Here is a 144,179-nt window from a genome sequence, read left to right as displayed (position 1 = left end):
AGATTTTTTTTGTTTTCTTTTATTGATTAGGGCTTCGAATCAACATTTTTAAATTATGATTTATTTTCTTGTATTTTAAGGTTTTATGATTTAATAGGGTTTGATAATTTGATTTTTATAGTTAATTTGAATTTTGGGTTTGATGTTTTTATGATAAACTTTAGTAATTAGATGTAATATGATATTGATTAAGTTGTTTATATATTAAAAAATTATTGTGTATTTATTTTATATATGTTTTTTTATGTTATGGTATTTGGATTCAATTCAAGATTAGTATTCAGGGCATTCACCTAAGTCACTCAGTCAAGTGTGGCTAAACCCATACCACCATGGGAATCACCCGCATGCCCAGCGGCGTAGTTGTGAGGGCATTGAGACGAAGACATTGGATCAAACCCTGCTGGCGCACGAGTACATCCTAGCAGTTTAGGCATGGTGGTTGTGGGTCCCACCAGGGGGTTTTCTCACTTCAGTCTTCCGTGAAAGTTTTTTTTAATAAAAAAACTGTGACTTAACTGATATCAAAATTCCAGTTTGCGGGCCATGATTTGAACAATCATTACAAGAATGATGTGTAGCTTTTTCAGAAATGAAATTAAGTAATATACCAATGGGTCTCTGCTTGGTTGGTAGGAGCTGTGGGCGGTGGGACGTTGCAGGTTCAAAACCCCAGTGGTACTTTGACTAATAACTTGTGAGGATCTGACTAACTTGGGGGTACCAAAGGGTCAGATTTGATTCAGACTAAGGTGAAACGAGACTTGGACCAGATTTTTAGGTATGGTATAAAGTTCAGACCCAAGTCTAATTGGGTCCACTATAAGAAAAACCATACACGGACCCGATAAATACTACATGAATCAAACCGGGTAAAACTATATTTTTTTTATCATTCTTACATTGAAAAATTATGGGTCTTAATTGAAACTCAGGTCGGGTCAGGGTCTGGTATAAAATTTCACAAACCATACCCGGGTCCATGTATTAATTGGACCATCGGATCCGAACCCAAGTCTTAATTGGGTCTTCTTATTTATCACCATACCTTGACCTTATAGAGTTTGGTTCGAGTAAACCAGGCTCGTTGGCACCCCTAACCTAACCTTAGCTTGCCTTTAAAAAAAAGAAAGAAAGAAAGTAATATCCTTAAAAACTGGTGGCACTTAATAGTAGTTGGACTTTGTTCATTGAAGAGATGGGAGGACACCAAACCTTGACGTATGTGTTGATTTTTTCTGTCTAGCTTGGTGACATTAACATCATACTTTCTTTTTATTAATGATTGAAATGACTTCAAGAAAGTCTTGAAGTTTACTTGTGCGTTGAGAAGAAGACTCCAAAAACAGATTGCTGTTTGAATATGATAGGTCCTATTTTACCATGCAAACCATTTCTCACAAATGATACTTTTATTTATAGGTGTTGATGAATGCTTTAAAGTCGAGAAGAAAACAATAGCAAAAGGACAAAGGCGGGACAATGTTCTCATCTTTTAATTTCAACGTTGTTATTTTAGTTTTTTTCTTTTCTTCTCTTTTATTGCTCATTTTTATCATCAGTCTTATTCAGAGTCTAGATTACTAATGACGTGAGTAGCCAGGAAAACTGGGTGACGGTATTCCATCCTTTGGTACAGGGCATAATGAACCGACTTGGCTGCAAGGAGACATTGATATAGGTCAGAGAGCGACCCAATGTGATTTAACTTTTAGCTCATAAATTTAGAGATTTAACAGATGGAGGATCTGTTAAGATACTTTTGGTTTTAATATATATATATATATATATATATCTAACATTAAACTAGTTGCGTTTAATGTTAGATAGATTGAAAAATAACTAAAATAGTTTTAAAAGAATGATACTTTTAAAAACGCATGATTGTTTTTTGGGCATTACAAGTCTTTGGGACTTGAAAAGAATTTAAGAGTCAAATACCTTTTCCAAAAAGATAACTTTATAAATTCATCAAATTTATCTTTTTGGCCTAAAAAAGTAATAATATATTTTTATAAATACCACATTTTAAGATATTTTTAGTTATTTTAATATAGTTGAATTTATTTAATGTTAACACAACTAATATATATATAGTGATTGGTAGTTGCTCACACGTTAGGTGCCAAATGAGCATGCTAAAAGGGTTTTTCAAGTCTTTTAATTTTATTTATAAATTCTGACCACACATATGTGATCTATCTTCTTGATTTTATAGGGATCAGCTCTTGAAGCATTCGATTTTGACACATGGGTGGGTTTTTATAAGGTTTGAAAGATCAACGGTCCAAAATCTTTGTAAATTTTTGAGGCTCCAAATACAATTTTTTTTATTGAAAACACTTGATGCAGGTGTGGATTCCTCATAAATTGACCATGCCTAACACATTTTATGGGGTCGGAACTGCAAAAAAAATACTGAATGGGCAGAAAAACACATTTAGCACATATCATTTAGCACCTAATATGTGAGTAGCTACCAATTTCTCTCTCTCTCTCTCTCTCTCTCTCTATATATATATATATATATATATATAAGGAAAAAAGACCGTCCAACCAATGGAAGATCCAAAATCTACAACAGATGATAATCAACGACATTTCTTCTCTAATGATCAAGTTTTTTCTTCAATCTGACTTTAAGATTGGGGTTTTATCATTCATTAAGTTAGTGACATGTTTTAGATTATGAATTTTTTATATTTAGATACATTTTTTAAAGCGCTAAAAATGAACAGCCTATAATACTTTGTATTGTAAAGTTTTCAATGCATTGTGAGCTATCAATTTTCATGTTTCGAAGAACATGCCAATATATTTCTTACTATATAAATTATAAAAACTAAATATATGAGGTTTGATCGATGAGATGCTCAAGCATTTTAGGAGAGCCGTCCGATCGATGTTGGTTGTAAATTTGGGCCTTCTTTTGAGTGAACAATCCCCTTTCCCTATATATATATATATATATATATATATATATATATATATATATATATAGAGAGAGAGAGAGAGAGAGAGAGAGAGACTTTAACTTTCTAACTTGATGTTTCGTACAATTTTTAAACGAGCCTTATCTTCATGTAGTGTGAGCTATTGATTTTTCACTCTTATAATTAGGGTCTTGTTGTATGTTAGACATGACAAAACCTCTCAAGATAATAAACATACAATATTGAATACATTTATATACATGGTTAGATCTAATATGTGATGTTAGATTCATACAAATAAGAGTGTATATGTATATAAAAGAAAAATGACTATACTGTATGACAAATTTGATGTATTTTTCAAAAACCCCATAATTTGTCAAAATTTGTCCGAAGACCAATTTCGTAGGTTCCTGACTTTTTTAAGACCTTTTTACGTTTAACACTCATGAAACTCTCCAATTGTTATGCATTATGTCACAATGCTCTCCCAATCTTACTAAATTTCACTAATATTGGAATTCATACGATATTTTTGCAAAAATCACATATTTTGCACAAATAGTATAAAAATTGTGATACTTTTTGCAAAAAAACCTTGCTAATTTTGTTAAGAGTTTCGCGTTGGTGGTTGTAAAACTCTATTTGTCTATCGATATAAAATTCATCTTTTAAATAACTCATGAATTTTAGCATGCAAATTTACGTGTATATATAAGAGATTAAAGTACAAATTTAGTCAAAAGGTGCACAATGGTTGTTGCGAAAGTCTACTTTTGAAGCAGAATTCATAAAAAGTTTGCAAAATTTATAGACTTTCGCATGTTGTCGACTTTAAGCGATGCAAGATTCTGTTTTAACATGTGAATTTACCTATATATATAGGCATTTGTGTTCATTTTTTTTATGTGGAAATAGAAGTAGCCTTTTTCCCTCAAGAACCCTAACCTTTTTTTTTGTACCCCTGCGGTAATTTCTGTGAAAGTTTTTGTGATATCTACGATTTTGCTTTAATTTAACTTTTAAATTTTTGTTAAAATCAATTTTAATTTAGGCAAAAATCGAGAGTTTATGTTGATTCAATAGTATTTTGGAATCAAACTAGGGTCCGTGAGAGGCTCAGAAGGGTCACGCCCAGCCTAGTGACATGTAAGCACAATTAGGGTAGCTCACAAGGGTTCGAGGGTGACTGAGGGCTATTTGGATCTTGAATGATTTAGGTTTGGATCCAAACTTGAGTTTGAATCCAGTGTTGTTTTAGATTTTTTGTTTAGATGTGAATATTTAATTTGGTTTCGGATTTGAATCTTTTTGTTTGGTTTTTAGATCCAACCCAACTAGGTTTTTGAATCTTGATCGAGTTTTGGATTTGGATCAAGTTTTGAATCTAGCTCATTTTTTATATTGGACCTAAGTGGGATCCACTTCAGACCTTAGAGATACTTTAAAACCTAAAAGGCTCTAGAGAGGGTGGGACGCGCCTCCTTTGTAGATCTATAATTAATTAAATTAATTAGTAATCAAGTAAGATTAAAATATTAGTTAAGTAAATTAATTACTTAATCAATTAAGAGATTAGTTATTATATTTTTAATAGGACTCTTAGGAATCAGCCCTAGTTAAAACAATATTAGGTTTGGACTCTAAGGAGGGGGACACCCCCCCTTGGTGGGTTTTCTAGTATAACAAGAAAAAAAAGAGGTAAGTCGCTTATTATTTTCTTCTTTTCTATTTTTTTTCTTCTTCCACTTATTTTTTTCTTCCTTTTTGAAGCTTTTTTAATAGCCATTGAAGCTCCTTTAAGGTTCTAAGACGGGAAACAAATGTTGATTTATGTTTGAGAGCCCGATTAAGGTAGGTATATCAATCACGTAGGTATAGATTTTTTCAAACACATGAAATATGCATGTGATGATTTTCAGATCTGAATAAATCATGGATCAAACCTTGAAACACCTCTCTAAGATTGATTTTCAATCTAGAGAACACGTTTTTATGGATCTTTGTTACCATGAAATAAAAAATAATAATGTTTAAACCAGGATAATTTTCGGGCTTCTTTTATGAAAAATGATTTGGGAAAAGTTTCTTTCTTGTTATTTGCTAAATCTTAATTGTTTCAGCATGTTTAATATGTTAATCTTAGTTATATTGATGAAATATAAGTTTTATAAGTTCTAAAATTTCTTTATATGCTTGAATTCATGTTTTTGTATCTGAAAGATCGTTTTAAAGAAGGTTTTGACAAAAACGATTTTAGGGTTTATGTTTTTGAAAAAGAAAATTGATTTGAGCATGTATAATGGATTATTTCATGTTTAGCATCATTAAACAACATGTAATGCATAAAGAATCCATATTTCCATGATTGTTTAGGGTTTCTTATTATTCTTGCATAGATAAAATCTTATTAGAGGTATTTCTTGATGATTTTACGATTCTTAGATGATGTATGCTATTGTTTTAGCAAGATTAGCATGAATCTAAGCAAATAATCATTGTATAATGATATAAATATGTTTAGAGAATAAAAAATTGTGATTATATAGATCTTTACCTTGAATCTTGTTATTGCTTTATGGATCTTGCATGAGTTTGAATCTTGACTTTTCTGCCTTCATTTTTAATCCCAGCCTATTTCAGAAACAATTAATATCTATATGAAAATGAAGTCAATAAAAATAAAAATATTAGATTATTCTACGTGTTCGGGGCTTGAATTTAGAATCTTGATTCGCTTCGGTTGGAGCAATATTGAGGCTGAAACATTCTTTGCAACAAGGCACTAGTTTTCTGCCTTGTCTGGAGGACTGTTTCGACCCACAATTTTGATGGTGCTAAAAACCTAACCAAGACAGATAAAAAAATGAGAAAATTTTTGATTAAAGGTAATAAGTATAAGATCTCGTAAAAAGGGTTTTGTCAAAAGATTTTTTTGGAAGTCTAGAGAAATCATCCAAACTGAGATAAATTTATGCAGATAACATGATCTGGCTTATATTTTTTTTAATAGGGTTTAGTGCAGGATTTTTTATGATTTAATTAAAATAATTGTACAGTTCTGTTTCTTAAACTATTTTCTTAAAACATAGGGGCATTGTCGGTAAATTGGGGAGGTGTAATTCAATTTCTGTGATTTTTAGTGGATTTTCTAAAAATGGGTTAATCGGAATCCGAATTTATATATTATGACATGTATGGATGCTTAAGTGTATTTTATACTATGCAACATGATTATGGATGTTTATCTTAAATTTTGAGCTAATAAGCATGCAAACTGAATGTACTCTATGTTATTCTTGTTTTATAACCTTCATATGACATCAATTGTTAATGAATATTGAATAGTATAAGGCATGATCAGTGTAAAGTGAATTATAACACCTGTCGTTGCTTGTTTAAGCATGATCATGGATTGCATGTAGTTGCAGTCTTTATGTATGCATGTGGACATATGACATAATGATAACAATGTGTGATATGAGTATGTGTGTGTGGTGGCTTGGGTGTGAGCCAGAGTTTGGTGAAACCTATGGGTGCCTGTGGTGCACTAGAAACAGAAAAGATATTCATGCACATAATCACATAATTGCCTCATGGAGGCCGGGCTCATAGTGTTAACTGTGGGATCTAATAAAAATGTATCGTTTATTTTGATGATGCAATACCTATAAAGATTCATAGAGAGACTTCAAAAGACATGAAGCAAATGTAAGCAGGATACAAACCGCCAATGACCATTTACTATAACACATATATTTTATTTTGACAATGAAAAATATGGATGTAATTTTAAAGAAATGAAAAAAGAATTTGGATGTCATTTGGATGTAGAGTCCATCATGTTTGTATTTAAAAACTTGATTGTAATTTTGCATGTAAGGTTGACAGAATTTGCATGTAAGGTTGTAATTTTTAGTTATAAATTTTATAAGTTCGGTTTGTATGTATTATTAAATTGTTAAACAGACGAATATGTTCTGTAACATCAAAATTTAAAGCAAAAACATCATATATTTGATAAAATTTTGCACATAAGTATGAAATTTACATGTTTTAAAGAAAATTCATATATATATATATATGTGTGTGAATTTCCAACTAATGTATACATGCGATCTGTTATGCATACATGCAAATATTCTATCTATTTGCGAAATATCACACATAAGGAGAAAATTTGCTTACGTGTGAATTTGCATAGGAAATGTGCATATTTGGTTGGAAATTCATAAATTTAAAAGAAATCCACATGTTTTATATATGTGTGATCCATTCTGTGTACATGTAAATTTTTTATCATTTTGCAAAATTCACATTTAAAGAAAAAATTCACTTATTTTGAAGAAAACTCACATGTATACATCCAAATTTTTCATCCTTTTATGAAAATGAAGTTGCTCATTCATTGCATTCTTTCATAAAATGAAGCTGCTCGTATATTGTACTCATTCCATTATTTCACAAAATAAAGTAGCTCATTCATTACAGTCATTCCATTCTTTCACAAAATAAATATGCTCATACATTGCATTCATTATATTCTTTCACAAAAATAAAGTCGTTCATACATTGCATTCATTTGATTCTTTCATAAAATAAAGTTACTCATACATTGCATTTATTCTATTCTTTCACAAGAATGGTTCTTCTCATGATCTCTTTGATGGGGAGAAAACAAAGTATGTAGAGAGATACCTCCATTTCTTGGGCCTCAAAAATGCCACATATCACCACATCATTGATGAAGAGAAAACACTATACCATCATTGATTCAACACTCTATGTTGTTCTCCTATTTTTTCTATACCACCCATACCCTGTGATCAAATGTTGACTATAAGATGTGTTGACCTTATCTTGATAGACAAAAAATACAATATACTAGCGATTCTACATCACTATTATCCAATACATCTATTTAGCTATCATAGTTCGTTAAAGTGAAGGCCTTCCAACAGTTTTACATAATTATTGTTCATTATGAGAATAAGTTTTTAGATGATCAACTGCAATACTTATGAACAACTTATAAACTTTTGGTTTCCTATCCCACCTATATCATAAGATGTACTTACCAAAAAAACTCATCATCAAAAACTTTTCGCTGATGAAGTATCACGATCTTCTCACCACCGATGCTTGGCACTAGGTAAATGGCTATAATTTTTCATTGGTTGAAGACCACAAAAACCTTAGTTTCTGTGAAACCCTAGTTTTTCTTTTATGCTATACTCGTATGAAAATTCATAAATCTGAAAAGGAATTTTGCATCACCTCATGCAAAACTAGACAGTTTTTGCAAACCTTTTAAGAATTCTGCAAACATTTCAGGAATTTCGTAACCACCAGCGTGAAACTCTTGACGAATTTTACATTCTAATCGCCTTATATCGCTTAAAGTTGACACCATACAAAAGGCCATGAATTTTGCAAATTTTTTATATATTCTGCATCGAAAGTAGACTTTCACAACAACTATCATAAAACTCTTGACTAAATTTTTACTATAATCGCCTATATATACACGTAAATTCACATACTAAAATAAAACTTCGCATATGAAAGTTCATGAATTATGCAAAAGATGAATTTCGCATCGACAGACAGACATTCACAACCACCAACAAGAAACTCTTGATGAAATTCACAATGTATTTTTGCAAGAACTGACATGATTTTCATGCGATTTATGCAAATTACATGATTTATGCAAAAATGTCATGCAAATTACATGATTTATGCAAAAATGTCATGCAAATTCTGTTTTTAGTGAGATTTAGCGAGATCGGGAGAGCGTTGTAATGTAACGAGTAAAAATCGGGGAGATTCATGAGTGCTAAGAGTAAAAATGTTTTAAAAAAGTTGAGAACCTGCAAAATTGACCATATAACATATTTTGGCAAATTGTGGGGTTTTTTTGAGAAACACATCAAATTTGTCGTACAACATATATTGAAAGAGAGAGACTGTTGTACATTTTTTTTTAGAAAACCCTATAATTTATTTTCTTATGAAATGCAGATGCAAACGGGATAAGGCCACTCATAACATAAGGAGAGAATGACTGTTGCATATATTTTTTGGTGCCAAGGGCACAAGATAACGTGGTAATAATAGTTTTTTTCGTGGTCGAGTTAATTTTTGAACAAGCAGCAAACAACTTGATGTAATATATTGTTAGTATATATTTCTCAAAAAACAAAACAAAACAATACTATTAGTATTTCTGTGCCTTCCATCTTTTTCTTCGCTTTACCACTTAATCAAATTGCCAGTTCTGCACTCTAGATAAAAAATTGACAGCATGAATGGGATAAAAAAGGGAAGCTTGAGCTTGTAAATCGAGGGTACCTCACCCATACGCCTTGTTTACCTTGTTAGGTTTTCTTGCAGGCCCTAGTTTATTTTTTGATGACAAAAAACCCTTGCTGAAGTGAGAAAAACTCTAGGTTGGGCTCCCTGACCACTCTGCCTTATGTGGCCCACCTCTAAGAGCTAGATTGACACTCATGCACCAGCAGGGTTTGATCCTGCACCTACATCTCACCACCCTCACAACCACCTCGCTGGCCATGCTGGTGACCCTTGCAGTGGTAGTAGCACTAGTTTATTGACCACTACCGAAGCCACATAGCATTCCATGTTTAGGATTAAAAAGGTTTAGATTTAAGGGATCTGACTGAATCCGAATCCATTTAGTTTTAATAGCAAAAGTTAGATCTGATTAATAGTCAGAACCAGATTTGGTATAGAGCATTCAATCCTAATTCCAACTGGAGCCTAAGCTGAATCTGACATAGGTCCAAATCCAAATACATATAAATATTGCATCCTATTAGCTATTTAAGTTGGATCTATATTCAGTGCTTTTTCCATCTAACTCCAAATCTAATTATTTAAAATCTGATTAGATTGGATTCAGTATTTCTTAGATCCGGAACCGAGGGTGACCCCTTTGCATCACTACCCAAGGCCCATCGCCCATGTTTAGAAGCAATAAAAACTCTTATAGAAAAAGAAAAATTTGCGAAGAAGATTTGATATGATGCATTTTCTAAAATAAATTTTTTTCACTTGTTTGGGTAGCATGAGAAAAATCTTAAAAAATAAAAGAGAGTAATAGGGGGTGGTGGTGGAGCTTGTTTGGCATGGTTTTTCATGAGGTGGGTGATGGTAGTGGTGGAAAATCATGGGGGTGGTGGTCGTGATGGTGGAGCTTCTATGGTGCGGTTTTTCCGGAGGTGGGTAATAGTGTTGGTGGTGAGATAGTGAAAATTTGTGAAGAGGGCGGTTTTCCGAGAGGTGGGTTGTGATAGTGAGATGGGTGGTAGTGGGTGGTGATGGTAGTGAGATTGAGAGAGGACCACAAATTTTTCTTGAAAACATCTTCCACCTCTCCTTGGAAGAATGTTTCCTAAAAAAAGTGTGTGTTTTAGAAAAAAACGGTCAAAAGAATAAGAAAAATTGAAAAAATCGTAAAAACAATTTACTTTTTTTATCACTTTTGTTACATCTTTTCCACTTTGTGCCACCTACTCCAAGCGTCTTTGTCAGCTTGAAGTCACTACTAGCCAAAACAGAGCAACCGCGTTGTGTCATTAGTGTCTAATTTTCTATGGGATTGTTTGAATTGACTAATTCAAAGTCAGGGTCTGGAAAGATTAACATTGCCATCACTGTCCTGGACTAGGCATTACATGTCAAAGAACATAATAAATTAAGTCATACATTGTTGGTCAAGGCATGGCATCTAATTGAGGGGTTGTTGATTTCAATGAGATAACATATACAGTACATTTTCTGATGAAATATGTCACAATCTACAGACAACAAAGTCTGCTGGTGCGTCTTCTTAACCCCAAACTTGTGTAACCAAGTTGTCTATGGTAGCTGTTCAAGTTATGGACTAGTGGCTTCTTGTCCATACCAATTGGTGATGGATCATATTTATTATATTTTCAAAATTATGATGTTCAGTGCAGTAAAGATACGGACACAAACCATGACTTGATATTAGAGTTGTCAATGGGTTGGATTTGGATCTGACCCATACCAAACCCTACAGGGACAAAGTTTGTTGATAAAAGAGGTATGGTTAGAAATGGGGTTAAATCCAAAGGATCCGACTATATGGAGTCGGGTATGGTATATGAAATTTCATACCCGACCCATGTCTGACTTAAGTACTGATTAAGATCCATCATTTTCTATATAAAAAAATATCAAATATTATTTTATTGGGCATAGACCCAATTTGGTTTGTGTAATCCTTATAGGACCTAGGTATGGTTTTATTATGAAAAATCCAAACGACTTGGGTCCAAACCTGATACACACACCTCACAGTCAAATCCAGGTTTATACTCACGTTGACCGAACCAAATCCGACCCATTGTTACCATGCTTGGTATGAGTTTGGAAATCTTTTAAAAACAAGTAGGATGGGACATGATTTTTTATTATTTAATGGTTTGTGTAATCCCTATTGGATCGAAATGATGATTAATGTTTTTTTGTATTAATCAATGTATTTATTATTGAACGTTTTAATAAAAAATAAAAGAAAAACGACCATGCTACCCCTTTGAATAATGCTATTTTACATAATAACCACATGATATAGCAATATTTCTCTCATACCAATCCACCTGATTTCTCCTAAATTTTAGGTATCGTTGATGATTTTACCCTTTTATTAAAACACCGTGCTTGTGAAACTCACCATTTTAGTGGAACTCCAATTTTTTCCAGCGAAATTGAGATTCACCTGTACATTGAAATAGTAAAACTCTCTTTAGAGAACTAACGCAGTTGTAATACTTTCTTTATACCAATACTTTTTAGAAAATGACAGTTCTTTATAACAAAAATAATGTATTTTAAAAAATGCACTACAATTTACCAAATCCGACGAATAGACAACATTGAACGTCATGATGCTAAAGTAATAGACTGATGAAACTCGTCAATAAAATCACATCAGAGGTTGCGATATTACAAAAAAGTTTGTGAAATTTCAAATAATTTGCGAAACTTATGACGAGTTTTGCGCGATCACTAATGAAGATAAAAAACTTTGTAGAAATTTGATAATTACGAAATTGCTTATGAGTATCGCATGAAGTATTGCGAAATTATAGAAAATTACGTAAGTTCAATATTGCAAAAAATTTTATTGGAATCGCACTCGTATTGCGAAATTACTTTTTCTTGCGAAATTTTGTCCCATATAAATGATGAGTTTAGTTTTTTTTTTGTATTTGAAAAGAGCGGTAACCCCAAGCATTCTACCTCTAGAACCTTAACTCTTCTAGCCATTCCTGTGAAAGTTGTTTAGTCCACCTTGTGTAGGTTGTCGTATCCTTCTCCTCCACTTATTCGGTTAGCTATTAAGGTGAGTTTCATACTATGTATGTTTTGTTGTTTTTTCTTTTTCTTTGCACTATAGTTTTTTCTGATTTTTATTTGGTTGTAGTTATGAACTTATTATTTATGTTTCACTGTTGTGATGCTACTCTATGTAAACATGTAATACCAATATACATCATAGAGTTTGCAAAATTCCTTATACGAATGCACTTATTGAATTTTATTTTTAAATCATAAGTCGCTTGCAATGTCTAAATGCAGTGCAAACAAAGGAGTCAACAACCAATCGCCTGATACAAAGTGAAGTGCTACTAGTTTCCAAAAAAAAAAAAATTGGTCAATGAAGTAAGTATATTACAAGTTTTTTTGGGTATGTTTGTTTGTTCTGATCATATGTGGATTCTTTTAAAAATAACATGAGTGTATTCACCTATTTGATGCAGTATCTAGAAAGATTCATATTTAGACTTAGTAGTTTTTACAACAAAAAAAATTATAGAAGGATACACTTTGTTGAAGACCATTTACATGACCTTGTACTTCTATGTGAGTCAATAAAGCAATTTTTCTATTCTTTTCTTCTTTCTAATAGAAACTAATCGATAAACATTGACTCGAAACTCCCCTATATCAAGATAGGACACGCTTATGCTTGGAGCCCGACCATGTTTCGTATTTGTTCTATGAATGTGACAAGGTATACACTTACATAACATAAAATTTGAACTGTACAACTACCTTAAAATCAATTTATATTGTAGATCTCGATTCCTGCCAACTGGGATAAGTATCACTTGGTTCTTTGGGAGACGAATATGGAAGTGAAGGAGTTAATATTATATAATTCGATGGGGACTACAAAACTTGCTAATAGTAATGTTGTAGAGATAACACATAATGTTATTACCTATGCAATATTGCACTTCTTTTGTTTCAGTACTCATTCGGTTGAATGTTGTATTGCAGGTTCATTTTTTTCATAAATAGATTAGTTACACTATTTATGCAAAATGGTCGGCCACTATTGTGCAAGGTATTCCTAAGTAATCAAATAACTCATTTTGGATATATTTGTTCACTTGGTATATGAATGTTATAGGTATGATTGTAGAATATATATCATTTTGTATATACAATACTTAGAATTAGTCAAACCATTAAATTTCACACTAGTACACTATGATATGTGTTCATATTTTGTTTCTTTTTAGTGTGATATTTGTTGCACGTTTACTGAGTGACATTTTTTATAAGGCTAATGTAATTGTAGTTAGGCATCAAATGATAAAGCTCTATAAACACGAAAGGAAGATTGTCCGTGAAGATTGAAAGAAAAACAAGGATGAGCTTACGGTAATGAAAGTTGATGAAAAATGAGGTGTTGGATGACGATGAGAGTTTATAGGAGTTCTAGGCTGTCATGGATGAGCCAATGACCTTCTTTTTTGTGTTTTTGTAGTTGGCTAGGGTATCTACAATTTGATTTTGAGGTTATTAGTCTGTTGGTATTTCAAAAATAAAATAACCATACATACTAAAATGCAACATGAATTAGTTGCATCACACAATGATACTATATATTTTAGAGTTATTTTTTTTCTGATTAGAGTATCTTTTTCTTTTGGTTGTGGCCCTCAAATTCATCTGTATAAGGGGATTTTCTAATAAGTTATACTAAGAGTCACATGGGATACTGAATCATCAACCAAAAGTAGATGGCTAATTGGCAAACTTAGTCATTGGTTTGTGAAAACTCACTATTGTTAATCTATGATAAATTCACAAGCATCTAAATCATCTATAGAATTGATATAAATAAACTTTATCATTCTATTTAAACTAGGGATGGCAGTGGACCGGGGGAAAGTGGGGCCCCGCCTCGCCCCGTTTGGACCGGGGATGAAGGGTATGAAACGGGGATGGAGGCGGGGGTGGAGGATAAAATCCATCCCCGCCGCGGAGGCGGGGCGGGGGTGGACGTGCACTTTTCTCCGCCCCACCCCATCCCTGCCTAATCCCCGCCCCAACCACTTTTCCCCGCAATATCCCCGCCCCACCCCGCCTCATCCCCGTTTGGACCGGGGATGAAGGGTATGAAACGGGGATGGAGGCGGGGGTGGAGGATAAAATCCATCCCCGCCGCGGAGGCAGGGCGGGGGTGGAGGATAAAATTTTGAGGCGGGGCGGGGGTGGAAACCTTGTCCCCCGCCCCGCCCCACTGCCATCCCTAATTTAAACCAAGAAAGAAATTTTGCAAGGTACGTGCAAATTTTCTTTCATTTTTTTAAAGTCAGAAAGGGAATTCGCAAGGTAAGTGCAAATTTTCATTCATTAATTCATTTTGATTTAAACAAGTATGAATGAAAAATTTTAGGTACCTTATGAATTTCTTTTTTTATTTTAAAAAAATAAAAGGAAATTCATACATATCTTGTGAATTTTTTTTATGGTGAAAAAATTCCCCAGTTACAAACACATGTTTATTTTGTATTTGTGACACATTATACACAAATGATTCTCATAAATAAATCAATCACCTGTTACAAAAATAACTAAAATTAGACAACTTCAATATTATACATAATTGATTCTCCTCAAACAACTCCATTTCTTGTTATATACACAATTCATTCATAAACAACTTCAATAATATACGAAGTTCAATTAATATACAGAACAAATTTCAATAATATATAAAGTTTAATTAATGTATAACACAAAATTCATCACTCTATTAGCTCGTTGATGTAATTTTGTAAATTAGAGATAAGAGCACCTTGAGTCTTAAGCATCTCCCTTAAAGAGACACTTTCTACATCTACCACGATGGCACTTGTGATAGCCCCAACTTTCTCTTAGATGTGGACTTTATCTCCCTCTTCATCCCTGTGTACATCAGCCATGGATTCTCTATTGATGTCTTCTCCACCACTGTACGATTTTTCCAATTTGTATTCAAATAGAGTAGGGCAATCCTTCTTCTTTCTTTCTTTCTACCATGATCAGTTGGCAGACAGTTGTTTTACCAATTAGTTCAGGGTGACAGAGTGTTTGCTGAACAAAATCACTCTGGTGGCTAGTTGCCACTCAATTTCATTCATGTTGTGCAACCAAATGTCACTTTTTGTGAAGTATCTCACGTGCACAACCACAATCTCATGGTCTCCATCTACCATGTCTAAGTAAGGGCACCACGTTACTTAAAACATAACACACATAATGAACAAGTCAAACAAAAGAATAAACATTTCTAACAATAGAATAAACATCTCGACTAGATTATTTAAACAAAAACTTACATGTGCTTCAGTAATGTTTTGTAATTGTGCTATGCAAGATTCCCTATTGATATTAGGACCCAACCCTCTTCAATCATTTTTATTATCATTGTCACATGTTTGTCTCAACATTGCAGCACGTGAAAATTCAGCGAAAGCGTTACGTCTTAACCCCAACATCGTCTCATACCTCATCATCCACATCTATAAGGGCATGACCAAAATTCTTCAATGACCCCCAATGACGTCCAATCATTGGCTTCCCATTGCACTTCAATTTGATAATTGGTGCCATGTCTTCCAACATAATTGTTATCTCAATGTCTCTGAAGATGAATATGTTTGAAGACAGACTCCAAAATTGCATAATACAATCTATGAGACTTTTGTCGATGTTTTAAGGGTGATCTCCAAGAATTTTAAAAAATGCGTCCGATCCAGCAAATTCTTATGGGACTCCATCAGTACTAGAAACCACGAGTGTGCTTTGTGTTAGAAGAATTGATGCACACAGGTTGGTGGAGGCTGATGTGACTCTAAGTACATATATACATATTCCGTAGTTATAACATTTCACTGATTAAAATGCAAGTACACAAATAAACACATGACTGCATATATATTTAAACACAAAACTCAAAGATGTTGTTTTAAACCTTATTTTCATGAATTAAGCTTACACACATACAAACAAAAACATCAAGTGGTTCCTTAATGCTTACAAACATCAAGTGATGGTTATGTGTAAAATAAATGTAGAAAAATACATGTCCTTCGATACCAGACATTGTTTACTGTTGCGACCTCCTACTCGAAGCCTGCACTCTCACCGAAAGAGGGGGAAGAGGAACCTCTTGTGTACTATATAGTATCACATTGCGCTCCTCTACCTTTGAGCCCTCACTCTGCTCTACCTTTGAGCCCATAACTACATCTTTTACTTGAGGATCTTCCATAATTGCTCTAACCCCAACCTCACTCTTCTGCTGGGTGACTATTCTCCTTCAATTTGAAGACATCTTGAAGAACTACATCCATCTCTATCTTGCAACTACCACTAAAAGTGGCTATGTTTGCGTCTTGTTCAATCTGGGTATCAAGGTTAGCAATAACTTCACTGTGAGCCAATGGCTTAAACAACTTTACCAATGAGTTTTCTCTCCCTCCTTCGATGCATCCGGAATGGGAGAAAAATATTTGGCCAAAGTATCATTAACTTTTTTTGCAGATTCAACATCACTTGTAGGCCAGTTTAAAATTTTTAGTAGCTTATTAGTTGAAACTGCATACATTTGCTTGGATGAGTGCATATTTCTATGTTGCAGATCATTGAGGCTATATTTTTTGTAGAGAAGATCTGACAACCAGTTTTTTGGTGTTGGAGCAAGATCCCTCTCTATCGAAGTAGCAAGCTTATTGTATATGTCAAGATATGTCTTATGAAACACCACATAATCGCCAAATGCTACAGGTCCTTCAGGCTCATTTTGCCTATTAGGCTGATTCTGCTTAGTGTTATTATTCTTTTTTGTACTGGCAGGTGTAACTTGTGTGTTTTTTATCTTTGTGGTGCCATCTCATATTAAAAAACTTAATTCTTATAATAACAACAGTAAACAAAACAATATACATGCAAAAACCGATAACACATATACATGCAAAAAAAAATTGACTTTTCCAAAAACATCTGGATAATATACATGAAACAAAATTTGGTTCCATCTCATAACAAAAAATGATAATTGTAAAAAAAAAAAAATATTTCTGAAAAACAACAGTGAAAAACTATTTCACCAGAAAACCTAACTCGTCAATAACCTTACCGATAAAAACTCAGTCAAAGGACATTGATGAAGTCGTTGTCGATGGTTTTACTAGAATATTTGCATTAGATTCATCAAAAAACTCGTTGGAGGAGGGCCAAAATTCAAGGATTTCCATCACCGGTAAACCACTGCCAATGAACCACCACCGATGAGGGGTTTTCTCAAAGTCATCACCCATCAAAATATTCACCTGAATATTGTCGGAATATCATAGAAAGGATTGAGGACCATCGGTTGGAGACCACAAGAACACTAGATGTTGTGAAAATAGGGCACTCAGAAAAAAAAAGGTATTGAGAAGTGAAGCGTCATTTATATGGGATGAAATTTCACAAGAAAAAGTAATTTTGCAATACGAATGTGATTCAAATAAGAAATTTCACAATATTGAACCTCCATAATTTTGCAATACTTCATGCGATACTTATCAATAATTTTGCAATTATCGAACTTTCACAATTTTTTTGATTTTTGCAGATGATTACGCAAGACTCATCACAACTTTCAGAAATTGTTTAAAAAATTATAAACTTTTTTGTAATATCACAACCTCCAATGCGATTTTGTTGACTAGTTTCGTCAGTATAGTATTTTAGCATCATGACATGTAAACATAAAAAATTTGCACCTACGATGGGTAAAATCAGCAAAAAAATTGGCAACATGTGATATTGTCCATTCGGCAGATTTGGTAAATTTTGAGGCATTTTAAAAAATGCATGATTTTTGCCATGCAGTACAATCATTTTCTGATTACTTTTCTACTACACTTCCATCATCCCCATCACCACCACCACCATTGCCATCATCATCATTACCACGGCCACTATCCATTAACATTGCCATCACAACCACAACCACAACCACTATCACCACTACCATATATCACCATTGTCATCACCACCGCTACCATTGCCATTACAACCGCCACCATCACCATTGTTATTGACATGACCATTACCACCATCATCACCTTTGCCATCGTATCTATCCAACATCTCCATAATTGTCACCATCACCACCACTACTAGGTTTTGCTAGTTCTATAGCAGCTAGGCTTCACAACTGAGTTTTGTAATGGGGTGATAAGTTTAAGAGATTAAGTTGGTTGAGACCTACCAATGCCTCAATTGCACACACACACACACATGGGGTTATAAGAAACCTCTAGCAAAAAAATTATAATATTTTTAATTTTTTGATGTTTGTTGCACAACTGGCCTTCCAAATGTGAACTACATATTTGAGTTAATAAAAATCATTACTTGGATCATATTATTCCAATATACATGTAAGATTTTATAGGGGTTGAAAAATCAACAACGAAATTTTCAATCCTCACAAAATCATATTTTTACATAAAAAAATATGACCCAAGAGTCAACTCCTATTTTCCATAAAGGTAGATTTTGTCAAAACAACCTCCCACTACGAATTCCAACTAGAAAGTTCCTTATCCATGAGGGTATCAAATACTTTTTACACACATATATTGGAATAAGCTTATCATGTTTGGCATATATCCAAATGGTTATTAAATAAATCTCATTGAATATGGATATGATATATATCCATATTGAATATAGATATGAAGACTTATGCTTTACTTATAATGCATAAAGCTTCTAGTTTGTGATGTTTAAAAAAGTGAGAGTTGAATTATAATTTTATACGTACATGTGTGGATATTTTATTTGTCGATGATGATAAATAATCATCTTAAATCATGTTTCTTGTGGTTTATTTTATGAATGTATGAAGAGGTATTTTTCATGTGTTAGAAACTTAGATATGGTATGCAACATGAGGTTATTTATATTTTTAGTAATATTTATGATTGTTTGGATCTTGATATATATCAATCCAAAATAATCAAGTGGTGGTTAACCTGATGTGAATTTAAACATGTTGCATATGATGATAATGCAGATAGATAGTGGAAGCATCAACTATGATGAAAGTTTTGAAAAGTGAGTATTTGCTATGTTTGACAAATCATATTTTATCATGGATTCATGAGTTAATAAAATCCGTATCCACAAGTATGCATATGAACATCATGATGATGTCTTATGTTATGGTCACAAAAGAGCCATAAGAACCCCATGACTTACTATATAAGTGTGACCCACAATATGATATATTTATTTAAATATAGTATTACACGCTAAGGGTTATGATTTAAATTATGGCATGGTGATAAACTTATATGGTTATGTGAAATTAGTGCATGCAAGAACAATCTCATAGCTAAATTCATTCCATATGTGTCAAGAATCATGGTTCATATGATAATAAAAATACTATATGATTATATGAAAAAAGACCCATAGCATGTGTGAAAAATATTATACTTGAAAACGAAGGAAATACACATGGCTATATAGAAAATAACCCAGAACATGTGTTGGAAACTTCATACTCGTACCTAAATATGAATGATGAAAAGATCTATATGAGTATGTGAAAAATAACCTATAGCATCTGTGAAAAACTCGTATTTGAAAAATGAATGATAAAAAACTCACATGACTATGTGAAAAAAATAACCCATAGCATGTGATAAAAACATCATACCTAGATATTGATATAACCCAAAGAATTATGGAGGTTTATTTGATGCATGTTTTATCATGAAGTATTATGCAATATATGATACACCATTTATGATACAATGTGGGTGTTCGCTCCATATGGCAAAGTAGGAGATGTTGGATCCTAGTATGGATCCAATGTGGCAATTGGGTCATGCATATGGAGCCCATATTTCATATGTTGGATCCAAGTATTGAATCCAAAGTGTATCATTGAATTTCATAAGAGAATCCAATGACCTAGAGTATTGGGTCAGGAATCCTATAACCCACTTACGTAGTGAGCCCTTGAGTTATGATCCATTGAGATAGTGGTGGGGTCACAACGTATTTGAATTCTCAACATGTTTGGAAATCCAATAGAATAATTATGGTTGAAAAACGGCTACCCTGATATCCATATCGATGACATCCCCTTTGAAGCAAGTCGTTAATCACTATCTACCTTTCCTTCTCCTTTGTCTCTCTGGGGCTCCTCCCTCACATTGCACACACCACGGTAAATTACCTTCTTTTCATATCTTCTAGATTTTTTTATCGAACTTTATGGAGTTTTAAGTCGTGATTAAGATGTATTCACAAGTTTTTTAAGGGCTTCAAAATTCAATTATCCACAATGCACCAAAATTTTCCAACTTAAAAAATCAAATTTCTTAAATAGAAAAAACATGATCTAAGGTTTGATTATGAGCAAACAAACTACGTTAAACACATCCATGTAGTTAGATTGAGTTGATGCAACTTGAATCTATGATTTTCACTTCAATAATTTAATGTCTTGATTAGTCTCTTTCTCTCTCTATATATATATATATGTGTGTGTGTGTGTTCACTCATGGGCCTCTATGATGTGGTACTGCTGATGGTGGTCCACACTTGATTTATATTACATAATTTTAAGCTCCAAGAGCAAAATCTAACTGTGAGATCATGTTTAGCATATGCTATTTATTACTTTCATGAATTAAAGCTGACTCAAATATGATATTTTATACCATTTTTAAACTACCCTTGTTTTTATGAATTGTGAGCAGTTGATTTTCACAATCTAAAAAATGAAATGACATATTAAATATAATAAAACCTTCTACATACTAGCACACCTATATAGTTAGATTTATGGCTAGATCTATGCAAACAAGAGTGTGTTCCATCATATATATATATATATATATATATATATATATATATATAGAGAGAGAGAGAGAGAGAGAGAGAGAGAGAGAGTAATGCGCTCCTCCTGCCCACCTCATCTTCTCCCTCAAAGAATGTTGTTTTTGGGTTTTTTTTCTCACATCTAACACCATACATGTGATTTATAGGTTTTGTTTAGTGGGAACTGGCTCTTGGATCATCGGAATCTGACCTGTATACAGGTTTCTCCGGTGATCCAAAATCAATGGCTATGAAGGTACTATTTTTGCTTGGCTCATAAAGTTACTCCTCCTGCCCACCTTCTTGTTTTGCCCCCTCAAAAAATGTTGTTTTTGGATTTTTTTTGTCACATCTAACACCATACATGTGATCTATAGGTTTTGTTTAGTGGGAACTGGCTTTTGGATCACTGGAATCTGACCTGTATACAGGTTTTTCCGGTAATCCAAAATCAATGGCTATGAAGGTACCAGTTTTTCCTGACTCATAAAATAAATTTTTTCGTAAAAAAAACATGATCCAAGAGTTAATTCCCACTAAATCGAGCATGCTAAATACATCTAATGGTTCAGATCTATCATAAAACACTTAAAAACTATGGGGCATAACGGGGTAAAACGAAAAATGGAGCCTAATATATTCAGTTCCCTCTATCTATATTTGAGTGATTAGTAGCTACAAATCCAAAGGTACTAAACTCGTGGTCAAGCGCACTGACCGTCCATCATGCATGTTGATGGACGCCCATCGCAAAACAAAAAAAAATCAGTGTTTTTGACGAGTTTCTCCGCTAAAGGGGCATTAGCCACGAAAAAATTGTCACTGCTAATGTTACAGACAGAAAAATGAGTATTAGCGATGACAAAAGGCGCCACTAAAGGTCATTAGTGGCGCTTTTTGTCACCACTAATACTCGTTTTTATGCCCAGAGCATTAGTAGCAATTGTCGCTGCTAATGCCCCTTGAAGCTATTTTGTTTTTTTTCACGTGACCATCGATCAACGCGTGCAATTGACCGCCTATTTAGTACCTAAGTATTTAGTAGCAACCAATTGCTCTCTCTCTCTCTCTCTCTCTCTCTATATATATATATATATATATATATATATGAGAACTATTTTCATGGTTTTTTTTCTTAAATCTGACCATATAGATGTGCTTGGTTTTAAAGAGACCAGCTCTTAAATCATTTCATTGTGATGCATAAGCAGAGCTTTTAAGGCTTGAAAATCAATGTCTCAGAATTTTTATAAATATTTAAGCATCCAAAAATCATGTTTTTTTGTCGAAAAGCATAATCCAAGCTATATATATATATATATATATATATATATAGAGAGAGAGAGAGAGGACTGTCAGACCAAAAGAAGGTTCAAAATCTACAACCAATGACCATAGAATGGCCTTCTCTAACGTTTGAGCGTTTCATCAATTGGACCTTATATATTTATTTTTGATCATTTATTTTGAAAGAAATATGCTTTATTCGAAGACTTTACAACATCTAGACATGTTTTTAGAAGCGTTAAAAATCCACAGCTAACTATGCATTTAAAACTTTACAAAAGTATCGTCGGCTGTTGATTTTTATCGCTTTAAAAAAACCCATCTAAGTATTGAAAATTCATAACTAAAAATGTCACTTATTTAATGAATGATATCGTCAGAGAAGGAATGTCATCACTCATCATCGGTGGTAGATTTTGGACCTTCTTTCGTTAGACAGCCCCCAATATATATATATATATATATATATATATATATATAGGCGTGAAATTTGCTACCTAATTAGATCTCATAAATGCATTCAACATAGTCCAAATGTTAAGAACCGACTTTTGGATTGAGCTTTTTCTTTGACAAAAAATACAATTTTATGAGTTGAGAAAATATCACACGTTGTATGTGGATGATTTTCATGGCTCAGAAAATTGCGACACTATCCAAACTCGAACACCCTCTGTTCTGTTCGTTCATCCTCTTCAGCAGCCCTACTTGAGTCTTGGTTTTCAAAAAATTTGCATCTATCGTCTCATATGTGTCCATTGTCCTAGTGACATTAAGTAAAAAGTAGATTTTCAGACATAAGCAACACGTATCACAGAAGCTTTAATTTGAAACACCACCTGCGTTTATCGTGTGCATTTGCACTATATCGAGAAGCCATAAATCGCACCGCCAGTTTCACATATAAAATTTAGTTGGCCATTTCACACAACTCTTCAGCTGGAAAGTGTGATTGTTCACAAGAAGCTACATTACAAGCATCTTGATTATTACCATAAAAACATAAATTAGTCACAAAAAGCACTAGGACACCCTATCAAGACTCCTCATCATGATGGCTGGTACATGATCAGATTGCATAAATTGGATCAATATCTGAGGCAGAGATATCAGAAAAGTGGTTCCATGAATTAGATACCACACTCCTGCATAATTTTGATTTCTCCCTTTTCCTGATTGACCGACTACGCCTGGACTTGAACACAAAACATGTCATGGTACCCAAGACGCCTCCCATTGTCAGTCCTCCAATCAATGTTACAATAATGGCAGCATACTCATGGTGTCGCCCAACAACAATGTAACAAGAGGCGATAAATGCTACTGATGTGCAGACAGAAGCCAACCACATCAACTTGTTGATCACCTCAACAACACGCCGCTCTGATTTCGTTTCTCCTCGCACTAAGGTAATCTGAACCACCACCACTGCTAATGATGTAAAAAGCGCAATTGCGTTGAAGATAAAGAAAATCTTGAATGAGACGTATTTAATTGCAACTGCTCTTCCACTATTGTCATTTCCACCTGGAACAGTAAAGACTGCAGCAAATGCTACTGTGGCGAAAAGAACAGCAACCACCGTGACAGAGTTTGTAGCATTATTGATCCCTTCCCTGTGCATTTTTTTGAGCTCCTTGGCAACACGATCAACATTTTTGTTGGTTCTCCTTGTCTGCTCTAGTTGCGTGTGGACATCTTTCTTAATCTCAGAAACAGTCTTTCTCAGCTCATCTCTTGGCTGGTTCAAGTCATTAGCCCTAAGTGCACCCCATCTAAGCAAACAATCCTTTATTTCTATGGCTTCTTCAGATGATTGTAGTTCTGCAGCAATGTCAAATGCCGTCTTGTGGTCTCTGTTCAGTGCATTTACATTGGTGTCTGGGAGTTGTAGGAGCTCATTTATTATCTGGGTGAAAACAAAGCATGATTAGATAAAGAAGCAGCACTTTATTCACAGCCGCTTATATTTAAAAACAACATTGTCCAATATTTTCTTCAATCAATTGATTAAAATCCACACCAAGAACAAGCGAGCCTTACAGAATGCATTAGAATGTTTCATCAATTCAATAATTAAGTTTACAAGTGCAATTGCTTCACCTCATTATTTTGGAAGCATTCATCCTAATTTAAATGATACAACAAATTCATGTATTAAGATGAAAATCCAAGCCAAATTATTATTTTCTAGGGGAAACTATGAAACTGCACTAAGTTCATGAATACTGAAATTCCTTGAAAGTTGAAACTTTATACCCAATATCACCCAAAGAGAGCAATTGGATCAGCATATCTGCAAAACCAACTTTTCTAAAGTTCTATATAAAACCCATAATTTCAAGTCTAAAATGAATAATAAAATAATGGAGAATTGGATGGAAAAACTTGTAATGAAATGGTGGTCTTCCACAAAAGCACAAAAGCTTACAATAGGTGCACCTCACAAAAAGGGTATAAATGGAAGAACACAAGATAAAATAATAAACTTTATTTCATATAAAAATGCTTAAGAAGCATTGATTACAAAGGAGAAGGGATCACCACTATTTATACAAGTAGAAAGAGGGAGAGAAGCGAAGAGTTGTTGGACCTAGTCCAACGACTATAAATCTAGTCAAGATCCAATGTAATCTTGTCTAGATAAAAAGTCTGGTCAAAATGAACTAGACAAAAATAAAATAAAAAGAAGAAAAATAAAATAAAATAAATATAAATATAAATAAATAATATATTATTATATTATATATATATATTACATTTTTATATTTTTAATACTCTCCCTCAAACTTACGGTACAATGAGCGAAAGTTTGTTTAAGAGGAAATGATATCTAGGAGCAACGAGAGGTTTGGTGAAGAAGTTTGCTAATTGATATTTTGATGTAACATATGGTGTAAAATATGGCAGATCAATGATTCCATGTAGATACTCCTCTTTGACATAGTGACAGTCCATTTCAACATGTTTGGTGTGTTCATGAAATGTTCGGTTGCTGGCAATATTCATGCGTGAAGCTTGTGTCACTTCAACTCCCATATAAGCTAGCAGACGTCTAAGCCAAACTACTGTGAGAATCTGCTCTGAAACCTGTGGAGAAAAGAGAAAGAGAATAGAGGAAGAAAGGGGTTGCGGCTGTCACAATTTCTGCCTACGAAATCGTGACAACATCATATTAATATGCAAGTGTACAGTATGGGTCTGGATATGTTATAATGTCCGAACCCCAAAGAAAGAAATAAAAAAAATTGTACATACAATGGATGGATGCAGGTCGGGTCTCGAGTCTTGATATCCAGCCTCGAGACCTGTACACCTAAAACACCTTTTTCACCCCCCCCCCTCAAGTTGATCATGGTTTTGAACCATGAACAACTTGTTTTTAAGCATCCAAAAACGACCTTTTGTCAGGCCCTTTGTAAATATGTCTATAACTTGTCTTTCAGTGTTGACAAATTCAGGCTTGATCTCTTTTTCTTAAACTTTTTGTCTTACAAAATGTTGGTTGATCTCAATATGCTTAGAACGATTGTGGTGTACTGGATTGAATGGCATGTTGAGAGCACTTTGATTGTCACACAACAACGTAGAGCGAGAGATCGTTTCTCCTACTTCAGTTAGGAGATGCTTGACCCACGTGGCTCCGGCAGTAGCTGCAGCCATGGATCTATACTCAGCCTCAGTGCTTGATCTAGCAACAACCTTTTGTTTTCTACTGCTCTAAGAGACTAAATTCCTTCCAATAAAGACACAATATCCTTTCTCATGCTCAGGATCTGGGAGACTTCTCCATTCCTTTTCATGAGATGAATCGTGATTTCATGCGCAAGATTCAAAAGAAAGAAATTGCAGAGGCTTTGAAAAAAAATGAAATCAAGAAGGGCAGTTGGCCCAGATGGTATTCCTATCGAGGCTTAGAAATGTTTGGCAGAGAAAGGTTTAGAATGATTGACAAATCTTTTTAACAAGATTTGGCGGATAAATAAGGAAGCTATACATCTTAGAATAGTTGGTTTTATGATTGGAAGATCAACTATGGAAGCTATACATCTTCTTAGACAACTTATTGAGAGAAATAGAGAGAGGAACAAAGATTTGCATATGGTTTTTATTGATTTAGAGAAGGCATACGATAGAGTACCTAGGGACGTTCTCTGGTGGACAATGATGAAGAAAGGTGTTTCTCTCAATTACATTAGTATAATTAAAGATATGTATGAAGGAGTAGTAATCAATGTCCGCACTTGTGGAGGGGTGACAACCAATTTTCCTATAACGGTTGGGTTACATCAAGGATCTGCTTTAAGCCCTTTCCTATATGCTATAACGATGGATGAGCTTACGAGACCAATTCAAGAAAATGTGCCGTGGTGTATGTTATTTGCTGATGATATTGTTTTGATTGATGAGTCTAGAGCTTGGGTTAATGCTAAGTTAGAATTATGGAGACAGACATTGGAAGCAAGAGGTTTTAAGTTGAGTAAGAGTAAGACAGAATACAATGAATGTCGATTTAGTAAGCAACGAAGTAGTGATGAGAGTGTAGTGAAGCTTGGTGAGCAAGAAATACCGGTGGATGATTGTTTCAAATATTTGGGATCTATCATTCAAAAGTATGGAGAAATTGATGGAGATGTAAATCATAGGATAAAGGTTAGGTGGATGAAATGAAAGAGTGCAACTGCAGTGTTGTGCGATCGTTGAATGCCATTGCGGTTGAAGGGAAAGTTTTATAGGACGACTATTAGGCCCGCTTTACTATATGGTACGGAATGTTGGGTTGCCAAGAGACATCATATTCAAAAAATGAGTGCAACTGAGATGCGTATGCTGAGATGGATGTGTGGAAATACAATAAAAGATAAGATTCGAAACGAGGAGATACGTAAGAAGGTAGGTGTTGCACCCATTGAAAATAAGATGAGAGAGAATCGTTTACGGTGGTTTGGACATATTCGGCGAAGGCCTAATGATGCTCAAGTTAGAAGAATGGAGAAATGGGAAAATATATTAGTTAAAAGAGGTCGGGGTAGGCCTAGGAAGACATGGATGGAGGTGATAGGAAAGGATATGAATACTTTGAACCTCACCGAGGACATGGCATTGGATAGAAATTATTGGAGGAGAAGGATTCATGTGGAAGACCCAGAATAATTTTCTTTTTTGGTTCATATCGCCGACCCCAATTGTTTTGGGATGAAGGTGTAGTTGTTGTTGAAAGACACAATATCCTGATGTAGATCTTCGTTCATCAAGATCCCCTACCCAGTCTGCATCACAATATACAGTAAGTTCGCGCTCATTCTTGCCCGACGACTACGGTGAATATATCAATCTGTCCCCAATGGTCCCTTTCAGATATCTAAGAATCTTGTTAATCGCTTTCATATGTCCAGTACGTGGGGCATGCATAAACTGAGATACTTGATTGACCGAATAACAATATCAAGACGAGTGAATGTGAGATACTGTAACATTCCTATTAGACTGTGATACCAGGTGGGATCCTCATAAAGATCTCCATCATGAATGGTAAGTTTTTGGTGAAGTACACTTGGAGTTCCTAGAGGCTTGCAGTCTTTTATACCTGCCTTGTTGAGAACATCTACTGTATACTTGTGTTGAGTGAGGGTTAAACCATAAGCATGTTTATCAACTTCTACACCAAGAAAATAACGCAGAGCACCAAGATCTTTCATTTTGAACATCTGACCGAGTAGATTTTTAACTTCCTTGACGTGAGCTTCAGAGTTTCCTGTGATGACAATATCGTCAACATAAATTAACATTAGGGTGATCACTTCCTGACCTCTAAAAATGAATAATGAGTGATCCAGTAAAAAACGTGAAAATCCATGCTTTTGAATCTCAAGAAAGGAGTTTTCAAACCAAGAGCGAGATGCTTGTTTTAGACCATAGATAGCTCTTTTTAGCCTGCACACATGAGTTTTACAATTTTGCTCTTGATATCCAGGGGGTTGTTCCATATATACTTCCTCCTTCAAATCCCCATGCAGGAATGCATTTTTTACATCAAGCTGACTCAGCTTCCATCTATGTTCAACAGCCAAGGAAAGAATAATTCGAATCGTTCCCATTCTCACCACCAGGCTAAAGGTATCATCATAGTCTTGCCCTGCTTCTTGGGTAAACCTTTTTGCCACCAATCTTGCCTTGTATTGTTCAATCAGTGTTGTGAAAAGCGTTGAGGCGTAGCGAGGCGCTCCACCAAAATATGAGGCGAGGCGTAAGCCTAAAAAAAAATTAACTTAAAAAAACTATAAAAATTATCTAAAATTATAAATAAATAAGAAATGCTTTATTGATAAAGCACCAACCAACACGAAATAAAAAATCTCTAAGAAATAAAATATGAACATTCATTCAATAAAAAACTAACATTAACAACAAAATGCATATTAGCACTAACAACCTCGGTTTGGAAGAAAGCTTGATCCTTGTAAAAATTAAAATTCATTATGTAAAAAACCATACTAGTTGGAGCATTGACATGGTAAATGAATTGGATTTTGGACTGAAAAATGGAGTGGATACCCTGAGACACTTGTTGCGTAGATTGGGTAAGACTAAATGCAGCCCTAGTTGGAGTGATATTCAGTAAAGGTTTGAAATACTTAGATATCACTATTTTCTTAATCAAGTGCTACTTGGAGAACAATGTGCCCAGTCGTGCTTAGTGAAGGTGTGTGTACTGTTTGCAATATAGGTAACAAACGCAGGTACGTATGAAGGTCCTATGAAATGCTAAGAAATGCATACGACAAATGCATTGCGTAAATAACCATATTAATCGAAGCATTGATAACAGTACTCTGGACTGAACAATGGAGTGGATGCACTTTGTTACTTGTTGCATGAATTCGGTAAGACTAAACCCAGACCCAGTTGGAGCGATCGTCCGATGAAGGTTTTAATATTTAAGAATCATACTTGGAGCTATTTGCAGAGCTTAGCGAAGGTGTGAAATCATCATTCTCAATATCGATAACAAAAATTCAAGGGTATATGAAACTCATATGCGATATTGTAATGTTGTTTGTGCAAGTGGAAATTCGGAGATGCTTCATTTAGTTAAGAATCATTTGCCACATGCCCCATGAACCATATTTCTTGTTGTTTCTAGCAAGGTTCCTAGACAGCAGAAGGTCAAACACAATATTTTTTGAACAAAAGGAGGACGCAAAAGGAACTTGATTCAGCTTCCTAAAACACTGTCCAATTTCAATAGAACAGAAATTTAAGAACGGTATCAAGCAACAACTGTGACCGTGAATTTATCGAACTATCAAACACATCAGTTCTCAAAAATTCAAGCGTGTAGAAGCTCGCCAACAATCAAAGAAGTTGGTACAAATCATAAAATCATCGTTACGTCGATCAACCACTAAAATTCCGAAATGAACCAGTCAATTAGATCAATTCAACCACACAGGAACTCGTATTTCGATGCGCAATCACGCCAAAATTCAGAATTTATCAAAAAGAAATAATTTGTGAATCTGAAACCACCAAAAACCCTGCGAAAAACAAACCAGAACGCACTACACACCTTGTCGAGGACGATATCGAAGGTTTTGGGGGAGCGAATGCGACCGTGAGCGGCGTGAAGAATGGCGTTGTCCTTGAGGACGGTCTTGGCAAGATAGTGGACGCGCTTCGCAGGCTGAGATTGAGTTCCCAATTCTTCCTCGGACACCACCATATCTCTTCACTTAATGGAATTCATAAACGCCCCAAAAGAAATGAAGGATACTGATTCTGTTTGTGGGAGCGATGAATCTGACGGGAAGATTGGAGAATAAGATGGTGGATCAGGCTTTCTTCCAAACCGAGGCTGGTTAACCGATTTTTTTTTAATGCGCGCCTCGCCTCAAGGCGCATGAGGCGTACGCCTATATGCTTTTACGCTTTTTTACTGTGCCTCAAAGCACAAAGGCCCTCGCCTCAAGGCGAGGCACGCTTTTTGTGCCTTGAGGCGCGTTTTTAACAACACTGCGTTCAATAGTTCCATCTGATTTATACTTAATTTTGTATACCCATTTGCATCCGACAACATTTTTATCAGATGGTCTGGGAACAATTTCCCAGGTTCCACATACATGTAAGGCTTGCATTTCATCATTCATGGCTTCTACCCATTTGGTAGAAGTGGCTACCTGATAGTACATAATAGGTTCATCTTCCTTGTTGAGAGCAGTTAAAAAGAGCTGAAAATCCAAAGAGAAGTTGTTATAGCTGACCCACCTATCAATAGGGTGTCGTATGCGATTTGATCTTCTGACCTCAAGAGTGTGAGAGGAAGTAGGATTGTCTGTTGAGGCGCGATTTAAAAGGCTTGACGTTGTTGTTCTCTGTCTAGAATAGGAGATGCCCTTGTATCTGCCCGGTACCGATAATGGTATTTTTTCCTCATTCTGTGATCCCGATGTCCCAGTGGTCTCAAACATTTCTTCTTCTTGCCTTACACAATTTGAAGAACCGTCTTCATTTGAACTAGCAAAAAGTTCTGAATTCAGCCAAGGATAATAAACTTCAGTTGTGTTAGAGGGCATTTCCGTTGTGTCAGCATCAAAATTTTGCTCATCAAAGACAACATTTCTTGAGATTCTGATCCGTCTGTTGATAGGATCATAACACCTATATCCTTTGTAGTCATCTGTGTATCCCACAAATCTACACTTCTAAGCCTTGTCCTAAAACTTGTTTCTCAGGGACAGATCAATGTGCACATAACAAACACATCCAAAATCACGCAAATCATGATAACTAGGATGAGCTCCAAAAAGGCAGTAATAAGGAGACTTATTTTCCAGAACAACCATAGGCAATCTATTTATCACATGTACGACAGAATGAAAGGCTTCTGCCCACAAATTGATGAGAAGGTTACTGTCATGCAGCATACTCATGGCACTTTCAACGATATGTCTATGTTTTCGCTTAGCAATCCCATTTTGCTGAGGAGTGTATGGACAAGATACCCTTCTTCCTATCCCATTATTTTGGAGAAAAGAAATAAAGTCACTAGATGAGAACTCCCCACCTCCATCACATTGGAAAAATTGGATGGACTCAGAGAATTGATTTTTTACTAAGAAAAGAAAGTTTTGGAACAAAAAGAAAACTTCCGACTTATTTTTTATGAAATATATCCAGGTGTATCGAGAATAGCTATCAACAAAGATTAGGTAGTATCTGCTTCTAGAGCCAGAGGCAACTGGGGCTGGTCCCTATACATCAGAACATATTATTTCAAAAGGTTTTGAAGCTCTCTTATTAATAGAATAAAAAGGCAATACATGACTTTTGCATAAAAGACAACTGGAACACTTCTGACTTTTCTCATCACCATTGAGACTTTCTTTTGTAATGAGATTATTAGAAACAAGTTTCTCAATAAAATGACTCCCACAATTTCCTAATCGACTATGCCATAAGAAAGGCTTATTACATTCAGAAATACTAAAAACATTTGCAGAATGATGGGAACACGACTCTAATGAAGACTTCGAATCCAGATGAGCAGGGCGAACAGAATGGCATGGAGCTTCTTCAAAGACATACATATTGCCTTGTCTTTTTCCTTCAGCGAATGTTTCCCTCGTGCGAAGGTCCTTGACCTGCACAGAGAAGGAAGTGAATTTAACTGAAGCATGATTATCATCAACAAGTTTAAAAACAAAGAATATTTTTATTGATGTTGGGAGCATGAAGGGCATCAGAAAGTTCAAGAGTAGAATGTGACATGGGAATGACAGTTTTTCCAATATGAGAGACAGGATGGTGGGATCCATCACAGGTGACAATTTTACTTTTGCCAAAATAAGGAATAGGGTTAGAAAGTTTACCTGCATCACCAGTCACGTGAGTTGCTACCCCTGAGTGAACAAACCAAGTGTCTTGATCATCCTGCTTTAACTTCAATTCTGACAAGAAAGATATCAGCAGATCTTTAATCTCTCCACTGTCTCTGATATTGGTGGACTTTCTTTTGGGTTCTCTCTGTGCAGTGTTTCCTTTATTCTCTGGATTGTGCCAACAATTTGCCTTGGATATGCCCCTTTTTGTTGCAAAGGAAGCAAGTGGGAATGGATCTTTGTCCCTATGTATGAGTCAACATATTTGGGGTGGGAAGCAATCCACGTCCTCTGTGTCCACTTCGCCCTTGTCCCCCTCGTCCTCATCCTCGACCGTAAGTCACCCCCTGTGGCGAAAACTTCTTGGGAATTTGTATGAACATAAGCTCCTTCAAAAAAACCCTTCAGAGTCATTTCGTACTAAATTAATTTAGCTCGCAACTCATCAAAAGTAGGAAAGGTAGGCATACACAATAGTGAGGTGACGATCATATTATAGTCGGGTCCCAATCCACTCAGAGTTTGTTGCACCATATCACTGTCACTCACGACACATCCTATAACCGCAAGTTGGTCTGTGATAGTCTTCATCCTATTAAGATATTCCATGATGGTCATGAAATCTTTTCTCAGTAGCTGAATTCCCTTTTGAGAAAAACCATCATTGTCTGTGAAACTTGTGAATACGTCTGAACTAATCTCTCTCACAGCTGCAAGGCAGTGCAATTGTCAGGGATTGCAATAAGAACCTCTTAAGACAACGCACAAGTGATGTATGCAACTACTGATTGATCTTTCCTTTTCCAGTTGAGATATTCTATATTTTTGACATACACAATTGAACTCGCCCTTTATCATTTTTCTCTTCTCGCGTAACGAATTCTAACGAGATTGGAATGGTTCCATCTAGGTGACCTAAGAGACATTGGCTCCTTATAAAAGGAATAATTTGTCTCTTCCAAATCAAGAAGTTTGAGGTGTTCAACTTTTCGGAAACGAGTTGGTTGAGAAAGCTTGAAGAAAGACTTGATTGAGAAGAATGGAATCCATGGAGAAAGTAAAATTAACAAGGGTGATCAAAAAAGTGCTCAGTCTTTTGCCAGAGAATTAACCCTTAAAACTGGCAATCAGAGGTTGTCAGATTTAAAAGGGGAATCAGACCTAAGTTTTCCCTTGCACTTTTATAAGATTTGAAATTGATGTAAAGAAAGAAAATTTTACACGTTGAATCAGAGTGATAATCTAAAGGTCTTTTCAGCTGTGGCAACGCAACATCAAAAAGGGATGAGGATCAGGTTTAAAAACGCTCTCACAGAGCAAATACCTACAGCAAGAGGGCTTAGTATCTCAGATCTGACACAACTTTGCTGTCAGATTTGGATACGCAGGGTAGATGCGAAGAGGGGAATGTGCAAAACAAAAGTATGGCTGGGGCACAAGATCTGAAAATACCAGGCAAAAGGGGGAAGGAGGAATTGGGTTTTACGTGAAGGGAATCGAGGTTTCACGTGGATGGGTGAATCAATTTCAGCGATCCACGTGAAAAGGAATTTCTTTTTCCCTTGTTTTTGATGCACAAGGTTTCCGTGAATACTTATTCACGTTATAAGACCCACATGGGTATGAGTTCACCAAAGAAGAATCAGAAAGAAGATGAGGAAACGAGAGGTAGAAAGAATTAAAGGAATCTGAGAAAGAATTAAAGAAATCTGAGAAAGAGAAGACAAGAGAAAGATAAGACCTTAAACCTCTGATCGGTCGATCGCACCTTTCGGAAGCCTCTTCAACCCTAGACGGATCTTCGCTCTGATACCAAGCGAGAATCTGCTCTGGAACCTGTGGAGAAAGAGAAAGAGAATAGAGAAAGGGGTTGCGGCTGTCACAATTTTTGTCTAAGAAATTGTGACCTAAACATCATATTAATATGCAAGTGTACAGTATGGGTCTGGATCTGTTATAATGTCCGGACCCGAAAGAAAGAAATAAAAAAAATTGTACATACAATGGATGGATGCGGGTCGGGTCTCAAGTCTTGATATCAAGACCTGAGACCCGTACACCTAAAACACCTTTTTCAACCAATTCCATTGTCGTTGTGGCTATGGCTTAGTAATTCAACTTCGGTGGACGAAAGAGAAACCATTTGCTGTTTTTTTTTCACTACCACGAAATCAAGGATTCTCTTAAGAAAACACAAAATTTAGTGGTTGAGTGTCTGTTATTGGGACACCTCCCCAATCAGCATCACTATAAGCAATTAAATCTAATGAAGATGAAGCAGACAAAAAGATACCTCCTGAAAGAGAGGACTTTATGTATCTAACAATACGCAAAACTGCTCCCATGTGAACAAAAGTAGGAGCGTGTTGAAACCGGCTAGTTGTGTGTATGTGTGATATATCAGGTCTAGTAATGGAAAGATAAGAAAGTGCTCCAATAAGTTGTCTGTAAAAAAATGAGATCATCAAGAGGTTATCCATTATTGATTTTCATTTTGATGTTGACAACTTCTGAAGTATCTATTTTCTTATCATCTGTAATTCTAGACCTGAAAATAATATTAAAAGCAATTTTAGATTGAGATAATAAATACCCACGAGGAAAATAAGCAACTTCAAATCCTAAGAAATATCTCAATAAACCTAAGAAACTTTTTAATGTTTTTAACTCCCTATTTATTGCCTCCGATGATGATCATGGCATCCACATAGATAAGGAAAATAATAATCCCTGCATCAGAAATCTTAATAAATAAAGCAGTGTCAGTCAAACAAGAACGAAATCCAATATCAAGCATAACAAAACTAAACATGTCATACCAGGCTTTGGGTGTCTGTTTAAGGCCGTAAAGAGTCTTCTAAACGAAGAGCTTTACCCTTAGGGATACTAATATCAGGCGGTGCTTCTATATAAACTTCTTCAACTAGATTTTCATTGAGAAAATCATTTTTGACATCCATTTGAAACATGGGCCATTTTCTAATAGAGGTTAAGGCTATTAGTGTCCTAGCAGTGGTCATTCGAGCAACTGAAGCAAAAGTTTCTTCATAGTCGATGACATATTCTTGAGCATACCCCTTGGCCACTAATTTGTCTTTATACCTTTTAAGAGTTTCATCACTCTTGGTTTTAATTTTGTAAACCTACCTACAACCTATAGGTTTCTTGCCCAGAAGAATATCTTGAATAGTCCAAGTGTTAGCCTTTTCTAATGCTTCCAATTTTGCCTTCATGGCTTCTACCCATTCTGTATGGTTTTTGGCTTGAGTATAGAATGACGTTCTACATATGACTGCATTAATGCAATAAATGCCTTATATATGGGTGAAAAAGATTCATAAGACATTTTTTGGGAGGTTTAGAAATTCTAGATAACCCTCTAGTTTGTACTTCGAAGTATTTTTCTAATGCACATGAAAGATTGGATTCTTTACGTCTTGAATATTGTAAACTGATGTTCCTATGGGTTCGCTCTTCATCATCAATATTATGTTCAGAATCAATAGTACCTTGATCATCATCTAAATCGTATTCATGGTCACATTCATTAGATTTCGAAGCCAAATCTATACCAAAAAAGAATATTTGGTTACTTTCTTGGTCTTTTCAAATTCAAAGAAACTTTCTTTTTCCAAGGATACATTTCTTGATATATACATTTTTTCATTTTTAAAATCAAAACACCTACATCCTTTTTTATTATCTGCATAATGTAAGAAGGCACAAAGAATGGCACGGGGGAAGAGTTTATCATTCTTGTTGGTGAAAACTAAACATTTGTATCCAAAGACTTAATCTAGAGTAATCATGAGATAATTTAACAAATTTCTTAATTGAAGTTATATTGTTCAAAGAAGAAGATGACATTCAATTAATGAGATAGGAAGCAGTTAGGGCAACTTCTGCCCAAAACTCTTTTGGAACTTGATTTGAAATTAATAAAGTCCTAGTTGTTTTCATAATGTGTCGATGTTTTCGTTCGGCTAGGCCATTTTGTTGTGGTGTGTGTGGATAAGATCTTTGATGTGTGATGCCATGTAAATTGAGATAGTCTTTAAATTCTTTTGACATAAATTCTTCCCCTGAATCAGTGTGAAAAATAAAAATATCATTTTGAAATTTGTTTTTAGCCATTTTGTGAAATGTTTGAAAATGTGAAAAAAACTCAAATTTATGCTTAAGGAAGTAAATCCAGGTATGCTTACAGAAACCATCAACAAAAATTACATAATATGCACATCTGCCTTTTGATATGACCGGTGTAGGACCCTAAACATCCGAATGTATTAACTCAATTGGTCTGGATGAAACAAAAGTTCTATAATGAAATGGTAATCTTTTAATTTTGCCAAGAATACAATCTTTACAAGTAAAACTTTCAGAATTACAAAAAATTTCTAAACTTGAAAAGTGTTGGATTTTAGATATATGAGGATAGCCAAGTCTTTTGTGCCATAGATCCAACTCTAGTTTCTGAACATTATAACAGAAGGTATTCTTGGGTAATTCCAAAAAATCCATATAATAGAGTCCTCCTTCTCTATGACCTTCCCCAATCAGCTTCCCTGACTGGCGATCCTGTACCCAACAACCATGAGAAGAAGAGATATTACACCCATAATAAATTAAAGGTTTAGATTTAGTTTAGGAATATATCTAACTTTTGGAATAAAGAATTTTTTGTATTTTTGAAGTTTTTCAAAATTATCTATTTCTTTTATTTCAAGAGATGTACCATCAGCTATGAAATTTTTTTACACACTTGAGTTATTGTTAAGACATTCAGACAAACTATTAATATTTGGGGTCATATAAAAAGAAGCACCAGAGTCAGGGAGCCAAGAAAAGTTATCGGGATCAGAGAAGGATGAAATAGTTGCTCCGGTTGAGGCTTCAGTTGAGGAGGATGTTCCTTTGAGAAGAGGTTGAAGGATCTCCATTAATTGAGCTATAAATTCTGGTGTATCTTGATTGATTCGATATTTCGATTCCAAACTAACAGATGCAACTTTCTTTTCTTCTCTTTTATTTAACTTAAGACATTGAAGCCTATAGTGTCCCGGTACATGACAATGGTGGTAAATGACTTTTCTCTTGTCAAAATTACTGTTTTGTCTACCAAAGTGAGGCAACATTTAAGTACGTACATAATTTCTCGGTCTAGATACAGCTAGAACGGAATCTCTTCATGCTTTGGAGTATTATTCTTGAATCTATTTTTTTCCATAGTCAGTTCCACTATAGTGTCAATGATAGAGGGAACCTTTCCTCGATGTAAAAGAGCTGATTTGGTTGTTTCAAATTTCGGCCTCAACTATTTATAAATTGATAAAAGTGTTTCATATCGAGTTTTTGGCGAAGCTCGATATCTTCAGCACAATGCCATTTTGGCTCAAAAGAGCCAATTCTTCCCAAAGTTTAGATAACTCATTAAAATATTTCCTAATACTTTTGTCCTTTTGAGTCAAAGTTCAAACTTTGTCTTGTAAATTGCACACATGTGCAATATCTTTAAGAAAATATATATTCCTAAGATATTCCCAAGCTTTATCAGCATGCTCATATTTAGCTAGACTAGAGCATTTCTTGATGTCAACGCTATTAATTAGCAACATAATTTTGGCATGCCTTATCTTCTATTATTTCTATTTTTTCTCATAGGTAGTCAAAACCTTATTTTTCTCTCCTGTGAGAAGTACTTCTTTCTCATTCTCAATTTTTGTGAGAACTAGTTTTGGTTTCGAATCAAAACCATTCATTGTCATCCATCTTTTACAAGGATGAAAAAAAGAAAGAAGGATAGATAGGAAAAAAAAGAGAGAAAAAAAAAGAAAATAGAAGAGGAAGGGAAAAGAGCACAAATCACGAATTTGCGTAGCCAATCTATCTTCCAAACGTCTTCTTTCTTTAATGAGAGTTGCACAAAAAATCACTTGAATCACGAACAAGAGGATGAATCGCCCTTTGCTAAGGAGGCACAAAAAACAAGGTAAAAACTCTCCAAGATCTAGAAGCTTCCAAGCTCTAATACCATGTAATGAAATAGCGGTCTTGCACAAAAGCTTACAATAGGTGTCTATTGGAGACACTACAAGCACAACTCACAAAAGGATTTAAATGAAAGAATACAAGACAAAATAATAAACTTTATATCATATGAAAATGCTTAAGAAGCATTGATTACAAAGGAGAGGGGATCACCCCTATTTATACAAGTAGAGAGAGGGGGAGAATCAAAGAATCGTTGGACTAGTTCCAACGACTATAAATCTAGTCAAGATCCAATGTGATCTTGACTAGATAAAAAGTCTAGTTCAAAATGAACTAGACAAAAATAAAATAAAAAGAATAAAGAAAAGAAAAACTAAAATAAATAAAAGTATAAATAAATATTATATATATTACATTTTTTATATTTTTAACAAAGCTACCTTGTTCTATAGTGTCACTTTGACAAGGTATGACTATCTGAGTGATAATTGATTGCTCAAGTTAATTTTAATAGTAATGACAGGCATTCCTGGGTGTGAACCACCAGCAGAAAAAATCCATGCATCTGCAACATGAAAGTATAGTGATATCAGGGCCAGGGACCTTGAGGTCTTTAGTGCACCTGCAACATGGTATGGCTTTTAAAACATCAACACAGAAAACTTGTGGACAAGGAAGATTCATAGCAGAAGTCCCATACAAGATCCTGAAGTCAGGGAACTAATCATTAGATCATGGCTTTCTAGCTTTTTCCATCCGAGTTCATTTAGGAAGCAAATGGCTACCCACCATAAGGGAGTTAACCCGCCTTTTCAATCATTAAAAATCACCCATGACTCATCCTTAAATAGCAGAACAGTGGCTGGATCCTGTTGATAGTGGTGTAATAATGGCAGTCTAGTAAACACACACAAATGGAAATTCTGTTCTTGCAATTCAATTTTTTTTTTTATATTCTATGTAATTTATGCTGCATTCATTGTTCAACAGGTATTCTCACCAAATACTGCTTCTTGTTTGAACCAAGTGCCACTACTTAAACCATATCGTGACAAGAGGTGGTATCTCCATATTAAGGGGAATTATATGGTTTCTGTTACACTGGCATCGCTGTACATGAGAGCTTACAAGAAGAGAGATACTACTTGTTGCTTTCACTAGATGGAGCAAGGAAAAGAAAAGAGCAAGGAAAAAAAATCTGGATTCATTATGACAGGAAGTTTACTGAATTCTGATAAGAAATAAGCCCTAAAAGCATAAAAATGCTAAATATAATATAATGGCCTGTTTGGATTACTTGTCGACCTATCAATGGGAATTTAGCTGGATGGTGTTAAAATATATATATATATACATATACATATACTTATATATATATATACATCCGTATATATATAAGTATATGTATACATATATGTATATATATACATATTCTATTGAAATACCCGATAGGGGTATTCTTGTAATTCAGTCCATGTACTTTTTTATTTTTATTTTTTATCTTTTTTCTTTTTCCCTTTTACTTTTTCCTTTTTTGTTTTTTTATTTTCTTTCTTTAGGATGACCACAAGGGGCCCCACTCTTGTAGTCGTTGGGGCCCCAACGGTCAGATTTCTGACCGTTGGAGCTCCCAACGACTACAAGGGAGCCCCCTTGTAGTCTCTTCTTTAGTGCCTCCCTCCTCTATAAATAGAGGAGGTGTTCTCCTTCTAATGTATGGGTTTTAAACCCCTCTCTTCCATTCTTCAATAATATCCAACTTATGACTTTAAGTCATTTCCATATTTGAGAGTTTTTGTGTGTGCACATTCGGTGTTTGTGTTCTTGGCTCTAGTTGTCACTCTTAAAGAGTGACACTTGCTCTATTGGTGCTTTCGCCTCTTTTCATTACATGGTATCAAAGCTCGGTTGGTGATTGGCCTTTTTCTTGGAACGTGTGACTCATTTCTTTTGAAGAAAGGAAGGACTTGTTGGTGCCGATGGAACGTGACTCTAAAGTGGAGCTTTCTTTTAAGCTAAATGGGTCCAACTATCTCATGTGGGCCTCCGCTATGGAAAATCATCTTAGAGGTAAGAAACTTTGGGGTTTTGTTATGGGAACTACTCCCGAACCCTCTCTTGTTCTCACCAAGATCGAAAATGAAGTTGAAAAGGCTTTAGATGGCGATGAGCGCATCAAAGTTATTAATGATCATCAATCCAAAATTGAGGATTGGGAAAGTAACCATGCCAAAATCTTGGCATGGTTTATGAACAATGTTGACCTTAAAAATTGTGCTAATATAGCCAAATTTAAAAGGGCCAATGAGGTTTGGTTTTTCCTTAAGGTTATGTATACCCAAAAGGATCTTGCTCGACAATTTTTTTGTCAAGAAAAAATTCGTTCCACCAAACAAATGGACATGAGTGTCCGGGACTATTTTAGCTCTTTAACTCCCCTTTGGGATGAACTTGCTCTTCTTGAGCCTAAGTGGGTGGCTCCGGAAGATATTGAATTAAGGAGAGAACAAATTGAAAAAGAACATTTCTTTCAATTTCTTCATGGTCTTCGCCCGGAGTTTGAACAAGTAAGGGCATCTCTTCTTCATAGAAGCAAAGCCTTACCTATTGAAGATGCCCTCGCCGAGATATGTCAAGAAGAAACTCGACTTGGCTTAAGCATCAAGAGTGATGAAGTTTTGGCCGTTACTAGGTCCGGATCAAATGTTAAAGCATATAGACCTCCCCATTTTAACAAAAATATTAATGGGCCTAGAAGGGAAATAATATGCCATTATTGTAATGAACCGGGTCACATTAGACCGGCTTGTCCAAAACTCAAAGGAAAGGTTGCCGCGGTTGGGGAAACTTCTCCGAAGAAGGAAGAAAGTACCAAAGAAGGAGATATCAAAGAAACTTTAAATCACATCTCCGAAGTTCTCCAACATCTTCTCAAGACTTCTCCTTCAACATCCGGGGCCGCCATTGCCTACTCTTCATCTCCTCCAGGTATGTGGATACTAGACTCCGGTGCTTCTTTTCATATGACATCTCATAAAAATTCTCTTTCAAACATTTTTTCCGAACCTATATCTTCTTGTGTGTCAACGGCCGATGGTACATCACTAAAAATTGAAAGTATTGGATCACTTGATTTTAAAAAAAAAATTGTTCCTAAAGTAAGAATCGTTCCTAAAATAAATTTAAATCTTTTTTCCGTATCTCAAATCACCGATCATGGATGCCAAGTCTCTTTCTCACCTAAGGATTGCACCGTGCAGGATCTCCAGTCAGGGAAGCTGATTGGGCAAGGCCATAGAAGGGGTGACCTCTACTTTATGGATTTTTTTACTCTTCCATCTAAGCCATCGTGCAATCTTGTAAAAGACAAAAGTATTGGAATATGGCATGAGAGACTTGGTCATCCAAATTTTGTAAAAATGTCTCTTTTTCCGTTTTTGAACAATACTTGTAAAGACAATCACATGACTTGTAAAGATTGCATTTTTGGGAAATCTAAAGCTATTCCATTTCCACAAAGAAGTTACTTTACCACTCGGCCATTTGAACTTATTCATTCCGATGTGTGGGGACCTTCTCCTATTTTGTCTAAAGGAGGTTTTTCGTATTATGTGGTATTTATTGATGATTTTACTCGATTCACGTGGATTTACTTCCTAAGTCGCAAATCCGAAGTTTTCTCCTTCTTTAAAGAATTTCATGCAATGGTCAAAAACCAATTTTGGGGAAATTTATCTATTCTTAGATCCGATTCGGGAAGCGAATATATGTCCAATGATTTTCAAAACTATTTGAAAGAAAATGGAATTTTCCACCAACGTTCTTGCCCCAACACTCCGCAACAAAATGGACTTGCGGAAAGAAAGCATAGGCACATAATAGAGACTACAAGAACGTTATTAATCTCAAGAAACATTCCTAAATACTTTTGGGCCGAAGCGGTTCTAACCTCTACATATCTTATCAATAGAACTCCTTCGTCCTCTTTGAAAAATCTCTCTCCATTTGAAAAACTTTACAATATGTCTCCCGATTATAAAAGACTAAGAATTTTTGGATGTAAATGTCTTGTTTTAACTCACAAGAATGATAAACTTTCCCTTAGGGCTATTGAATGTATTTTTTTAGGATATGGCGAAAAACAAAAAGGGTATCGATGTTTTGACATTCTTAAAAACAAGCTTTATATCTCTAAAGATGTCACATTTCTTGAAGAGGAAAGTGGTTTTTCGCACCAACCGAATGAAAATATTGATTATTCATTCTTATTTGACTTATTGCCTAAAGAAAACATCATAGATGATCATATTGATCCTAATGAATCCCTTAGTGAAGATCTTGTTGAACATCCAAGCGATGATCAAAACTTAGAAGAAAATGTTTCAAGACAAATTCAAGTCTACTCTAGAAGGAATGAAAGGAATCCTCCTTGTGCCCTTGAAAAAATTTCCCAAAATGAGTCCATCGAAGAGACTTCTCAAAGAAGATCAAATCGGATTTCCAAAATACCAAATAGATTTGTTTCTTATGATTCTTTTTCACCTAACTTTCGAGCATGCCTACTTGCTCTTCACTCTTTTCATGAACCATTTCATTACAATGATGCTAAGCAATATGCTCATTGGAATGAAGCTATGCAACTTGAGCTTAATGCTCTTAAAAGGACACAAACTTGGGAAATCATTGATCCTCCCAATGGCAAGAAACCCATTGGATGTAGATGGGTTTTTAAAGTAAAAACTAAGAGTGATGGTTCATTGGAAAGATATAAGGCTAGGTTGGTAGCCAAGGGATATGCCCAAGAGTATGGGGTAGATTATGATGAAACCTTTGCCCCCGTTGCTCGAATGACTAGTGTTCGAGCCCTTATTGCTATAGCCGCAGTTAAAAAGTGGCCAATCTTTCAACTTGATGTCAAAAATGCCTTTTTGAATGGTAATTTAAATGAAGAAGTGTATATGGAACCGCCTCCAGGTATGAATTTAAATGAAAAAATTTTGAAATTAAAAAAGGCTTTATATGGTCTTAAGCAAGCACCTAAAGCTTGGTATGATAGGTTTAGTAATGTATTAATAAATTTAGGGTTTTCTTCTTGTTATACTGACACTGCTCTTTTTGTTAAAAGGACAGGTGACTCCATTATTATGCTTCTGCTGTATGTTGATGATATGATCATTACTGGGAATAACAAAAAGGGAGTAAATGATGTAAAGTCCATGTTAAAAGAAACTTTTGATATGTCTGACCTTGGTTATTTGAGATATTTTTTAGGGATTGAAGTGGCTTATTCTCCGCGAGGATACATCTTATCTCAGATGAAATTAGCTGCAGAAATTTGTGCCAAATCAGGAATATCTGATGAAAAGAAAGTTGAGACTCCCGAAGTCATTAATGCAAAACTGAGACTTGAAGATGGTGTTCTTCTTGAGGATCCAACCCCCTACCGTCAATTAATCGGATCTCTCACCTATCTATCCATCACACGTCCAGACATAGCTCATGTGGTTCATGCAGTAAGCCAGTTTCAGCATGCACCTACTTCGGTTCATATGGCAACCGTATTGAGAATTGTCACATATATCAAAAATACTATATCAAATGGACTCTTCTTATCCTCTTCCTCCTCTCTTGACTTAACTGCTTTTACTGATGCTGACTGGGGAGGAAATCCCAATGATCGTATCTCAATAACGGGTCTTTGTATTTTTTTAGGTGAATCCCTCATTTCGTGGAGATGCAAGAAGCAGCAGAAGGTTTCACTGTCATCCACTGAAGCTGAATATCGGGCCATGGCAATGACAACTATGGAAATCGTATGGCTCAAAAGTCTCCTTGCTGACATGGGCGTCCCCATTTCCACTCCCACCAAGCTCTGCTGTGACAACAAAAGTGCGATCTACATTGCTAGTAATCACACCTTTCATGAGCGGACCAAGCATATTGAAATGGACTGCCATTATGTTCGGGACGAATACCTCAGAGGGACTATCTCATTACCATATGTTACTTCAGAGCATCAACTAGCTGACTTCTTCACCAAGGCGCTCCCAACTCCACGATTCATGTTTCTCCTTAGCAAACTTTCGGTCTTCTCCCTGTAAAGTTTGAGGGGGCGTGTTAAAATATATATATATATATATATATATATATATATATATATATATATATATATATACATCCGTATATATATAAGTATATGTATACATATATGTATATATATACATATTCTATTGAAATACCCGATAGGGGTATTCTTGTAATTCAGTCCATGTACTTTTTTATTTTTCTTTTTTATCTTTTTCCTTTTTCCCTTTTACTTTTTCCTTTTTTGTTTTTTTATTTTCTTTCTTTAGGATGACCACAAGGGGCCCCACTCTTGTAGTCGATGGAACTACAAGGGAACAATCATTAATCTTGGGTATTGTAATTTCCTCGGTAAGTTCAGATGTGATGGTTGGATTCGTAGTGTTCCACTGTCTTAATTGGATGTCTAAGGATTGAATCCCATTAAAGAATTGTCTCCCATATTAGCTATGGAGAAAAAAACATCAAAAATAAATGTCTATCAAGAAGAAAAGAAAAGAGTGTCAATATCATGATTTGTTTAGGTTTGTCAGCAATAGTATTTAGCTCTTTTTACAAGGATTTTCTATGTCTGGCACCCTCTATATCCCATGGCTGGCACTTGGAGTAGATGGGGCATTTGTGGGCTGTGCAAATCCCCTTTGGGACGTGATGCATAGGTCAACTATGTGGTCCTAACCGTGCACGGTGGCACAGGGCGAGTGGATACCTTGTGCCAGCAAGCTATTTGGTTGGTGTTGTATGATAGGTTGGAAGCCTCCAACTGGCCTTTTGTGGCTAGGGAACCTTTGGGTCTTGTTGGTGCTCATGGAGAAGTTAGGATGGCACAACTTGGCCACTGGGCTGCTGGTCACACACCACGGTTTGCTAAGGGAACACAAGGTTGTTGGTTTGTTGAGGTGAAAGCAACACCTCCTCTTCAGTATTGATTGCAAGATGCTTCGGCTAAGCTTTGGAAGATTATAGGCAGACATGCATGGGGCGATGCACGGTGCCAATTGTAATGAAATATATGGAAATTCAAATATGAAATGCACAATTACAAGTCCACCAAGGGACAATACAAAGACACAAAGACACTACACAAGCACAAAGTGCATACAAAAGACTTCAAAGAGTCGAAACATAAACACAACATAAAAAAGATTTAGTAACAAATGGGAGGAAATACCCTTTTATAAAGGCTACATGGGTTACCATATAGTCGTTGGGTAGATCCCAACGACTATATTTGACTTTGTCCAATATACCCTCATACAAGAGGGGAAGACAAAAAATATAAAAAAAACTGTACAAAGACAAAACTGCGCCTAATAGGCAGTACCTATTACATAGTCGCAAATAACCAAAATTCCCCTACATGGGCAAAATCTATTAAGATAATAACAATTACAAAAATATATAATATATACATATACACTCATATGAATCTATACACTCATATATGTATATATATACACACATTTTAACACCCCCTCAAACTTACGATGTGATATACCCGAAAGTTTGAAAATACAAAAACAAAGGGAATGATCCAAGTCTTCAATGATAATCTTTCACAAAGGGAATGATCCAAGTCTTCAATGATAATCTTCACCAAATGCCTGCATTAACAATCACCATCTTCATGATGCATCAACAATAGAATTTCTTTCTCAAACCATAGCATCTTTAAGAACCTGTAAAGAGAACAAAACAAATGTTTCAACTAAACAAAGGAAGATATCCTAGCCAAATAGTTATTAAACGAAAATGTTTTTAACTCAATAGTTTTAAAAAAAATAGATATAAAATACATATAGTTTCAATATATATATATATATATATATGAAGCGAGGATGGTTAAGTTCCCCGACAAAACATAGAAGTACTATAAACTAAAATAATTTTTAAAAATGAGTCAGATATGCACCTTAAGTAATATTTTTAAGATTTTAGAAACATCAGTAACAATTCAAGTAAGGTACAATAGCCATTAAGGAAAACACAAGGAATATACTTCAAAATCAATTTTTAAGAATTTCTTGTTTAGACAATTATAACCATAAAAATAACATATTTTTCATAAATTCTGAACACAGTAGAATTTTGATCACTAAAATTCAAAAAATAAGCACATAATAAAAACACAAGAGGGTGTCTTAAAGGCTACAATGAGATACAAAGCAAAGTGGTTACATATGGACCAAGAACACTCGCACAATAAAGACACATGACTCACTAAGTGTCACAAGTAAGAAATATAAAATATTTTCATTAACAAAAAGCTTATAAAAGAACATATTACATAAAATATCAATAAGATATAAACAATTTTGCAATAATGCCTCAAAGGCTTGGGTAAACATTTCAAATAAGATATCACTCATTAATTATATTAAGCAAAACATGGCAACATGTATATCAAATGTAAGAACTCAAAGGAATTCACAATAAACAAGGAATAAATTAAATTCATACAAAACATGCAAGACAACCAACATGGAAAAAATCTAAATATCCTCAACATACATATACAACATGCAATTAAAGCATATTCAAAGCACATAATAATCCATGAAAATTTTCAAAGAATAAACATTTTTCATACAAGAAAAACCCGCAGTGGAAAAGATTAGAAAGTTCATGGAGAGATTTTAAAAATCTCATATTTAACAATTTATAACAAAAAGAATGATATTTGCAAATTTCAACACCAATTTTCTCATCACAAGCAATCGCCACTTGTAACCTTCAACTTAACATCCTTAAAATTCAAAAGTGTCAGCGCATAGGTCAAGAGATCAAACACAAATGTCAGCAATAACCATACCAGTGACCATGTCGCAGCAATACCGGCTTTCTAATATGACAATAAAAACTAGCTACAACGATAAGAGTATAAAGACGGTAGAATATCAGAAGACGTTGCAGCAGGAAACAAGAGAAAGAGGAGAAGAATCTGCGGCAATCTCAGACCCTACACAATGAGGTATGCGGCAGCCTATCCATAATATATAAATAGGGTTACACATTGGACAATAATGCCCTTAATGAGTAAAACACATACAAACATACCCCAGCCACCCCATAATACAATTTTGAATACATAACACCAGCTCCAGATCTGATATACGATCAGATTATGCAATCTGATACATACATAAACAAATATACAAACACAACATTCATTCTTAACAGCCCCCCTCAAGTTGTACATGGTTCTGAACCATGGACAACTTGCCCTTCAAGAACCAAAACCTGTGTTGAGTGAGCCCTTTAGTAAACAAGTCAGCAACTTGTCTTTCGGAGGGCACATACTATGGCATAATCTCTTTGTCGTCAACCTTTCGTCTGATAAAATGTTGGTCAATTTCAATATGCTTGGTTCGACTGTGATGTATAGGATTGAAAGCAATTTGAATATCACCTTGATTATCACATAGCAATGAAGAACATGAGATTGATTCTCCCAACTCCGTCAAAAGATGACGAATCCAAGTTACTTCAGCAGTAGCCGTAGCCATACTGGATCAAGCTACTGCCTTTTGTTTTCTACTACTCCATGAAACAAGATTTACTCCTATAAAAACACAATATCTTGAAGTAGACCGTCGTTCATCCGGATCCCCGACCCAGTCAACATCTGTATAAACAAAGACATCAAGTGCATGCTTGTCGAACCAAGTACAAGTATACAAAAGTCCATCTCCAATGGTTCCCTTCAAATATCGAAGAATTCTTTTGACAGCATTCATGTGGCCTGCATGTGGCTCATGCATAAACGGTGACACCTGATTGACAGCATAAACCAATGTTGTGAAAGCGCTGAGGCGTAGCGAGGCGCTCCACCAAAATCTGAGGCAAGGCGTAAGCCTCGAGCGCAAAGCGTAAGCCTAAAAAAAAATTTGTAACTTAAAAAAACTATAAAAATGATCTAAAATTATAAATAAATAAGAAATGCTTTATTGATGAAGCAACAACCAATAAAAAATAAAAAAATCTCAAATAAATACGGAAAAAATATGAGATTTTTGCTAGATTTATTTTGAATCTTTTAAAATTGTACAATATAGAAAAAAAATCTCTAATGCTTAAGTAACTAGATGCAAAAGGGTTAAATTCATCTCTTTTGTAGGCATTACAGAATCCAACCTAGTAAGATCTTACTTTAAATTCAAATTCAAAGTCAGATGGGAAAATATAATACAGAGCCCACATTGACTGGTAATCAGATACATTCTATATGTAATTAGTTCATTATCCTATGGGTTTAAATTCCGATTTGGTTCAGATTCAGATATAAGACTGCATATTGAACTCAAATCTGATTATTTACTACCTGCTAGCTCTACTGAATCCTGCTAATTGGATATGGATTTGTTAGATATCCAACCTAAATTCGAACCAGAACTAAGTTTGAAACCTGATTATTCCAATGCCCCCAAGGCTACACTAAATCTATTGTAAAGAAGTGTAAAATCTCTTATTGCTTAGGCGTTTCATGCACAACCAAAATCAATACAAGAGTGCAAATGGATCGGATTTGAATTTTTTTCCCAAACAGAAACCTTAATTAAAATAAAATCAAATTTGTATATCTTGATACTTTTTAAGATTCATGATCTCAGGCCATTTCCTTTTTTCTCAGTTAGAAATTTGGGATTTCTAACGGTTTTGAGATCTCAAAGATTCCCCTGTTGAATGAAGGTCGGATCTGGGGTGGTCCGCATGTCTAGATCGGATCTTGAACCGCAAGCCATGCAGACACAACCTAAGTGTGTTTGTTCTTGTGTATTTCATCTTCCCATCTCCCCTTTTTTCCTTTATCAGAACATTTTGAAGAGTTTGAGCATGCAGGGCAGTGCAACAAGCCGAGCCACTCAAACTCATAAAAGAGGCTTAACAAGCTGAATGTGAACAATGGCCACTTGGCTCAGCTTGACTCGTATATGCTCGTTACAAATTCTAACGCTAAAGGAGATTAGAACTCAACCGAACTGTAGACTGAAATTTCGCACAAAAAAATAACATAAAAAAATATATACAAATATATAAAACATGTACCTCTTCTTCTTCTTCTTCCGAAACCCAAGCTCGGGTTAGGTTGACAGACGAGACGAAGAGAGGTGGGAGAGACCGAAACGAGAAGTGGGAGACAAGTGAGGGACTGTGAGAGAGAGATGAGTGAGAGGTGAGTGAGAGACTACGAGAGACGAGTGAGGGACTGCGAGAGAGAGAGATGAGCGAGAGACTGTGAGACGAAATGAAAAATTAGGGCTTAGGGTCGGGGGGGCTGATTTAATAACATCTAAGTTTTGGTCAAATGGGGGCTTTGACCCCTGTTTGACCAACAAAATGAGGCGCATACGCCTCTCATTGAGGCGCATTTCGCACCGAGGCGTGCTCCTCAAGGCATATGAGGCGCACACCTTGAACCTTTTGCGCTTTATATGTGCGCCTCAAGGCATAAAGCCCCTCGCCTTGAGGCGAGGAGCGCTTTTTGTGCCTTGAGGCGCATTTTTAATAACACTGACATAAACAATGTCCGGCCTAGTGAATGTGTGATATTGGAGCATGCCCACTAGACTTCGATATTCTCTGGGATCATGATACAAGTCTCCATCTTGCAAACTGAGCCTTTAATTAATCACACTTGGTGTAGAAAGTGGCGTACAATCTGTCATCTTGACTTTGCTCAACAAATCCAATGTGTACTTATGTTGTGTCAGAGATAAATGGTCTGTTTTTCGATCAACTTCGACCCCAAGAAAATATCGAAGAGTTCCAAGGTCCTTCATCTTGAATCTTCTATTCAACATCCTTTTCACTTCTTGAACATGGCTCAGAGTATTTCCTGTGATAATTATGTCATCTATATATAGATAAAGTAAAGTAATAATACTATCACCTTTAAAAAGGAACAACGAGTAATCAAGTTGAGCGATGAAATCCATGTTTTTGGATTTCTAAAGAGAAACTCTCAAACCACGATCTAGAAGCTTGCTTTAATCCATAAAGAGTCCTCTTCAAATGGCAGACAAATTTCTGTGGATTACCCTGAGTGTACCCTGGCGGTTGTTCCATATACACCTCTTCTTTCAATTTCCCATGGAGAAAGGCATTCTTTACATCCAGTTGACTCAAATCCCATCCATGTTCCACAGCCAATGAGAGGACAATTCTAATTGTTCCCATCTTAACAACCGGGCTGAAAGTTTCGTCATAGTCCTGACCATACTCTTGAGTAAAACCTTTAGCAACAAGTCGGGTTTTGTACCTCTCAATACTGCCATCTGGTTTATGTTTGATTTTATACACCCATCGGGACCCAACAACATTTTTGTTTGAGGGTCATGGTACAATCAGCCAGGTCTGACACTCATGTAAAGCATGCATTTCCTCATTCATAGCCTCCATCCATTTATTTGACTGAGCGGCTTGCTGAAAATTGATGGGTTCATCATGTTTTTCAATTTGAGTCATAAATAACTGAAAATCCATAGAAAAGTTTTCATAACTGACCCATCTTTGGATTGGATGGCGAATCCTCCCAAACCTTCTTGTAGAGGAGACTCCTTCATCAACAGTTGCAACTAGCCCTTTTTCCCTTCTAACATATATATTTCCTTTATATCTTCTTGAATCTGAACGTGGCAAGTCTTCAGTGGAATACTCAACAGAACGCATTGAACCTTCAACCGTATCTGTAATACCCATGATTTTTAGGCATTTATTTAAACATATTATAATGTATATATTTCATAACAGAGGGATTTGGGCCTGGGATCCAAATTTCAGATTCAGGACCCATAAAGGGGTTTTTCGAATAAATTTACCTCGTAAATTTGATATGTATGTATAAGTATAATAATTTTTAATTAATTAAATAATTTGGAGAATAATTATTTAATAGGGGTGCGTAGATGGGTATGGGATCCACATACCGGATCCATATACCTATATATATTTTAATATATATATATGAGTATAATCATAAATAAATAAAATTAAATTTTTGGGAATAATAATTAGTATAAAAACTAAGTATTTAAGGTTGGACTCGTGATTGGACCCAAATGGATCTAACATGTGGATCTAAGATCTATAAAGTGGTCTTTATATCCACATCTATAATAAAACTAATAATAATAATAATAATAAGAGGAAGAAATAAATAAAATTTTAAATTTTTTCTTAATTTATCCGAGGATCCACAAGTTGGATCCGATGGATCCATTCGGATCCAACTTGTGGATCCATATAGCTTGGGGTCGGGTTACGGGTCTCGGGTCCGGACCCGAGCCGCGCCCCTGTGTAAGCCCTTTTAAAGAAAGGGGCAACCCGATAAGGGTTGCCCGTTAGGTCTGCAACAAAACGAGAAAGGGGCAGGGGGGGTTACGCAGGGCGTAACTGAAACCTCGTGCCTCTCGGCAAGAGGGGGGGGGGTCAGCGATAAAAGGGAGGTGGAAGAGGGGGTCTCACCCTCTTCCCTCGTCTCTCTCTCTCCCTCTCTCTCGTGTGGGTGTGCAGCGGAGGGCTGAAGGTCGCCGGAAGGCTGCAGCCACCGCAGGCTACGGCAGCCCCCTTCTCCTGTCCTTTCCCTTGCGTGCAACAACCACGACACCGGAGCAGTCGAGGCCGGTGGAATAGCTCACCTTCTCGCGATAGCCGCAACCCTCAAACGTGGATTCTTGAGGTATGGGTTCTCTTTTGCTTCAATCAAGAATGGGAGCATAGGTCTGTATCCCACGCGATAGCTTGGTAGGGATTAATGTTGGGAATGTGAGTTGTGTTGCCAATATATTCTGAAAGGAGGTGAAGGAATCATAGTCATCCATGCGTTTGGGTTTTTCCTCTTGCATGTAAAAGAGATGCCTTAATGCATTGGTTTGTTTTTCATCGATACCTATCTGAGTGAGCTTTTGCACGACTCCAACTGAATGAGCCTCTGTTTGTTAGCTGGCGTATGTATTAAGTTTTCTGGTGAATTCCATCTAGATAAATCTCTGCATGTTTAATAGTCATTCGATGTTGCTTTAAAATCTCTGTGGTCTTATTAAGTATTGGAATAGGCTTAATGCTTGCTATATTCCGAAGTCTGAAAATTTTATGGACAAATTTCTGAAAGTACATATTCATTCATTGTGTTATGTTTTGAGGTTTATGAACTCTGTGGGAAACAACTAAGACAAATTGCAGACATGCTGAATGGTACACTCTTGTGATCTGATATACGTTTTGAGGCTGAGAAATATAATGAAATCTTAGATTGGTCCTTTTCAATTTTTGCACTGGTATATATATATATATAATTGTTGGAAAACACAAAGAGAAAGTCCGTTAAATACCAATCTTTTTGGGTTGCTCTCAGTGACCAGTAGTAACAACTCTCGGTATGTAGAACTCTTGTGTGCTTACTGAATAGGTCTGTCAACATACCGATTCTGGTATATATATATATATACACACACACGCGGATCAGCATGTATATGTATATGTATTCAGGGTTGCAGTTAAAGTTTTCTGAAGTTTTTGATGTGTTGATTCCTTGACTAACGATCCTGATTTTTTTTGCATACATTGCCTATGTGTTGATACTTGAAAATGGTTTACCCTGTGTTTAGTATGCTTATGCGTTGCTTATGTTGTTAATCTGGAGTTAGTGTATTGACTGGCATGCTTTAAAATCTGGTGACTAAAATTATTTTGTTAATAGTTTGAAAAAAAAAATCTGATTTCATTAATTATGGTTTTGGGAAGCAGGTTGAGAGCCTGATGTTTGGTATGCCATAACAATCTGATTTCCGACATGTAAAAGAAATTTGGTTGGAAAAAATCAAATTGGAATCTAAAATTTTTGCCAATAACTTTGTTCTCCATTAGGGAGTGTTAAAGTTAATCAGTCTTGGACAATCACTCAATCTGCAAGAAATAGATGTTGAATGTAATAACTATAATAGTCGGTGTATAAAACTAGACCTCTACATGCTAAAGAATGAAATCTTTTCCTACGCCTCTACTAGTCATAAATATGCTGAATTAAAGTACTACGGCAAGGTCGCATCTTCTGCATGGGTGTACATTGAATTTATTCGTTTGGTAAGTACACCATAGCATGGTTGTTCATTTGTTCATTTGAGAAGATTCGTAAATAGAAGCATGAAATTGGCGTGATTATATAATCATATGCATATGAGGATTTGTTTATTTCACAACTCGAAAGTTTGCATACATGAATGTGCATTGAAAAAGGCGGGTAGAAAATAATGCATAGAGGCATGTGATTGATGAGTTTTGGTTGTGAATGCATTGATGGTCAATTGAATCATCAGGGGCTGGGTGAGCCTCGAGAACCAGTTGTTCTCTGTTTTAGTTATTTTGATGCATTATAACAAATCAAATGTGATATTATTATTTTACCACACTGTTCTATGTTGTCACGGGCTGTGGTCCCGTGAAAATCTTAGCATGCTGATGTGCAAGCTTAGATTATTAACTCTGCATGTAAATTTGCAAATGTAAAAGAGATGAATTAATAACCAGATAAAAGAAAGTAAACAACAATGTAATTCATTTTTCTCCTTGATGTCCCTGCTTTAGCGTGTGAATCTTGGATGTTGTGGTTCGGGGAAAACCGTGAGGATACAAAAAAAACTCCGTGTGCGTGTTGTTGCCCCTGAACCCGATATTGAGGTTCTTCTCTTGGCCACGGTTTTATGGAGAGTCCGCCACTTTTTCTAGGGGTGGTGTGTTTTGACACAGCTGTTGTTATTTTGGTATAGCAATAAAGTGGTGCCAGTAGATGCTGTTTTCCATGGTATCCCCGACTTTGGATGTTGTTTTCCAAGGTTCCGATGGATGGTGTTATATCGGTCGAGGGCTAAGTTTGGAACCCGGTAATAAAATATAAATTGTGTGTTAAGCTACCCCGGGAACTCTACTTGACCTCGGAAACTGTACCCGTTTGGTGTATCCGCGGGCAATGTTAAATTAAAAAGATGAACTTAAGGATTGCATGCATTTAATAGGACATGCATATGAAAAAAGGAAAGCTTAAATGAAAGATAATAAGTGTTCATGCATCGCACATAAATCATGCATATTCTTGCTATGCATTAGTTCATGCATGTTTACCTATTCACTTGGTTGTTTTATGTTGATCATTGCATGATGTTGATCTCTTTTGCAATCAAATGCCCTTATTGATTAAATTATAATCACTGTTACTTACTTAGTGTTCCCTCATGCTTAATGTTTATTTTATTTTTGCATGAATGGTTAATTGCCTTATAATTTGGTTATAATTGTATCCTTCTAAAATATTACAAGGATCTTATTTATGTTTTTTTTCTTATTTGATTTATTAGGGAAACCTGTACGCAGAATTCTTCGGATTTCTGACCCTCTTCTTTTATTGGTCTTTCCCAGACACAGGTGATCAGTGAAATCGACTCACTTCTGAGGGGATACAAGGGTTACATTTGTTTCAGACGGCTTCACTTACGAACAGAGTAGCTCTACTTTTGTTTTCTTTTAGTTCTTATTTCCTGCAATTTGCTATTTCACTTCTGACATTGAATATGAGACTCTTATTGATTCATTAATAAAAGAGTTCAGTTGTTTGGTTATGGATGATAAATGTAAGTTTGTTTGTGGTGTGTAGTTATCCAACTGAAATTGGAACTGTAAGGACCCCAGGTCTCTGGGAAGTTTTCCGCAACTATTAGAAAAAAAAATATTCCGCATTTTCAAAGGGTATGGATTGAGGTCGTTACAGTATGAGTGGTCTCAGTTCCTAAGGATGTTTGTCCCTCAGTGCAATCAGAAAAACAATTATGTGTTGCTTCATACAGGAGTTATGCACTAAGCCACGGATGGTAGAATGAACCATTTTTATTAGAGCAATCAGGGTTGGTCACGACATCTCCAAAATTGCCTTCATCGAAAATAACATTTCTGGACATTTTTACACGCCCACTGATTGGATCATAGCATCTGTATCTTTTATATTCATCTACATAACCTATAAATCTGCACTGCAAGGCCTTTTACTGAAACTTATTACGCAATGCACAATCGACATGAACATAACATATACATCCAAAAGTTTTCAATTCATCATAATTAGGATGCAGTCCAAATAAGGTAAAATAAGGAGATGTGTTATCTAAGACAGACATAGGCAACCGATTTATGACATAGACGGCTGAATGAAAAGCCTCAGTCCACAGCCCAATAGGAAGTCCACATCCATGCATCATGCTCATCGCACCTTCTACGATATGTCGATGCTTACGCTCAGCAATGCCATTTTACTGAGGGGTATGCGGGCAAGACACTCAACGCTTAATTCCATTACTTTGGAGAAAATCAACAAACTTTTCAGAAGTGTACTCACCCCCTCCATCACATTGAAAATGTATGATATTGGAAGAAAACTGATTCTTGACAAGAGCACGAAACCGACAAAATATGTTGAATACTTTGGATTTATTTTTCATAAAATACATCCAAGTATAACGGGATAAACTATCAATGAATGAAACATAATAACGACTTTCAGAGATAAAAAATTTAGGGATTGGTCCACAAACATCAGAACAAATAATTTCAAAATGTCTTGAAGCTCTTTTATTAATAGAATTGAAATAAAGAACATGACTCTTACAAAGTTGACAATTGGAACAAAGTATATCATTTGACTCACGACTAGAACTTGACTAGGGAATCAATCCCTTTGACACTAACCTGTCAATGAAGACAAAACCACAATGACCAAGATGCGAATGCCAAAGATTTGGCTTATTACATTTGGACAAACTAAAAACGCATTTTGAAGATGGCGGTAGAACAGAGGAAGACATTGGCTTCAAGATGTGACTATCACGACGAGGAGGATGTTCTTGAAAGACGTACATATTTCCTTGACGCTCTCCCTTAGCGAACATTTCCTTTGTCTGTAGATCCTCAACATAAACAGAGGAACGAGTGAACTCAACAGAAGAATTAGTGTCATCAACAAGTTTGGAAACAAAAACGATGTTCTTCTTAATATTAGGAGTATGAAGAACATTGGACAAAGAAATTGAGGAATCAGAGAGTGGAATAGAAACATTTTCAACATGCGAAATGGAGAGATGAGAACCATCTCCAGTGACAATGTTGTTTCTACCATAATAAGGAACTAAGTTAGAAAGCTTACCAGCATTACCTGTGACATGTGTAGCCGTTCCTGAATCAACATACCACGTCCTTGATCACTCTGTTTAAGATTCAGCCCTGATAATGCGGCTAGGAGAAGTTCCTTCACATCTCCATCAACCTTAGGTGATTCTGACTCTTTCTTACTTGGCGCATCTCCTTTCTGAAATTTCCCTTTATTTTGCGGATTAAACCAGCAATTGGCCTTAATGTGACCACGTTTATTGCATAAATAGCAAGTGGAAACACTCTTGCTGTTTTGACTTCCTACAAACAGATTAGGTGATCCACTAGGAGTGGGGAGCAATCCATGTCCTCCTTGCCCACCCCTCCCTCTTCCACGTCCTCGCCCAGAACCAAAACCTGTAGCAAGGACTACATGAGAATCAGATTGTCTACTTGCTTCACCTGTTAAACCCTTCAATGTGGCCTCATATTGTAACATCTTGGCTCGCAGATCTTCAAAACTAGGGAGCTCAGGTAGACATAACAAAAAAGTCATAAACACATGATATTTTTGTCCCAATGCATTCAATGTCTGTTGCACCATGTCTCGATCTCCCCACCATAGCTAGCTGATCGGTGATGCTCTTGACTTTGTTTAAGAATTCCATAATAGTCATAGTCCCATTTTTGAGTCATTGAAATTCATGCTTAAGGTACATGATCCTGGCCTCAGAAATCTGTGAATATGTGTGAACCAACCTTTCTCACAGCTCATTCGCAGAGCAATCATCAGAAATGGCAATCAGAATTTTCTGGGATAAGGTGAAAGTAATATATGCAACTAGGGTTTGATCACGTTTCATCCAAAAAACAAATTCAAGGTTTCGAGTGGAGTTTGGTCGAGGCAGCTCCACCTGCATCTTTAATTTCCTGCACAACAAATTCTGACGGGGCTGAGACAGATCCATCCAAGTGTCCAAAGAGGTCTTGACTTTTAATGAAAGGTATTATCTGCCTTTTCCAGGTCAAGAAATTATTATTGAGTTTCTCTTAAACAAGTTGACCCAAAAAACTAGAAGAAATAGCAGATTGGGACAAAGAAGGGTCCATGACCGGATTGAGACCAAATTAAAAGTAAAATAGAAGGAAGACAAGAAGTCAGGAGACAAGACAAACAAATAAGATAAGAATAATGGTTCCCATTTTTTTTTGCTTCCCTTCTCTTTTTTTTTAAAGGGTGCAGGCACAAAAGAGAACCAACAAGTTCAGCACATGCAATAGGCTCACATCAGATCTAACTAAAACAGTGTGGAATCAGATCTGAAGCAGCCGCAGATATAATAATTTTTTTTTTAAAGGAAGACAACGGAAACAAAAATAAAAAAACTAGAAGAAATTTGATATTGAAGAAGACAATATAACAAGGAATAACGATGAACATATAAAGATTCCTGTTTATGCAGTATAAGAAAGGCAATAAAGAAGAAGGAAAAGAATAAAAAGGACAAGAAGAATATGAACAGATTAGGGTGCCTGTTCACGTGATATAAAGAAAAATAGAGGAAGGAGAGAAGAAATAGGTGAAGACAGATCTGAAACAGTAAGAGGACGTTGGAAGAAGAGAGTAGGTAACCTGGAAGTCTGAAGCAAAATCTCGTGGATGCACTTTCTGGAAGAGTCTGTTGACGCTCTTTAGGATCTCTGCTCCGATACCATATAAAGATGGTAGAATATTAGAAGACGTTGAAGCAGGAAAAAAGAGAAAGAGGAGAAGAATCTGCGGCAATCTCAGACCCTACACAATGAGGTCTGCGGCAGTCTATTCATAATATATAAATAGGGTTACACATTGGACAATAATGCCCTTAATGAGTAAAATACATATAAACATACCCCAGCCGCCCCATAATACAATTTTGAATACATAAATACATAAGACCCGCTCCAGATCTAATATAAGATCAGATTATGCAATCTGATCCATACATAAACAAACATACAAACACAACATGCATTCTTAACAAAGTGGTGCACACCCCTCAGCTCACAAATGATTGTAAAACTGCAAAAGTGCAAATAATACCACCAGTTCCAATAGGTGCACATAACTCACCACAACCATGATTGTAAAACTGATAAACAAAATCTCTTATCCAACAAAAAGGTCACTCAAATAAGAGGAAAGAGTAGAGAAAGTAATATGGGCAAAAAAAAACTGTAATGAAGACAAATTGATGTCAATAAGCAAGAAGATTTGAAAAACAATATTCAAATCAAAGCAATAAATTTTGCAATAATGAGTTTTAATTCATAAGGACCAAAAAGAACGCAAGCAAGTAACAAATGAGCCATTACTAACAAAGATCGATACGAACATTCAATAAACAACAAAAGCCAAATAAGCAATTGAGTGATACAACTCACTCATAGAACCAGAGGAAAATCAACCGGCAATCAGAGCCAAAACAAGTGGCAATACAACACTTATAAACTTGACAATCTATAATGACAATAAGACAAAGGTGCACACATAACTCACCTCAACAACCAACAACCAACTCTAACTCCACAACAATAAAAAAAAAAATTGAGTAATACAACTCACTCATAGAACCAGAGATCAATCAACTGTCAATCAAGGCCAAAATAGTTGCCAATATGACACTCATATACTTGGCAATCTATACTGACAAGAAGATAGATGTGCACACATAACTCACCCCAACAACTAACTCTTGCTCCATAAAATCAAAGTGCACATAACTCACCTCGAAAAGGCTAAACAAATAATAATGGATGTATCAAATAGAAGAGTGATGGACTACACCAAACAAAGAGGGAAATAGGAAAACCTTGAAAAACACATTCTAAGGAAATAAGAACCGATTTGACAAAAGGTTCAAAACAATAGTTTAAATCCTCAAAATAAGTTTAGTAAGATCATGCAATAAATGCAACCATATTGACAATATAAAATGTCCACTAATGAGTGTCTTCAACTATGAGCAAGAATGTTCACCATTAGATACAAAATGGACAATCACAAAAGTGAATCACAAAGAGCACACTCACATCACCCTCAAAGGGCATACACAAAGAAGACTCATAATCCACAAATTAATATTTTATTAATACCAAGTATGCAAAAAGCATAATACTTAAATCTCATGCAAATACATGTAAAATAATGTTCATTAAAGAGCCATAACACAATCACATAACTATTTTTAATAATTTTTACAATGCATATTTAAAATGAATTCATAAACCTCATAAAGGAGTTCAACATAAATTCCTCAAGGATGTGAGCATAATACCCATAAAAAACATGTTATACATGAAGAAATCATGCTCAAAACCACATGCACAAATAAACAAACTCATTCATCAATGGGTATAAAAAGACTATCATAAGTGCACAAAGATCATATATCAATATGAAAAAAATCATGAATTCAAATTTATAACAAGATATCCATGATCACTAAGACCCAACCACATATGATACCATGTAAGAGTACACAAGTTAAACAAAATCTCATAAGATCATACTTATGAAAATCACACAAAACCATTATTAAAATAAACATTTCAAATCATTTTAAGATATTTAACAATAAAAAACAACACTACTATGAGTTCATCAATGTTCAATATAAGGATAAAAAACACAATAAATTTGAAGTCATCCATAGACATGTTTTGAACTTATAACCACAAAATGTTCAAATAAAGTATCTAACTGTGAGGAACACAAACTTCAAAACACTAGATCACATACTTACACATTAAAAGGATTTATAAATGCATACGCATGCATAAATATTATTTCACAAAATCCTTATGAAAGCATTTTAATAAACTAGCACAAATATGAATGCAATTTCAATCTAACAACAAATTAAAAAAACATTTAATTTTTTTTTAACAAATAACCCCATATATCCAAGAGATTTAAAAAAAACAATCAATTACTAATTAACAAACATAAAACAAAAGAAATTAAAAAAAAAGTTTTAAGAATTAACAAATAATTTTTCACAAATAAGAAAAATGAGTGTTTTCACATGCATAAAGCATGAGATACACAACTCAAAAAATAATCATATATATTTAAGATACATACCGGGTCAAGATCTCACTTGAATCCAAGCCATAGATCGATCATGATTTCATCACCAAGCACAAACTCAAACCAAAGAGTCCCAAGACCCAAAGAGGCAAAATACCAAGAAAATTTTCTTGGCTTTGATACCATGTAATGAAATATGCAAAAATTCAAATACGAAATGCACAAGCACAATTACAAGCCCACCAAGGGACAATACAAAGGCACTAAGGCACTACACAAGCACAAACTACATACAAAAGACTTCAAAGAGTCAAAACATAAATGCAAGAACATAAAAAATATTAACTTTATTACAAGAGAATGCTTAGAAAAGCATTAGTAACAAAGGGGGGGAAATACCCCTTTATATAGGCTACAAGCTATGTCACAGGGATTCAGCTAGTATAGTGCCGCACCCGCGTCGACGCGATGCGGGTACGGGTACGGCACCGGGTGCGGTCAATGCACCCAAGGTCATTTTGGTCCAATTTTTTGGACTTAAAAAAAATTGCCAAGAAAAATTTTTTTGCCCTATATGTCACAGAGATTCTCCAACTAGGTGCCGCACCCAATGCGGTCAACCTGACCCTGGGTGCAGTCAACCCACCCAAGGTCATTTATGTCCAACTTTTGGACTTAATATATATATATATATATATAAATATATAATTTTTTATATTTTTGCCACACCCCCGCACCCGGGTTTTTTGGAAGTGCTGCATCCCCGCACCCGCACCCATGTGACATAGGCTACAAGGATTACCATATAGTCGTTGGGATGCTCCCAACGGCTATAAATATGGCCGTTGGGGAGATCCCAATGACTATATTGGACTTTATCCAATTTACCCTTATACAAGAGGGGAAAGACAAAAAATATAAAAAATTGTACAAAGACAAAACTGCCCCTAATAGGCAGTATCTATTACATAGGTGCAAATGACCAAAAAATACCTTTACATGGGCAAAACCTATTACAATAATAAAACAGTTACAAAAATATATAATTATATACATATACACTCGTATATGAATCTATTCACTCATATATGATTATATAGATATAAATATATATGAATCAATACATTTTAACACCAATGACCATGGGCTGCACGAGTTGGGGGAACTGGTGGCCATCACAGACTCGGGTGAAAGAATGCCCATGACAAAGTGTAGTTCTGCAATGGCTTTCCAAATGCATCTTCAGCAAATAAAATATTTTAACTCAAACTCATGCATTAGCTTGCATAACTACTTAATCATAAATAAATCCGATTATTCACAAATAATCTAGAGGAATTGATGAATCAGCTAAAATCTATTTCAAATAAATATCAGATTATTGAATTAACAATTCCATCTATTTACACTTTTTCCTTAGCCTAATGGAAGCAATAATTTGGCACAAGGATCTCTCTTCCTATATATGCTCTGAGATATAGTGCTGCTGTTAAGTTCCTAGTACGCAAGAGACTTTATTATGACAACCATATGATTCTTTTTAACTGAAAACACCATTTCTTATCGTACAAAAAGTTGAATTAAATGGCACTTGGCTTACAACTTCAAGTAAAAAGCAATAACCGTAACCTGCTGGCCCATAAATGCACAATAGAAAAACATTGAATTGCAAAATATTTCTTCATCTGAATTAGTACATTTTAGTGTGTGTGCAGAGAGAGAGAGAGATTCTCTGATCAAATGGAGAACAGGAAAGAGAGAGAGAGAGAGAGAGAGAGAGAGAGATTCTCTGATCAAATGGAGAACAGGAAAACATCCCTCAGATAAGCAGACATAACAGAACAAAAATAAAAAGTGATCAGAGAGCTCAGCTTCTGAACTGATTTCTTTTTCTGCAAAGTTTCTGAACAACTGATTCCATGATCTACAAATGGCTATATCTACAAAGTAACAAATCAGCTAAAGCAAATTACATCTTAAATTACTTGTTCTGAAAAAGGTGGCCAAAACTCATAAGAGATGGAACCATACCTCAACCCTCTTTTTTCTTGTGGCCACATGCAAGGCAGTATTGCCACTCCTGTCAGGTAACATTACTATAGCTGCATCTGCAGCAAGAAGCATCTTTACCACTTCACAATTTTCTCCTTTTGCAGCCATGTGTAATGCTGTTTGTCCTTTTTTATCAGTTCTGCGTGCTAATTGTGGATCTTTCTCCAGTAATGCTTTCACAATATCTACATGGCCTCCACGTGCTGCTAGATGTAATGCATTTTTTCCATTAGATCTCGAGATCTCTAGCAAACTGGAATTTTGGGATAGTAATACATCTACAACTGCAACACGCCCCATTGCTGCTGCTGATATCAGTGGGGTCTCATGTTTTGGATCAAACGTTTTGCTTAGTTTAGGATCGTGGTCTAAGAGTACCTGGACAACATCTGCAGTACATGTTTAAGCAAGTGTCATTTTAATTCCATTAACAAATTTCATCCTATAGGCAAGACTTGACATAAACAAATGAAAATATGTAATATTTATATACTATAGCTTCATATTCAATGTACCTTAAGATAATAACTATTCTAAAGCAGCATTTATCCTTGCAAAAATAATAAAAGCAGAAAAAATTTCTGCAACACATGCTATTTCCACATGCAATAGAACTTAGATGCTACACTTTGTTTCCAGAAATGTGCATCAACTAGGGTAATACACTCAAAGAGAACTTCAACCATTTCAATTCAAACAACCATTTAGTTCATGCGTGACATGCATTGCTCTTTGAACCTTTGGTATTTTCATTTACTTCAACAGAGTGCTCATTGCACACTTCGAGGTACTCAACGACCTCTCATACTACTTATCGTAATGTATATACCGTACTGGTCTAAAGGTCTGGCCACCTATGTCACAGGGACTCGGCAAAACAGATGTCGCACCCGCGTCGAAGCGACGCGATGCGGGTGCGCGTGCTGCACCGGGTGCGGTCAACACGACCCTGGGTGCGATCAACGCACATAGGGTCATTTTTGTCCATTGTTTGGGCGTTAAAAAAAAAATCTCCGATGAAAAGGAGGATTAGGGCAAATTTTTTTTTTGCCCTAATTTCTCCTCTCCTCTCCCCCAGAGCTCGAGCTCTCTCCCATCGCCGCCTCCCAGGCTCCTCTTCTCGGCTCCTCCTCTCCTTTCGCAGGTATGTACCCTCTCTCACTCTCTTCTTGGGTCGGGAGGGGGGAGGCCGAGCACCCCCTTCCCTTCTCGCTCTCTTGTTGGGTCGACAGGGAAGGGGCCAAGCCCCCCCCCCCCTCTCTCGGTCTCTTGTTGGGTCGGCAGGGGAGGGGTTGAGCCCCCCCTGCTCCCTCGTTTTTCGGCATAGGAGGGGCCGAGCCCCCCCCCCCCCCCCTCTGGCTCTTTTTTTGATTGACGCTCTGGTTCTGGAGAGGAATGTCGAAGAGGTTGTGAGCATGGGGAATGGGATCTTCTTGGGGGTTCCAGTGAGAGGTCTGCTATAGGTTCTGCGAGAAAAGGGGCCCCGAGCACTCACCGTTCGTATCGGTTCCTTGTGGGGTTTGTCCGGTGATTCATGAGTGCACCTCTGATGGGTTCATTTCGCCTAAAACCTGCATTTACTTCAAAGAATGGCTTAATTTTTAGTAGAAAATGTAGTTTAGCTTTTGTTGGTGGAAAGATGGATGAAGGTATGCTATTGGGATTTCATGATTCATGGGTTCTTCAGTGATGAAAGCCTTGGGTTTTCTTTTTAGAGGTCTTTGTGAAAAAAATTGGGGTTCTTTATAGATGGCTTTACTTTAATGAATAAGTAATCAACCAAATGGCAGATTCTTTGTTTCATATCTATTATCTCTGAATCATTTCGGTTCCCTATCTGCTCCTTATTGCAATGAATGTGGCTGAACATAAAATTTTTTTCTCTGATCATAGATGGTCATGTCACAATGATCACAGTTTCAAGGATAATGCAAGCCTAAAACCGATTTAATGGCTGAACAAACAAGGAATTTGGTTTGATCATTGTCTTGCTTGTTGTGACCATACATGGATTTATTTGGCAGCATTTTACCCTAATGGTATATTATTGGATACCTGTGATCATTGCAAAAAAAAATTCCCTTTTCCTTTTTCTCTTTACTCTTTCTAGCCTCTTTTCCCTTTTTGATTGATATTTAGGTCGATTTATGTAATTGCTTTACTTATTTGATTGATAATTTGATATTTAGGTTGATATACTGCATGCATGATGAATCATATTATGACAATGTTTACTGTTAAATGTTAAACTGTTAAAACTTCAAAATTATATATATATATGTATATATATATATATATTTTTTTTTTACATTTTTGCCCCTGTCGCACCCCCGCACCCGGGTTTTTTGGAAGTACCGCATCCCTGCACCCGCACCCGCACCCATGTGACATAGCTGGCCACGATAGTAGGTTATGGGTTTCCCGAAGGATAACCTCACACAGTGTTTCATATGACTTAAAAGCCGTAATATACTTGGCGTGCTCAAACACTACAAAATAGGAAAACTCAAACAAGTCTTGGGATCGTCGTGGATCCAATCATTCCTTCTGAATAACCGACTCGGGGTACAATTAGTTGCATCTAGCAACGCATAAATAGAACACAAGCTTTATAAACAGGATCTTGTTCTCGAGAAGTCAGCCTTGCACAAGGAAGCACCTCCTCTGAAGCTTTTAGCGCCTGTACACAATTTCATACCTTTATAAAAGGGGCAAAATATGGTACGCGCACTTGCACACTGTGCGAGGCTTGCCTGAGGGCGACGACAAGAACAGAAAGTGATAGCAAATATAAAAATATGTAATATAACGACAACAAAAAGCTAGAGAAGATTACTGGCAGTAAACTAACTGCAGAACTCATACTATGCATACAAGACATGGCGGCTACAAGAAACACATAATTTCTGATAAATAAAGTCAAGTAAAGAGCAGGCCATCACAAGTAATATTCATTCATATTTACACATGCATGAAAATATATCAGTTGTTCTTATCCCAAGATTCAACTATTTTATTTAATTCATCCAAAGTCCTCGTGCGACTTTTTCCTACCTTGGGAGGTTGCATCGCTGTGTGCCCCTACGAGTATAGGTGATGTAGGGCTCAGGCCGTGGAGCACGAGTAGGATCCGTCATGAGAACTGCGAAGATGTGAACGCTAAGTATGCAAAAATCATAAAAAGAACAGAAGGTGCAGTGGTAGGGCCTGCCCTGTCGATGGAGAGCATGAGCAGCAAGGGCTGAGGCCCCTGTCATACAGATTCTGATGAGTGGCAGGGGCCAAGGCCCCTGCTTATCAGAAAATATCGAACAACAGGGGTCGAGGCCCCTGCCTGATGGTAGTAAGCGAACAGCAGGGGCCAAGGGCCTAACAAACTTCAAATGGCAGGGGCTGAGGCCCCTACCTGTAAGAACTAAGCAAACAGCAGGGGCCAAGGCTCGTGCCTGACAGACTGTAAGATCTCGTGTTTTCGGATCTTAGTCAATTCATGAAAATTTCGAAATTTGGCTAAGTCTGGTAAGAAAATCGTTTGAGGCTCGAGTTTTAGACCGATGTCTTAGAGTTTGGGTTTGACCCAAGTCTCATCGACAAGGTCTAGACAAGCCAATCGAAGTGCGGTAAAGAGTTCTAATTTCAACTTTTAAATTCAAGCAAAATTCGGGTTATTTTCGGGCGAAATTCGGAATTTGATATTCATGTAATATACCATTGGATGCGCCTCAATATTCCGAGCGCAATGGTATTTTACTTTTCCAAATTCGAGTTCCGGTTGGCCCGAAAATCGCATTTTTCTAAAATTTTAGCAGTTTGTTGAAACGGATCCAAAATTGGATCAGATTATATCCAAGGCCTAGGATCCAAATTTTTATGGATTTGGGTCCTAGCTAGGTCCTAGAAAATCTGGACTTGATTCGAGTCTTAATCCAAATTTTTATGAGTATGGGTTTGGATCTTGGATCCGAATCCAGGTCCAAATCTAAGCCCAACATTTTTATGACTTTAAATTCTGCTAGGAGCTTTAAATTGAGGTTAACATCATATAAAAAGTCTCCATGGTCAACATGACCAATTTTGAAAGCTTTTGAATATTTAAGAATAAGTAAATTCAAAAAAATAAATTTATTAGTTTATTAATTTTTATTAATTTCGGGATTTGGGTTAAGAGGGTTTAGGGTTAACCCTCTTCCCTAATTAATAGGGGTCTAGTGGGTTCCATATCTTTTAGAAAAAGAGAGTCAAAAGTCAAACAAAAAAAAAGGACAAGGAGTTCAAAATTCTGGATCCAGCCTATTTAAGAGAAGAGGGGGGGGGCACGATAGCCCTTCTCCCTCATTTGGCTTTAGAAAAAAAAAAGGAAACAGAGAGAAGAGAGAAACAAGGAAGGAGAGAAGAGGGAAAGGGGAGAAACATGACCAATTTTGAAAGCTTTTGAATATTTAAGAACAAGTAAATTCACAAAAATAAATTTATTAGTTTATTAATTTTTATTAATTTCGGGATTTGGGTTAAGAGGGTTTAGGGTTAACCCTCTTCCCTAATTAATAGGGGTCTAGTGGGTTCCATATCTTTTAGAAAAAGAGAGTCAAAAGTCAAACAAAAAAAAAAGACAAGGAGTCCAAAATTCTGGATCCAGCCTATTTAAGAGAAGGGGGGGGGGGGGCACGATAGCCCTTCTCCCTCATTTGGCTTTAGAAAAAAAAAAGGAAACAGAGAGAAGAGAGAAACAGGGAAGGAGAGAAGAGGGAAGGGGGAGAAAGAAAGGGAGAGTGAAGGAGGTAGAAGAAGAGTAGAGGCAACGTAGCTCAGCCCTAGCACCTTCTGCAGCCCCTATTCGTATTCTCCTATAAAGGTACGGGTACCTCTTCTTGAAACGAATGAGAAATCGGGTGGAGATTGGATTTCCATGCATCTTTTGATGGAAATCCATGAATGAGCAGTGGATCTATGATTTTCCACCGATACCCATTTACATATTCTTTATTTTCATTGTTTTCCAACAAAAAATATATATATATATATAATAATATGTATTCACCAAGTGTCTGCGTTGACACTGATGTTGTTGTTTTCGACAGCATACACAGGCCCAAACTGGGCCTGTGTATATGCTGCTGAACCCAGCTGGACTTACTCTTTTCAAAAAAAAAAGCAGTTTCTTCCTACTATGTTACTGTTGGCTGGCTGGCACCCAGTCGAGTAGCACTCGACTGACTGCCAGCATGCTGGCAGGGTGCGCCAGGCCCAGCACCCAGTTGGCTGGGTGCTAGGCGAGCCTACGACAGGGTCGAGGCAGGCCCAGCTGAACCTGTTGGCGGGCTGGCATGTGTTGGTGCCTTACCAAAAAAAACAATTGTGTTAATATATTGTTTCGATGTGTTGTGCTCTTTTGGGCCAGGCCACGGCAGGCCCAGCTGACCCAGTCAGCTGGGTGCTGGCCTGTGATTTCTGCTATTGAAAAAAAAATTAATAAAATATCAATATGATTTTATTTCTGTCTGAATATGTTGTGGTTTCCTGACAGCATACACAGGCCCAAACTGGGCCTGTGTATATGCTGTCAGACCCAGCCGACAGGGTCGGCTGGGCTGGGTGACTTAGATAAGAAGAAAATTTTATATGTATGTATATATATTTATAATATAAAATAAAATATTTAACTATGGGTTTGTGGGTTGTTTAACAAAGAAAAAGGAAATAAGAGGAAATATATATGTATATATATAAGGTGAGATACGTATAGAGTTTAAATATTTCTGTTAAGTTCCTATGTTGCTGTTATGTTGTCCAACCTCGACAGGCTTGGACTGGGGACTGTGTGCACGCTGCCATAACCAACCGGGTGTTGGCTGGACATGGGATGGGTGTTGAAGTACTGACAAACAGAAACATTTCCTTAAAGCATGCACATCAGCGTTAATGATGGGCACGTACAGGCATGCATTGATTGAATCAAATCCTGGAACAGCAAGCATGCACTTATTTAAACTTTTGCATTTGACTGTCACGTAGTATTGTAGTAGTTGTATTGATATGCCTATGTTTATTGCAAACAAACCCATTTTATTGCTGGCTACACCCATGTGAAAATACATATATATTGATGTTTCTTTTAATGAAACACATGCATTTATAAGGGGGCATGCACATGACAAGAACATATAGTGACGTGCATATGCGACGCTTGTTGAGGTGTTGCAACCAACATGAGTAGACCCATAGTTTGGAAAATATGTATGCGCGTAAGGAAACCCACTTAAAAGAAAACACGCATAAACTTGAGTTTGCATATAGAGAAATTCTGGAAATTTCTGTGGTTATGCTTATGGGTTATGAGTTTGTAACTTATTTGAAAAATGTGCAATTGAAAGAATGTGATTTACTTTACATATAACATGTTATGGTTTATGCATATGGTGCTTCACTGATCGAAAATTCGTTGAGGGCTTGATAAGCCCGAGATATGGGATTGCTTTTCCTTATTCATTTCAATGCATTACAAAGATCATGTTTTTCTAATATTTCATTTTATTACACTGTTCTACATGTTTCCACGGGCCGGAGTCCTGTGATGGCTCTCGCGAGATAGATGCGAGCTCTTATCTTTATTTTTGCATATGGTGTTGCAAAACTTAAGGAATTGATTTTTAATAAAAGGTAATAATAAAGCACAATGTAATATACTTTCTAAGATCACCCATCTAGAGAATGGGGATCTTAGAGATCCGGTCTTGGGGAGACTGTGAGGATACAAAAACTCCGTGTGCTTAATTTGGTCCCCTGAACCCGATATTGAGGTTCCTTCTCCTGACTACGGTTTTAAGGAGAGTCCGTCAATTTACCTGGGGGTGGTGTGTTTTGACACAGCTGTTGTTTTTTTGTACCAAGGAAGTGACACTTGTGGGTGTGGGGTGTCCCTTGTGTCCCCGACATTAAATGTGGAGGTCTAATGTTTCGAAGGTGATTCGGTCGAAGGCTAAGTTTGAAACCCAGTAATAAAATACAAATTGTGTGCTAAGCTATCCTGGGAACCTAACTTGACCTCGGGGTTTGTACCCGTTTGGTGTATCCGCGGGCAACGGTAATTAAAAAGAGAAACTTAAAGTTGTATGCATTTAATAGGGCATGCATAGGAAAACAAAAGACTTAAATGAAAGATAATAAAATGATTCATGCATTGCACAAAAGTCATGCATTTTCTTGTTATGCATTAGATCATGCATACTTTAATGACTCCCTCAATACATGATGATAAGTGTGGAATGTTTATTTCTTGTTGCATGCTGAAGTTTTATTACTTGCTACTGCTTTACTGTCTTCGCATGTTTAGCATTTATGATTGTTGCATAAATAAATTCCCAAATGCTATAAATTGTCTTGTATGTATTTTCCTCAATTGTTGCATGATATCTTATCTTAACCCTTTATCTCACTTGTTTCATTAAGAAGTAGTTGTGCTCAGGATTTCGATTCTGACACCCTACTTCATTGGTTTTTCGCAGGAACAGGTGATTAGTGAAGTAGACAGCTACTGTGAGGGCGCGGGAGTCACAATGAGTTTTTGACAGTTTCATTTGTGGACAGAGTGGCTCTTTATTTTGGTCCTTCAGTCTAGTGTTCTTTTCATTTACTTATTTTTCATCGGTGGTTATGTTACTGTCTGTTGAGTGAAACACTGTTTTTTAGATTAATTCTTAACTCATGAATAAAGGTATTGGTTTAGTTTTATGGATGATAATTGCAAGTTCGTTTGTGGTATCTGGCTATCCAGTTGGAATTGGAACTGTGAGGACCCCGGGTCTCTGGGAAGTTTTCCGCACTGTTTTAAAAAATACATATATATATTGCATTTTCAAAAGGGATGAGTTGAGGTCGTTACACAGACTTCAAATGGCAAGGGCCTCGGCCCCTACCTGACCGGTTACAAATGGCAAGGGCCTCGACCTCGGCCCCTGCTGAACAACACGAACAGCAGGAGCCAAGGCCCTTGCTGATGGACATCGAATGGCAGGGGACGGGGGAAGGAGCGACAAGGGGGCACCAGCCTCTTGTCGGCCTTCCAACAAAGCCAAGAAAAAAAAAGAACAGGAAAGGTGCAACAGGGGGTTGTCGGTCCCCTGTCGCCCTTCCGGTAGGCACAAAGGGAGCGGAAGGGCACGGTAGGGAGTCGTCAGCCTCCTGCCGTCCTCCTAGTGAGACAACCGAGGGAGAGGCAGGGCGCGGCAGGGGGGTGCCAACCTCATGGCCTCCTGTCGGCCTCCCGATGAGCCAACAGAGAGAGAGAGAGAGAGGAGAAAAAGAAGAAGAAGAAAAGAGAAAGGGGGCGTACCTGGAAGGTCGTCGACGACGGCATCGACGGCGGCGGTCGAACGCAGGGAGCGAGAGGGAGGGAGTAGGAGAGGTGGAGGAGATGCGCAGGGGTGAGGGCTTCCCCCTCACCCTTGCTAAAGGGAGCGGGGGAAACCGATTCGGGAAGCCCCAAAGGGGTTTCCCTTTTCAGCAGAGGGAGGGAGAGGGAAAGCGACACAGCGCGGCGCACAGGGGAGAGTTTAAAAAAAAAAACTCTCACCCTTGCATCGGGTTTTACAACCCTAACGGGCCCGGGTCGGGTCCGGTCCCGTCCCGGGTCCAAAACCCCCTTTTTTTGTGGGTTTTTACATTTTTTTAACAAAAGCGGCTGCAGCAGGCTCTGTCACATCCAGGATAACTCTACATTTGTCCATTTTAAATATGTACTGATGTCAAAACCTCCTGTTGTACCAGTAGATGAATGGTGATGGGTGGCTTCTCTTTGCCATAAAAAATTCATTGATTATGATCCAACCACAAGAACCACTATATTTGAATTAACCACCAGAACCGCAACCTGAACCAATTCCTTGTATTTTTCCTCATACAAGGCACCAAATGAAGCAGCCCCTATATCATGCAAGACATCCCTTCAATACAGAAGCAGCAGTCCATTAAAGAAATGACATAACCAGGTGCTTAGTGTCCGCAGTCTAGCAACAGCAAAGCACACAATAGATGCTAGCTGAACTCCAATTTTCTTAACCAGCCAACTGAAAGCCTTTGCTAGGTGACAGGGCAAATCCCCAGCTTTTATTGGAATATTGGAGCTCTACATTAGGAAGCTGGAGCGAAATGTAGCACCTTTTCACTAGTGAAGGGCCCATCACGCGAAGCAGTGCAACAAAGTGAATTAGATCCAGATGAGGGTGCTTGAACATGAAATGCAAACAGATCAGATCTGGAACAGCTAAATACATGGGAGAATCAGATCCGGGTCAGGACAGAAAAGCCAAAAATCACAAAACCCTCAACCTGGATTTGACCGATTTACATCCCTATGTGGTAAGTCTGTGAAGTCTTGCATTTTGAAATCGTGCAAGCATTTTCTGAGGTCGACCCTCCAACCATCAAAGTGAGACCAGCAGTCTACCACCAATGCCCTGCTAACTAAGCGACATATCCCTAGGAACCTTGAGTAAAGAGCTTGTGTCCATCAGATCCAGCCAGAAAGAGGTGTCTTCTCAGAATTCTAGCTTCAACAAAATGTGGTTTATGAATTTTGGCAGCAGCCTATACCATCTCTGCCAGACACTAGAACCAGTGTGCTACGATAGTGCCATTTACCATTGCCAAGGCCATCCTGCAATGTGTACTTAAGTTGAACGAGCTTGGCCTTAGATATTGCCAACCTCCATAGCCAATTATAGAGCAGTGGTTTGTTCACGACATGCAAGTTCCTAATACCAGGCTCCCCCATATTGATGGGCAACTAACCCAGCCTCAAGGTGTCAGTAGTCTCCTTCGACAATTTGGAAATATATATATATATATATAGAGAGAGAGAGAGAGAGAGAGATGTTAAGTTGACGTGGCTATAAGTAAATTTGGGCAGCCAGAAAATGCCAATGGGCATCAAGTAAATTGTTATACTTGCCAACATGTTTGAGCAAAGTGATCCGAGTAGCAAAAGGAGAGGCATCTGGCTTTCCATGTCTGAATTTTCTACATGGCTTCACCCAATGGCCAGCCCTGGAAGAGCCTTTCATGAGGACCATGCCAAGGCAATTTAAAGGAAGTAGTTCGAGGGGACAACAAAAAATAATTGAATCAACTTGTGAAATGTTCTTACTTAATTTACACGAAGTTCTCTATTGTTTCTTCTTCTCCTAGCCACACAAACATGGCAAAGAACAAATATCATAATAAACCATTGAGGGCCTCGTTGTGACTGCCTACCATTATATTAGGCATGTACTCAAATAAAAATTTTCATAAACTAGAGAAGAACTATATACCTACCCTCCAGTTCCCATTCTTTTAATGATGAGGTTTTGACTCCTTCCAGTTCATGGATCTCTATGTCAATCTTTCTCAAAATGACCCACTTCCTCATGTATTCCTAGGATTACATGGAAGTCATCATACCGAAGCTACTTTGGGGGGAAATTAGCAAATACAAAGCAAGCAAGTACTTGAGTCCATCATTGACATGTTCGCTACTAATTCTCCAAAAGCAACGTAAAATTAAATCCAAAAATACAAAAGGATACAATAAATCAACACCACGAACTGTTCATCGGGTTGGCTTTAACATGAGGACAATCTTATTCTTATCTACTAACACGACCATATATTCGAGAACAGGAAAACAAAATTCTTTTCATATAACTCATATGAACAACTGAGATAAGCACAAAAAGTTAAAAAGACAGAAGAATTATCATGGTAATGGTTTCGGCGAAGGTGGTTCATATGAATCCAGTGCCAATGCTTCGTCCAGTTATCAACAATAACATAACTTATTCAGTGAAGAATCATATGAATCAAATGACAATGCTCTCATCAAATCACCAAGAACAATTTAACTTCATAAAAACAAAAAAAACAACAGGGAAGATAATATCCGATCTTTAACAACGCTCAATTTGAAACGCACATCAATCACCCGATTCAAACAAGAATCATCACCTTGGTGGCCATTCTTCGCTGCAATATGCAGCGGCGTGCAACCGGAGTTGCCCTTCCTCCCGACGCTCTCCCGGCTCGTGTAACCGAGGAGCTCCTTCACCATCTCCAGATCCCCTCTCTCTGCCGCAATGTACAGCGCCGTCTCGCCGAGCTCGTTGACCTCGTTCGCGACCGCCACCCTGATCTCCGCCGTCTCCGCGTCGACGTCCAACCCATCGACACCACCAACCATCCGCTCGTCCGTCCATTCGAGGATCTGCCGGACCGCGCCAAGGTCGCCTCGCTTGGCGGCGAGGTGCAGCTCGGTGTCGTTGTGGCGGCCTGTGACCTGCTTCACGTACTTCCTGGGCGTGCCGACCTGATCGATTCGCCTGCCGGAACTCGACAGCGCGAGCGTTGGCCTGGCCACCGCGATGCCGTTCTGTTGGGTAGGGCTCGGTTGTCCACGATCGAGGTCCCTCTTGATGATGATCTCGAGCCCCATTTTTATTTATTTTTTTACTTTTTCCCCGATCGATCCGGAAAACGGATGATCGGGCTTGGAATGGAAGGACAAAGGAGGACGGTGTGTCTAGGGCCAGCGGTAACCTTTACAGGGTGGGGAAGAAGAAGGAGTGAGGAAGGTGGCTCATCTTTGGACAATTGTGTCCAAAGAAACGCCCTCTTCTTCGATCGCCTACTCCCTCTCTCCTTTTCTCGATTGTGTTTCTTGGAGGGTGGGGGGCTGTGTCCGGCCTTCTGCATGGGGCTTTCATTATCAACATGTTCCCATTATATTTTTATCATTTGTGAGAGAGAGAGAGAGAGAGAGATGACGGGATGTCGTTCTTTGTGGGCGATGAACGGCATTCAAAACCCACGTTTTTTTTAAAGAAGGTTCGAGACTAGGGGTGTCAACGGGTCGGGTTTATCCGAACCCGACTCGAACCAAACCTTATAAGGTCTGAATAAGGATGTCAGTGAACCGAGGGAAAATGGGTCCCGCCTCGCCTAGCCCAGGTTGAAGGTGGGATGGAGGACAATCTCTAGGTCTGAGTATGGTGATAAATAAGAAGACCCGATTAAGACTTGGGTCCAGACGATTAATACATGGACCTCAGTATAATTTATGAAATTTTATAATAGACCCGGGCCCGATCTGAGTTCTGATTAAGACCGGCAATTTTTTAATGTAAAAATAATAAAAAATATAGTTTTAAAGGGTATGACTTGGGTCTGGGTTCACGTAGTTTTTATCGGGTCCAATTATGATTCCTCTTATGGTAAGTTTGATTAGACTCGGATCACAACTAAGTACCATACCCGAAAATCGGGGCCAGGCCTGGTTCTACCTGGGTCAAAACCAAACCAGACCGGTTGACACCCCTATTCGAGACCCACGTAAGAGCAAGCTCTTTTTGGGGCAGGGCACGTGCGAGTGGGTTGGAATGCATTGTTATCAAAATTGAATCGAGTCGGATCCGAAGCGATTTGTTTTAGGGTAGAATGTCGACCCTACTAAAAAAATCGGCCGATTCAACTTCGAAGAGGAAAACATTGGGCAGAATCGTCTTTTTATATTTTTGGATCATTTTTTAAAATTTAAAAAAAAAATTAAATAGACCGATTAGCCTTCTTCTATTTGGGATCCATTTTTAAACTGATTCGGTTCAGAAACTGAATCTGACGACATTGATTGGATGTAATGAGTTCGGACTCGGTTCTGGTCATTATTGAATCGACCAAACAGCATCTTACCTAATGGGATTCAAGCGCAAAAATGCATACAAAATCTAAATCGGATTATTAACTGGATACTACTTTGTTTGCCAAATCCAATTGTCTGACCCAAACCCAATCAATTAGCATCCCCCATATGGCATTTTATAACATAGGTTGTCATGAGGTGAATAGCATCTGAACAGTCCTTCGGTGTGTTTCTGTTGGAGCAAAAAAAGATCGTATCCTCTGACAAATGATGCTAGAGGATCCATACCGATCCTAGCCATCCAACTGTTGCATCTGGACGGCTAGGACTGGTTGACATTTAAGAATGAATGTAAACTAATCTTAGTTGTTGGTTGACATCTAGGATTCAATATATCATATATCAGATCATGGGATCCGTTCTCTGTTGGAGCCATGGTTGCCTGGATGAGAAACAAAAGCAATAAGGTTATGTGAATTGGAAAATGTGCACACACACACACATATATATAGAGAGAGAGAATATGAAAACTGAAAATATGAAAACTAATGTGAACAGTGATTTCATGGATTTTTTTTCTTTTCTCTTGAATCTAACCATATGGATGTGATCTACATGCTTGGTTTTATAAGAACCCGCTCTTGAATCATCCAATTTTGACGCATAAATGAGTGTTTCTAAAGCTTTAAAATCAATGACTCATAATCTTCATAAATATTCAAGCATTCAAAAATCATATTTTTTATTAAAAATACACGTTGATTCCTAGCAAATTCAACATGCCAAGCACATCCACATGGTTAGATTTGCAAAAAAAGATTGTGAAAATGCCCATATTTCTAGTTCTCATATATATATATATATATATATATATATATATATATATATATATATATATATAGATAGAGAGAGAGAGAGGGGGGGGATGGCACTACCCTTTTTTGTTAGGTCATGTTAAGACCCTCCAAACATCATACTTTAAAAATTTTCCTTTCTTTTCTTCTTTTTTTTAAATATAAATAATTATATTAATGTTAAGTTTGGACATGACGAATCTTAATGGTAGTGTTAACTTCATTGTAACTTTGTTTTGTTCATTTGTAGCACTTTAGTGGTTTATGTTAAGTAAAAACCTTGCCTTTCTACCACCGAGGTGGTATCATGTGGTAAGCGGGGTCCTGTGGCAAGCTGAAGGCCCAGGTTCGAATCCCTCGGACACATCGGGCTAAGAGATGTCTGGTAGGGGTCTGCCTAACCCCAGCTTGCCTATAAAAAAAAAACTTATCTTTCTTTAAGTTTCATCAAGAATGATTTTCATTTAGGATTTTCAGTCTTGTTTTCATAATTTAATCATTATTTGCCAATGTGAACAGGAATTTGGCCATTCCATTTCCTATTGATATTTTGCCACATAAGTAGCTATTTAGTGTAGACCAACCTTAATTACAAATATTTTGGTCTTTTTGCATGTATTCCTTACAACTATTGCAGCTTTTGTATTCATATCATCAATAATAATAATAATACATATGAGGTTTTTTTCTCCTTTAGTATAGAGAAAGTTAGTTGATCTAAAATTTTATTGTAATATATCACCCTATTTTCTCCCGGCCTTAATTTACTTCAAATTTAGTTATTTATATAAAAGTCATACTTAGGTCCTTTGTCCAAGTATTGTAAAGGTTACACACAAAAGGAATTGATTTTTGATAATTAAATTATGAGATATTTTCTTTCGAATGACATAGAGTAACAATATGTAAAAATAGAATTTTTAAAAATATAAGATCAAAGAAATGCTTAAGATTTCAAGAGGCGCAATTTTGGATCCAATCACAAAATTTCAAAATTTGTACTAGAACCCTAAAGTTGATTTTTTATACCTTGAGAATTTAAATTTGTAGATATTTGTAATGACTTCAAATAAGAGTTATTTGCTTATTTACATGTAATATCTTAAGTAAATAAAGTCTATTTAAATGATATTATATATAAGTAGGAAGACTAAGGATAAAATTATAATTTTGTCCCAACCTCCCAACCGACCATACTCCTCTCTTGCTGCCTTAGCTCCTCTATAGATACCCATACCCTAAGGATATGAAAAGAGGAGAGCAAAAATTATATGTAAAACAAAATAAAAACAATTAAATATAGAAATATAAAAAGACCATTTATAATATTTTCACATTATCAGATATTTTGAGATATCCATTGTTTAAAACAGCTGACAAAATATCACGATTTTCGAGTACTTGTCGCATAGGCTACAGGTTCATTTGGTTTTATTACTCCCATATGCAAAAGGTCCGGATCCGATCTATTAATCAGTGAGAGTGAGAGAGAGAGAGAAAGAAAGAGGGAGAGAAGAATTCTAGCCGTTCTCTCTCTCTCTCTCTCTGAGCCATGGCCTCCGTTTTCAAACTCACGACACACCCTTCTCTCCCCACGCCTACATCACCACACTCACAAACCAGACTCCACCTCCCTCGCCCCAACACTATCACCATCCTCAGAAGCACCAGACCTCCAACAAGCCTTCTCTCCTCTTCCTCCACCCCTCACATCTTCAGCCACCCATCTGGGTTGCTCCTGGAGATGTGCACAGACATGAGGGAGCTCTACCAATTCCTCCCTCTCGTCATCAAGAACGGCCTCGACACCGACCCCCTGTTTCAAACCAAGCTCCTCAGCCTCTTCTCTAGATTCGGAACCATGCACCACGCAGACCTCGTCTTCCGCCGAGCCGACCACACCAAGGACGAGTTATGGCACTCCATGCTCAAGGGTCACTCCAAAAACTCCTCACTAGACGCCGCCTTTGCTCTCTTTTGTAGAATGAGATGCTTCGGGGTGCAACCCGTCGTCTACAACTTCACCTATCTACTGAAAAACTGCTGCAACCGATTGGACCTCAGACGTGGAAAACAGATTCATGGGCAATTGATCTCATGTGGGTTCGAGTCGAATGTGTTCGCCATGACTGCGGTTGTTAATATGTACGCTAAATGCGGTCAGATTTGCGATGCACATAAAATGTTTGATAGAATGCCTGAGAGAGATGTTGTCGCTTGGAATGCCCTTGTTGCTGGGTACGCGCAAAATGGGTTTCCTTTGAGAGCTTTGGAGATGGTTGGCTTGTTGAAAAGTGAAGGAATGGTCCCTGACTCGATCACTATTGTAAGCGTCCTTCCTGCTTGTGCGGACACTGGGTGCTTGAAGCTGGCCAAGTCAATTCATGGGTATGCTTTCAGACTCGGGTTTGAGTTTCTCGTCAATGTAGCGACAGCAATTGTCGATGTTTATTCAAAATGTGGACACGTCAAGAAAGCTAGGTTGGTGTTTGATCGGATGCCAGAGAGGAATGTTGTCTCTTGGAACACGATGATTGATGGTTATACTCGTAGCGGTGATTCTGAGGAAGCCTTGAAAATGTTCCAATGGATGCAGGCTGAAGGAGTACAGGTGACAGATGTGACATTTATGGCCGTGCTGCATGCTTGTGCCAGCCTGGGTGATTTGGAACAAGGAAGATATGTTCATGAGTTAATTGTCCAGAATGGGTTTGATTCAGATGTTTCTGTTAATAACTCATTGATTGCTATGTACTCCAAATGTAAGAGAACAGATCTTGCTGCTGAAATATTTGAGAAGTTGCAAAAGAAGACTCCGGTTTCATGGAATGCTATAATATCCGGCTATACTCAAAATGAACGTGTGAATGATGCACTAAATCTCTTCTGTGAGATGCAAAAAGAGAATTTGAAACCAGACTCTTTCACATTGGTCAGCATCATCCCTGCAATTGCTAACTTGTCTGTTCTACGCACAAGCAAATGGGTTCATGGCCTTGCTATTAGACTGTGCCTCCATAGGAATGTATATGTCATGACTGCTTTGGTTGACATGTATGCAAAGTCTGGTGGTATTAAGATTGCACGCAGATTATTTGACATGACAGATGAACGGCACGTGACGAGTTGGAATGCTATGATAGATGGCTATGGTACCCATGGCCTTGGTGAAGATGCAGTTTCCCTGTTCTACCAGATGCAAAAGACCCCTGTTAAGCCTAACGACATCACCTTCCTGTGTGTTCTTTCTGCTTGTGGCCACTCTGGTCTAGTGGATCAAGGGAGTCAAATTTTCTCCAGCATGACAAGAGACTATGGTATACTGCCTCAGATGGATCACTATGCCACAATGGTAGATTTGTTTGGTCGTGCTGGACTTCTTGACAAAGCTTGGGATTTCATCGAAGCAATGCCTATCGAACCAGGAATCAGTGTCTATGGTGCTTTACTTGGTGCATGCAAGATTCACCAGAATGTTGAGCTGGGAGAGAAGGCAGCAATGAGACTTTTTGAATTAGAGCCAGAAGAGGGCGGATATCATGTTTTGTTGGCTAACATATATGCAACAGCTTCAATGTGGGATGCCGTAGCTAGGGTGAGGAACATGATGGAGAAGAAAGGGCTCCAAAAGTTGCCAGGTTGCACCTTGATCCAGCTTAAGAATGAAGTTCACACATTCTACTCCGGTGGCACATCGCACCCTCAAACTGAAATGATCTACAAAGCGCTGGAAGAGTTGATGATCAAGATAAAAGCTGCAGGCTATGTGCCCGATACAAACTCGGCGCATGATGTAGAAGACTATGTCAAAGAACAACTTCTTTATACCCACAGTGAAAAACTGGCCATCACTTTTGGGCTTATCAACACCAGCCCAGGGACCACCATCCATATCCGGAAGAACCTGCGTGTCTGTGGTGACTGCCATAATGCTACTAAGTTCATCTCAAAAGTTACTGGTCGAGAAATTATTGTTAGGGATATGCACCGGTTCCATCATTTCAAGGATGGCTACTGTTCTTGCGGGGATTACTGGTAAACGTGGTTGGGCATGTCATGTTGATTGTTATCTGGTTTGCTTTTAAGATGGGACGGCCATTTTGTTTGAGAACTACTTTTGGCCCTGACATTCTCATCCATCTTGATCTCATTGACCCACCATCTGGAGGAGCAGAAACAAAACATATTCTTGTATGCATATATGCAACCATGTGTGGAGAGAGTATTGAATCAGGCTGTCCTAAATCTACATTCTGTACAGCAAGATGTATAAGTTGGGTTGGTTGGACTGTGGGAGTTACGAACCCTTTCTCCTGAATTCAACTGTTCTGATTGAACGAGTTAACTTCATGTACTACTTTTCCTTGGAGAATCACACATTGGGCCATTTGCAGCAGATTACAAAACTTGAAGTCGTTCACCCAAAAATGCTGCTGCTAGTTGAATTTCTGCGATGGATGGGGCAGAGTAGGAAGTGCATTGTTGAAGAGGACTTATAATTTCATCAACTGTTCTGATTGAACGAGTTAACTTCATGGACTACTTTTCCTTGGAGAATCCCACTTTGGGCCATTTGCAGCAGATCACCGAAGAATACTGCTGCTAATTGAATTTCTGCGATAGACGGGGTGGTTACGATAGAACATGAATCAGGTTATGGTGGATGGGGACCTCAATCAGAATTAGACAAATGGTCCTACTACTACCTGAATCTATTATGGGATTTGATGTTCATTGAAGAATATCGTTTCTGGACAGAAACACCGCATTAAAGCTGTGTAGTAGTCTGGTGATTTCTATGTTGAAAACCAACAATCAAAAGCATGTATCCTGCCAAGCCAGTTTTCTCTGGCGTACCAGCACGCTCAGTGATTTGTTTGAGCAATAATTCAGGATAGAACATGAATCAGGTTATGGTGGATGGGGACCTCAATCAGAATTAGACAAATGGTCTACTACTACCTGAATCTGTTATGGGATTTGATGTTCATTGAAGAATATCGTTTCTGGACAGAAACACCGCATTAAAGCTGTGTAGTAGTCTGGTGATTTCTATGTTGAAAACCAACAATCAAAAGCATGTATCCTGCCAAGCCAGTTTTCTCTGGCGTACCAGCACGCTCAGTGATTTGTTTGAGCAATAATTCAGGCTATTGCACTTAGTTGCCGTTGTATTACGTTCTATGAAAATAAATTCTAACTAGTACATTTCTTTTACACTAGATGTCTTACTTGGTCGTGCTCTCGGTTTCTTTTTCTCCTTTTTACAGCATTTATGTGCCTGATGCATGTTTCATCATGACATTTTGTATCAAACTTAGGAGACCTGATGAACATTGTACTAAAGTGAAATGGAACGTACGGCAGCTTGCTTCCGTACTGATCTTGGTGTGTTGTGGAACCGCTATATACCAGTTTTAACTTAATCTCTGTGGAGGTTGTATGACCAACTATTCTTGGGAATGAATGCCTCTTATATAATAGGGAAGCGAGAGGGGAAAAAGAAAAAAGAGAGAGAAAGGGTAACATAGACATTTTACATTGATATACTCGGGATTTTAAAACTGAGAACCATATGCGTCTGCCGGGAGTCGAACCCGGGTCTATTGCTTGGAAGGCAATTATCCTAACCGTTGGACTACAAACGCAAGTTGGTGAAAATATACCTCATTTTTAAGTCTAAATGCAACTAATAAGATCCTTGTCCCATACGGGCAAGAGAGCGGACTTTTTTGTTTCACCATCAACGGATCTATGCAGTCCAATCAGAGCCGGCTTAATCCTTACTCCTTATCAGGTACACATGGATCCAGTGGGTCTTGGAGTCTTCAATCCATTGGTTGCCCTTCATACAGAAGGCTACCATGATATGCTGCATGCGTTTGGTCATTTTAGGAACACATCTAGCCAGGGTAGCAAGGATTTTGTAGATGGATTTTATAATCTTCTTATAGATATGCTATGAGCCATGTATATAATCTAATGAGCAAATATCTGAGAACGGCCTACTGCTAGGTAGTTCACCAGACCAGAATGGGCTTGGATCTAAATTAATGGAGCCTTGCCAGACTGGCCTAACCTAGGCCTCCTATCATAGAGTCTCATTAGATTATAGCTTGACTTTTGGCCCTAAGCCCAATTAAAGCCTGACTTAAGCAATGACATAGTAATACTTCTCTGTCATGACCTGACTTTCATTTTCTTCATGTTTGCTGGTGGTGTCATAGTGGAAGCTTGGGACACAGACCAGTGTCTTTAAGTCGTTTATGATGCGTCCTGCTCTGTTTGCAAGCTAACTGGAATATGGATACCCAATATTGCAGCCTCCACAACATAGCCAGCTTCAAGCACGTACATGATCAAGCTCATCTCTTGAGAAATGGAACTCTTGAGAGTGAGAGGAGATCCAGTGATCGGACCAAGTACCCCGCAAAGGTACTCTGTCCAATCAATGGATTCCACACACCCAGTCATTGAAGAAGCGGCCCCATTGTGAGGGTGGGATGCGCGGCATCCAAAGTACATTTGCAATATATTTGAAAGAGAGCCCCAAGGTGTTTGTCATATTGGGATGGGGCCTAAGCCGCTAGGCATGTGGTCTAGGTTCAAATCCCATGGACGTCACCCCTAAGCAAGACAAAGCGTGGAGACTCTTTGGGGGCAAGGGGTAAGCTTTCAAAGTTTTATGCTACTAGGACAACGGTCGTAAGTACGGCAAGCAAAGCTAGCACAACTAGGTCTTTGATCCTAGAGTAGTTTCTTTGAGTAAAAATGAAAAAATATACTCAGAGAGTACTGAATCTGCACACTATGAGATGCTGAGGATTTCATTAGACAATTGATTGCGCCTCATAATTTAGGGTACATTTTAAAAGAATAGCATTTCATTGGACAATTAGCTTTCCAACGCAATAAATTGTTCGTCAAAACTCTTCCGAACGAAGGAGATACAAACGTTTTACTGGTCGGATGTCTGGCCTAAAAGTTGTAATTCCAGGTTTATGCATTTGGATTGGACTAAACCGGATCACCTGAATCTTTACACCCGTTATTTTTCTTGCATAAATTTAATAAAACCCAGAATAAAATATACTGCTAAGTCTGATATATTTTAACTGAGACAAATAACACTTTTTTTCAACCGTTTGACCAAAAAAATATGTCTGTCTCGCTCATTTTACCAATACAAAACATTATTTCTTTTCTGAGAAACTGAGTTTTTATGAAAAACCCGATTTTCAAGAGTTTTTTTTTTTGGAAAAATTATTCTTTTTTCATGGATATTTAAATCTAGTTTAAGCCAATGTTTAATTAGGAGGGTTTGATCATGGTCTAAACTCATGAAAAATCATTGGAATTCATGCCAAGAATTTCTTTTTTGCAAGAAAAACATAAATCACCTACCTTAAATCGTCGAAAAACAATATTGAAGTCATACATGTATGCGATTTGCAAAAGCCAGCCAGGTACCCTGGTAGATTCCTCTTCTTGCAACCATATTTTCACCATTAATGAAGGTTGATCCTCCCTTAAGAATAAGAAGGAGAAGAAGAAGAAGACGAAGAAGAAGAAGGGAGAGAGAGCATTGAAGAAAGAGAGAGTCCAAACCAAATAAAAAGGGGCGTGAGCTCTCCTTTTGTAGGTTCTAGCTTTCTCTTTATTTTTTTGTGTTTTTTTTTGTTCATTTAATCATGATGTCAATTTAGGGGACGTTCCACCTACGTTGCCTATGGGAGTCTATACTACATGGACACCCTCTTAATCAAGAGGGCCCACTACCCTCTTGATTTCAACTTTCCATAAAAAGAAGACCTCTCTTTCTCTTTCTTGAAACTTTTCATCTCACTATTATTTTATTTTATTTTATTTTATTTTATTTTGACTTCAGTTTTTCAGCCCATGCATTTCATGTGATGTGTGCGAAAGCATATGATATTTGATCAAAAGCACAAGGTTCACACAATGAACACAAAGAAGTTTTAATGTAGTTCCTCTCACAATTTTACTTATATGGTTGGTTTTTCTTTAATCAATATTTTAATGCATATGTTTACATAATGGAGTCCCATTCGACATGGAATACTTATATTATGGTTTACACAGTTTTTAGATAGATTTCTATTCAACATTAGAAACAACCCAAATCCCCAATACAAGCATTTTACTCGGCTTAGTCAACAAGGCCTAGACACATTTTATTTTCAAACAATAATGGCCAGTTTGTTTCATTTTCATTAAATGGAACATCTCTTCATATAAAGTGGCAAATTTTTCTTAAAAGCCATGCCCAGCGTGTCCTTGTCATGAGAGTTTTTTTCTTCCATATGGTGAGATGTGTAAAAGATTTTTCATGTATTATTAAATCTTTTACCTTTGATTTATCTCTTGATTCATACTTACCATTGGTGATTCACACGATTTTGGTTTTAGATTGCCTTGATTCATTGCATTGTTCACTTACCATAAACGGCTCATCATACGGTTTTGGTTATATTGGTAACCTCCTCTCATTTATTTTTTTCATCTTACATAAAAGAGAATAGAAATTTAAACATGTAAGGATTGACAAAATGAACTGTCATGTATGGCCTTGGAAGCATACAATGTGTACACTTAGTGGTTATATATATAAAGTAATAATTTAAGTCCACATTAGCCACCATACAACGTTGTCATGTACATGACAGAAGAACCCCTTTTTATTTTAGGTATTTACTCTCTATTTAGTTCATGGGTCCAGCCCTTGTTGGGCCCTTCTAGAGTTCTCTAAAAACGGGCGTCACCCCTTAGGAGGCTTTCTTTTAGAATTTGGAAAGTTTGACTTTCCCACCCTTTTTCTTGGTGTTTAGCAACTTTCAATTTAATCTTTATTTAAAATTTATTTTTGTTTTTATCGATTTAAAACTTTAAATAGGATGCCACAGGATGGGATGGCCTACCTATGGACTCCTATCATTTTATAAATTATAGTTATTTTTTTGAAATTAATTCTATGAAATTCAAATTAAATTCTTTCTAAATTAAATTAGAATGCTTCATAAATTAATTCAAAATTCACATGCAATACCAATGCATGTAATTTAATTAAATTTTATTAATATATTTTCAAATTTTTAAGCATCTAAATTATTTATTTTTAATTAGTTTCACTAAGGCTAACTCTGAATTTTACAAAAAATATGATTCAAAATTCTAAATTCATTTTAAATTGTACTTAAATTCTAAATATCATTTAAGCTTAAATTAACTTTGAATTTCAATTAAATTCAAGTTCAAATCTTTATAAATTCAAATGTAAACATCTATTTATTTCTTAAGGGTTAATTCAAATTCTTTAGAAATAATTTTTTAAAAATTTGAACCTCAATGGGGTCGATGAGATCCAGGGGCGTGTAGGGGTTTCTTTCACATATTAATAATTTTTTCTAAACCATATAAACCCTATAGCATTATCATTATAAAAATTTTCTTCTGAAAATATCATTTTCTCAATAATGCACTTCGAAAATGTTTCCTACTCGGGTCAGCAAGACCTATTGTCATATTGACTATCTGATTTCATTTTGGTTTCGTATATTAGGTTTCAAACTTAAATTAACATTTGATTAAGTCTCAAATCTAATTATAATGTTCGAGACATATTTATTAAATCTGAATTCAAATCTAAATTTGATCTAAATTCAAATTTTTGAATTAGAATTCAGATTGATTTTTGAAATTAAAATCAAAATTCAATAAGATTTCATATTAAAATATATACTTAGTTCGAATCCTGACTAATATTGAAACTCGAATTAAGATCCAGTTAGGTTCAACTTAAACTCATATTAGATCCGATAAAAATCACAACCCTGATTCAGAATAAATTCTTAAATCAAACTTTATTCTAATTCCCAAATAATACTTGAATTATAATTTAATTTATAGCTTAATTTTGAATAATATTTTAGCCTTAATTTACTATTATTTCTAACAAAGTATCGAAAAATTATGGGTTTTACAGACGACATCGATGAGAGCATTGAAACCTTGATGACAAGTATGTCGATGTCGTCAGGGTGTATCTTGGTCTTCTTGAAGAGCTTATCCTGTGTATGGATGAAGGCCACATCCATCTAGCCAAGCCAGAGTTGAGTGATGATATATCAAGCTCCTTGCCTTCTATTATGTCGCTTGGACCATATGTTTCTTCACCAAGGCCAGAGCCCACTTTGATCTTTAAGAGGAATTTAAAGAACTCCAGATAGAAGTTCTTGTTCCTCTGTATGATCTCTCCACAAAAATTCAGTGTTGAACTTTCTATCATCTGATGATTTGAAACATACATAGTCAAGGAGGTAACACTGTTGGCTCACTCTTTTATTGTAGGCCTTCAGTATGAGTACAAACAATTGGAAAATGAACACAGTTAGAAGTACCCAAAATATGGGACTCAAAGACAAGATAGCAAAGAGTTCCTCCATGGGTATGCTTGAGAGAGAGAGAGAGAGGCTTGTGGTGTGAATTGTGAAATGAAGTGCTTGACACTCAATTCGCATATGAGGAAACATGCGAAGTAGGTGGACATGTGATGGATGAATCAAATATTGATTCCAAACCCAACCTACTCCCTAAGCCTGAAAGATGCCTCCCTTCTTGGGCTTCCCGAGGGACAATTAAGAGGTTGTCCTTGTCCTTTTTCTGCATGACCATTTGGTAATAATTGGTAGATACTAAAATGTTTAACGTCTTTCAAAGGGGGTAATATTTTGGGTTTTTTCTTGTTTTTACCTGTATTTTTTTATTATCTCTATTACTACCCTTTTTCCTTTGAGTTTTTACAATTATTGGTGGAGCGAAGTGAAGCGAGTTATGGCAGATTATGTTTCGAGATGCTTAACTTGCCAATAAGTCAAGATAGAACACTAGATACTTGACAAGTTATTACAGCAGATTGAGATTCCATAGTGAAAATGAGAAAAAATTATGATGGATTTTTTAGTTGGCTTTCTCAGGACTCGCAAAGGTAACAATGCTATTTCAATGATTGTCGATAGACTCACTAAATCAATACACTTTTGGCCAATCAGATTTAGTCGATCATTGAAAAGTTTAGCGGATTTATACATCAAGGAGATCGTGCGACTACATAGAGTACCTCTATCAATCATCTTTGAACAAGATTCATGATTTACTTCTAAGTTCTAGTGCCACATGTAGAAAGCTTGTTGAAGTTTAGTATGACCTTTCATCTTCAAACAGATGGTCAGTCTGAGAGGACGATTCATACATTGAAGGATATGCTTAAAGCATGTATATTGGATTGAAAGAGTGATTGGGACAGGCATGTTATGTTGGCACTTACAATAATAGTTATCGTGAGAGTATTGAGATGACACCCTATGAGGTCCTGCATGGATGATTATGTAGATCACCGATCTATTAAGACAAGATTGGTGCGTAGAATTTGGACACACCCATGGTGATAAAGCATTATCACTGAGCATGTACGTAAGATTCATGACAAATTACTGACGGCCCAGAGTAGGTAGGAGAGCTATGCAGACCGATGACGTCGACACCTCACATTCAAGGTAGATGATTTTGTTTTTGTGTGAGTTTCTCCTACTAAGAGTGTGTTTAGATTTGGCAAGAAAAGGAAACTCAGTCCTTAATATATTGGATCCTTTAAGGTTTTAAAGAAAATAGGTTCAACGACTTATCGAATGAAGTTACCACCTCAGTATGTAAAGATTGATTATGTACGTCGACAACATTATGGTATAGAAGAATGTACTTGAGAATCGGAAGCTGTGATGCAGGAAAAATACTTCTACTTGTTCGAGTAGTGGTTGTATCGATTTTCAGGGATGAAATTCTTTTTAAGAGGAGATGTAATGCCTGTATTTTTTTGACAATTATTTAAATAAATAAAAATGAATTTTATGTCTAATTTAAGAATTTTTATTTATTCAAGTATGCATTGGGATTACAATTAATTGGGTTTACTGCCCTAACTCAGCATTAGCATTCAGACTCCAACCCACGGGTCCATATGTTGAGACATCAGCTACCTTCCACTCTTTGAAAGGCTGCCAATCCAAAAGCCCTTTAAACATTACCAATGCATGTGATTCAGTCTCAGCATCCAAGTTACATGATTGTAAGGAAGTGGGTTGTTTATCCCCGTTCATTTTATTTTTTAATGACATCACTAGTTTACACGCCTTGAAATGGTGATGAGGCCTCTTATGACCCCATTTGCTGTTCCACAAAATTCGATAGCCATAAATGCACTAAAATTTTTCTACCTCTAAACACCTGAGCACCCATGCAAATGCTAATGTTGTTCATAGTTCAAGCAAGGGAGTCCAATTATTTGGCTACATTGAACGCATGATTTGCGCAGATCATGACTTGCAGGCTATTTTTGGTAGGCAGGCCAAAACGAGGAAGATGATCGGCCTGAACTCAGGTCACCAGAATCAGGCGAGGGACTTTGCATTAGACACACCACCTGCAGTCATTGCCTCAGTTCCAACTACGAGGAGCCATCATCAATCGTCGGTTCTCGAGAGGCCTCTGCTCCACATTTCTAGTAGCAGCCTCCCAAGAAAGGGAAGTTCGAATGGCCCAATGAACGTGAGAGAACAACCCCTCAAAATTGATTTTAAAATGAGGGAAGGGGGTGCGTCCAAAGCAGGTTATATGTTTCCCCCCGAACAGGGCAGTTAGCTACATCTCATGATCGGGGGTCCCAAAGAGCACCACGTATGTAAGCATGTGCATCTCGTATCCCCATGTTTGTCAGCATTAATTAGCGTTGGAGTTTGATGCGATTGCAAAGACTTAAGTACCCTCTCCTCCATTGGTGCAAAAAAAAATGACGGTTCTTGAAAAGGAGTGGTTGTAAAGACTTAAGTGCCCCGAAGATGATTATTTAAGACCCAGTCTCTGCACTGCAGGATTATCCGAGAAAGAAATCTCCCCTGGAGGAGGTCATGAACATCAACCCTCTCACTCTCTCTCTCCCTTCTATTTCTGCTTCTGTGCACATCCATTAGAAGATCATACATTGCTCCATCAAGCACCGACTGACCTGTACATTGACTGTTGTGGAGCCTGATTCAGAGTTTTTACCCTTACAGGAGGAGGGTTTGGGGGCTCCTCCCAGCGTGGATATCATCATTCAACTAAATGAGTTGTAGATCCTGATTTAGAGTTTTTACCCTTACAAGAGAGGGGTAAAACCTCATCTCACTCTCTCTCCCTTCTCTCTCTACTTCTGTGCACATCCAACATTTCTCCATCAAACACCGACTGACCTGCACACTAACTGTAGCATCGTTCAATTTGATGAGTTGTGGAGCTTGATTTAGAGTTTTTGCCCTTACAGGAGGGGGGTTTGGGGGCTCCTCCCAGCGTGGGTAGCATCATTCAACTTGAAGAGTTGTGGAGTCTGATTCAAAGTTTTTACCCATTCATATTTTAAGGCATTAGATCTCATTTTTGAACATCCACGCATGTACAGTTTGCTTTCATCATGTTCAGTTGCTTTCTAGATTATACTTTGAATTCTGGTGCATTTTAGATCTATCGATTTGTATGTAACCAGAGCTCATTTTAATCTGAATTTTTTACTTCAACTTCATGCATATGTCTTCATGCTCTCCACCAAAAATCAGATCATTCTGAGTTTGTTTGATCCACTTTAAAAATCGAGATTCAAAACCTGTTATTTTGCATCGTTAGGATTTTAGCAGAATCAGGACCAACTTGCGGAAGTGATTTCTCCCTAACCAGAGATGATCTTTCCGATCCGTAAAAAAAGTTATTTTCTAATATGAATCTAGTTTCTTCATACCAAATTTCAGCGATTTCTATGGTGTTTTCATACCCGTTTCGGGTAAAAAACCATAACCCTGTCACCCTGTGTCATTTTAACAAACTCAGATTTTGATCCTTTTGTTTGAATTTTATTTTCCTAATTGGAGATCATTTTTCAGTTCTGTAAAATGGGTTCTCTTCGTTTATGTGTCTAGTTCATCCCTGTAAATTTTCAGAATTTTTCATGGTCAATTACTATTTTATTTTGATTAAATACCATAACCTTGTATCCAGATTTTATAAATGTTCTGATTTTGGCCCCCATATCATGACTGTTGTAGCACTTCTTCAACAAATCGTTATTTGATTGGCAATATTCTTCAGCAAATTGTTGTTATAATTTTTTTGAGTCTCTAATGAGTCTCTACTATGATTTGTAGTATTTTTGGGTCTCCAACGAGCCTCACAATGATTTATAGTGTTGTCCGATCTTTTAACTATGATTTATAGTGCTTTGGGGTCTCCAACGAGCCCCACAATGATTTGTAGTGTTTTTCGGTCTTTTAACTATGATTTATAGTATTTTCGGGTCTCTAACGAGACCCACAATGATTTATAGTGTTGCTGGACCTCGCTATAGCGATTTGTAGTGTTTCTCGATAAACACTACAACGATTTGTGATACAAATCGCTATCCGAATTAGGACCAACTTGTCAGGGCCATATCTCCCTAACCAAAGATCGGATTTCAAATCCGTAAAAAGTGGTGTCTTAGTTATGAAGTCTAGTTTATTCCTGTAAATTTTCAGCGATTTCTATGGTCATTTGATACCCCATTTGGATCTAAAACCAGACCCCTATCAGTCTACCTTATTTGAGTGACATAGGTTTTTATTTCATTTTGTAAGAGTCATATCTCCCCAACGGAAGATCATTTTCCAAATCCGTAAAAAGGGTTTTCTTCCTCTATGTGTTTAGTTTATATTTGGAAAGTTTTATAACTTTTTATGCTCATTTGATATTTCAAACCTGTTAAAAATCGAGACACATAGAGGAAGTTTCAAACTTTTTAAGTTTTATAACATTTTATAACATGTCTCGGTTTTTAACAGGTTTAAAATATCAAATTAGCGTAAAAAGTTATAAAACTTTCAAGATATAAACTAGACACATAGAGAAAGAAAACCCTTTTTACGGATTTGAAAAATGATCTTCCGTTGGGGAGATATGACTTACAAAATGAAATAAAAACCTATGTCACTCAAATAAGGCAGACTGATAGGGGTCTGATTTTAGATCCAAATGGGGTATCAAATTACCATAGAAATTGCTAAAAATTTACAGAAATAAACTAGACTTCATAACGAAGACACCACTTTTTACGGATTTGAAATCCGATCTTTGGTTAGGGAGATATGGCCCTGACAAGTTGGTCCTGATTCGGATAGCGATTTGTATCACAAATCGCTATAGTGTTTAGCGAGAAACACTACAAATCGCTATAGCGAGGTCCAGCAATACTATAAATCGCTGTGGGTCTCGTTAGAGACCCGAAAATACTATAAATCATAGTTAAAAGACCAAAAAATACTACAAATCATTATGGGGCTCATTGGAGACCCCAAAGCACTATAAATCATAGTTAAATGACCGGACAACACTATAAATCATTGTGAGGCTCGTTGGAGACCCAAAAATACTACAAATCATAGTAGGAACTCATTAGAGACTCAAAAAATCATATCAACAATTTGCTGAAGAATATTACCAATCAAATAACGATTTGTTGAAGAAGTGCTACAACAGTCATGATATGGGGGCCAAAATTAGAACATTTATAAAATCTTGATACAAGGTTCTGGTATTTAATCAAAATAAAATAGTAATTGACCATGAAAAATTCTGAAAATTTACAGGGATGAACTAGACACATAAACGAAGAGAACCCGTTTTACAGAACTGAAAAATGATCTCTCATTAGGAAAATAAAATTCAAACAAAATGGATCAAAATCTGAGCTATTAAAATGACACAGGGTGACAGGGTTATGGTTTTTGACCCAAAACTGGTATGACAACAACATAGAAATCGCTGAAATTTGGTATGAACAAACTAGATTTAATTTAGAAAACAACCCTTTTTACGGATCGGAAAGATCGTCTCTGGTTAGGGAGAAATCACTTCCGCAAGTTGGTCCTGATTCTGCTAAAATCCTGACGGTGCAAAATAACAGGTTTTGAATCTCGATTTTTAAAGTGAGTCAAACAAACTCAGAATGATCTGATTTTTGGTGGAGAGCATGATGACATATGCATGAAGTTGCAGTAAAAAATTCAGATTAAAATGAGCTCTGGTTACATACAAATCGATAGATCTAAATTACACCAGAATTCAAAGTATAATCTAGAAAAAAACTGAACATGATGAAAGCAAACTACACATGCGTGGATGTTCAAACATGAGATCTAATGCCTTAAAATATGAATGGGTAAAAACTTTGAATCAGACTCCACAACTCATCAAGTTGAATGATGCTACCCACGCTGGGAGGAGCCCTCAGACCCCCCTTTTCTGTAAGGGTAAAAACTTTGAATTAGACTCCACAACTCTTCAAGTTGAATGATGCTACCCACGTTGGGAGGAGCCCTCAGACCCCTCTCCTATAAGGGTAAAAACTCTGAATCAGGATCTACAACTCATTTAGTTAAATGATGCTACCCACGCTGGGATGAACCCCCGGACCCCCCTCCTGTAAGGGCAAAAACTCTAAATCAGGCACATAAGTAGAGAGAGAAGGGAGAAAGAGTGAGAGAGTTGGTGTTCGTGGCCTTCTCCAGAAGGAACCCTTTACCTCCCTTGATTTCTTCTCTAGAGAGAGAGAGGGTTTTACAGTGTTTTACGAAGAAGGAAGAAGAAGAAGATGACGATGGAGCAATGTAGGATCGTCTGTTGGATGTGCACAGAAGTAGAGAGAGAAGGGAGAGAGAGTGAGAGGGTTGATGTTCATGGCCTTCTCCAGGAAGAACTCTTTGTTTCCCTTGATTTCTTCTCTAGAGAGAGAGAGGGTTTTACAGTGTTTTGCAGAGAAAGAAGAAGAAGACATGTTTGTCCTTTTTTTGAACAGAAAAAGAAGAAGACTTTGAAGAGTCAACATCATCCTCAACTTTCTGGATGGAGGACATGTTTGTCCTTTTTTTGAACTGTTTGTTTTTTCTTTTTTTGAATGAAGAGCATTTTTGTCATTTTCTCAAACCATCACTTTATGAGAAGAATAGCAAGAAAGGGTACTTAAGTCTTTGCAACAACACCAGAGTCCGATGCAAAGTTATGTCAACATACACGGGAATACGAGCCCCATGTGCTTCTATACGTGGTGCTCATTCAAAGCCCCGAACACAGACGTGGGATTCAGTGAATCATCGGGGGCGAACATACACCACCCTCTCGGGTGCGTCGGTTACTGTTTGGGACGACCATGGTAACTCTATTATTTTTTTTACTACCTTTCCAAGTTAGATACAATTGGACGGAGACACATAACAATCCCTCTTGAAGTGTCCTTATTTCTCCCCCAAGCAACAAATCTGATTGACCCTCCTCAAATATCACATGTGCTGGCACCTCTCCCACGTAGGGGTGGGCATCAGGCCAGCCCGGCCCCACCTGTTAATGGACCAGCCGGCGGGGTAAACAGCTCGACCCGTTTACTAACACGCCGAGTTTTAGCCCGGTTCTCAATGTGCCCGAGTTTGAAGAGAAGCCCATGGTCAGGCCCCTTAGCGCAATGGGCCAATGTGAAGCGAGTTAGGTCTGGCCCTAAAATGCATAAATACAACAACAGCAACAACTACGCCTTCATCCCAAAACAATTGGGGTCGGCGATATGAACCAACAAAGAAAATCATTATGGGTCTTCCACATGAATCCTTCCCCTCCATTCATTTCTATCCAATGCCATGTCCTAACGAGAGAATAACAAGTTCTCATGCAACTAATTGCTAATTAGTGCAACTAATTAAACAAATAGTAATAATTAAAAAAAATAGCAAGTTCACATGCAACTAATTATGTAAATAATAATAGTTATCCAAGTTACTATGTAATAGTTAATTTTTAAAAATTTATATAATTAAAAAAATAATAAATAACTCTGGCCGATCGGACTGGCCCGAGCTCGGCCCAAGTATATAACGGGCTGAGTTTCAGCAGGGTACCCAATGGACCCAGGCCTAAAATCATGGCTCATTGCCTAGGTCGGCTTGGCCCATCGAGCTGCCAAGCCGGTTGACCATCCCTACTCCCACGCACTCTTCTTGGGAGCCATATCAGATAATGGAGGACGCACCTAGCACCCCTTCCCTAAATAGAATATGTGGTCCATTTGGATGCTTCTCAAATGTTTTGCAGAAATTTCTAGGTTGCATATGAATGAGAGAAAAACACAGAGTGGTGTTAAATGACCCCTCAAGTGATTTGTAGGGTGATGACTATGGATATCTTTAATTATCAAACTGGGTCTTTGCCACTAATCGAGGGAAGTGCATTAGAGTGGAGTAGAGGATTGTATCAGGACTAAGGTCCAGAATTGTGCGGCACACATGCTATTGAGGCTTGGGAGAGTGCTTTATATCATTCCTTCCCGTGTTCATTTTTTGCTGATTTTCAGGATGCCAAAGAAAGTTGAAAAACGTTTGATTGCTATTCTACAACATTTCATCTGGTTGGGCAATTAATGTTGAAGGCAAATCCAATTCCTTGGTGAGTTGGTCGACCAATGCTCGCCGGATCATTCACGGGAGATTGACAATCAAAAACCTCAATCTGTTGAATATCGTTGGCGGTTTTGGTGCATTTGCAGTAATGAGGGTAGGATTGCTGTCATGTTTTCAGGAAATTATGCTTTGGAGTGTCTCGTCTCGCTCATGGAACTGGGCAGAGTGTAGGTTTCTGCCCTAGTAGCCTTATCCGAGTTGAGGTGGGCGATGGTAAAGCTCGACCCTTTTTTGGCAGTATGTTTCTTGGCTCCGTGATGCGTTCCCTGACCTCTATGAGGCTGTTAGGCAGAAGTTTCTATGAATACAACAGGTATGGTCATTGCAGGAAGGAGGTTGGCGTTACGCTCTCCCTTGCGCACAGAGGACTGTTGGCTTGAGATCCGGATAACACCCTTGCAGAGACGCTGGCCTCATCCCTTCAATCCGGCATTTCCTATTTGTGATTATTTCCCCCCTGACAGAGACTATTGTCCTTATCCTCTCCATCCTAATCTTTTGTATATGTAACCGTGAGAGGCTGTAGCTCATCATCATCTTTTGAAAAAATAAAAGAGAGTCTTTGCACCGATGATGTAGGCTTCCATAGTCGAACCACGTAACTTCTCCTCGTCTGCGATACATCTTGCTGTTTAACAGTTGGGATGTCAAGGGAGCCCTGGTTAGCTGTTTTTCAGCAGTGGTACTCCCGGATGAGAGCAATATCACATTAATCTCTTCAGTAACGCCAGGATAAAATCATGGTTTTCTTTGGCCAAGGCTGGTGAATTCAGCTCCTCCCTGCTGTACCGCTCCTTGGGTACACCTCTTTACAAGAGATTCAATATTTTTGGCACCTTCCTCGCAAGAAATGAATGAGACAAATTCCAATAAGGAGTTCTTCAGATGAACGGCATTGAAAGGGTTTAAAATGGCGGCTCACAACGAGCGATTCGTGTATGCCTCTCATGGATGTCGTTCATCTTGTAAACGTACGAATGATAACCACAAGTATGCATCTCTCTCATGCATAGATGGATGATACAATTTCTAGGACGCTTCACGGTTTAATCAATTCTATTCTTGCACATTTGGATTACTATAGCTAAGAAACACTGACTTTGAAGCCGTCATTAATTTGACCATAAAAAAATATCTTTAACGTTTCCGCTTTATCACCATCGAACTGAATCGGTCACAAAACCGAATCGACAGAATCGGCCTCATTCATGACGAATTGGGGTTGGGTCGCCCATTTTTTTTTTTTGGTAATTATAAATTTCAATTTATCATTGCTTTTTAATTTAAAAAATAAATCAACCTATTGGACTAATTCTATTCAAAACCCCAATCGTCTGGTTCTATATATGAATCCTTCTGAAAATTGATTCTGTCCAAAAACAAACTTTGACATAATTTCTTGCACCAATTTCAGTTGTTTTCTTCTTCGTAATCTTTAGTCAACCTTGGCTTGCGATTGGAATCCCTATCTCACTAGGTTATCATATTGCTATATCTAGCTATATCTCATACGGCTCCAGTCCTTGAAGGCTATATAAAGATGCACTCACTACCTAAGATAACCATATAACCACAGCAATGGCTGCCAACTTCTCCTTCTTTCTTCTTTTCTTCTTTGTTTCCTTCTCCCTGATGTATGCGTCTCCTACTACTCCATCTCAAGAAGTTGTTTCGTCGCTTAGTAGGAAGAGCTTCCCAAAGGATTTCATCTTTGGCACTGCATCTGCATCATACCAGGTTTGGTATTTAAGAACTCTGGCCTTATTGTGTCAAATTATTTTGTTTCTTAAGCATTATTCTTCTGCTAAGGAGAAACAAAATTCCTTGGTTCAGTATGAAGGTGCTGCTAAAGAAGGTGGGAGGCAGCCTAGCATTTGGGATACCTTTACTCATACGCAGCCAAGTACGAGCACAATATCCTTTTGCTACTGCATGCTCAAGGAAGCTTGCAAGTTGCAACTTCCTTTTCTTCTTTCTCCTTTCCCCATGTTTAGTAAGATGATCAGATGTTAATGCATGTGCTTGTGCAGACAAGATCAAAGACCATTCTAATGGAGATATTGCAGTGGATCAATATCATCATTACAAGGTTTGCTAATAGTTTTCATATATATTCTTTAAATTATTAAGTTAATATCTAGAATAAACAGTTATGTAATATTTACTGTGAAGTGCTCCATACTGTCAACTTCTATGACCAAGCCCACCATGATTTAGTGGGAACAATACTTTGTGAAAACGACTGCTGAACCAGAATTATATGCTAAAAGTTAGAGGAGGAATTTGCTAAATATATTTATTACAATTAAAGGTTGAAATGCCCACGAGGGCTCCACTCGTCTGGCAGAGGTGTCTCATGAATGTCACCAAGTTGACTACCAGTATGCATATATCCTTGGGCAAGGGGAATCTGCTATGCAGCATATATATATATATATATAGCCCTTCTGATGCATTCGAAAGGATGGCTAGGATTATAACCCTGTATGCTCTCATCTGTTATGAGACTGCACTCCTTTTGTTTAATTTTCTTAAGAAAGCATGATCAAGTCCATTAATCTAAAACATTTAATAACATTTGTGGTTGCGAAATCGCAAAAGTTCGTCATCATGAACACTTTTTTATTATAGTTCTTGGCTGTGGGTTGCAGGACGATGTGAAACTGATGAAAGACTTGGGGATGGACGCATATCGACTCTCAATCTCTTGGAGCAGAATACTACCAAGTATTGAATCCTACACTGCCGCTACATATAATCTGAAAAAAAATCACTATATCAATAGATTTTCTCTCTCTCTCTCTCTCTCTCTCTCTCTATATATATATATATATATATATATATATATATATATATATATATATATATATATATATATATATATATAAACCAAATCAAACTGAATCGACCATTTTTTTACCAGAAAATGACACGTGTCGCAAAACATTAAAATAATACTAATTTTTTAATTATTGAAAATAATTTAAATTATTTTTTAAAATATTTAAAAGTAAGCCGAATCTGCTTGGTTTCGTATTGATTTTTGGCTGATTCAGGCTGATTTACAACGATACTGACAACATTGGTCCTACTGCATAGGATGGGTTTCACGTTTGTAATAATGGATTTGGATAAGCATTTTGCCGGAGTCGCAGTGCTATTGGTATAAACTGTATTTATGCTTATCATCTTTTTTCGTTATTATATATAACATACCAGCCATTTGGCAATTCAAAGTTTTTAATGTTATAGCCATAATCCGGTTCCTAATTATCTTGACCGTGATTTCATTCAAAAAGCCACGATCCTAAAATCAAATGGGGCCCCCCAAAGGGGTTTGGATTAGTGGGATGGTGGCCGCTAGGCAGGTGGTCTAGGTTCAAATCTCATTCTCTACGAAGGCAAAGAGTAAGTATGACAGTTAGAGTCAGCAAGGCTAGGTCTATGATCTCCGTGTAAATATAAAAAGCAAAAGAGTTAGAGTGTGTCCCACATTATCCAAACCTTTTCCCTTTAATCATTAAAATTAAGTTTATACTTTTCTTGCTGCAGCTGGCAAGACAAGCGGCGGAATCAACAAGGAGGGCGTGGCCTACTACAACAATCTTATCAACGAGCTGCTTTCTAAAGGTCTCAATCTCTCTCTCTCTCTCTCTCTCTCTCTCTCTCTCTCTCTCTCTCTATATATATATATATATATATATATATATATCTGATGAGACCAGCGACTCGTGCTCAGCCTGTAAAAAGCTGGTTCAAACTCATGAAATAAGTTCAACAAGCCCAACATAAAAAATACGAGTTTGCTTGGCTCAACAAGCCCAACAATCGATTTATGCGTGCTTTTTTTTGACAAAGTGTGTTTGTTCATCTGATAGGTGTGAAGCCTTTTGTTACTATCTTCCACTGGGATGTTCCTCAAACCTTAGAGAGTGAATATGGTGGATTTCGAAGTGCAAGAATTGTGTAAGTGTAGTTTCCTCTATACGCTTTTTTAGCCTCAGTTATCTATTCAAAATTGGAAGAAACTAATGCGCATTTCAACAAAATGGGTTTCTGATTAACAAAAGTAGAAAGAAATGATTAACAAAATGGGTTTCTGATTCTTAGCAAGGATTACACCAACTTTGCGGAGGTATGCTTTAGAGAATTTGGAGACAGGGTCAAGCACTGGATTACACTCAACGAGCCATGGACTTTTACGGATGGGGGCTATGCATCTGGCATCTTTGCACCTGGGCGATGCACCAAGGTTATCGGCAATTGCACCGCCGGGAATTCGGCAACCGAACCCTATCTTGTGGCCCATAACTTGCTGTTAGCCCATGCTAATGCAGTGAAGCTATACAAAGACAAGTATCAGGTAATAACTTTTCATGCTGTTAGCACATGCTTAGCCCCAAGGGGTTTGGCCAGGTGATCAGGGTTCCATTTCCAAGAGCATCTGCCCCTTGCATTAAGATGTGTTGATGGGTTAGTAAAACACCTGGTTAAGATACGTTGATTTCTTTTTGCAGAAAGCACAGAAGGGAGAGATAGGCATTACCTTGATATCGCATTGGTTCCTGCCATACTCAACTTCCGCGGCAGACAACAAGGCAGCACAACGGGCAATTGATTTCATGCTTGGATGGTATCTGCTCTCTCTCTCTCTATCCAATACTCCACACAACCTTTATCCAGTGAGTTCATACAAGATGCAGTATGTAGTATTCCCAACAAAGCTGAAAGGAAGACTGAATAATTGTCAAATGCGCCCTCCATTGAGAAGCATACCAGATTCATGCTTCTCACATTTTAGCTTCTTGTAATAACTGTCACTGTAGCATCATATTTGAAGCTGTGCAACATTTCTCATTTTAGTCACATAATGATGCAAGCTTTTCTTTGAAAAGAAGGTTTATACAAGAGGAAACCATCCAATATTTTATTTTTATTTTCTCAACATGACAGGTTTATGGATCCATTGACCAAGGGTGATTATCCACAAAGCATGAGATTGCTTGTGAAGAACCGGCTCCCAAGATTCACAAAAGATGAAGCACAACTCGTAAAAGGGTCCTATGATTTTATTGGAGTAAATTACTACACAACAAACTATGCATTAGATTATGGCTCAAGCAACACAATCATCGCCCCCAGTTATACCACGGATTCTAGAGCTAACCTTACAGGTAACTTGAATAGTAACGTCATGTAGAAGTCATCCACATGGGTCTGCTCCTGTGCATAAAGCCAACTAAAGAATATATATATATATATATATATATATATATATATATATATATATATATATATATATAGAGAGAGAGAGAGAGAGAGAGAGAGAGAGAGAGAGAGAGAGAGAGAGAGAGAGAGAGAGGGCGGAAAGTGTCGAGTGACACTTCTGTGCACGGCTAATGCTCTTTTCTTAATGACCTTGCGTCATGGTCGCTCTGCGTGCCTTCACTTTTGGGTTAGCCAGGTAAGTGGTAGAGAGATGTATAAATTAATACTTCATTTTTACATATATATTTTAAGTGTAACATATAAAAATATATATTTTATATAAGTAACATGAAATTTTTAGCACCACCACTCCCATGCCCATGGCCAGCAGGGTGGTTATGAGGGTGCTGAGATGAAAGGTTGTCTGATTTCAGAGATATATAGGCCACACAAGGCAGGGTGGTAGTGGGGCCCCACCGAGGTTACTCGTCATCAGAAAGAACATGAAATTTTTTACATGACCCAACTTGAGTTCAGCTAGTCTCGTTCAGGGAGAAGCTGAGCTCAAGCTCGGTTCTGCTAAACATTAACACGAGCAATGTGGCTCTGCTTGTCTGGTAGGAGTAGCTAATGCACGTCACCTTGTGTTGGGACGTTGCAGGTTCAAAACCTAATGGTATAATGGGTCTGCCTAACCCCAGCTTGCCTTTAAAAAAAAGTCACATGCGCTTCGGTTCAATCATTTGTCAGCCCTTGTGGACAGTGGTTACAAACCTGTGTTAAATGCTCTGACATTGTGACAGGTTTGCGCATCACAAACTTCCATTTTGTAAATATTACAAGAAGTTGAGTTGGCCTGCAGCTTTGACGATATATATATATATATCGTCATCATTACAAGAGAGAGAGAGAGGGAGAGAGGAACGAATAATGATATTTGCCTGTATGATATGATGGGGAGACAAATAAAATAGCAACAGAAAAAAAAGACAAAGTAGAAAGCAAGAGTAACTTGTGTTGATCTTGGATATGTTTTGGATCTGAACTATATATTTAACATTATGTATTCTATAGTACTAATATCTGCCGTCTATTGGATTGCATCAACAGGGGAAAGGAACGGTGTGCTCATTGGCCGTCCGGTGAGTTTCACATCAAGTTATGATTTCATTGTTTATTTCGTGTCATTATGATGGTTCATGTTTGATATATTATAATGCGAGATGATAATAACAATAATCAATAACCTATTTGTTTTACAAATATGACCATGAACTAAAAAAAGCTTGTCCCTTCACAAAAATATATCAAACTTCATTCAACCTTAACAAGTAGTACTTGAAAGTTTTTGTTAATTATTTGACTTCATGCAATTAAATATTGCTAGTCTAGTTCTTGCTCATCATTGAGCAGCTTGTCTTACAAGTTATTTCCTACATTTGAAGGTTTGGAAATATTTTGAGTATAATTTACTGGCCTACTTGTACAGGAAGCATCATCTGGGTTTTATGTGTATCCCAAGGGAATAAAGGACCTCTTGGTGTACATAAAGAATAGATACAATAGTCCAAAAATATTCATTACAGAAAATGGTGAGTTTCATTTGCATACAACCCTAAATTTATCAATTTTTATCTATTGAAGTTATTTCTCTTAATATGTTTGGATGCATGTTTTGCAGGATGTTCAGAGGTCAATAATAGCACTCTACCATTAGTGGAAGCACTCAAGGACCCGTGGAGAATTGAGTTCTACTCCAAGCATCTTTATTACCTACACGAGGCCATGAGGTAGTTAAACCAGAACCTAGTGGTGCCAGCTTTTTTGTTTTCCTTCTTTTGTTCAAACAGAACCAACTATCACGTTTTCTTACCCTCTTTTTCACAACACAACGTTTGGCTTTTTGAATTTGAAAGTGTAATTTTGTTTAATATGCTTCTTTCAAAAAAGAAATAATTTTTTGGTTGATTATGAGATGATGAAGTTTCACTCTAGCAAGTAGGGATGGCAGTGGACCGGGGGAAAGCAGGGCCCCGCCCTGCCTCGCCCCATTTGGACCGGGGATGAAGGGTATGAAATGGGGATGGAGGCGGGGACGAAGGTTAAAATCCATCTCCGTTCGGGGATGGACTTACACTTTTCTCTGCCCCGCCCCGATCCCCACCTAGCCCCGCCCCGCTCCATCCCTAGTCCTTCTAAAGGATGACAATAGACTATGGGGAAATGGGCCCCCACCCTGCCTCATCCTCGTTTGAACCGGGGATGGAGGACATGAAACGGGGATGAAGGCGGGGGTGGAGGTTAAAATCCATCCCCGTGCGGGGATGGAGGTTTTAATCTTAAGATGGGGCGGGGGTGGAGACCCTGTCCCCTGCCCCAGTCCATTGCCATCCCTACTAGCAAGTACACCAACTTGATTTGGTTTTCTGTCCATAGACTTTTTTGTCTTGTAGACTTGTTAACGGGATGAGTTTAAGTGTATATATATTTCCAAGTCGAAAGGACTTGATTTTAATCTAGATGGATATGAATGGTCAATATTTGAATGTATCCTGGTGAGACATACTAGGATATGGAAGTAAAACATTTTCCCATAACGTAGAGCCGACTTTTCTTTCTTTTTTTTTTCTAAAAGAAATGCAAAAAGATGCCCAACTTTTGATCTATTTACAGAAAACCACTCAACATTGTTCCAGCCCTATGTCACCCTGACATTCCATTTTGACAGTGTCCTTGGTGGCACAACCGGACATGCTATGACATGTACACTGGGATGGACATGGACATTCATGGCTCTTATTTTTATATGATTTCATAGTTTTAATAAAATTTAATAATTTTTACACTGTTTTAGATATCAAAATAAAAAAAAATAGTCTTCTATTGTTTAAAAAACTACAAAAATCCATCTCCTTGTGTCCTTTTTTCAAAAAAGTTTTGAACTCGAACTCATTTCCCATCCAGTCTAACTCTTACCCTTCTATAAAGTCATCTTGGTATTTACCATTGTTGTATGTATTGGTGCGTATCAGCTTGTATCGGCTGATACGTATCTTATTGGCAGAAAATCGATACGCTTTACACTTTAAAAAATTACTTAAAATTATTTTTAATATTATTTTAATGTCTTTAGAACGTGTCATGTATTGATTGACACCTAATATTTTTTAATTATTTTTGGCCTATTCAGAGCAATTCACTTGAGTATCGATATTGTGCTAACCCACTCTCATGGGCATCCTGTTAACACATGTTTTATTTCTTGTCAGCTCCACCCAAATGCCCTTTGTTTTTTTTTTCTGACATAGAAAGCTAGGTTTAGGCAGACCCCTCCCAGTAATACCATTGGGATTCGAACTTGCAACGTCTCAATACAAGGTGACGTGCCCAATGCCCTTGTTGAGAAGCCATGCCACCTAGGGGTGGCAATTTCTGACACTACCGCTTCAACCGGCTTCTTAGCCGGGTTCAGGTTTGGCTTAAACGGGTTCGTGTCGTAAACGGCTCCACCCGCCTAACCCGTTTATTAAACGGGTCGGGTTCGTGTTAGGGGTATGCCAACCCGCCAACCCGTTTAATAAACGGGTTAGGCTGGCGGGTCAACCCGTTTATCCAAACCAGACCCGCCAACCTGCCCGCTAACCCACCCGCTAACCCGTTTACCCGACTCGACCCATTTATTAAACGGGTTAGCCGTGTCGTGTCGGGTTACCCGTTTAATAAATGGGTTGGGTTCGTGTTTGCCACAGCCGACCCGTTTAATAAATGGGTCAGGTTCGCCCACCAACCCGCCGACACGACCCGCCAACCCGACCTGATTGCCAAACCTATTGCCACCACCATTTTTCCATATCTAAAAGATTTTCTGAAACATTGTTTATGTGATTCTGCTATCTTACAGGGAGGGAGTTGATGTTAGAGGATATTTTGCATGGTCGCTTCTTGACAACTTTGAGTGGAACAGTGGCTACACTGTCAGATTCGGACTTGTTTTCATTGATTATAACAATGGATTGAAGCGGCAACCCAAGCATTCTGCTCTTTGGTTTCACAAATTCCTCCATGCATAGAAGTTTTTGGTTTATGTTGTAGCTATTCTGTACTATTAAATTAAATAACGCACATGGATGTATTGCTATTAAATAAAGGAATTAATCTATTAAATAAAGCATGTGGAATTATCATCCTCTCTCACTCTCACTCTCTCTCTCTCTCTTATGTGTTGCTTGCGATGTATTTATATAATCCATATTAGGATGATGTTTTATAAAAAATTGATATAAAAATGATCTAATTTGTTTTAAAACTTTAAGTTTGGATTTTTGTTAATGCTTTGTAAATCCCTTCAAGAACTTGTTTGATGCATCAAGCTTTTGTAATTTTCAGTAGTACCAAATATAAAAGATGGATGTAACTATGTTTGTATGAGAAGATTGAACAAGTTTGCAAATTTGCTACATTACAACAAGCTATGTGGTTTCTTGTCTAGGGAGGTCATTTTAGGGGGTTTATTATTCGAAACAAAAAGGAAAATAAGGTGCCCTTTTATTTCCTAAAGTAAATTGGTCTTTCTTTTTCACTCTATTTTCCCATATGGTCATACATTATTACTAGACACAAATAGGTCAGACTTTTAGCATGGGCTCAATAACATCGAAACATATTAAGAAATCCATGGCAATAGCCCCAAGGGGGGTTGGTGTAGTGGGGTGGGGCCTTGGCCAGTAGACAAACAGTCAAGGTTCGATTCCCATGGGTGTTTTCCCTCTGCGCAAACTGATGCCCATCATAGGCCCTGGATGTGGGGATCCTAGCCTCGAGTTTTATGCTCTGCGGGCACGATGATTGTAGGTATGGCTAGCTGAGTCAGCATGACCAATGTCATCTTTGTGCCGGTTGCGGTTTCTTTGGGTTGTAAGAATCAATCTTATTCTATCTTGTTTGTTCCATGTGAAAAGAGGAAGGACCCTCAAAGAATCAATATTTCTTTTAGTTGTTGAATTTCTGTTTGAATGATCAATGTGTGATATTTCAAAAGCAAATTATGATAATATGATTCACTCCTTTCTTTCTTGTGAAGATATGAACGAGTATTTGGCAATGTATTTAAAAATTCAAAGCAAGATTCAGAAACGAAAAAAATATGATGGATGTTAACTAGAGGTGGCAAAATCTGACACGACCCGCCAACCTGCTTCTTAGCCGGTTTCGGGTTTGGCTTAAACGGGTTCGTGTCGTAAATAGGTCGACCCGCCTAACCCATTTATTAAACGGGTCGGGTTCGTGTTAGGGGTATGCCATCCCGCCAACCCGGCTGACCCATTTAATAAACAGGTTAGGCGAGCGGGTCAACCCGTTTACCCGAACCTGATCTGCCAACCCGCCCACCAATCCGTTTACCCGACCCGATCCGCCTGTCAACCCATTTACTCAAACCCGACCCGTCAACTCGTTTACCCGAACCCGACCCGCTAACCAGTCAACCCGTTTACCCGACCAGACTTGAGGTATGCTGACCAACCAACCCGCCGACCCGACCCGCCAACCCCACACGATTGCCACCCCTAATGTTAACCAGAGGCCCCTATTTGATAGTTAGCTTGTGGCTTATATCAATAACTTCACAAAAGCGCAGCCCATTTTTTGGGATTAGAGGCAAAAGTTTTGCCATTAATGGAAATTTCCCTTTATTTTTCTCCTCTGAGACACATTTTGGCCCCATTGAGATAAAAAGGGTTCCACTAGCACGTTAGAGTCTTTGTTGACGTATGATCACTACGCCAAAAATGACCTATACAAGGCCTCCAATCCGCCACTATAAGTAGAAAAAACATTCTCTATAAGTAATTGTGACAGCTTAGTGTCTGACAGTATAAGTTCTGTCACTGTTACTTGTAGTGACTACTTGAAGCAGGGATGTGATGGAGTATGAAAGGACAAATTTAATTATGGTTTTTGGTATAAAGAAGGGAAAAACTTGTGATAGGAGCACTAAAATCTAGACTCAAAAAAGGAATGAAAAAGCAAAAGCAAAAGCAAAAGCAAAAGCAAAAGCAAAAGATTGTCAGATTTTGTAGCGCACAAAAAAAGAATTACGCTAACCTGCCACTTTTCACAAAAGCACAAGCGCCGCCTCTGAACATCAACACTTTAACCGTGAGATCGGTTTAGGGCTTCGTACCATTGTTGGAGGCAATCCACTACTTGCAGACGTATTTGTTATGCAGCTCCACAATCTCTCTTTTCTCAATCAGTTTCATCAACATGAGATGAAGCTTTTCAATAAGTAAAATTAGGAGCTTGTCACGTATGACAAAAATTCATGAATTGAAGCTCTCCATTATATTAGATGTTAAGCAGTCATATCTTTTCGCTTGAAAGTAACAATTAGCTTAATATTTTGGATCGACATCAGTGACAATATAATTGTATGTGTCTGTACTTTGTTCCTTAACTTTGTCAAAAAAATAATTGTATTGCTATTTCATGTCTGCTCAAGTTACACTCCACCAAAGTGTACTGAGTGGTAAACCAAATTTCTTTGAAAAGTTCTTCACCAAATGCTTCATGCAAAATCCAACATGACATGTATGCCATGTGCGGGGGACAACATACTTTAAACCTAAATGCCTATATGAGATAACTATCAATGCTCTTCTCTCTTTAAACTCATTGAAGTGTATTAATTCATGCCTTAATACCTCTAAAAATCATGCCCATAAATCTCTCAACTTCTTATCAATAACTGCAATTGCTACTAAAAATATCTCACCACAAGGATCAATATTATAGACATACAACAATATGTCTGTGTATCCTTTTTTTAGGAATGTGCCATCTACCTTAATAATTGGAAGACATTCTTGCAAAAACTCATTGATGCTAGGCTGAAAGAATAAGAACATGTACTTAAATCAAAATTTTTGATCAGTCTTAATATATCCTAGCGATCCTCAATTAGCATTCATCAGATAATTCAAATAGGAGGAAAGCATCTTGAAGCATTGTTCGAATGAACCATATAATGCAGTCTTAGTGTGTTCTGGTCCATGCCATGCTTGTTTATAAGTAATCTTCACACCTTCCTCGCGACTGATGTTATTAATGATTTCTCTTGGAGTTATTTTTGAGTTATTGTGTATGTGTTTATGAATAACACTTTAAAGTCACTTGGAACACACTTTCTTCACTACAAGGTTGCCTAGTGATCCACCATATGTATACTCACTATCATACATCTTCACTTGAAAGAAATATGTTCGGCCTATCTTCGTGTAATCGATCTTTTAGGGGCAATCAACCATCATATGAGCGTTCTTCCTTGTGCATATGACAATGACTATTATTACAACTCTTTAAAAATTTTGCTTTATAGTCATTTATGATCACACGATCTTTCAAAAACTCATGACAGTGCTGAAGATCATTAAACCTTTTGCCCAAAGCAACTTATCGATCATTTGAGTATGTTGATAGCCATTGGAATTGTTCAAAATCATTAAGCCTTTCATTATGCAATTGCTCATACAAATCAGATATTTCTGCTTCAATGATTTTTCAATTGTTCTTCATTGAATGAGAACCCATTGAATGAGAACTAAAGATTCACATTATCCATTGCCATTGGTGCATCACTTTCATCTACCCTTATTTATTCAATGTCATCAATGTCTTCGTCGTCTCCTATTGACATGATATACTTATCATCATCGATATCAATTGATGCTGCATTGTCAACAAGATTACTGCTATTACTAATTCACCGTTCAATTGAAACAACTAAATCAAAATTCATTGTATCTATCACATCATTTGCTTCTATGCATGCATCATTCTTGAATTTCTAACATTCAAAATTAACCATCAAAATATCACATTCATTATCACACCTACATCTCAACAATAAATTGCATCAAAATTATAACTTGTACCTAGCATTGCCGTATACCCAGGAAGGTTGCATGTCATTCAAATTTTTGCGATGAAGATTACTAACACTTTTTTTTTCAAATACAACATCAATATCATTCATTGTTTGGGTAATCAACAAAAGACTCAGCTTGATAGATGGTGCCTGAATGCATGCACATTCTCCACAGAATTCACAGAATTCTATTAATCAACTACTCCTTGTTTAGCTGCCCCATTAACTTTGGATACTTCCAACTTAACATCACTAGTAGTTAACATCGATTCTATATCGTCATGTTCATCGACATCTATCCACATTTCTTTGTTGTTTGAAGAATAACCATATCGAAGGCTCAATAAGTTTGCCACATATCTGATTTTACGAGACATCAAATCTGCAAAGTCCTTAAAGATAATATTTTGGAGACCAGTAAAGATTTTTAATTAGTGTAATCAAACCTATGGTAATGTACTTTATCCCTTTTAGATGCCATAATTGGCGACATACAACAACCATGATAGTGTACATTAGCCCTTTCAATGCTTGTGCATAGTAAACCCTAGCCCCATTACATCAAAACAAGAACAACAAATATTAACTAAAAGATAAACAAATCATAATAAATTATCTATAACAATATATAAAATTGTATGCAAAAAACCATAAATATAGTAGACCCTAAATATTAAATCCGATGGCTGGGGATGTTGATGACAACATAAAAAAACATCCATAGCAACAACCAAACACCAATACACATGGAGACATTTAATGATTGCGAGTTGGATCCATCCACACCCCTGATTGTAAGTTGTCATATTAAATAGAAATACATATGGGGATATCCGCATATATATTGTATGAAACTTACATTTCAAATCTATAGATCAATAAGTTGATCACAAGGATGATACTGTAACCTCCTCGAAATGCAGCAATTGTTGCAAGGGTTCTACATAGAAGTTCTTTGCAGACACAAACGAGAAGAAGAAACCCTCGAACAAAAATGAGTATATATATGATTCGACAAAATCTTAACTATTAAGAAAATTCACATATCATAAAAATTTTGCAAATATTTAAGTAGCATATTTATGATTTTGTTTAGAGTTTCACACATAAATTTATGTGATTTCAAGAAGTATATGAGAAAAAGTAAGATATTTGTGAGAGGTGTTTCACAAATATACTTATGTAAAATATTATCGTATATGTGAAACAATAGGATATTTGCGATTTTGGTTGTTTCATATTCACCAAAATTCATCAAATAAATTTATGCGATGTTGGTGAGGCCTAAATTCGCATAAAAAAACCTATGATTATGTATTTAAGTGGGTGTTGAAGATAGCCAGGGTATAATTTTATACCAAAAAAAACCAAAATTTGCAGTTGTAAAGGATAAAAGGGTTTTAAAGATGTCAAATATTTGTAAATTTTTATATCGAAACAATATTTCTATTTTTAGAGAATCGGGTCAAATTAGCCATATTGTACGATCATTTTCTATTTTTATGTGGTTTTTATAATCATTGATTTTTTAGTTGTTGGTGATACTTGTCGACGTCATCACCCTTATCATCTTCCTCACCATCAAGCCTAAACGCCCTTCATTTGACATCATAAATGCCAGCCTCAACAACATCCAGATCGAGCTTCTTGAATGGTGAGCTCTACAACTTGCTTATAAGATCCAATAATTTCCAAAAAAAAATGATTGAATATAAATATCAAAAGTAATAGATATTTTTTATAACCTTTTCACGGTCGCCACCACATCAAAATTTTGAAAAGAATGAAAGTGATTTTGTTATAAACAGAGCTCGTATGCTCACAAAACATGCCCAACAACTTCAAGGGCAAAATCATAAATTTTACAATCTATTTTATAAGTTTTGAACACATTGTTGTATTCATATTAAAATTTTAATAAAGATGATATTGATTTCATCAAAAACCAAGCTCACATGCTCTCGAAACTCACCTGACAAGTTCAAAGGTCAAACAATCATTTTATAATTATCACGGGGATGTTTTTGACCAATAAACGCATTCTTGTCCATCCCCTGGTTGACTAGGCCAGTCAACTATAATTTTATAAATGAAAACACACACACACACACACACATATATATATATATATATATATATATAATATGTATATAAATGTATGTTTAAAGTTTAAACTTGGTTGCATTAACTAAGTTTCACTCTGTTAATATAACTCAGTAGTTGGACCAGCCAATTTAGCCAACTTAATTGGTTGGGCCAATGGATCAAGTGTTGGACCACATGGATCCAAACCAAGACCCACCTTTCATACCACAAGGGGCGCCTACCATTTTGGCGCCCATCGAGTTAGGTCCCCCTTCACAAGTGTTGGGTGTTACCCAACACTTGTAAAAGGGAAACCTTTCACGCGGCTTTTTGGTGTTGCCATTTGGCAACACCAAAAGGCTCTCTCTTGCCCTATAAATAGGGTATTCCCCCTTCACATTTTCAGCATCTTGCCTTCCAACTTCTTCATTTTATTTCTTTTCCTTTCCCCTTGCCATCCCATGGTGGTGGCTGCAGCTCATTGCCACTAGCACTCAACCAATTCAGTATGTATATATCTATATATGCATACATATATATATATACATATATAGTTATATAAATAACTAAATGTCCTATAAGGGTATTTTAGTTATTTCATATACATGTAATAAAATTATTCTTTTAACAATTTATTATTATTTTTATTTTTATTTTTTTGTTATTTTGGAGAACCATTGGAGGCTCTACGGTCAAAATGATCATATAGTTGTTGGGAGCTCCCACAAACTATATGGTCCCTCTCCTTCCCTTGAGTTGTATATATAGGGGGTGTTCCCTGATATTCTTTTATGCTTTTTACTCAAGCATTTCTGTAATAAAGATCTATATATTTTTACTCTTATGCTTGCCCTTTGTTGGCTATTTGTGTTGTCCCTTAGTGAACTTGATCTTGTGCGCGAGTGTAATCTTGTTAAGCCTTTAGTAGCATTGGGTTGTGCATGTGCACTTTTGTAATTACAATCTTGTAATCTCTTAATGGCATTATTTTTAGTACTTTTACTATTTTATTACATGGTGTCAAGAAAAAACATCTTCAAAGTGATCATGTGTTCGTGGTGATTCAAAGTGAGGACAAGCTTCTTCAAACATGCCATTGCACATTATTTCATCTTCTTTTTTCTCTTACTATCTTTCTCTTTAAGAATATAGCATGAACAAACAAATCGATCTCTCCTACAAAATAAATGGCACAAATTATATAATATGGGCATCTGCTATAGAGAACAATTTCAAAGAAAAAAAATCCTTGGGGGTATGTCATGGGCACCATTTCGGAACCATAACTCAAGCTCACCAAAAGATAAGGAGATCAAGGATATGCCTTAGAAGGTGATGCACATGTGAAAGTCATTCAAGACCATCAAACTAAGGTAGAACATTGGGATAGTAACCATGCCAAGATTCTTGCATGGTTAATGAATAATGTTGAGCTCAAGATATGTGCCGACATTGCCAAATTTCATAAAGTCAATGGGGCTTGGTTCTTTTAAAAGAGTATGTATACCAAAAAATAACTTACAAGATAATTTTTTTTACAAGATAAAATATAAACAATCAAACAAGGTAAAATGAGCGTTCATGATTATTTTAGCGATCTTGGCCCACCATGGGATGAATTATCTCTTCTTGAATCCAAATGGGTTGCCATTGAAGATGTGGAGCTAAGAAGAGAGTAAATGAAAAAAGAATATTTTTTCTAATTTTTACATGAGCTTAGGCACGAGTTTGAACAAGTAAGATCCTTTAGAAGATGCGATTGCAGAAGTTTACCAAGAAGAAACTCGTCTTTGTATGGTTAAAGGAGAAAATGAGGTATTGGCCGTCTCTAAACCCAACAATCATGTAAAATCTTACAAACCTCCACACTTTTGGGAGGCAAAATAATTATAATGGCAGGTATAGGAAAGTCATTTATCACCATTGTCATGAACCGAGACATATAAGGCCAAATTGTTCTAAACTTAATGATACCTTAAAAAACAAAGTAGCTTTTGTTGATGAAACTGCACCAAAGAAAGAATAATTCATTAGAAGAGGAAACACTTTTTCACTTACCTAACTATCAGAAGCACTCCAACAACTACTTAAATCTCCATCAACTTCAGGGGCCGTGATATCATCTTCCTTTTCTCCAGGTATGTGTTCTTAGATACTTGACTCAGGAGCTTCTTTTTATACGATTCCACATGAAAATGGTTTATTTAATGTTTGCATTAGTTTAAAAAGTTCTTATATTTTCACCGCCGATGAAACATCCTTGCAAATTAAAAGTATTGAAACTTTAGATTCTTCTCAAAACTCGTGTCCTCAAAATTAGAGTGTTCCAAAATTAAATTTTTTTTCAGTTTCTCAAATATCCGATCATGGATGTGAAATCTCTTTCTCATTTAAGGGTTGCTTTGTGCAGGATCCCCGATCCGGGAAGCGAATTAGGCAAGGGCATAGGTGAGGAGATCTCTACTTCATGAAATCTTTAAATCTCCATTTAAAATCATGTTGTACCTATGTCCAAGATAACGACATTGAAACTTGGCATAAGGGACTTGAACATCCAAGCTATTTAAAGATGTATCTTTTCTTTTTTAGAAAAAAAAATTGTAATAAGAGAGATTTAATTTGCAAGGATTGTATTTTTGGAAAAATGAAAACTATTTCTTTCCATATAGAACATTTGTCTCTAAAAGATCTTTAAATTAGTACATTTTGATGTTTGGGGGCCCTCCCCGGTGATATCAAAAGGAGGTTATTCATATTATATTATATTTATTAATGATTTCACTAGATATGTATGAATTTACTTCCTTAATATCAAATCTGATGCATTTTCTTGTTTTAAAGAATTCTATATGATTATTAGAAATCAATTTCAAAGCAATATGTCCATCCTTAGATATTACTCGGGCAATGAATACTTATCCATTGAATTTCAAAATTATTTAAAATAAAATAGAATTTATCACCAAAAATCTTGCCCAAGAACTTACTACAAGAAAAACCTTAATTAGCGACGAAAATTTATAACGGATTATTTTTGTCGCAAATTTACGATGAATTAGCTAGAGAAAACTAGCCGTCCCTAAAATTAAAATTAGCGATGGAAAAATTCTGTCTCAAAATCCGTCGCTAATTAGCAACGACTTAGCGACAAAAAAATTCTGTCTCAAAATCCGTCACAACTGTGCAACGGATGAGCGACAAAATATTTTCGTCACTACGCCATTGCTAATTAGCAACGGATTTTGAGACAGAATGTTTTCGTCGTGAATCCGTCGCTACTTTTTGATTTACGTGGGGGCACGAATTTTTTTCCGTTACTTTCGCACTTTTCCTCCTTTCACTGTACACAGCTGCCCCTGAGCCTTCTCTTCTTCTCCTTTCTCTTCCTCGTCCGCCCCCAAACCTGCAAGTTACTACGCTGGAATGGGTGCGCAATAAAGTGTGCGGCAAATAGAGCTGCATCGCCGCAGGGACGACCGGGTGGTCGGCAATGATGCGTGTGGTGCTAAAGCACAAAGGGCTCGCAGTGTGTTAAAGGGAACGACCACACGTGAAGTGCACCCTTCGAGCTGCGGCGCACACGAGCATCAACTATAGCAAGAGAGAAAGGTCGTGCGTTGAGAAGCGCAACGCTAGGGGGGGAATGCCAAATTCTTTGCATTTTTTGCTTTAGGGTTTCGAGGAAAAGCCCTGCCTCTCTCTTATTCTTTTTCCCCCTTCTTCCCACTAGGGTTTTGGTTTTTCAGATCGATGCGCTGATGAACGTGGTGAAGGAAGAAGTGCAGGGCCAGAGCTGCAACGCCTGCCAGTCCGTTGGTGAGCGATGGCTCCACAATGTCTGCCATCGTGGGATGTATTGTCACCTCTGCGCTGCTTGCATCCTTAGGCTTCACTCGAGCTTCTTCTGCCCTATTTGTTTGGAGGTTTATGCTGACGGCTTCCCGCCGGAAAACAACATTAAATGCCCCAATTGTCCTTCTTCCGTGCATGCTGCTTGCATTGCCTCAGTGGAGGATAAAAACTATTGGAAAAACCACTAGAAAAACCATTTGGCTTTGAAGTTCAGTCTTCTATTATTTATCAGTGGCGGATAAAAACTAAAAGCCTATTGTTGCATATGCAGAAATTTATTCAAACAATGCGTGGAACACACTGTGCCCTGATAGTCGCATCTACTCTCCAGATTATCATTGGCTTTAGTGGACTTTGGCAAAATGTTACCAGGTATGCTTATTAGCTTCTGCAGGGAAATGATGTTTCAAAATCAATGTAATTCATCCAACAATACTGAGTTTATGCATTTCTATTTACTCCGGGTTTCTTAGTCCTCTTTCAGCGGTCCCTCTTATAACTCTAGCAGGACTTGATCTTTTTGAATTTGGTTTTCTTGGGGTAAGTATGCAACTCTTTTGTTTCATCTGTGTTGGTAGAAAAATGAGATTAACATTCATGTGGTTCATTTACAGATATCTGAAAATAAAATGAGACCCATCTAGCAATGGGATATATGCAACTGAGTGTGTCTAAGTTTGTTGTGAGCCTCACTAACGTGAGCTGATGATGTAACACTTTTGTAGGTGGCGAAATGCATCGAATTTGGGCTCCCTGCACTTATTGTGCTAGTGATATTTTTACAGGTAATTGATATTGCTTTTCTTTGATGATTCTAAATGTTCTAGTGAGTTTTGCTCCACTTGAGAATGAAACATTACATTCAGAGCTCATTTCTTTTGCTTTTATCTTATGAAGTTGTTCCTTTTTTGTTAGTAGAAAGTGAATCCTTAAGGTAGTTGGGAACTTTTGCCATAAGATAAAGGAAACTAAACTCACAAGCAATGCAAGATGACAACTTTAATGTAAATTCAATAATATCCTCACCTGCATATTGTCAACACTTTTATGCAGTACATCCCTCACTTAATACAATCAGAAAGGCCATTTTTTGATAGGTTTGTTGTTATATTTACAGTAGCCATTGTATGGATTTACGCTCATCTTCTAACAGTTGGAGGGGCTTACAAGCATTCACCACCAAAGACAATTTTATTGCCGCACTGATCGAGCTGGACTTATTGGTGCTGCTCGATGGTAATTTCACTATTTGATGCCTATATATGTTGCATTATACTTGTTGTTAGAATTCTCAATCAGTTTTTCCCTTTCTTTCTTTCTTTCTTTTTTCCCCTTTTTTCTGCTTCAATTATTCTTGTCCCTGCAGCCCTTGATAACAAAATTCCTATGCACCACCTCTTCATTAAACCATTTATTTGTTCAACCTTGTTGAGTGCTATGGTGGTTGGTACCATGAGGTGCCCTTTCCTTTCAACTCTTGGGTCAGTTCACTTCTAATATAATTTCCTCTATCCACAATCACGACAAGATGTTATCCATATGCTTTTGATAAGTAGCCTTAGTTCTCCACTTAATGTTTCTTGTATAGCTGGACCTCGCAATCGTTGTCCTCTGTTTCCTGAACATGTTTTTGTTCCTTAAGCATCAATACTTTTTCCACTTAAAATTCAAGGCGTATACGCCTTGGCTTGAGGCCCGCCTTGCCTCGAGGCATGCGCCTCAAGGCGTATGAGGCGCACTCCTCGGAGCTCTTTTTTTTTTTATTTTTTTAAATTTTGTGATGGATTAGCGATAGATAATATCCGTCGCTAATATTTAGCGATGATTTTTTTATGATGTTTTGCGATAGATTATATTCTGTTGCTGATCCGTCGCTAAAATAACGACAGATTAGTGACAGAATATAATCCATTGCAAAACTAAATTAGTGCTTATTTAGTGATGGATTAACGACAGACATGATCTGTCGCTAATCCATCACAAAATTAGCAATGGAAATAGCGACAAAACAGTTCTGTTGCTAATCAGCAACGAGAAATATGCGACGTATGCTATCCATCGCTAAACAGTTTAGTGATGGATTAACGACGGATAGCGTCTGTCGCTAATCCATATTTTTCTTGTAGTGACTACTCAACAAAATGAGTTAGCCAAAAGAAAATATAGATATATTATAGAAACCACTAGGACCCTACTTATCTCTAAAAATAATTCAAAAGGTTTTTGGGCCAAGGTCGTTCTAACATCAACCTATTTGATAAATAGAATGTCCTATTCATCCCTACAAAATGTTTCTCTATACGAAATATTGTTTAAAAAAATCTTCGATTATAACATTTGAGAAATTTTGGTTGCAAGTGCTTTGTTCTCTTACATAAAAGAGATAAATTATCCGTAAAAGTCATTTACTCTATCTTTATGGGTTATGGTGTAAACAAAAAAGGATATAGATGTTTTGACTTCAGGAATATAAAACTTTATGTTTATAAGGATGCGACTTTTTTAGAAATTAAAGACGCACTTGAGAAAACTAAGGAAAAAAAAGAAGTAAATTATAACTTCTTATTTGATTTCTTGCCACAAGAAGAATTAACCTCTTGTGATGTTTCTTTAAATGATGATTCCTTGAGTAAGAATGGTGATGATAATGAGCACATAGATGCTGGAATTGTTGAATTACCATTAAGTACTGATATTTTTTATAAATCAATACAAGGGAATACCCAACGATAGCAAATGAATCCTCTACATGCTTTACAAAAATATACACATAAGTTTCCTATATAAGTGATCTCAAAATATTCAATCAAGATTCTATTCTACCTATTAGGTTTGTATCATATGATACTTTGACACCAAATTATAGAGCATGCTTAATAGCCTTATATTCCTACTATGAACCATCTAACTATAATGATGCTAAAAATATTCTATATTGGGTTGAAGCAATGAATATAGAATTAGATGATTTTAAAAGGGATAATTCTTAGAAAGAAAGCTATAAGATGTAGATGTGTTTTTAAGGTTAAAACCAAGAGTCATGAGACTCTAGAAAGATATAGAGCTAGGTTAGTAGCTAAAGGATAATATCAAGAATATGAGATATACTATAAGAAAACTTTTGCCCCAATAGCTAGAATGACTAGTGTTAAAACCCTCATAGCAGTTGTTTAAAAAAAATGATCCATATATCAACTTGATATTAAAAACATTTTTCTTAACAATAAATTAAGTGAGGCGGTCAATATGAACCCTCCACAGAGAGTTAGTATTGAAAATGATAAAATTCTTAAATTAAAAAAAGGCCTTGTATGGTCTTAAACATGCTCCAAAGGCTTGATATGATAGATTTAGTAGTGACATATCTTCTTTGGATTTTCATTCTTGTTATACTGACACTACTCTTTTTATTAAAAGAACAAGTATCAAAGTTATCATACTTCTACTTTACGTAGATGATATGATAATCATTGAGAGTAACAAACAAAGAGTTAGAGATATTAAAATTATTTTAAAAGAAAATTTTGACATGTCTGACTTGGGTTATTTAAGATATTTTCTAGGCATTGAAGTTGCATACTTTCCTACAGAGTACATTTTGTCTCAAATGAAGCTTGTTGCTAACATTTATGCCAAGTCTAGAATTTCACCGGAGATCTTTTTGCAGATCCATAAAAAGTGGTTTCTGCATCTACATGTCTAGTTTATTTCGTGTGATTTTGGTGATTTTTAACGATCGTCTGCTATTTTATTTTAGCCTAAAATCAAAATTTGTTCTTCTTGAATCGACAGATGTTGTTCAGATCTAGGATCATCTTGCCGGAGTTGTATCTCTCTAACTAGAGATGATCTCTTTGATCAATAAAAAATGACCTATCCATCTGCATGTCTAGTTTCTATCGTGTGATTTTGGTGATTTTTACTGATTGTTTGCTATTTTATTTTAACTAAAAACCAGAATCTTTTTTTTTTTTGAATCATCAGACATTGCTCAAAATCAGGTGCATCTTGCCAGAATCATATCTTTTTAATCGAAGATGATTTTTTTGATCCGTAAAAGGCAATTGCTTCATTATCATGTCTCACGATTCACTCTAAAATTAAAATTGCCATATAAAGGATGCCATTAATTTTATGCTCTTTGTGGTCAAGGAAGGTGATCTCTACCCTCTTCTTGTATCATTCAATTCATTCTACTTTTGAGAAAAGGAATCATGTTTTTGTTAGACCTATAAAGAATAGTAGTAGACATGACCTCAAATACTCTGAACATGAATGAGTTATACAAAACAAGCAAGGCGAATGGCTAAAAATACAATGCAACTTTTGTAAGAGGAACATTTCCATGAGGGCACGCTACAATGCTGCCTCTTGCACTTCGAAAGACCTACCTAATGCTGTGAAATGACAATGCCAACAAGTTATTAAGGATTTGAAGAGAAACAAAAAACAAAATGAAAAAGTAAATGATGGATGCCAAGACCAGATACTCATAGCCTTTAAGTGACTACTGTAGTTGGAAGATGTTTTTATGATGTTTGCATTACTTTTAATATTGCAAATTCATTTTATTTTCAAGGAATGGCAGATGACATAAGCTATTACTTGTCTTGAGTTTAGGAAGTCCTCATATCATGATTTGAGATGATTCTTGATGCAATATTAAAAATAATAATAATAATAATAATAATAATAACTTCCATGAATAAATTAATCATTTCTAAAAAGATAGAGTGTGTAGAATAATGGCAAATGATGGACATATAATAGGACAAGGACCTTAATAAATCTTGTATATTTTTCAAAAAGCACCATGTTTTAAAAATGAATGGCCTTGTCAGATTTGCTCAAGACTTTAGAGGTTTTATGCACAATTGTTGCTCAGGTTAATATGGAAGTTGGACCTTCAAATGTAGTTTAATTTTATCACTGATAATGTATCAAACTTATGATAGCAGGTAAGAAACTTAGATATGGGACTTTATTTAGGACTCTATATGCTACCCACTACATAAATTTTATACTTGAAAATATTGAGAATATAGATGAAGGCAAAAACTTGAATGTTGCCAAGAGATAACAAACTTTATTTATAATCATGCATGATTGTTGAGTTTAACGAGGAAGCACCCACAAGGGTCAAAGTTGATTCATAGTAGTCATTAGATTTGTATATATTTCTATTTATTGTAGATGCATATATTTTTTTTCCTTTTCAGTAGGCAAGCCATGGTTGATAGGCCCCCACTAGTTATACAACGTATCATTGGGTTTTGAACTTGCAACCTCAACACAAGGTGAGGTGCACTAATAGCTCTACCAAACAAGCGCGAGTGGTAGATGCATCTTAAGTTCACAAACTTGGTCAAGTTTTTCAATCAAAACTGGATATCAGGCAATAACTACAACAACAATGAAACTTATGTGATTGTGAAGTCTTCCTAAAGATATGAGAGTAATCATCTTGACTTCTTCGAAACTGTGTTGTGATAACAAAAGTGCAATCACACCTTCCATGAGCGCACCAAACACATTGAGATGAATTTTTATTATGTCAGAGATGAATATTTGAGAGAAACTATTACAAGAATAGTATGTCACATCCGAATACCAACTTATAAATTTCTTCACCAAAGCTCTTTCTGCACCTCGTTTTATTTTTTTCTTAACAAACTTTTGGTTATTTCATCGTAAGTTTGAGGAGGAGTGTTAAAATATATGTATACATGTACATATATATATATATATATATATATACACATATATATATATATATATATATATACACATATATATAGTTATATAGGTAAATGCCTTATAGGGGCATTTTAATCATTTCACTTACATGTAATAAAATTGTTTTTTTAACAATTTATTTTCCTTTCCTTTTTTATTTTCTTTTTCTTTTTTTGTTATTTTGGAAAACCATTGGAGGCTCTATGGTAAAAATGACCATAGAGTTGTTAGGACTCTATTGGGAGCTCCCAATGGTCCCTCCCCTTCCTTTGAGTTGTATATATAGGAGGTGTTCCCTCCTATTCTTTTATGCTTTTTACTCAAACATTTCTTTAATAAAGATTTATATTTTTCTCTTGTACTTGCCCTTTGTTGGCTATTTGTGTTGTCCCTTAGCAGACTTGTGCTTGTGCACATTGTGAATGTGATCTTGTTAAAGTCCTTAGTGGCATTGGGTTGTGCTTGTGTGTTTTTGTGATCACAATCTTGTAACCCCTTAGTGGCATTGTTTTTACTACTTCCGTTATTTCATTACAATTATGTGCACCCATTGATTATTCATACTTTTTGTGTGTTTGTATTATGTTCTTATTCTAGTAGCTTATATACTTGAATATTTAGGTTAGTCTCTAATTTAAGTATCATTTTATGTAGATAAGAGATGCTATTTTATAATGATTTATGTGCACCTTTTTGTTATTTATACTTTCTAGTCCCTTGAGCAAGAATATGGAAAGATGCTTTTGAATGGTGTAGTTGGCCTCGAAGTTTGACATCTGCCTTCATATTATTTGCCAATTTATCTTGTAGCCTTTGGCACCACGCGACACTTGTGTATCCTTCCAACACATGAGCCGTCTACGCATGTGAGCCTTTAGAAGAGGGAGCTCACCTTGTCGATGGTGGATCGACTTTTGGTTTTCACCGAGATAAAAAATATTGAAACCGTCTATTCCAAACACCATAAGTTGTTTCCCATCATGGGTAGATTCAGAAATTATCAGCAAGAGGTCAATGAAGCTTTCATTTAGATTTGAACCCAAGCCTTGATGAGTGTTTTTCCAAGTTGGATCCACCAAGATGCTCCTTAATGCCTGCATGACACCTAAATGGTCATGCTCTTGAACTACCATACTGAGGCGGCCACCTATGCATTGTGCAAATGCATCTTGAATCATATAATTTTTGTCCTCCCCAACTAGCTTGGAGTCATTCAGACACTGTTTCGCCAAACTTTCACCTTGATCAAACACCTCCCTGTTGATTTCCTTAAATTCAGCACAACTTAAAGCCCTGTAGAGACATGGCATTTTCCCCATATCAGCACCCACAAAAGTGGTGGCATGAGAGGAGAGACCGCGAACAACATTTTGGCAAGGAAATCTTAAGGAGCCCATGGCTTTGATCTCATCATTACCATGGCCATAAAAGTTGTACAGATCAGGCACGGACAGTGCTTGACATTTTGTGGTATATCCTCACTACTTATATATTGCAACACCAGATAGAGCCTTTGTCTATGCAACACCTCCCACTGGAGCTATCGCCAAGACATCACATTTGCCTTGCATGGCCTACAGTTGCTGCTAGGCATACGATAGTGCCATAGCTGTAGGTTCTAGTATAAACCATAGGACATGCATACCAGCCATGGTGCAAGCACGCCCTATACGCATTTGCTAGAACTGACTGAATGTTTCTGGAATTGCCAAAACAACATGGTGTATGGTTTGCTTTAGGGGACAAGTCTAAACAACATAAATGAAAAAACGATGCTGCAATGTAGGGACAGGAGGTACAATACTGTCAACGGCATAGAAACAATTCGACTTGGCAGACTGGCCAACGAACTGCCCATCTGCAGTTGATACATATTCAGATTCTTCCTTCTGAGGCAAGTAGACATCATCAAATCTCATGTTCACGCACAGCTCAAGCGCATGCTCGACAGATTGTTTTGCTGCTAATATCACAAAACCTTTTTGTCAGCTCAGCAACCTTGGATGAGTTGCAGTTGGTTAGGCCGGAACCCCGCCCTGCCTCTCCCGTTTGAACTGCGGATGGAAGACATGAAACATGGTTGGAGGTGGGGATGGAGGTTAAAATCAAAACCCGAGCGGGGATGGAGGCGGAGATGAACTTACGCTTCTCCTGCCCCACCTTGATTCCCATTAGTAAATAACTAAAATACCTTTAGGGATGGCAGTGGACCGAAGAAAAACAGGGCCCCGCTCTGCCTCGCTCCGTTTGGACCGGGGATGGGGGACGTAAAACGAGGATGAAGGCGGCGATGAAGGTTAAAATAAAAACCCGTAAGGAGATGAAGGGTAGAACTTTGAGACTGGTGAGGGTGAAGACCTTGTCCCCTGCCTCCGCCCCCGTCCACTGCCATTCCTACCAAAGAAACTGAATTCATATGTGGTGGTTTTTCTATGTAATAAACGAAAAAAATAGAACTGACAAAACTGCACAAAGCCACTTTACGCTTCAAGCCACGACTCCAGTGCCAGCAAGAATCCAACCAAGTCGTGTGATGAGATCATCGATGGGGTATAAGGGCTCACAGTGAAGCCATGGTAGTGAAGTTTTGACAAGTCCCAGAATTTTTCAAGGACTTGTCAAAAACTCACTACCAGGACTTACAGTGAGGATGAAAGAAGACACCCTTAAGCTTCAGAAAAAAGATGGCACCCTACAATCTCTGCACAACCAAGAAGGCCTTTTCGTTGCCAATGCAGATTGTACATGTACCGTTCCTATATATAAAGCAACCATCAGTCCCCAGCCCCAGCAAAATCCCAACGTTACTACTCCGCATCTACAGTACTAGAAATCCAAATGTTCTGAATACTTTAATCCGGCAGGTTTTCTTTCCAAGAAGCAAAATTTGTTGATGTACGCCGTTGAATTATTATTGTCCTCGGAGAAATCCAAAGAGATAGATCATATATTTTAATTAGGTTGCCATTGTTATTTACCCACAAGAAAAATTTGTTATTGCCACTCGCTGATTGTGGGCTAGAAATCTAAAGAACTGTGATTTTTTAATTGGGTTTTCTTTGCCAACTGTTCACAAGAATCCTTTTTTTTTCCCTTAGAGGTGCAATGAAGATGTGTCAATGCTGCATCTGCGTCTTCATTCATTTTCCCATCTGCACATGCGTTGCCCCTCTCTTGTCCAATTAGGGCTATGTCATCCCTATCATCGTGCCCCCTCTCTGGAACTGTTTTTTGATATTAATTTACATAGAGACACTGCCTACTGCATCAGAGACCTAGTCTCTGGTTCAGCCTGCCATACTTATGATAGCTGTCCTGACAGAGTAAAACTCTTTGGGCTTACCTCTTGCCTCTAGGGAGTCGCCATGCTTCGGCTTTGCCCAAGGGGTGATGCCCATGAGATTTGAACCTAGACCGCCGGCCAAGTGGCCTAGGCTCCCTTTGAAACTTATTGTCGCAAATTGTTTTAATTTGGATCACCATAAAATCCTGTTCACAAATCTAATTCCGGCAATTGAAATGCCTATATTCACCAAATGAGTCAGGTAAATCAAACCTATAAGATCAAATTTGATTAAAACAACTTGCAACCAGAAGATCTAAAGATGGGTATAATGATAGGGATGACATAAGGAATGAGTGGAACCGAGCTATTTCTTCCGGGCATGCCTCACTCACTCCTACTTAGACCAGGCCATATTGTACATAACCTCCAGTGCATTATATTCAATTTCCACCATATATCTTACTTGAGACCTGTGCATCTCACTTATCTTGGGAACAATGAGAGTGGGGCCAACAAGCATCCCAAGAACAATCTGTTATTGTGATCCTCCCAAAGTCTCCACCAAGCCGAACTGATCCACCAATTCCAGATTTTCCTCCACTTAGGAGAATGCTTAAAAGATTCCAGACCAAAGATCAAAGCGATCAGATGTAGGTCCGGCCATGCTCTCCTATACATTTCTTGAAAAACTGAGCAGAACCAAAGTAGATGAGTGGCAGTTTCAGCATATTTCTCACACAATGGGCATCTATTTGCCAAACCATCCCATAAGAATCTCTTGATTCCAATTGCAACGAGCATGTCACTTGATTCCAATTAACTAAGACTTTAGAAGGACCGGAACCATCCCATAAGAATCTCTTAAAAAAGCAGATTAATCTTGCCTCTACATTATTTGGCATGTAGAACAACGTCAATTGATGCAAAGGTGGGCAGTTTTTTTTTTTTATTCAATCTCATTGATATATCGTTGAACAGCAACAGGAAACCCATACAAAGAAAATCAGAGTTACATAAAAGTAAGAAAATAAAGCTGCAGGAGAACCCAACCAATCGACTGGTTGCCCAGGCCATTTTCACCACACACGATCAGTGATCTCCCGTCTCAGTCCCCCTCCATGCAAAGGTAGGCAGTTAAGAACATGACGAATCAAAATGGCTTTACCCGGCTTAGCCAAGGACCTGCCCAAGAATCAATCCTTGCTTGAACTTTGTTTATGAGAGAAGTCCACATGTCTTGATTAGCTCTTGAGTTGATGATTCTAAGACCCAAAGAATCCTTAGGTAGGGAAGATGATTGGCATCCAAGCATAATTTCAGCAAAGGCCATTTGATGTGCATCCACATTGATGAGGACCAATTTACACTTCTCAGTAATTGATTAACATGAAACTACCTGGAAGACTTTAAGCAACAGCCAAATTAAAGCTATTTGAGAATGATTTGCCTCCCCAAAAATTTAAATATCATCAGAATATTGTATCATTGTAAAATCTTGCAAACCCAGCAAATCTAGCTGATGAATAAAATTCAGCTGAGAAGCCTTATTGAAAAAAGAATTTAGTGCTTCTGCAACAATGTTGAAAAGGAGAGGTGAGAAGGAGACACAGCTACCACGCTCCCCATTTACCGCAATAGCAATTTGTGTAGTTGAAATCAATTCTGTAACCCAATTGGTAAACAGTCATTGAACCCCAAGTCCATCATACATTTCTTCAGAAAAGACCACCTTACAGTGTCAAAGGCTTTAAAAATATCAAGCTGAAGCATGAAGAAAGCTTTGCCCGAAGATGTCAAACTATGCACAACTTCATTGGCAAGCATGATACCATCATGTAAATGCCTACCCTTTATGTACACCATTTGGAAGGGGGAGATGATCTTTGGAAGCACCATCGATACTCTTAGAGCCATGAGGTTTGCTATAATTTTGTACAGGCTTCCATCGAAATCTCAAAATGCCATCCGCAGGGAAATATTTTGGGATTAACAAGAATTCTTACGTGTTGTTTTGTTATTTGAACTATGACAATGAAATCTCCAATTTTTGCTACCGTTCCTTGCTAATCTGACCCCCCCCCCCCCCCCCCCCCCACACACACACACACACACCGTTGAGCCTAAAGGCTTAAAACAATAACTGCAATATCTCCAGGTTGAAGAAATTAAAGAGCCATCAACACACTTCAATTTATACTCCACCACTGCCAAACAATAAGGCTGCAATCTCTCTCTCTCTCTCCTCAAAGTGTTGAAGATCAACCTTCATCATCTAGGGAGGGCCTCGAGATAACTTCAAATCTCTCTAAAATTTCAATTAAATTCTATTTTTCATATTTTTCTCTATCTTTTCTGAGATTTGGGTTTCTTTCCCCAATAAACAACTTTTTCTTAAAATTTTCATTAAAAAAACCTTGTTTATATATAGGAAAGCCCTTTTCCCACTAGGATTTCACGAGAGGGTTGTGTATGTTCGCCCCCGATGATTCACTGAATCCCACGTCTGTGTTCGGGGCTTTGAATGAGCACCACGTATACAAGCACATGGGGCTCGTATTCCCGTGTATGTTGACATAACTTTGCATCGGACTCTGGTGTTGTTGCACAGACTTAAGTACCCTTTCTTGCTATTCTTCTCATAAAGTGATGGTTTGAGAAAATGACAAAAATGTCCTTCATTCAAAAAAGAAAAAACAAACAGTTCAAAAAAAGGACAAACATGTCCTCCATCCAGAAAGTCGAGGATGATGTTGACTCTTCAAAGTCTTCTTCTTTTTCTGTTCAAAAAAAGGACAAACATGTCTTCTTCTTCTTTCTCCGTAAAACACTGTAAAACCCTCTCTCTCTCTAGAGAAGAAATCAAGGCAAACAAAGAGTTCTTCCTAGAGAAGGCCATGAACAACAACCCTCTCACTCTCTCTCTCTTCTCTCTCTACTTCTGTGCACATCCAACAGACGATCCTACATTGCTCCATCGTCATCTTCTTCTTCTTCCTTCTTCGTAAAACACTGTAAAACCCTCTCTCTCTCTAGAGAAGAAATCAAGGGAGGTAAAGGGTTCCTCCTGGAGAAGGCCATGAACACCAACCCTCTCACTCTCTCTCCCTTCTCTCTCTACTTATGTGCCTGATTTAGAGTTTTTGTTCTTACAGGAGGGGGATCCGGGGGTTCATCCCAGCATGGGTAGCATCATTCAACTAAATGAGTTGTAGATCCTGATTCAGAGTTTTTACCCTTATAGGAGAGGGGTCTGGGGGCTCCTCCCAACGTGGGTAGCATCATTCAACTTGAAGAGTTGTGGAGTCTGATTCAAAGTTTTTACCCATTCATATTTTAAGGCATTAGATCTCATGTTTGAACATCCACGCATGTGCAGTTTGCTTTCATCATGTTCAGTTGCTTTCTAGATTACACTTTGAATTCTTGTGCATTTTAGATCTATCGATTTGTATATAACTAGAGCTCATTTTAATTTTAAATTTTTACTGCAACTTCATGCATATGTTTTCATGCTCTCCACTAAAAATCAGATCATTCTGAGTTTGTTTGACCCACTTTAAAAATCGAGATTCAAAACCTGTTATTTTGCACCGTCTGGATTTTAGCAGAATCAGGACCAACTTGCGGAAGTGATTTCTCCCTAACCAGAGATGATCTTTCCGATCCGTAAAAAGGGTTGTTTTTTAAATTGAATCTAGTTTGCTCATACCAAATATTAATGATTTTTTTGGTGTTTTCTTACCAGTTTTGGGTCAAAAACCATAACCCTGTCACCCTGTGTCATTTTAACGGCTCAGATTTTGATCCATTTTGTTTGAATTTTATTTTCCTAATGGAAGATCATTTTTCAATTCTATAAAACGGGTTCTCTTCGTTTATGTGTCTAGTTCATCCCTGTAAATTTTCAGAATTTTTCATGGTCAATTATTATTTTATTTTGATTAAATACCAGAACCTTGTATCCAAATTTTATAAATGTTCTAATTTTGGCCCCCTTATCATGACTGTTGTAGCACTTCTTCAACAAATCGTTATTTGATTGACAATATTCTTCAGCAAATTATTGTTATGATTTTTTTGAGTCTCTAATGAGTCTATACTATGATTTGTAGTATTTTTGGGTCTCCAACGAGCCTCACAATGATTTATAGTGTTTTCGATTTTTTAAATATGATTTATAGTGCTTTGGGGTCTCCAACGAGCCCCACAACGATTTGTAGTGTTTTTCGGTCTTTTAACTATGATTTATAGTGTTTTCAGGTCTCTAACGAGATCCACAGCGATTTATAGTGTTGTTGGACCTCGCTATAGCGATTTGTAGTGTTTCTCGCTAAACACTACAGCGATTTGTGATACAAATCGCTATCCGAATCATGACCAACTTGTCAGGGTCATATCTCCCTAACCAGAGATCGGATTTCAAATCCGTAAAAAGTGGTGTCTTTGTTATGAAGTCTAGTTTATTCTTGTAAATGTTCAGCGATTTCTATGGTCATTTGATACCCCATTTGGATCTAAAACCAGACCCCTATCAGTCTACCTTATTTGAGTGACATAGGTTTTTATTTCATTTTGTATGAGTCATATCTCCCCAACGGAAGATCATTTTTCAAATCCGTAAAAAGGGTTTTCTTCCTTTATGTGTTTAGTTTATATCTGGAAAGTTTTATAACTTTTTATGCTCATTTGATATTTCGAACCTGTTAAAAACCAAGACATGTTATAAAATGTTATAAAACTTAAAAAGTTTGAAACTTCCTCTATGTGTCTCGATTTTTAACAGGTTCGAAATATCAAATGAGCATAAAAAGTTATAAAACTTTCCAGATATAAACTAGACACATAGAGGAAGAAAACCCTTTTTACGGATTTGAAAAATGATCTTCCGTTGGGGAGATATGACTCTTACAAAATGAAATAAAAACCTATGTCACTCAAATAAGGTAGACTGATAGGGGTCTGGTTTTAGATCCAAATGGGGTATCAAATGACTATAGAAATCGCTGAAAAATTACAGGAATAAACTAGACTTCATAACGAAGACATCAACTTTTACGGATTTGAAATCCGATCTCTGGTTAGGGAGATATGACCCTGACAAGTTGGTCCTGATTCGGATAGCGATTTGTATCACAAATCGCTGTAGTGTTTAGCGATTTGTAGTGTTTCTCTCTAAACACTACAGCGATTTGTGATACAAATCGCTATCCGAATCAGGACCAACTTGTCAGGGTCATATCTCCCTAACCAGAGATCGGATTTCAAATCCGTAAAAAGTAGTGTCTTCGTTATGAAGTCTGGTGTATTCCTGTAAATTTTCAGCGATTTCTATGGTCATTTGATACCCCATTTGGATCTAAAACCAGACCTCTATCAGTCTGCCTTATTTGAGTGACATAGGTTTTTATTTCATTTTATAAGAGTCATATCTCCCCAACGGAAGATCATTTTTCAAATCCGTAAAAAGGGTTTTGTTCCTCTATGTGTCTAGTTTATATGTAGAAATTTTTATAGCTTTTTATGCTCATTTGATATTTCGAACCTGTTAAAAACTGAGACATGTTATAAAATGTTATAAAACTTAAAAAGTTTGAAACTTCCTCTATGTGTCTCGATTTTTAACAGGTTTGAAATATCAAATGAGCATAAAAAGTTATAAAACTTTCCAGATATAAACTAGACACATAGAGGAAGAAAACCCTTTTTACGGATTTGGAAAATGATCTTCCGTTGGGGAGATATGACTCTTACAAAATGAAATAAAAACCTGTCACTCAAATAAGACAGACTGATAAGGGTCTGGTTTTAGATCCAAATGGGGTATCAATGACCATAGAAATCGCTGAAAATTTACAGGAATAAACTAGACTTTATAACGAAGACACCATTTTTTACGGATTTGAAATCCGATCTCTGGTTAGGGAGATATGGCCCTAACAAGTTGGTCCTGATTCAGATAGCGATTTGTATCACAAATCGCTGTACTGTTTAGCGATTTGTAGTGTTTCTCGCTAAACACTACAGCGATTTGTACAAATCGCTATCCGAATCAGGACTAACTTGTCAGGGTCATATCTCCCTAACCATAGATCGGATTTCAAATCCGTAAAAAATGGTGTCTTCGTTATAAAGTCTAGATTATTCCTGTAAATTTTCAGCGATTTCTATGGTCATTTGTTACCCCATTTGGATCTAAAACCAGACCCCTATCAGTCTGCCTTATTTGAGTGACATAGGTTTTTATTTCATTTTGTAAGAGTCATATCTCCCCAACGGAAGATCATTTTCCAAATCCGTAAAAAGGGTTTTCTTCCTCTATGTGTCTAGTTTATATCGTGAAAGTTTTATAACTTTTTATGCTCATTTGATATTTCAAACCTGTTAAAAATCGAGACACATAGAGGAAGTTTCAAACTTTTTAAGTTTTATAATATTTTATAACATGTCTCGGTTTTTAACAGGTTCGAAATATCAAATGAGCATAAAAAGTTATAAAACTTTCCAGATATAAACTAAACACATAAAGGAAGAAAACCCTTTTTACGAATTTGAAAAATGATCTTCCGTTGGGGAGATATGACTCTTACAAAATGAAATAAAAACCTATGTCACTCAAATAAGGCAGACTGATAGGGGTCTGGTTTTAGATCCAAATAAGGTATAAAATGACCATAGAAATCGCTGAAAATTTACAGAAATAAACTAGACTTTATAACGAAGACACCACTTTTTACGGATTTAAAATCCGATCTCTGATTAGGGAGATATTACCCTGACAAGTTGGTCCTGATTTGGATAGCGATTTGTATCACAAATCGCTGTAGTGTTTAGCGAGAAACACTACAAATCGCTATAGCGAGGTCCAACAACACTATAAATCGTTGTGGGTCTCGTTAGAGACCCGAAAACACTATAAATCATAGTTAAAAGACCAAAAAACACTACAAATCGTTGCGGGGCTCGTTGGAGACCCTAAAGCACTATAAATCATAGTTAAAAGATCAAACAACACTATAAATCATTGTGAGGCTCGTTGGAGACCCAAAAATACTACAAATCATAGTAGAGACTCATTAGAGACTCAAAAAAATCATAACAATAATTTGCTGAAGAATATTGCCAATCAAATAACGATTTGTTGAAGAAGTGCTACAACAGTCATGATATGGGGGCCAAAATCAGAACATTTATAAAATCTGGATACAAGGTTCTGGTATTTAATCAAAATAAAATAGTAATTGACCATGAAAAATTCTGAAAATTTACAGGGATGAATTAGACACATAAAAAAAGATAACCCATTTTACAAAATTGAAAAATGATCTTCCATTAGGAAAATAAAATTCAAACAAAATGGATCAAAATCTGAGCCGTTAAAATGACACAGGGTGACAGGGTTATGGTTTTTGACATGAAACTGGTACGAAAACACCATAAAAATCGCTGAAATTTGGTATGAACAAACTAAATTCAATTTAAAAAACAACCTTTTTTACGGATCGGAAAAATCATCTTTGGTTAGGGAGAAATCACTTCCGCAAGTTGGTCCTGATTCTGCTAAAATCCTGACGGTGCAAAATAACAGGTTTTGAATCTCGATTTTTAAAGTGGGTCAAACAAACTCAGAATGATCTGATTTTTGGTGGAGAGCATGAAGACATATGCATGAAGTTGCAGTAAAAAATTCAAGTTAAAATGAGCTCTGGTTACATACAAATCGATAGATCTAAAATGCACAAGAATTCAAAGTATAATCTAGAAAGCAACTGAACATGATGAAAGCAAACTGCACATGCGTGGATGTTCAAACATGAGATCTAATGCCTTAAAATATGAATGGGTAAAAACTTTGAATCAGACTCCACAACTTTTCAAGTTGAATGATGCTACCCACGCTGGGAGGAGCCCCCAAACCCCTCTCCTGTAAGGGCAAAAACTCTAAATCAGGTTCCACAACTCATCAAGTTGAACGGTGCTACAGTTAGTGTGCAGGTCAGTCGGTGTTTGATGAAGAAATGTTGGATCGTTTGTTGGATGTGCACAAAAGTAGAGAAAGAAGGGAGAGAGAGTGAGTGAGATGAGGTTTTACCCCTCTCTTGTAAGGGTAAAAGCTCTGAATCAGGATCTACAACTCATTTAGTTGAATGATGATACCCACGCTGGGAGGAGTCCCCAAACCCTCCTCCTGTAAGGGTAAAAACTCTGAATCAGGCTTCACAAGAGTCAATGTATAGGTCAGTCGGTGCTTGATGGAGCAATGTATGATCTTCTAATGGATGTGCACAGAAGCAGAAATAGAAGGGAGAGAGAGAGTGAGAGGGTTGATGTTCATGGCCTCCTCCAGGGGAGATTTCTTTCTCGGATAATCCTGCAGTGCAGAGACTGGGTCTTAAATAATCATCTTCGGGGCACTTAAGTCTTTACAACCACTCCTTTTCAAGAACCGTCATTTTTTTTTGCACCAATGGAGGAGAGGGTACTTAAGTCTTTGCAATCTTATCAAACTCCAACGCTAATTAATGCTGACAAACATGGGGATACGAGACACACATGCTTACATACGTGGTGCTCTTTGGGACCCCCGATCATGAGATGTAGCTAACTGCCCTGTTCGGGGGGGAACATATAACCTGCTTTGGGATTTCACCGTCAAAGTGGCCAAGACATTGTTATCATGCCGGATCATCCCAAGTAAGTTTCTTTATCCTTCTCTTTTATTTTCTTTTCTTATTATCTTAGATTTTCTTGATTTTTTTTTTACGCATCCTTTAATTGAACACACGTTTTCATCAACAACCCATAATCCCATAAATTGAGGTTTCAAACCCACTTAAAAGCCTATAAATAAGGTCTCCTCCTCTCATTTCCTCCGTCTAGAACTAGAGTGAGGAAGCCTTGTCAAATTGAGAGTCTGTCTTAGTGCCCCACTCCGACCCAACTAGCCTACCTATTAGTTCTAGGTTTAGCCCTAGGGTCTACTTTATTGGACCCGAACCTCCCTAAGTTAGTGCCTTGAGGAGGTGTCATTGGATTTGATGCTTGTCAAAAGCAAGGGTTATTTAAACTCGTGGTATGCACTTTCTTTTCATTTGTTTATATTAATTTTTTATTATTTTAATTATTATTATATGTTTATCTTTAATATTTATATTTTGTTGGTTTTTCTGTAATTTTCATGTTGTGGTGCATTGCACCGTCAACCTCACCTCTTTTCAGAATTGAGGTACGTCAAATAGTAGGCCAAGAATCATAAGATAAAAAGTAGCACGTTGATCCCTAGCAGGTTATATGTTCCCCCCCCGAACATGGCAGTTAGCTACATCTCATGTTCGGGGGTCCCAAAGAGCACCATGTATGTAAGCATGTGTGTCTCGTATCCCCATGTTTGTCAGCATTAATTAGCATTGGAGTTTGATGCGATTGCAAAGACTTAAGTACCCTCTCCTCCATTGGTGCAAAAAAAAATGACGATTCTTGAAAAGTAGTGGTTGTAAAGACTTAAGTGCCCCGAAGATGATTATTTAAGACCCAGTCTCTGCACTGCAGGATTATCTGAGAAAGAAATTTCCCCTAGAGGAGGCCATGAACATCAACCCTCTCACTCTCTCTCTCTCCCTTCTCTTTTTGCTTCTATGCACATCCAACAGAAGATCTTACATTGCTCCATCAAGCACAGGCTGACCTGCACATTGACTGTTGTGGAGCCTGATTCAGAGTTTTTACCCTTACAGGAGGAGGGTTTGGGGGCTCCTCCCAGCGTGGGTAGCATCATTCAACTAAATGAGTTATAGATCCTGATTCAGAGTTTTTACCCTTACAGGAGGAGGATTTGGGGGCTCCTCCCGGCGTGGGTAGCATCATTCAACTTGATTCGTTGTGGAGCCTGATTCAGAGTTTTTGCCCTTACAAGAGAGGGGTCTGGGGGGTCCTCCCAATGTGGGTAGCATCATTCAACTTGAAGAGTTGTGAAGTCTGATTCAGAGTTTTTACCCTTACAGAAAGGGGGGTCTGAGGGCTCCTCCCAGCGTGGGTAGCATCATTCAACTTGATTAGTTATGGAGTCTGATTCAGAGTTTTTACCCTTACAGAAAGGGGGGTCTGAGGGCTCCTCCCAGCGTGGGTAGCATCATTCAACTTGATGAGTTGTGGAGTCTGATTCAGAGTTTTTGCCCTTATAGGAAGAGGGTTTGGGGGCTCCTCCCAGCCTGGATAGCATCGTTCAACTTGATTCATTGTGGAGCTTGATTTAGAGTTTTTGCTCTTATAGGAGGAGAGTTTGGGGGCTCCTCCCAGCGTGGGTAGCATCGTTCAACTTGATTCGTTGTGAAGCCTGATTTAGAGTTTTTGCCTTTACAGGAGGGGGGTCCGGGGGCTCCCCCCGGCACGGGTCCTGGGTGTCGTGGTAAAAAAATGCACAAGGTATCGTGGTGAGAAAGACATATTTTTGTTCCAAGCAAGGTTGAAAGAAATCAATGGAAAATCCAACAAGAAGCATGTCAGAATCAAGATGTGGATGTCAAGCGAGAATGGTGTTGTACAACTCAAATAACACAAAATAATAGGGGTCTGGTTTTTAGTTAAAATGAGGAAAGAAATGACAATAGAAATCACTGAAAATTTACAGAAATAAACTAGAATCAATAATGAAGACACCACTTTTTACGGATTTGGAATATGACCTCCGGTTAGGGAGATATGACCCTGACAAGTTTGTCCTGATTCAGGTAGCGATTTACAGCGATTTGCTTATTGAATAACACTACAAATCGCTATAGCGATTTGCAGAAGACACTACAAATCACTATAGCTATTTGCGGAAGAATCTACAAATCGCTATAGCGATTTGCAGAAGACACTACAAATCGCTATAACGATTTACGGAAGACACTACAAATCGCTATAGCGATTTGCGATTTGTAGTGTCTTCCGCAAATCACCCGAAAATACTACAAATTGGTGTAGAAAAGCCCGATAATACTACAAATTGTTGTTGGAAGGCCCCAAAAAAAAATTGGTCCGGAGGGCGCTGCCCCCCGCCAGGGGCGGCCCCCCCTAGACCACCGCCCGCTGAGGGAAGCCCCCGGACCCCCCTCCTGTAAGAGCAAAAACTCTAAATCAGGCACAGAAGTAGAGAGAGAAGGGAGAGAGAGTGAGAGGGTTGATGTTCATGGCCTTCTCCAGGGGGGACTTTTTACCTCCCTTGATTTCTTCTCTAGAGAGAGAGAGAGAGAGAGAGGATTTTACAGTGTTTTACGGAGAAGGAAGAAGAAGAAGATGGCGATGGAGCAATGTAGGATCATCTGTTGGATGTGCACAAAAGTAGAGAGAGAAGGGAGAGAGAGTGAGAGGGTTGATGTTCATGGCCTTCTCCAGGGGGGACTTTTTACCTCCCTTGATTTCTTCTCTAGAGAGAGAGAGAGAGGATTTTACAGTGTTTTACGGAGAAGGAAGAAGAAGAAGATGACGATGGTGCAATTTAGGATCGTCTGTTGGATGTGCACAGAAGTTGAGAGAGAAGGGAGAGAGAGTGAGAGGGTTGATGTTCATGGCCTTTTCCAGGGAGAACTCTTTGCCTCCCTTGATTTCTTCTCTAGAGAGAGAGAGAGAGGGTTTTACAGTGTTTTACGGAGAAGGAAGAAGAAGAAGATGGCGATAGAGCAATGTAGGATCGTCTGTTGGATGTGCACAAAAGTAGAGAGAGAAGGGAGAGAGAGTGAGAGGGTTGATGTTCATGGCCTTCTCCAGGGAGAACTCTTTGTCTTCCTTGATTTCTTTTCTAGAGAGAGAGAGAGGATTTTACAGTGTTTTACGGAGAAAGAAGAAGACGTCTTTGAAGAGTCAACATCATCCTCGACTTTCTGGATGGAGGACATGTTTGTCCTTTTTTTGAACGGAGAAAGAAGTAGAAGACTTTGAAGAGTCAACATCATCCTCGACTTTCTGAATGGAGGACATGTTTGTCCTTTTTTTGAACTGTTTGTTTTTTCTTTTTTGAATGAAGGGCATTTTTGTCATTTTCTCAAACCATCACTTTATGACAAGAATAGCAAGAAAGGGTACTTAAGTCTTTGCAACAACACCAGAGTCTGATGCAAAGTTATGTCAACATACACGGGAATACGAGCCCTATGTGCTTGTATACGTGGTGCTCATTCAAAGCCCCGAATACAGACGTGGGATTCAGTGAATCATCGGGGGGCGAACATACACCACCCTCTCCTACTTTATCATATAAGTAAAGACTAGTAAAGAATAAAACCCTTTTCTCTAAAGTCTAAAACCTAAATCTATTTGTAAATATCTATTTTGAAATTCGTGAGTTACCAATAGGGTCAGAAGCAGGTGGTGAATGGTCTGAATTAGCATTAGAGACATCAGAAGAAGGGAAGGAAAGTACAGGGGAAGACGAAAGGCCAAAGGCAGTTGAGAGATGGAATTTGCATACATGGAAAGGTGGGTGAGATGGAATCTGGATAAGCTGGGTCAAATACCCATTGACAAGGGACAAAGTTAGGCACAAAGGCGTGGGGTTGAGGACCAACAAGGGAATAGGGTTTTGGGGAGCATAATGGAGTGGCATAACAATATTTTTCGTGGATAGGCTTGCTTTTCTTTGATGCATATACCGCCTTGTTCCTAGAGGGAATGATAATCTGATTGAGGTTGTTCAAGTGGATGCTTCGATTACACTTTAAACAATATCTTCTCCATTGTAAATTCAGGAACACACATCTCTCGCCCCACAGTCACCTTCACGAGTGGAGATAGAGTTGATTCTCTTAATGATAGAATCTACCCACTTTCCCTTTTTGAGAGGACCGTCGTCCATTGCCCCTCCACTGTAGATTGGTCCAGAAAGAAGAATGGGAATCCCTGGTTTTATATGTTTTTCATTAGACATGGGCTGAACCTTGACTTCTTGGAGGTGGACCAGATGAGAAGAGGCCAACAAGTCAGCACTAAGACAAACTATCGTCAGCTTTTCTTCTCTTTCCAATTGCCCATAATAGGTACAGGGTAGCTTATCAAACCCGGTAAGCCAAATCTCTACTTACATCTCCAAAATGGCTTTTGTAGTTGATCTTTTGCAAGATGCTCAACCATATGCTCATTAGTGTACTTGAGAGGCTCATGAATAATTAAAATAATGCACTAGTAGTCGTATAAATTGAAAAGATTAAAATTGGTAGTCATTTTGAGAATAGATCAAGTCAGTGGTATCTCTGACAGGTTATCTTTAGAGAGAGGGTGGTGTATGTTCCCCCCGATGATTCACTGAATCCCACGTCTGTGTTCGGGGCTTTGAATGAGCACCACGTATACAAGCACATGGGGCTCGTATTCCCGTGTATGTTGACATAACTTTGCATCGGACTCTGGTGTTGTTGCAAAGACTTAAGTACCCTTTCTTGCTATTCTTCTCATAAAGTGATGGTTTGAGAAAATGACAAAAATGTCCTTCATTCAAAAAAGAAAAACAAACAGTTCAAAAAAAGGACAAACATGTCCTCCATCCAGAAAGTCGAGGATGATGTTGACTCTTCAAAGTCTTCTTCTTCTTTCTCCGTAAAACACTGTAAAACTCTCTCTCTCTCTCTAGAGAAGAAATCAAGGGAGACAAAGAGTTCTCCTTGGAGAAGGCCATGGACATCAACCCTCTCACTCTCTCTCCCTTCTCTCTCTACTTTTGTGCACATCCAACAGACGATCCTACATTGCTCAATCAAACACCGACTGACCTGCACACTGACTGTAGCATCGTTCAACTTGAAGAGTTGTGGAGTCTGATTCAGAGTTTTTGCCCTTACAGGAGAAGGGTTTGGGGGCTCCTCCCAGCGTGGGTAGCATCGTTCAACTTGATTCGTTGTGGAGCCTGATCTAGAGTTTTTGCCCTTACAAGAGGGGGTCCAGGGGGGGCCGCCCCTGGCGGGGGGGGGCAGCGCCCTTCAGACCAAATTTTTTTGGGGCCTTCCAACAGCGATTTGTAGTGTTATCGGGCTTTCTTACAACGATTTGTAGTATTTTCGAGTCTCCAACAAGCCCCACAATGATTTATAGTGTTATCCGGCTTTTCAACATCGATTTGTAGTGTCTTCTGCAAATCGCTATAGCGATTTATAGTGTTTTTAGATCTCACTATAGCGATTTGTAGTGTCTTCCGCAAATCGCTATAGCGATTTATAGTGTTTTTGAATCTCACTATAGCGATTTGTAGTGTCTTCCGCAAATCGCTATAGCGATTTATAGTGTTTTTGAATCTCACTATAGCGATTTGTAGTGTCTTTCGCAAATCGCTATAGCGATTTATAGTGTTTTTGAATCTCACTATAGCGATTTATAGTGTCTTCCGCAAATCGCTATAGTGATTTATAGTGTTATTCAGTAAGCAAATCGCTGTAAATCGCTACCCGAATTAGGACCAACTTGTCAGGGGCATATCTCCCTAACCGGAGGTCATATTCCAAATCCGTAAAAAATGGTGTCTTCGTTATTGAGTCTAGTTTATTCCTGTAAATTTTAAGCAATTTCTATTATCATTTCATTCCCATTTTAACTAAAAACCAGACCCTTAATTTTTTGTGTTATTTGAGTTGCACAATACCATTCTCGCTTGACATCCACATCTTGATTCTGGCATGCTCCCTGTTGGATTTTTTATTGATTTCTTTCAACCTTGCTTGGAACAAACATATGTCTTTCTCACCACGACACCCTGTACATTTTTTGACCACGACACCCGGGACCCGTGCCGGGGGGGAGCCCCCGGACCCCCTCCTGTAAGGGCAAAAACTCTAAAACAGGCTTCACAACGAATCAAGTTGAACGATGCTACCCACGCTGGGAGGAGCCCCCAAACCCTTCTCCTGTAAGGGCAAAAACTCTGAATCAGGCTCCACAACAAATCAAGTTGAACGATGCTATCCACGTTGGGAGGAGCCCCCAAACCCTCCTCCTATAAGGGTAAAAACTGTGAATCAGACTCCACAACTTATCAAGTTGAATGATGCTACCCACGCTGAGAGGAGCCCTCAGACCCTCTTCTGTAAGGGTAAAAACTCTGAATCGGACTCCACAACTCTTCAAGTTGAATAATGCTACCCACGCTGGGAGGAGCCCTCAGACCCCCCTTTTTTGTAAGGGTAAAAACTTTGAATCAGACTCCACAACTCTTCAAGTTGAATGATGCTACCCACGTTGGGAGGAGCCCCCAGACCCCTCTCCTGTAAGGGTAAAAACTCTAAATCAGGATCTACAACTCATTTAGTTGAATGATGCTACCCACGCTGGGATGAGCTCCCAAACCCTCATCTTGTAAGGGTAAAAACTCTGAATCAGGCTCCACAACAGTCAATGTGCAGGTCAGCCGATGCTTGATGGAGCAATGTAAGATCTTCTGTTGGATGTGCATAGAAGCAGAAAGAGAAGGGAGAGAGAGAGTGAGAGGGTTGATGTTCATGGCCTCCTCTAGGGGAGATTTCTTTCTTAAATAATCCTGCAATGCAGAGACTGGGTCTTAAATAATCATCTTCGGGACACTTAAGTCTTTACAACCACTCCTTTTCAAGAATCGTCATTTTTTTTGGCACCAATGAAGGAGAGGGTACTTAAGTCTTTGCAATCACATCAAACTCCAACGCTAATTAATGCTGACAAACATAGGGATACGAGACACACATGCTTACATACGTGGTGCTCTTTGGGACCCCGAACATGAGATGTAGCTAACTGCCCTGTTCGGGGGGGACATATAACCTGCTTCGATCTTTAGAGCTGCTAACACAAGAGCGGGAGTGAGATACTATCAGGGGTCCATTCTGATCTATCTTTTTTGTTTTATATAGTTGAATATGAGTCTGTGCGTCATGTTTTGATATTAGTTCAGATCTAGGGTTTGTTATATATATTCATTGTAGAGAAGCTTGATGAATGAATATAAGTGATTTTTAGTTATTTTCTTGCAATTATTATTACTTTTCATTAATTCTTGCTTTAGTAGGTAATTAGGTTTTCAACTAGGAATCATCCAGAAAGAACCAAGAAATTTTTGTCTTGTTTAGAAAATTTATTAAATTCATAAACTCTTGTGGATTCTCTATGTTGCATGAAAAACATATTTCAAAGTAGGCAGACAAGTCACAAGACTAATGAGTCAAGTGGGCTATCAAAAAAATTAAGTCGTGTGCTTGAGATTATGTCCTAAACTTGTAGATGATTTTTATAAAGAAAAAGAAAGAAACAAGCGGTGGTCCTAAAAGCATGGAACCAACAAAATTTACCAAAGAGGAAATCTGAAAACATGGGACGATAAAAAAGTTTACCAAGTTTTGGAAACTTTGATGGTGAAAGAATTATCAATTTCCTTATTGTCAATGAATCAAAATCTTTATTAGGGTTTGGTCAAGCAACCTTTAACAATAGTTATTTAGGAGAAAATCATGAAGGAGGTAGGTACGACATTCATCAGTTTTTCGTATTTGTGCCTGAAGCCTATAAAGTTATTTGCCAATCTAAAGAATGAGAGCTTTTATTACTGTAGTTGGGAAGAACAAGAAGAATGCAAGCACACAAAAAGAAATGTTTAATCAATCAGTTGCACTTTTATTGCTGTCTATAATATTCCATGTGATTTTGTCTGCATATGGATCTACTGGAATCCTGCTTATGATGTGAATGAAGATATCACAAACCTTTTTGAAAAGAACACGGAAACAAAACTATGGAGAAGGCATTTTTTTTTATAAGCAAGCTGGGTTAGGCACTCACCAGTAATATCGCCGTGCCATTGGGTTTTGAACTTGCAACGACCTCAACAAAACCAACAGGGTCTCTGTTTGTTTGTTAGGAGCAGTTTATGCAAGTCACCATGTGATGGGACGTTGCAAGTTCGAACCCCCCACTGGTGTGGGCCCCTTCCCCTCGTCCCATTTCCCACCACCCAAAAATAAATCTTTAAAAAAGAAAAGAATTTTCCTTTTGCTTACTGCTGTTTTTCTTTTTCCTTTTTTTCCTCGGATTTTTCCCTTTCTGAGTCATACAAGACCAGAGAAAAATGAGTAGTGGTGCATATAGGAAAGTGTTAGAGAGGGTAGCAGCTGAAGGTCATGATCTCTACAAACAAATTTGTTACAATCAAGTATATTATGATGCTTTTTCAATTTTCTGTTAATATTATTCTCATGCTTTTCCTTTGAACTGTCTTCTCTGCTCACTGTACCTTTTGCATGTTTTGACAACATGCTGTAAATTAAGTATGGAATTTGAGCCCAGTGAAGTGTTATTTCATTTCTTTGACTCCTGATATTGATCAGAATTATGGAAAGGGAAGATTTCTTTCTCCCTACCCAGTCGGATTTTTTTCCACTGTTGGTTACAATATCTGCATTTTCTGAAAACAGTGAAAGTCTACATTGTAGGTAGATTCACTTTGTCATGGTTTTCGAAAAAAATACTGATATAATTCACGTGGGGCCGTTGGGAACAAATTATGCTCAGTGCCTTACAGGTAGTTACATTAATTCATTAATTTCTCACGATCGTATGCACTTCCCTTAAACAAAATACAATTGTACCATTCAAGAATTTCACATCTGACCAAGAGTATATCTCACTATTTCATGTGATCTTGGATAGAAACATGTATTCGATTAATTTATGGTAGTAGACACTGTCTCGATCAATGCATACATATGCAGGTTAGTGTGGGAGACATAAGTGGTTTTGAATGTGAAATGCCTTTCATTCACTTCTTTTAATAGCCTCCATAATGATCTCTTCACTTTCCTGATGTATGTTGCAAAATGGTTTTGGATGTGAAATGCCTCAAATGGCTTTACGACATCAGTTATCTGGATATTGTCTTCCACCTCTATCTCATGGGGCTCGTTAATTGTTGATGTCTTGCAGCCAGGGGGGGGTGTTTGACATCCAATACCTCTCTTAAAATTGATGACTTGCATGGAGTTAAGTGCATGCTTACAGTGGGATGTAGTAAGCGTTTGCACAACTAAGTAGTATCGGACTAAGTCTTCAAAACTAAAATTAGATATTGTTTGTCTCCTAGAAGATTTGGTGGGACAATTCACTACAAGAAAATGAGGTTGTACTGGCTCAGCAATTGCGTCTGTGAAAGACTTTACTGGTGCAAAACGTGCGACAGTAAAAGTCCTGCCAGAAAAGCGTTCACGGGCGAAATTTTTTCACTGGTGAAACTCTGCGTCAGTCAATCTGTTTTCACTTGCACTATTCTGTGCCAATGAAACAGGCTCTACTGGCACAGATCGGCACCAGTGAATCTGTTTTTACTGACGCATAATTGCATCAGTGAAAAAGTTTTAACTGGCACTGATCTGCGTCAGTGAAACAGGTTCTACTGACACAGATTGGTGCCAGTGAATCTGTTTTTACTGACGCAGCATTGTGTCAGTGAAGAAGTTTTCACTGGCACCAATCTGCACTAGTGAAACAGGTTCTACTGGCACAGATCGGTGCCACAGTGACTCTAGTTTTACTGAAGCAGCATTGCATCAGTGAAGAAGTTTTCACTGGCAGTCTGGCACCAATCTGTGCCAGTGAAACAGGTTTTACTGCAATAGAATGGTGCCAGTGAAGAAGTTTTCACTGGCACTAATCTGTGCCAGTGAAAAATGTTATTTTGACTGAAGCAGAACTGTGCCAATGAAATTGTATTTTTTTTTCAGCTTATTATGATGTCACAAATATAGAGAATACAAAAACAAATAGATTCTTGCAGCAATTTCAGATTGGTATTACATGAAAAGTATGGAAAATAGGAATATAAGTAGCATGAAAAGTCTATATAACAATGTGTGAAAAATATAACAATTTCATGCAACATAGGAATTAGTTGTAATACCAATGTGTGGAAAATATTACAATTTCATTGAATGAAAAAAATTTAACACTTGCATGATTCCAAGTTCTGTAATTTATACCAAATTGAAGTTAACTGTCATGCACTTCATACAGTATGAGAAAATGGACATAAAACTCTCAAAATCTCGAGTGATCATATCACGGTTGGGGCAAAGTTACCATCCTCGCTCATCGACTTGCCATCGTCCAAGCTTGTAGATCCTGAATGCTTGATTCTTGCCATCTCTTAGCTTCCTCGATGTCCTCTGCACTCAAGAAGCTGGGTTGATTCGTCGAGGAAAGAAGCCTTGCCCAGATACGGTCTGTTATGGACAAGTGATTTTGCTTCTCTCTCACACGCTGCAATCTAAGCAAAATCAAACTTTCGCCCCCCACTTGCTAATCAATGTTTTTAAAATCTAAATTGTAAATTGACAAACACCAACTGATGTAATTAGCTTGTTAGCGTGTCACCTTGGACAAGGACTACTGTTGGTGACAGTTATGGATATAATTAATGAGAGCAAGTAATTAACTAACATGCTTCGTTTGGGTGATGATCATAATTCAAGGGTATGATTGTGACTTACAGGGATGGGTATATAAGCATGCCTATCATTAACAGGCCCAACAGTGAAGTCGAAAATAGCGAGTTTGTCACAAGCCAGAATTCACATACCTATGTATTTCAGGTTCATCACAATCTTTTTCTTTGCAAAGTGTTTCTCAAAAAGGTCAAACAGTAGCGAGTTTGTCTGAAAAACATATACAAAATATACATCTCTGTAAAGCTTGAGAATGCTTTATGCCCCTGAAAAGTGGTACATGGGGTTGTCCATATAATGTTAAATAACAAAAAGGTCATCACTAGATTTAGGATTCCCCAAGGAAATGCAAGATGCTTATTATGCAACATCCAGCATCATCTAACTTAATGATCAGACTTTAAAACATTGAATGATTGAAACGACTTGCCAGGATATGGTCTATTCATGATAAAAAGTCCAATTACATGGTCCATGATATCGTCCTTAAAGAGTAAAAAGTAATAATAATAAAAACTGGAAACGAATATTTCAGGCACAAAATTCACAATCCACATAAGCCTATCAAAGGGGAAAGAATGGGATAATCATGGGTGCCACTCACCATAGCAACAACTTGTTTTTCTTCTGGAAGGTCATCTATGAAAACGGTGCCTTTCTCTGGGGCATTCACAGCTTCCTCAGCAGTTCCCATCATCATCAACTTTTGGCCCTATTTAGGGAAGAAAATATCAAATAATTTGTCTTTTGCTTGCAAATCTAGACAAGCATTTAAATGATCTTTTGACTTCTAGCCTAAATTCATTAGTGTCATACATTCTTCATTCTTCTCAATATGTATTACATCCAATTTGTGATGTAGTAAATTATGCTTTTAATATGATAACTAAAATATATACTTTTTTTTATCCATTGATATGGTAAGTTCATGTCTTGGCATCCTATCTCATTTTTAATGAAACTAATCATATTCTCCAATTGATGTAACACATCAATGACAGAAAAAGGAGTATGAACACTTCTCATTTCAATATTATCATCAAAAGAGTGTTTGTTTTGAAATTTGTGGTTTACCGGCAAAAATCTGCCATATAACAAATTTTGTTTGCTATGTTTTAACCTACAATGTTGTATATCTTTATGGCATACATAACATGCTAATTTTTCTTTGGTGTTCCATCCTGATAAATCTGAATATGCATGGAAGTCATTTATAGTCCACAATAAAGTTACCCACAGTTGAAAATACTAATTCATTGATAGGTTTTCACACTATCTTTCCATAAAAAAAGTTGATAAAGCTATGAACTCCATTCAAATACCCAACACTCCACCTATCAAATGCAAAACACAATCCAAATGATGTATATGTATCAACATATATTATATTTTTTTTTTCAAAACTGTGAAATCTTATTTGTTGGCATAAATACCTATCCTTTTGAATCCAACTTCTATCGTCCATGGCGACTAGTTGCTTCCTTCTTTTGATCACTAGCTTAAAAATTATACAAATAAAAATCAATATAAAAGTTAAAAACTTATTATACATATGTATAATATATTAATATATATAACTTATTATATATAATATATTCCCTACCTCATGGGTTTCAAAACCCTTACATGAAATCAATAGGAGGGAATTCTAAATGAACTTGCACCTATGATTTGTATCTCATTAGTTCTTTACCTTTATTAGCTCCTTACCTTTATTAGTGGAAAATATTTTCTCATATATATTGAATATGTAAATTTAAAAAAAGCAGAAAATTCAGATCAATTATATAAGCAATGCAACACACACGCACCTATAACTAGCTTGCAATGACGGAATATGAATGATACTAAACACAAAACCTGACTTTACTGATAATGCATTTTATTTCATGTCACATTCATGTCACAAAGCTTATGAGC

General features: G+C 37.2%; 3 protein-coding genes and 1 non-coding gene across 5 annotated transcripts; 2 read left to right on the top strand and 2 right to left on the bottom strand.

The window, feature by feature from the left end:
• Positions 1-23,340: 23,340 nt before the first annotated feature.
• Positions 23,341-74,296, bottom strand: LOC149823434 (ankyrin repeat-containing protein ITN1-like). Its single transcript, XM_090018832.1, has 3 exons — positions 73,632-74,296; positions 62,631-63,040; positions 23,341-24,354 (listed from the first exon to the last, which is right to left on the bottom strand). The coding sequence occupies exons 1-3, from the start codon at positions 74,113-74,115 to the stop codon at positions 23,515-23,517; spliced, it is 1,734 nt and encodes a 577-aa protein (XP_089874958.1). The 5' UTR covers positions 74,116-74,296; the 3' UTR covers positions 23,341-23,514.
• A 3,388-nt stretch (positions 74,297-77,684) lies between these two features.
• On the top strand, positions 77,685-81,060 carry LOC149823433 (pentatricopeptide repeat-containing protein At1g11290, chloroplastic-like). Its single transcript, XM_090020050.1, has one exon. It carries the CDS (start codon positions 77,725-77,727, stop codon positions 80,209-80,211), a length of 2,487 nt encoding a protein of 828 aa, XP_089876176.1. The 5' UTR covers positions 77,685-77,724; the 3' UTR covers positions 80,212-81,060.
• Positions 81,061-81,748: 688 nt separating this feature from the next.
• Positions 81,749-81,820, bottom strand: TRNAG-UCC (transfer RNA glycine (anticodon UCC)). Its single transcript has one exon. It is a non-coding gene; the product is annotated as a tRNA-Gly (tRNA).
• Positions 81,821-96,297: 14,477 nt separating this feature from the next.
• LOC149823431 (beta-glucosidase 12-like) lies at positions 96,298-104,145 on the top strand. Of its 2 annotated transcripts, XM_090018830.1 has the most exons (13): positions 96,336-96,487; positions 96,584-96,653; positions 96,781-96,839; positions 97,402-97,477; positions 98,303-98,380; positions 98,629-98,716; positions 98,861-99,113; positions 99,268-99,383; positions 99,704-99,924; positions 101,069-101,100; positions 101,448-101,550; positions 101,640-101,748; positions 103,860-104,145. In XM_090018830.1, the coding sequence occupies exons 1-13, from the start codon at positions 96,383-96,385 to the stop codon at positions 104,026-104,028; spliced, it is 1,479 nt and encodes a 492-aa protein (XP_089874956.1). In that variant the 5' UTR covers positions 96,336-96,382; the 3' UTR covers positions 104,029-104,145. The 2 variants fall into 2 exon arrangements, with proteins under 2 accessions (XP_089874957.1, XP_089874956.1); XM_090018831.1 differs by lacking the exons at positions 101,069-101,100; positions 101,640-101,748; positions 103,860-104,145 and having other exon boundaries at positions 96,298-96,487; positions 101,448-101,532.
• Positions 104,146-144,179: the final 40,034 nt, after the last annotated feature.

This window comes from Nuphar pumila, chromosome 10 (assembly GCF_984573655.1).
Source record: "Nuphar pumila chromosome 10, dmNupPumi1.hap1.1, whole genome shotgun sequence".
Classification (NCBI taxonomy): domain Eukaryota; kingdom Viridiplantae; phylum Streptophyta; class Magnoliopsida; order Nymphaeales; family Nymphaeaceae; genus Nuphar; species Nuphar pumila.
This window is presented reverse-complemented; position numbering and strand designations above follow the sequence as displayed.

Bases quoted from the DNA above. Each gene is read 5' to 3' on its own strand.
- LOC149823434 (XM_090018832.1), bottom strand. From the start codon at position 74,115: ATGGGGCTCGAGATCATCATCAAGAGGGACCTCGATCGTGGACAACCG. The intron at 63,041-73,631 runs GTGATGATTCTT...CATGTACTGCAG, and splicing joins AGCGAAGAATGGCCACCAAG to ATGTTGTCCAGGTACTCTTA. The intron at 24,355-62,630 runs GTATGGTTCCAT...GTTTTCACCCAG, and splicing joins CAAGAAAAAAGAGGGTTGAG to ATAATAAATGAGCTCCTACA.
- LOC149823433 (XM_090020050.1), top strand. From the start codon at position 77,725: ATGGCCTCCGTTTTCAAACTCACGACACACCCTTCTCTCCCCACGCCT.
- LOC149823431 (XM_090018830.1), top strand. From the start codon at position 96,383: ATGTATGCGTCTCCTACTACTCCATCTCAAGAAGTTGTTTCGTCGCTT. The intron at 96,654-96,780 runs GTACGAGCACAA...GTGCTTGTGCAG, and splicing joins CTTTACTCATACGCAGCCAA to ACAAGATCAAAGACCATTCT. The intron at 99,384-99,703 runs GTATCTGCTCTC...TCAACATGACAG, and splicing joins ATTGATTTCATGCTTGGATG to GTTTATGGATCCATTGACCA.